A 121,896-nucleotide genomic window follows, 5' to 3' on the forward strand; every position below is an offset into this window, starting at 1 on the left:
TATGCGGACGATACGCAATTGTATCTGTCCGCCCCGTGCCAACTCAATGAAGCGGTGGACGTGATGAGCCAGGGTCTGGAGGCCGTTAAGAACTGGATGAGTGCTAACAAACTGGTGCTTAACCCGGATAAAACCGAGTGGCTGTTGTGTTTTCCCCCCAATAATTTGACTAATACACCAACGCTTAGGCTGGGGGGTCAAATTTTATACCCCTCAGATAGGGTCCGCAACTTAGGAGTCCTCCTGGATTCACAGCTGACTTTTGACCACCAGCTGTCAGCTGTGACCAGGGGGGCATTTGCCCAGGTTCGCCTGGTCCGCCAGTTGCGGCCCTACCTAGATCGGGGGGCCCTCACAACAGTCACTCGAGCCCTTGTGATCTCCAGACTGGAATACTGCAATGGGCTCTACATGGGGTTGCCCCTGAAGTGCATCCGGCGACTACAGCTAGTCCAAAATGCTGCCGCGCGAGTGATAGTGGGCGCACCTCGGTTCGCCCACGTTACACCTGTCCTCCGCGAGCTGCATTGGCTACCTGTTGGTCTCCGGGTGCGCTTCAGGATACTAATGACCACCTTTAAAGCACTCCATGGTAGTGGATCTGGGTACTTGAGAGACCGCCTTCTGCCGATTACCTCCCTAAATCGACCAATTAGATCGCACAGACTAGGCCTCCTCCGAATTCCATCAGCCAGTCAATGCCGACTGGCGACCACACGGAGGAGAGCCTTCTCTGTTGCTGCCCCGACCCTATGGAACGAGCTCCCCATGGAGATCCGTACCCTCACCACGATCCAGACCTTCCGCGCAGCCCTCAAGATCTGGCTCTCCCAGCAGGCCTGGGAATAGGTTTCTAATCACCCGCCCGAGTGTTTGATTGCTGAATGAAAGTTGTGTTTTATTATTTTTCTTTGTTCACAAATTGTTTTGTTTTGACCTTGCACTTCCCCTCCCCTGTGGTTGTAAGCCGCCCTGAGTCCCCTCAGGGAAAAGGGCGGCATATAAATCCCAATAAACCTCTAAACCTCTAAACATGAGTCCAGATTATCTGAGGAAATAATCTCATTCCAATGGAATTAGCCCATTCCCCAACCATTGACAGCAGAAGAGGCATTCTGAGGATGTTATTGGTTAAGGATTTTCAGCTGGTAGACTCCAGAGAAAAGCATTTTCTGCCATGCCCCCCCCCCCCCCCAAATGAGTTCTGCACTCATCCTTTTAGGTTTCTGAAAGGGCTTGATTTGGCTCTGCCAACTGGCATCGGGTCCCAATAAGAGAGTGGCATCCTAGAGGTGGTTAATGGGTTAGATCAGGGCTGTCAAACTCATAGCCCATGGGCCAGATGTGTCATGCACTGGCCACACCCATACCCGGTTTAGTGAAGGGGGGGAAGTCCCAATACACCACATGACAATGCAAGTTTTACACACCTGGGTTAGATAGACCTCTCCCCCCTGTGTGCACTTTGTTCCCTTCCTCTTCACTTTGGTTAGTTGAATTTTAACTGAATTTTAAATGTATGGTCTTTATTGTTTTACTACTTTATATGGTATTTTTAATTGAATGACTAAGCTACCTAGCATCACCTTGGCAAAATGGGTGGCATAGAAGTTTAGTAAAATAAAATTGCAAACCACTTCTGGAAAACCTTGCTACAATAGGAAGGAAGAAAAAAGTCATATATCGTACTGCACTATAAGGTGATATAGAATTCTGTGACTTTGTTTCAAACTTTTAAAAGAAACATGAAATTGGTTCTCATGCCTGTAAATAACCTGTCACAATTCAACATATTCCTGATATATAATTCATAATGCCTTGAAAAGCAGCCTAGATTCATTTTTTACTACCTAAGTATATAGAAAGAAGAAATGTAGACAAGTGTCTAAGCTGGATCCTCATTGTTCTAAGGCTAAACTACATTCTATTTTCACCGTGGTCTGTTGAATAAATTGTAAAGCATAAATTACCACATGTAAAATCATATTCTATTATTTTGCAAACTAAAACCAATTGGGTTTGCACCCAATTTTTGTAAAAAACTTTAAAACATTTAATGTTATGTATGACCATGAGTAATATATGGAGCAATGCAAGAAAAAGGAGATATATATATTAGATTTCTTTTACAACCCCCGGTATGCCCAAATATGGGAGGAAGATCACTACTTCCATTCTCTGTCCTTCGGCTCGTCACAAGAGACCATCCAGGCAGAAACCCAATATTTTTACTGTTGCCTTTTTGTTACATTTTGTTTTATTTGTGCTGATAAATGTATATAATATGTATATAATGGGAAAATCAATGTGTATATAATATATATATATTATACATTGATTTTCCCATCCAGTAAGGGATAGCTATAGGTTCACATCTAATATGCAGTTAATTTAATTGATGTTTACAGCTTTTTCTATGAATGGAGATGTGACTAGTTAGATGTAGGATGCATCAGAGGACTTATTTAAGTTACAAAATGATTTTAATGTAATTTAATTTGAATAAAAGTAAAATATATGTGCCAAATACCTACCAAGCTTTTCTCAAGCCAAGAAAATGTTATGTGCCTTCTCAGCCAGCAAAACAAATATAGCAGAGGGGGAGGGGCTGTGACCATAGCCAGCTTGGGTAAGAACTGTGGTTTGGCAAATGAAGCAGAATATTACTTTTTCCCCCCATTCAGAATTTTAGATGAAAAAAATTCAGGCAGAAGGAAATTTTTATTTCATATTGAAAAGTTATGTTTAATATCTATTATTAAGTATTCTATCTAATGTTTTATGATTAATGTATTTTTACAATGATAATGATAATGATCTATGATTAGTGTTGTATGTACGCTGAGAACTTATGCACTGGAGACGAATTCCTTGTATATCTAATCACACTTGGCCAATAAAGAATTATAATTCTAATGTGGGTGATAATGATGGAATTCTAATAGTGGCTCAAAATTATTAATGTGAATGCACTTATATGCAAATCAAGTATTATTGTTTTCTAAACTAATAGAGTGCTTGGATTTAGTGGAGATTTTCTGTTTCAGAGATAAAAGCAGTGACAATCTTTATTACAGTATTTGGCCAATGTGTACATACACACATAAAATACATAAACATTAAATGGCAATTAAGAGAAGTTATAAGAATGAAGAAACAAAAGGGAAACATGTTAAAGGTAATCAAAGAAATTCAATGTTATGGATAGTATTTATTACCTCACTCTTATAGCAGCAAGGCAAAATCTGGCAATGCTATGGATAATAGTGCTTTTACGTTCTGCTAAAAGACTGGAGCTATACCATATTTTTTGGGAAATTCCTTTACGAGCAGTTGAATTAATATTTCATGCAGTTTCAAACAGAAATTTCAATACATAAGGATGTGCTGAACATCATCTATGGTGTGAGAGTCCAGAGGCAAAGTCGTTTTCATGATGATTTTTTTTTTGTGTTTTACCAGCAGATAACTATTGAAGTGAGCGTGTTAAATCTAGGCAATGAATGAATGAATATATGAGAATTCTTCATCAAGCAAGTAAGAAAGTAGTGGGAATGTCAGAGGGCTGAAAAAATGGCTAATGTTCAAGCAGTGGTGGGATCATTACATTCTTATCTGGGATGAAGGAAACTCGCCAAACATGCAGTTTGGGTCTAAATTGAGGAAGGGTCAGGAAATCCCTCCTTATTTACAGGTTGACTTTCCTCTCTGCTGAACTTCCACCCATTGCTTATTGTCCTGCCTTCAGGTACTATGGAGAATAAATTAATATACTCTTCCCTGTAATCACCTTTTTCATTTCACAAATCTGCTGCTTAATTATCTTTTCCCAGGTATTTATGTCAAACTGATGAATCTATAGTTTCCTGGATCCACTTTTTTGTTCTTTTTGAAGATTCTTATGGACTCTGTATTTTCTTCTCTATGCTCTTTATCTCCCAATTTCTCAGCAATATGGAAATGATGCATATTTTACAATTATTTTTCACTGCCATCAAAACAAAGACAATGAGATAGTATATGCTTGGGGTTATCAATTTAAATTTTAGATCAAAACTAAGGCTATTGGAGTGTTAAAACATTTTATAACCCATTTTATTCTAGTATGTTACAACCTGTTCATGAAAAAGAAAATATCAAAGATAAATGATAACCTCGGTAAGACCACACTTGGAATACTGCATCCAGTTTTGAATGCCACAATGAAAAAAAGATAATGAGATTCTAGAAAGAGTGCAGAGAAGAGCAACAAAGATGATTAGGGAATTGGAGGAACAAAGATGATTAGGGAATTGGAGGCTAAAACAAAGAATGGTCGCTGGAATTGGATATGTCTAATTTAATGAAAAGAAGGAATAGGGGTGACAAGCTATTCACCAAAGCGCCTGAAAGTAGGACAAGAAGCAATGGGTGGAAACTAATCAAGGAGAGAAGTAACATTCTTATGGACTCTGTATTTTCATCTCTGCTCTTTTCTCAGCAATATGGAAATGATGTATATTTTACAATTATTTTTCACTGCCATTGAAACAAATGAGATAGTATATGCTTGGGGTTATCAATTTAAATTTTAGATCAAAACTAAGGCTATTGGGGCGATTTTATATATAAAAAACATTTTATAACCCATTTTATTCTAGTATGTTATGGAGACATTTCCTAACAGAACAATCAGTGGAACAACTTGCCTCCAGAATTTGTAAATGCTCCAACACTGGAAATTTTAAAGAAGAGATTGGGTAAACATTTGTCTGAAATGGTATAGAGCTTCCTGCCTGAACAGGGAGTTGAACTAGAAGACTCCAAGGTCCCTTCCAACTCTATTATTCTGTTAACTTTCTAGTATATTTGGAGGTAAATTGCCCACATGTCATGTAAAAAAGACACATGTTAACACATAATTTTGTGTGAAATTATCTGAATTTGATTATCAACTATTTGAATAGTCAAGAATTAAGCACTTTTTATTTGCTATCATTTATAGTAGGTGTATGCATTCTATATATCATGTTCCCAAACTAGCTGTAATTGCACAAGATAGGCTGTATCCAAGGAAATGGCTGAAAAGCTGCTTTCTTATTTCAATGTAAACAGGCTTTCGTTTCCCAATTGTTAGAGCTGGTGAAAATCTTAAAAATGATACTGTTTGAATCCAGTGCCTCAGCCTGTAATCCTGGAAGGTAAAGAACCAAGGCTGAGAAAGAAAATACTTGACTGAGGATTCCCAAGGGCAAATTTTACTTCAACCACAACTATGCTAATTTTAATGTGCTTAACTCTGTTATTAAGTCATATAATAAGAGAGTGAAGTACTTTGGGTTCGAAGGGAAAAAGGAGTTCTTTTAGAACTTATCACCTCAGTTGGCATATATACCTGGCGCTAAAATCTTGATCTTCATTTTGTAATGTACTTGACTGATTATTGCCAAGTTTCTTTGGCAACATTATTGAGCTTGAGTCAGTATTATTAAGTGCCTGTTTTAATTTGGTCAGCAAAAAGGTGTCCTATGTACTTCAGTCATAATGGCTTGCTATCAGAGCAAATTTCCTTAGCTTTCTTAACTCCTTAAATTTTCATCACTTAAATACTATAGGCATCTAGAATGATTTCTTGCTACATTGTGGTGTATAGTTAATAGCTTGCATGCTTTTCTTTAACTTTATTATTTAATGTCTAACAGCTGCCTTGAATTCTGTTTTAAAGTGACTAGCACACATTTTAGTCTTTTAAATAAATATAAAGAAATTCACGTGCATGGGCAGTATTTAAAAAATGGTTTATGGTTTATGGTTTTATTATTTATAGGCCGCCCTTTTCCTTGAGGGGACTCAGGGCGGCTTACAATATATAGGGAGGGGAGTACAAGACAGTAAGACATAAAACAATACATAAGTAAAAATAGTACACAACATTCATCATTCGGGTGGGGACGGATTACGATCTTTATCCCCAGGCCTGACAGGATAGCCAGGTCTTGAGGGCTGTGCGGAAATGCTTCTGCGCATGGCAGATGCAAAAAACAAATGGCTCCGTCGAAAGAACCGGTTCGGGGGCGTGGCAGGCCGAGTTACTACCTACTCATCCGAACCGGTCGGAACAGTTAGGAACCCCCCTCTGGTTGCATTGAAATAATGTTGCTATATGACATATGTTCTACTAAATATGGTGAATTACAAGTTGTAATAAACAGGCCTGTATATCTCCCTTAACTGAAATGGCACAAAAGTTGTGACCTTGAAGGAAATTAATTCTATTGCTGCACTCCCTTCCCCCTTTATCCTTTAAATTGTCTGTTAGGAAGCTCTTTGTACAGCTGTTACAGTATTCTTAAGCACTCTGCCATTGACAATGATAGGTGAATTCTTTTCGGAGAAAGCAATTGTTGACCTAGTATTTATTTATTTAAATGTATTGGTTGCCTAACAGCAGGGGCATCCAAACTTTTTGCAAGGAGGGCCAGATTTGGTGAGGTGAAAATGTGTGGGGCCAACCATTCAGCCTGACATTCTTTGAACCATTAACATTAAATGCAAATAAACTATTTTATGAAAGACTACACAAATAACTCTGGCGGGGAGAAGAGGCTGCGGGCCACTTGAAATTTGAAAACAGGCCACAAGTCACACCCGGGCGGGACTTTGGACATGCCTGCCCAACAGTATTATTTTAAAACAGATAGAGTTTCAGTAAAACTATTTTAGACTCAGATAAATAGAAGAATATTGTCTTGTTGGTGCTAATTACAGTGTTGTTGTTTTTTTTAAATGAAAAAGGCAATGGGGTAGTACTTAAGACTTCTATTTGCAAGAATCTGTTGCAGAAAATCTATAGTATTATATAACTTGGTGCCCTTCAAATGTGTTGGGGCTAAAACTTTCAAAATATTCAGTTAATGTAGTTACTGAGAGATGAAATGACATATAACAGAAAGGCACCATGTTAACAGAAACATTTACAGAAAAATACCATAGTTACTAAATTTACCAGAGTTATTTGTTTGCAAAAAACGTGTTTTTAATCATTCATACAGACTCATAGTTTGACAAAAATACGTAACCATCTAAAATAAAATTGAGAAATTAGACAAAATGGATATGCATGTTGGATATGTTTGCTGCCTTGCATTATTTGTAAAAAAAAAATTCGTATACAAATAAAGAATTCAAACTATTCATTAAAATTTCAAACTAGTCTCACTTTTCAGGCTGGGAAAAAAACTAATTACAGACTGTCTGTACTCAGAATATTTCAAAAAGGGAACAAAAGTGACTGCACTATTTGTTATCCTGGGATATTAGCCACTAAAATGATTGTTTGAATGATTAAATATATTGTTGTACAGTATTGCAGAGGAGCAGAGCTGTCATAGCTGTATGTTTTCATTTCTGTGCTTTTCATCTCCAAAACCAACAATTTGGAAATGAGCCATGGTTTTCAACTGGTTTCTCACAGCCGTCAAACCAAAACAGAGATAATATATGTTCAAATTTTGACAAACCTGTTATTTTTCCCCATTAAAGTGACATTACAAAGTAAATCTCTGCAATAAACATTAAAAGGTGCACTAGTCTGTCATCTCCATGGGCCTTCTTGAATAATCTTATTTACTATAGAACAAGAAGACTGAGCCCGCCTTTTAAGAACTGTGCTGTGATTGATTGATCAATAGATTATGTTTAATTTAATATCATTTGATCTCATCAAATAAAGAGGAGTCTGATTGTGCTATAATAGGAAAGTTTTTTAACATAAGTAAAACTATAAATCTTAAATACATTTATCCGAAGTAAGCTTAGTTGCATTGACTTTGCTTTTGAACAAATGTTATTTTCTCAAGTAGCAGATCACTTCAGAAAAAGCTTCCAAAGAGAATGCATAGCCTTTTTAAGCAGTTTCCAAATAACTTACAATGATAAACTTTTATCTGAGGCTGTTTGTAGAAACAAGTACATATTTGGTTTGTGTTGAATTTAAAAACCACGTTACATTCTTACATTTTTATGAATATGTATAAAGGAAAAAATTACCAAAAGGGTTCAAACAGGAAAAATAATTATCTGAACAAAGCAATTTTGGCAGATCATACAATCATTACATAAGCCACTGATAATACAATCCAATTTTTAAAATCAGTTCTATATATATTAGCGTGAGCTATACTCCTTTTTTATCAAATGCAGGAAGCATTATAAGAGTCGATATGAATAATGATGAAGAGATTAGGCAAGAAAAAAATTATGAAATGAAGGAAGATTATTGTAATATGGGTAGTAGCTCTTCATACAACAGTAAATGGCATAGTCTGATGAATTAAACTAATTAAAGCTTGACATAAAAACATTTTTCTCTGTTTATTCTGTAAGAAAGTTGAACATATTGATGAATTATAGTTTAGGTATTGCTCAGTGAAACCACTGTAGTTATAACAGACACCTTTTGGCTTGTATGCTTGATACATTACTGATATATGCCCCTTAAAACAATGTTGTTTTGCAAACGTTTCCCTGCCCATTATGTCGAAGTTGACTACTACTCATTTTGTATTTTTGTGGTGCTATACAATATTGCATGAATCTTAATCAAAGTTTCAACAAAATAAATATGTCAGTCTGGTGAATAGTTTTTAGTTTTTAATCTATTTTTCTCCTTTTAGCTATAGCAATATAAGCTGTCCTAACAGGCAGTGTTTTTAAAAATTTCCTAGCTAACTGAAAATTCTGGCAAGACAAGGCACTATGGCATAGCATAACTTTCTTCAAGCTGGTAAATTCCAAGTAAGCATTCCTATATTCCCTACAAAGTAACACTAATTCCTTTAAATCTGCAAGACACCAGATTGAGAAGGGCGGGTGATGAAATGGAATGAAAACAACTATATACAGACATTTTACAATAATGAACATTCAAAATTTATGCCATGCCCAACTTCATAGTGAATTGTGAAAGCGACTGAAATCTATAAGCCAGGTGATTATGTGGCATAGAATACCAATTTGCAAGAGTGATTGTGTCACAACTTGCTGTGTAGAGACCCCACTCATTTATCCCTTTTTCTCTTTACATGTTTGTCCCTTGTATAATTCAGGTATAACCAGTACTAATGAAGAAAATGCTTGGAGTGAAGACTTTGCTGCATTGGTTCTAAGAGAAGATGCAGAATACAAAAAAATAAAATTGTAGCACTCGCGACCCTTTCTATGACTTTGTAGACCATGTAAGGGCAGGGCCATCTCACAGAAGAGTCTGGAGGTTGTGTGAGAGCACATCCTATTCTCATGCAGCCTTTGCAACTTCCCCAAATCATGCAAGAATGAAGCATGCTTTAGAGAATAGTTGTTTTCAGGCGTTGAGGAATACTGATGTATCACCCAAAATGTTATGGTTGTCAGGTTTGAAATGCATGTCATCTGTGTTGTAGGGCATGCAACAACAAAAGCTCTCTTTTTTTGACATTTATTTTCCCTTGGGGAAAATAAATATATATTTACAATGAAAAAAAATTAAAATTAAATATTTCCATGGATATTGTTTGTGAATTAAAATCAAAGCGACTGAAATTTGGAGTTTGCTTTGGATAAAAGTACAGCAGGATATATAATACATGTCAATTAAATGCACTTGGAATAAAGGCTTACAAAATGAGTCTCCTTGAACATTCCAGACAATTGCACATTTCATAGTTAGACTTTTCCACTATCAAGCAATTTGATGATCCATATTTATTTGCTTATCTCTGAGTAGATTGTGCAGTCATATTTGTCATGCACACCTGTCTTGAATACTGTGTGAAAAAATAGGATGAAATGATAAAAACATAAGTATGTTAATTAAAAGATCAAAATTGGGTCCTGAATTACTGTGCCTCTCTGAATTGTATCAAGAAAAACTGGTTTTGGGTTCCTGCAAGCACAGCATTAATATTTAATCAGGAAGGAAGCATGGTGACTAATGAAAGTGGAGCCATCCTTCTTCACCAGTGTAAATGGCAAGGAGTAAAAAATCTTGATGACTCAGTTAATATGTAGGTCACATTAGTTTTTTTATTTTTATTTTTCTCCTCTGAGGAAATATAATTGTAAAGTTATGATGTGTCGGCTTGCTTTTGAAGTGACAGTTTACAACTTAAAAGACAGACTGAATTTTATTTTCTTCCTCTTTTCATGAAAGAAGTGCTACTACAAATGATTGAGTCCTGGAATCAGAGGCTAACAGTTTGACACTTACTTGACTTTATGGTGAAAAGCCCTTTCTTATCATGCAAGATCTGAAGATAATTTTTACCCCATGAAATGGCAGCCACACCCATTCAGACTTGTCGGGTAAGGGAAAACTAAAAGGTGCTAGTCGTTTCTGATTCTAGGGGGCGGTGCTCATCTCTGTTTCAAAGCCGAAGAGCCAGCGCTGTCCGAAGACGTCTCCGTGGTCATGTGGCTGGCATGACGAAACGCCAAAGGCGCACAGAATGCTGTTACCTTCCCACTAAAGGTGGTCCCTATTTTTCTACTTGCATTTTTTACGTGCTTTCGAACTGCTAGTTTGGTAGAAGCTGGGACAAGTAGCGGGAGCTCACTCTATTACACAGTGCTAAGGATTAAAATCATCGAACTGCTGACCTTTCTGATCAACAAGCTCAGCGTTTTAGCCACTGAGCCACCATATTCCTCTATTAATTCTGTAACTGCAGTATCTGATACATGGCACAGAATTACAGAGGCATGATGTTGTTATGTAGTCAAATACTACTTGCAGATAGCAAATATTTAAGGAAGTGGCAGAACATTGTGCTACCTGACCCACAGAGAAGAAACTAAGAAGTTCTTCATGGTAGTATATAGTTGTGAAATGGCTATTGCAGTGGAACTGTACTTCTGCATTATAAAAAAGCCTAGCCAACATCCTTCCATGGTGATGTCCAATTATTTCTTAAAGATTGAGTTGCTTGTTTGTTCCTACCTGGTGGTAACCTTACTTCAACATGAGATTGAGAAATAAAAAAATAGTTCAAAACAAAAGATCTTGTAATTTTTCAATTGCCAGAAATAACTTCATTGTTTTGTTTACTTATTCCTTTGGGATACGTATCTGGCACTACTGTATCATTTTAGAACAATACAGGATTTGGGCCGCCAATAACTTCTGATTCATTTGGCAGAGGCACATAATAATTTTCTTTGACTTGGCATTTTGGCCCATTCAGTATAAGGCAAAGTTGAGCCTATTTATTTTAAACTTCTTGATTGCTGGGGAAATATATGTACTTGTCCTTGGGTTACAATAGAATTTCCACTGCTAATGGAGGTGGAGCTGCAGCCGGTGCAGCTGGAGCGTGTTTGCAGTAGTGCCTCTCGGTTTTATTTTATTTTATCAATTTTTAGTACTCCTACTTGATTCTTTTTTATTTAATTAACATTTTTTGGTGGAGATAACAGCGTAGAACATAATACAAACAAAAACTTTTGTTGCTGCCAAAGAATTAAATAAGCATGAGAAAAAGAAAGAAACGCCATGGCACCAGCCCAGGATCTCTCCTTCCAGTGAAGACAGCAAAACAACCACGAATTGAGGAGCTCTTTGTTGGCAAGAGATCTGTAAGTAAAACTAACCCTCCCATCTCCAACAATCTGGAGAGATTAGAACAGGACCGGCAAAATGATATGGCAAATCAGCATTTACTAGACTTCTCCAATCTGGTGGAGGGGGAACAAAATGATTGCCGGCTCTTATCACAAACAACTAGTCCAACAACCTCCTTTATTGAGTCTAAGTTAGAGACTAAAAAGACAAAGAACAACCAGATAATTCAGAGTATGGAGAGTTTACCCTGGGAAAATTCAACCGAGTTTATGGCAAAGCAATGCCTTCTCACAGCGCAAACGGTGGTCTCAATATTTGAACAATTAATTGCCATCCAACATGATGTAGAGTCATTGAAAAAAGATTTAGCTGTTTTTCTTCAAATGCAATATCAGGCCCCAAGAACTCCCACTAAAGTGCTGGCAGAAGATTTGATTAACTCCCATTCGCAGGATAAGGAAAAGGAAAAAGAACAAAGAGCCAGAGAAACAGTTAAAGAGACAGATAAAAGGAGACAGTCCTCTCAAAAAAACAGTCCCCCCCCCAGACAAGGCATCGAGAGGAAAAGGTATCAAAAAAGAAGAAATCAGGAAAGAATCCCTCCCTCAATTACAACAATCACATCGCTCGCTACAAACACAAAGGATAGCTTTTAGAATCCATTTGAACAGACTTAATTATGGACGTTGGAATTCCAGAAGTGCAATATTAAATTCCCTAAGCCAGCTTCTTCACTGTCACAGGGGCATGATTGATCTCCATACTGTGGAGTGGTTACCTGAGGCCCCAAATTGGAAGCGGGTCCTTTTGTCTTTCAAACAGCCCACCATACTTCAGATGTTATTCAAGATGAAGGCATTTTTAGCCTCCTTCCAAATCTTTCCCATCAGAGTCTTTGGTGAGGAAAGGGTTATCCCGTTAATAACTAACATGCAAGCCTCCAAGGCGAATGACACCACCTCATTTTCAACCTTGGAAAAGAAAGAGAATGATAGTGGGAGTCAACCAATCTTGCACAGAGAAGAGATACTTAACAGCACAGAAGCTAGCCTCATTAACGCTTTTGGTGCTCTCCCAAGGAAAGAACAAGACAATATATTATTCAAGCTAGAAAATTTAAAGAAATCCTTATTGGTCACAATGGACACAGCAGAGCCACTTATAGACTTGGTTTCCCCAATAATTGAGCCTCTCACTTCCCCCCCAGAGGACAAGAGATTGCATGAATTCAAGATCATAGAAAATAGAAGCCAAGACCCAAAGGGGGTATTAGAGACCCCAGAAGAGATGGAGATGTTTTCATCCCTGTGTGAAAATTCCATGACACCTTCATCACCGCCAGCTCCAAACCAAGATACTGAGAGTCGACTCACGAAAGAGCCACCATTGCAAAAAATGAAAGATGACCTAATAACGCCTTGCCCTACAACCAGAGAAGAGGCTTTGGAATGGCAAGCTCTGCTAGCTGGTGCTAAAACCTTTTACCCTGAACAAGTTTCTCAAAAGTCTACACATGACCTAGACGGGTCCTCCCTATTTTTAAAGAAGACCAATTCAGCGATGACACCTCAATCCATGGTAACAACCAGACAACTTCCCTTTGTATAAATCAAGTTTCCTGATGAGCTCCAAAAGTTGACCCACTCTCCCTTATAACCTGGAATATAGCAGGTTGGTCCATCCCATCAAAAGACCAGCTCTTTTTTGACTATATATCACAATTTGACATCCTCTTCCTGCAGGAAACCTGGACCTCCACAGAGATTCAGTTAGATGGCTATTGGGTCAACTCAATTCCGGCTGTCCCAAGCAAGGTGGAGGGGAGAGCTAAAGGGGGTATTGTGACGTTAGTTAATACATCTTTGCATTTTAAATGTATACCACTGCCACCTTTCCACTCATGGGTTGTAACTACATTACTCTTATTTAAACAGGTGGAGACTTTGCTATTCAATATCTATATTCCTCCACTTAATAAGAATAATGAGATTAACAAGATTTAGGACAGCATAGAAGATTTTATTCTTGGCTGTTCAGCCAAATTCCCCAAAGCTGCAATAATTATAGGGGGGGACTTAAATGCTAGGATGGGTCCAAATGACCAAGCATTATATAAGCAGTTTAAGATTCATTATGATGAAAATGTAACAGAGGAATCTTTGCATGCCAGACAATTTAAAGACCCTAAAGCTAATCGGGCAGGCTTATGTGTAAGACAAATGACTGAACGTTTGGATCTGTGTATCCTTAACGAGTCCCCATGGGGCAATTTCCCAGCAGAATATACTTACCGGGGAGCAGGAAGAAAATCCACAGTTGACTACTGGATAGTATCTTATGACCTCCTGAAGTTCTTACAGAAGATAGAGGTAGACTCGCGATTGGAAAGTGATCAAAATACAATACTCCTTACTCTCACATTGCACCAGAATTCTCTAAGGGCAGGCACAGCCTACCTACCCAGGTTAGAAACTCAAAATACCCAGGTAAGAATTAAATGGAATGAGAAAAACGCTAAGGAAGTTACCAAATGGATGTTAGCCCCTGAAACCATAGAGTTACGTACATTTCTACTAAGAAATAACTGGGGGATCTTACCTAGAGGGGTTTGAATCCTTAATTGTAAACTTGAATTCGGTTCTCAGTAACAGATCACTAGCTCACCCCAAAATGCTAGTTTCAAAAAGCAAAAAATGGTTTGATAGAGATTGCGTTCAACTAAAAAAGATATATAATGAAGAATACAAGAAAAGTAAAGGTGCCTCCTCCGAGGAGCACACTTACTACTTAAAGCAGTTGAAAACACAATATAAGAACTTCTAAAAGAAAAGAAAAGTGCGGCCCTGAAGGAGTCCTGGCATAGACTAATTATGGCAGTCAGGACAAAAAATACATCCCTTTTTTGGTACATCACCAGGGGATTGGGAAAACCTCCCCTACCCTCGACAAATCAGGTTCCATTTCACGCTTGGGAAGAGTACTTTAGGGAGCTTTATACAGATCCTGACTATGTAACCAAGGAGAGCCAAGCTAGTTTGGACCACACTCCTCACTGGCCCCCTGTTACACCAGAAGAGATATCCCGGTTGATCGGAGCCCTAAAGGCTAATAAGGCACCCGGAGCTGATAATGTCCTGCCAGAAATAATTAAAAAGAACGCCAGTTGGTGGGCTCCACTTTTAGCATCATTTATAGACAATACAGGTCATATGCCTAGAGATTGGGGAGTAGCAATTATCATACCAATTTATAAAAAAGGGAATAGAAATGATCCAGGCAACTACAAACCCATTAGTCTTCTAAGCGTTATTAGTAAACTGTATGCCAAACACTAAAATTATAAACTTCAAGATTGGCTAATTTCAGGGGGGATAATCAAAGATGAACAAGCCGGTTTTAGAGAAGGAAGATCGACGGTGGATCATATCTTGGTACTCCACCATTTAGTACAAAAATACACACATTAAAAAAATCCTCTCTTTTTGTGGCCTTCTTGGATTTTAAACAGGCCTTCGATTCAATATCCAGGATCACTCTCTGGGAGAAGTTAAAATGCACCACTATCGATAAACGCCTCCTCTTCCTCATACAAAAATTGTATGCCAATTCCACCCTGAAAGTGAGGTGCAATCCCCAAGGGAGTTTAACCGGCTCAGTAAGAGTACAAAAAGGGGTACAGCAGGGTTGCATCCTGTCCCCCTCCCTCTTCAACTTCTATATTAATCCCGATTGACCTTTTACAGAACCCGGATTTCCATCCTCCTAACCTAGCACAACGCAAAGTGCCAATTCTCTTATATGCTGATGACGCCGCTATCATTTCACAAACCCCCATAGGACTGAAGAGAGCAATTAGGGCAACACTCGGCTATTGCAGGCAAAACAAGCTGGTCCTTAACTTCGATAAATCAAAAATTTTAGTTTTTGCTAAAAGACCACGCCAATATTCCTGGCAAATAGAAGGATATAATTTGGCACAGGTTAAAACATTTAGATACTTTGGTGTGGTTTTCCACTCGCTAGGGACATGGAAGGCGAAAGATTTATACGATCTGAAGAGAAACCAGAGTATGGAAGGCACACCTGGATCACACAATGCAAGTAGCCATTAGGTCCTCAAATGCAATCAAACATTTCTTTTATACAGGTGGAGGTCAGTTAGTACCTGCTGCCTTAAAACTTTTTGAGGTCAAAACATTGGCGCAAATTCTTTACGGGGCACAAACAGGAATCCTTGCAAAGAGAGACTTGTTAGAAACCATTCAAACAAAATTCCTGCGAGCCATCTTAGCTGCTCCCAATGGAACTCCAAATGCCCAGTTAAGAATTGAGACAGGCATGCCTCAAATTCAAGTAAGACCCTGGAAGATGATGGTCATTTATTGGCTTAAAATGCATTTCTTTCCAGAGGGACTGTCCCCACTAGTGTTGACTGACAATTTCCCTTCCCCCTGGAAACAAGCAATTGATCACAAGCTAGGCTCTTATGGGCTTTCATCATTATTATTAATGTCCCTAGGCTTTGAGCAAGCAAAGCAAGTAGTAAACAATAGAATGAGGGACATGGAGTTCCAAAAAGAATTAAATAGGTTGCCTCTCCACAGTAGGGACAGAATAAAACAGGGTGTGTGGGAATCGGCAAGTTATCTGAATGACCTGATCTCTCCAAAACAAAGAATAGCTTTCTTCAGAGCCAGATTTAACATTCTTCCCTCAGCACTCCTCCAGGGCAGGTATAAAAGAACACCTATAGCCGAACGTGTTTGTATATGTGGTAAAGGAGAAGTGGAAGATAATTCACATGTACTATTACACTGCGAGCTATACAGAGCTTGTAGGTCTGCATGTATTCTCCCCTTATTAGAGAGATTGCCAGGGAGGGCAGACAATGTTTATCTAGGCTTTCTCCTCCAGGACACTAACCTGGCTACCACGTATGCAGTGGCAAAGTTCTGTGCTGCTGCAATGTCCATAAGAAAAAAATTGGCTACAGTATAGTACCATCGTGTACCAATTATCTGGACATACCTTTAACAATCTTTGGACCATAATGTTATTATCCACTTTTAATGTAAATACTTTTAATTATATTTTAATGTTAGTATTTTTAATATAGTGTAAAGACAAATGTATATTGCTGGTCTTTGACCGTAATAAAGATCTTACTTACTTACCACTGCTAACTAATACAAAGGTTGTAAAGCATGATGTCATATGATTGTATCACATAGTGATAGCAATTGCAGCAGCGCCCATTGCCATCATAAAATGAGAATTGTAAGTGTGGAGCTCATGGTATTGTCATTTTCTTTTCTTTTTTCTTTTTTTAGCAGATTATTTTATTATTTTTTCCCTTCTACACCACCTTACAGTCATTATATCAACATTGTTATGTCATCATACCTGTACATGTACATAATATTTCGCTTCTATATTTACACACCTTTATACACAGTTCTATATATATTTATATATATATTGTTTTTTGGCTTAATTAATTTTATTCTTGTTTTGCAGCCATTTGTACCAATTGTTCCAAATTTCATAATATTCCGACTCTTCTTTATCTTTTAATTTCAGTGTTAATTTGTCCATCTCTGCACAATCCAAAGTTTTTTTTAATCACTAATTCGTCCGAGGGGGTATTATTTTGTTTCCAACATTGGGCAAATGCTATTCTAGCTGTAGTTAGCAGATGTGTTAATATGTACTTAATTTTCTTTGTATATTTCCCTTTGATTATTCCCAGCAGAAAGATTTCAGGTTTGTATTTTATCTGTTCTGTAATTTCTTGCACCCATTTCCAAATTTTTGTCCAATATTTTTGTGTTTCTAGGCAGGTCCACCATATGTGATAAAAAGTCCCTTGTACTTTTTTACACTTCCAGCAGGTCGGATTCATGTTTGGGTACATTTTAGCTAATCTTGGTGGTGGTAAATGCCAACGATAAAACATTTTGTACATATTTTCTTTAAGTGCTGCTGATCGTGTTAGTTTATAATTTGTGTTCCAAATTCTTTCCCAATCCACTAGATCTATGTTGTAACCAAAGTTTTTGGTCCATGCTATCATGCAACCTTTAACTTTTTCTTCTTCTAATGTTACTTCTAATAAATATTTGTAAATTTTCGTTGTGAATTTATTTTCTGGGCCAATTACAATTTTATCTATTTGTTGTAATTCTGTGTATATTCCATATTATTTTACATCTTTTTTGTATCTCTATTGTAGTTGGAGATATGGCCACCATTTTTTAAAAATATTTTGCTCCTTTAATTCTTGATATGTTTTCAGATTCCCTTGGCTGTCTAAAATTTCACGATATCTAACCATTTTCGATAGATCTAGTGTATTGGGATGTGTCATGGCTTTCATGGAAAGTGGAAAGCCATGTCGGTATTTTCATGTAATGTTTTTCTCTAATTTTATTCCAGACCTGTATCAGTGCATCTCTAATATAGTCTCTGTGAAAGTATTTTTGTTTCTTTTTACCCTCTTCCCATAGAAAAAAATGCCATCCCGTTTGCAAATCGTGGCCCTCTAATGTTAGTATACTTTTATTTTTTTAAATTTATCCAATTCCTGATCCATGTTAGTGCTGCTGCTTTGTAATAAAGCTCCCAGTCAGGGAGTCCCATACCACCTCTGCATCTGTCATCCTGTAGAGCTTTCAACTTTATCCTGGCTTTCTTCCCTTGCCATATAAATTTTAATATAATCTTATTCAATTCAGTAAAAAAAAAATCCTAATTTTATGGGGATTGTTTGAAATAAGTATAATAGTTTCAGTAGTACATTCATTTTTATTGCTGCTATTTTCCCTAAGAATGATAGTTGTCGTTTCCCCCATAATTCTAGATCTTTTTTTATTTGTTGCACTAATTTTGTATAATTATTTTCTTTTACAGTTGAGTGCTTTGCAGTTAGCCATATTCCAAGATATTTAACTTTCTTTGTCACTTGCAGTCCTATTATTCTTTCTAATTCTTTATTTTGTTCTTCCTTCAAATTTTTAGTTATCATTTTAGTCTTTTCTCTATTAATCTTTAACCCTGCTACATCTCCATATTTTCCTAATTCTCGCCTTAAGCTATTTCCTGTTTCTAGCAGGTCTTCTATAATGAATACCAAATCATCTGCAAAGGCCTTAATTTTATACTCTTTTTTAATTTTAGTTCCTCTTATCTCCGAATTTTATCTAATTCTTATTAAAAGACTTTCAAGCATCAGGATAAAGAGCAGAGGTGATAGTGGGCATCCCTGCCTTACTCCTTTCATTATTTTAAAGGTCTCTGTACTTTCCCAATTTAATAATATATTTGCCCTTTGGGTGAAATATATCATTTCTATTAATCTTTCAAATTGGTCCCCTAATTTCATATTCTTAATTTGTTGCATCATGAATTCCCAATTTAAATTGTCAAATGCCTTCTGTGCATCCAGAAAGACAAGTGCCACTTGTTTCTCTGGATACGCCTCATAGTACTCTAAAATATTTGCTATTATTCTAGTGTTATTCCTGATTTGTCTTGTTAGGAGAAATCCATTTTGGTCTGGATGTATAAAGTCATTTAATAGTTTTTTCAATCTCTTCGCTATTATTGTTGTGAATATTTTATAGTCGGCATTTAACAATAGCAATAGCAGTTAGACTTATATACCGCTTCATAGGGCTTTCAGCCCTCTCTAAGCGGTTTACAGAGTCAGCATATTGCCCCCAACAACAATCCGGGTCCTCATTTTACCTACCTCGGAAGGATGGAAGGCTGAGTGAACCTTGAGCCGGTGAGATTTGAACAGCCGAACTGCAGAACTGCAGTCAGCTGAAGTAGCCTGCAGTGCTGCATTTAACCACTGCGCCACCTCGGATTGGCCTATAGTTTTGAATCTGTTATTTATCTGCACCTTCTTTAAATATTAATGTAATATATGCTTTCCTCCATGAATCCGGTATTGCTTTCATACAGTGCCTCCAACATCAAGGATTCTATCAATTCATTCAATTCATCTATTATTTTGTACCATTCTGCTGGGAATCCATCTGGGCCTGGCGTTTTATTATTTTTCTGTTTCTCAATCGCCTGTTTCAATTCTAGTTTTGTTATTTTTTTTTACAACATTTCTTTCATATCTTCTGTTATTGATGGGGTTTCTTCTCCATTTAGATATTCTTTTATTTGTTTTCCATCTACTTGTTCCCTTTTATACAGATTCTCAAAGTACTTGTATGCAATCTTTTTCTTCCCTTCCATTGAATGTTGTAGTTCACCAGTTTCCTCTTGAAGTTGATATATTAATTTTTTTTTCTCTTTCTTTTCTCCATCTATATGATAGCCACCTCCCCGGTTTATTTGCTTGCTCAAAGAAGTTTTGTTTTGTTAGTTTTAGACGCTTTACCATTTCTTCCTGGTCTAACATATTTAATTTATGTTTTGCTAAGATCCAATCCTTTCTAATTTTGTCACTTTGTGGCTTATTTTGTAATTCTATTTCTACAATTTTAATTTCCTCTTCTAATATCTTCTGTTGTGCCCATTTCTCTTTGTTTCTTTTTGCTGAATACGCTATAATAATTCCATGGGAATAAGCTTTCATGGTGTCCCATAAATTTTGTATAGATGTCTGTTCTTTTGTGCTTTCCTTAAGGAATAACTCCAATTGGTTTTTACATTTTTGAATAAATTTTTTCTTTTAATATTTGCAAATTTAGCATCCCTCTTCGTCTAGTTTTTTCCCCCCTTTCCAGATTATTTTAATGGGGTTGTGATCCACCCAAGTATTTGTAATATTTCAATTGTATGTATTTCTGCCCCAGTTTCCCCATTCATCAATGCCATATCAATCCGTGACCAGGATTGGTTTAGATTGGAATAAAAAGTAAAAAAAATTTTTTTCTGGTACCATTTTTCTCCAAATATCTATCAAGTTTAGCTCCTCCATCATCTCAAAACAGATTGTTGGTAATATTTCTTTTATTTTTAGTTTTTTTGTCACTTATGTAATCTTTTTTCTGTCTACTATGGCATTATAATTTCCTATTATGCATATATTCCTCACTCCAATTTCTCTACTTTTTTCATGTAATTTTTTATAAAAGTCCTTCTGATTTTCGTTTGGGGAGTATATTGCTACCAGTAGTACTGATTTTTTATTTATCCATATCTCTATCATTAATATTCATCCCTTTGGGACTGCATAAATTAAATTTGTCTTTATCCCATCTTTAACATATATCGCTATCCCTTTTCTCTTGTCTTCTGCTGATGCTGCATACAATTTAGGACATTCCAGGTATTTTTTATCTTGTTTTTTAATGTGTATTTCCTGTAAGCATATTAGATCTGCCTTTTGTTTTGTTTATTTTGCCCAGATACTCTTTCTTTTTGTTGGCGAATTTAAACCGTTAATATTTACTGACAGTAATTGAATTTCTCCTTCCATCCTCCTAATTCTCTACCTGTCTTTGTTTTTTATTAACTCTGGTTTCTTTTTTGGCTCCTTGTTTTTGGTCTCACTTCCTCCTCTCTCTGTTGTTATTCCTCCTCCCTACTACTTTCTCCCTGTTCTCCTTCCGTTATTCTCTGTTGTCGTTCTTCTTGGCTTCTATATTCCATCTCCTCTTTACTGCTGTTCCTCTTCCGGGCCTACTAGTTGCTCATATAAATCCTGTGCCTTCTCCAGATTGTCAGTGTTAATCCTTTTCTCCTGCCAGGTTACCAGCATCCCTTCAGGTACCAACCACCTAAATAGTATATCTCGTTTAATCAGTTGTGTTGCCAGGAATCGATATTTGCTCCCTTTGCTCCCTCACTCTTCGCAGGATTTGTTTCAGTGTTTATATCTCTTTCCTTTTGTACATCATTGGCTCATCTCTTGTTATTTTATAAATTATATCTCTTTTTTCCTCGTGAATCTGATGGGTACTTCTCTGGGCAATCGATGTTTTCTGGCATAATTGGTGCATACCCTGTATATATCATCCAACTCATTTAGAATCTCATGCCTGTCTCTTTTTAACATCTCTGCTATTAATCCCGACATCATCATTGGTAAATCTTCCTCTTTTGTCTCTGTTACATTCTGGAATCGAAGGTAAAATGCTGCACGATCCATTTCCAGATGGATGAGAGGTATTGTCATTTTCAACCTCTTGCCAGCTTCTTATAAACAAAGTCAACAGGGAAACCAGCAGGAAATTGAAAGCCCTGGTTACAAGAAGACTTTCCTTAGGCAGCTTCCAAGCAGACCAGCCATGTGCAAGTGGATGGAGAGAATGTGTTGCAGCTTGATTGTGGCCATGGAGGGACTGTTGTGACAAGTGCAGCCAGTCATGTGGATGGGCGCTACTGCGCAAGTATGGGAGAGCGTACTGCTGGGTGCCATAGCATGGCATGAGTGTGGCTGGATACCTGTGGATGCTGCAACATGGTGTGAATGTGGCTGAGTGGGCAGCTGCCCAGCTACCCAGAGCCTACATTCCAGCAAAACTTCCACCCAGGAGTTTTGTGGAAGATAAAAGAGTAAGAGCAGGAACGACTTACCAGAGCTACTTCAACCTCCTGTTGGATTCCTCACTGACTTTGCTTGTGGCAAACCAGGAGGCAAGCTCACAAATGGAAGTCATATGACATGGGGCTCAGCAACTATTGTAAGTCGAATGCAATTGCCCACCACTTGAATTGTTACATGACCATGGGTATGTAACAGTGTAATAGTGTGATAGCTGCAACTTCAAGTACCACTTGCAAGTCTCTCATTCAGCAATGTTGTAACTTTCAACAGTTGCTAAATGAATCATCATAACTCAAGGACTACTTGTAAATATTATTAGCAATAAGAGCATGTGCTTGGTCTACATATTTGCATGTAAACTGTATCCTATTGATTGGACAGCTATTCTCAGGGTTTTCATCACTTCCTTCCATTCTCATTGACTCTAATCTCTATACTTCAGATACTTACCTGATTTATTCTCTCTCCATAATTATCCCTACATTATTTCCTAAATAAAAGTTTTACACTGACACACCCACACTCTTTCCTGACCAAAGTTGCTTCCATAATTCTTTTCCATTGTCTCATGCCTATATAAAATGACTTTGATCATGGAGTTTGTGGTTGCTATCTACATTTTTTTAATCCTCATTCTGCAAATCCCCGATATCCAGCATGAGGTTCATTGTATAATGTTATCTCTGTTAGCTTTACAACTGCTCATGGCAATAAAGCAGAAAAGATTTGGAGACTGATGTGAACTATTCTATCCCCACATTGGGAATGGCTAAAGTAGAACAACAGTTTGTTCTCTGGATCAAATGCCACACAGCTAAGATTTTAGCAGTTAACATATTACTGTTAGAAACCAAATAAACAGCAATTTAGACCTGTATTTTTAGTCAATCATTAGAGTTGTATTCTTTTGTTATATGAATTACATGTTTTCATCAATGTTATAATAGGCAGGAGATGCTCCCTTAATTGCCACATCTCCATGCCAAGAGAAAAAACTTTAAGCTTCCTACTGCTTATCATGTAATTATGAAAACCACAATGGCACAATAAAAGGGCAAAACATGTTAGAAATTCTGTACCTTGAAACCCTGCACATGTTTATTGTCCCCTTTTCCCCAAAGAGCCAGGCAAAGAATTTGTTGTCTAAATATGTCCCAAGCTTTTCTGAAATACACAGCAGAACCTTACAAAAGGCAACTAAGTTTATTTTTTAAAAGCAGTTATTAAGAAATTCAGTATTAAAATAAATGGAATTTTATTTCCACAAAGCAGGGCTAACTTATCTTTTCCACCTTTTCCCTGTTTATTATAACTGAATGAACATTTCCTACAATTTGTACTAAATATACTGATCTTAATCATCAGAATAAATTATAAGCAAAATACTTCATTTAATGCAGTGTTGATTTCTTATCAAGTAACAGAACAATTTGTTTTGACAGAAACAATAGAGAAAGTGCATAAGGTTTGTAGTTGTTCACGTTGCTCTCTGGGAATTTTGAATTCCATACTATCTGTTTAAGAAGAAAAATTGGGAAAGAAAAGGATACATAGACTAAAGTACAGATGAAAGTCATCACTGAAAGAAAAAAGGATGATGCCAGGCAGAAAGACTAAAGCAGGACATTGAACAAAGCAAATAATCAAAAAATGAAAATGGCAGGCTATTTAAAGGAATACAAAATTAAATTATGGGGTTTAATATTTTTCTACTTTTCCATGTCTTCCCCACAGCAGACTAAGTAGATAAATTTAAGGTGAATTAGAACTCTGAAACAAGAATTGTATAACTAACTATAACTTTGGAACTGGACATCATGGAAAACTGGGAATTAAGAGTTACGGGAAATTTTTAAAAAGTATCCATAACTTATTAAAATCAAGTCTAAATAGAATTCTGAACCCAGGTAAGCAGAGATCTAAAGAAGAATTTAAAGATGAAGGGGGTGGGGGTGAGCAAGACAATGAAGGGGGAAAATGGAGGGAAATAAAAAGCAGACAAAAAACTTCAGTCGTGGCAGTGGCATAGGGAAAACTGTAAAAACTGCAAAAAGAAGTGGTGTCCCAACAAAAGGGAATAAAAAGCAGAAAAAAGTGGTTTGGGAGGTTCTTAGTGTCATAAGGAAAATTGAAGTAGGAGGCTATGCCTCAAAAAAGAGAAATATAAAATACTCTTGTGAGGGTGGCCTGGGGAAAACTGATGGGAGTGGAGGTGTTAAAACAAAGAAAAGGGAGAAGACAGGAACAGAGAAGTGGGACAAAAGACTTACTAGGAAAAAAATCAGATATCTAGATATGGGAAAATATAAAGCAAGATAAGGGTTTTATTCCTAAATATGACAATAAAGTGGAGTTGCTAACTAGTTGGACATAATAATGGAAAGATAACTAAAAAGGCCAAAATATATGAAATATGGTTAAATATGAAACTGATATGGGGAGGTTGTAAAGCAGAGGTTTGTGTTTCACTTTTATACATGATAATTAAACTGAGCTGCAAATTGACAAAATGACAACAGAAGGACAACTAAACATGGGTTAAAATATATGAAACATGGATATATATAGAACTTTTAAGATGATGAATAAAGTGAGATGTTTACTGCTTGTTATTTTACATAATAGGATTAAGGAAATTGTAATGACCATTGAACAGCGACTATAGACTACTTAAGGGTAATTTAACCCAAGATATGGAAAATGGAGAGGCAACATGGAATATATCTACAATGGGAAACTATTGAGATTTAAAGATAGAATCACAAATTGGAGGCGCATAAGGATGTATAATTATATTATACAAAGATAATGAGAATATCTGGGAATTGTAACCAGGTCTACATCTCAACCAAATTAGGTGGTGTGTGTTTGTGTGTTTAAAAGTACAACAACTATATATGTATACTTTTTATTTTATTTTTTCTTTTAACAAAGGAGAATATATGATAAAATTAAATATGTATATCGAAAAGGAACTATAAATACCATCAATGTAAAATGGAGCTTGCTCAGAAGGTGAAATACACCAAGTAAATGAGATGAAAAGTGGGAAGAAAAGGAGAGAGGTAAGGGAAGAAAAGAGGAATAGGAGAGAGGGTAAGGAGGGGGGAAGAGGAGGAGAGAAAAGAGGAGTGGAAAGGGGGAGAGGAGAAGGAGAGAGGAAGGGGAAGTAGGGTAGGGAGGGGCAGGAGAGAGCGGGAGAAGAAAGTGAGGGATAAGGACAAATATGGTGTATGGAGAGCAGAAGAGCTAATAATGGTGTTTTGGGAGTTGATGGTAAGATTAATTGACGTAAACATTTAACAATACAAAATGATGCAGGCTGTGCAATAGTATACATGTAATTTATATGCTATGAAAATGAAAAAATAAAAAAAATTACTAAGAAAAAAAAGAAAAATAGGGAAAGAAAAAGATACAGAGACTAAAGTACAGATGAAAGTCATCACTGAAAGAAGAGAGGATGATGCCAGGAAGAAAGACTAAAGCAGGACATTGAACAAAGCAAAAAAAAAAATGAAAATGGCAGGCTATTTAAAGGAATACAAAATTAAATTATGGGGTTTAATATTTAATATTTTTCTACTTTTCCATGTTTGTATTTCCTACTCATCCAAGATGCACATTGCTACAACCATGCTTGCTTGATCCCTGAATTACTAGTCAGCAATTAATTAAGTGTGCTGTTGAAACCCAGAAAGTTGGATTAATTTAGTAAAAGTCAGTGAGGTATAGAGATTAAATGTTGGATTAACACTCGGGAGACCCAGGTTCAAATCTATCTGCTACTTTTGTAAATGGATGCTTAGAGCAATGTAAATACTGTAGTTTTAGTTGTCTTAAGGCAACTAAAGATTAAGGCAAATTTGATACATTAAACAATTAACCTTTTACTAACAAGTTTGTTTCCCTTAGTTTCTAGAATACATTGTATAAATTATGTTAAGATCCCCATTCAAAAACTGGTTAAATTGTGTGTTTATGTCTGTACATCTTCTCATTGCATTTCCAAATGTTCATATTTTTAGAGATAGGTTTTTTTTTTACAAAAAATTCAACTTATACATCAATTTTATGACAATTGGTTTATATATAGTATAGCATTGTTGTAATGATTCGGCGCACTCTGTCTTAAATTTTCTTTTTCTGTTGTTTAGTAGGGAAATAAACTCGACAATAGCTGTTATCTTAGTCTCCAGCTTCATGGAAAACAAGATTTTGAGGAGTGGTTAAACTGAAATGTTTTCTTAAATTGTCGTTGATATTAATTTGTAAATATGACATGGGATTTTGTATATCCTCAGATTTTTCAGAATATTCATTTAGATACTCTAATATTCAAAAGGAGTGAAGAATGAAAACTGGTATTTAAACTATTACATTTCCTATCTAATCTGCCAAATCAATAACAATCATTGTTTTGAGGGCCCCCCCCCCCAACAATTTTCATCTCATAAGAGACTGCAGTGCAGCAGCTTTAAGAGATTAACAGTAAAACAAGTTTTATTCATGGCTATCCAATTGTCTTTGGGCCCCGAGAGTACAGGATCTCTTATTTTTGGACAATTCAACACTTTGACTTGTATTCAACCACTATCTCTTGAGACCATAAGGCCGAGTTGCCCATTTGAACTCATTATCTAAAACAAAAATGCCCTGACATCTGTTAAATTTTAAAGATATATAATGTTACTTAGCAACAATTTTGCCTTTTCCCTTCACAAAATGATTCTTATTATCTTACCCAGTGAAGAATGGGAGGCATTTTCGGAAGGAGGTACTTGAAGTAATACATTATTATCATCTTGAGTTCAGCCCCTACTGGACTGTTGTATGATGGACAGAACGATAAATATTGCTACTGAGACAAATACTGTACAGTCAATTTGCATAGGTTATCCTGATTTTTAAACATTCAAAAGAGTTTTGAAAAATATAAAGTTAGTTCACTATACAGCAGTTTTCCAAGTTTAATATAGGAATTAGTCTTCAATAATTTTACTAAGCAAAAATGAAAACTAAGCACCACTTATCATAAACCTCTTTGATTTATTACTTTAATAAAAGTGGATATTTGGCAATTGCTGACTTTACTCATTATTAATACAAGCCTAATACATCCTCACTTGCTTTTTAAGACATGCAACCTAATTCATAAAACATGTATTGTTAGGCCCTAAGCTGACGTTTAGCAAAACAGTCCAATGTTGTTCAACGACAATCAAGTGCTGAATAATTACTAATTATCTGAAATATTCAGATTAAAAATAAAATAGTTACCTGAATAGAGAGTAACTGATACAAATCAGGTATGTACATATTACCATCAAGTATCAGGATATTTATAGAAGAAAAAAAATGCTTTTATTCAAAGAAATTAACATAAGAAGCAAAGAGGAAGACTGGTTCAAAATTTGTTTAATTTTTCTCATGTACAAATATGTATGTATGTATGTATGTATGTATGTATGTATGTATAATCTTTATTGTCATTATACTTAAATACAACGAAATTGGGAAGTGAATGGTTATCATAAGGAATAGGCTGGAAATTTAGTACAGAGAAATGTTGCAAATATATGATACATTCAAATTGTTTTCTCAAGTCAGAAGTGAACATAGGCAAATGATTTAATCCTTTGCTATCATACATCAATAATGGATGTAATTTTTTTTATTTCAATAGGATACATCTTAGTATAGAACCATGATGTAGTAATGGATCAACAAAAGCTAGTGATAGAAAGCAGAATCAGTAGAAGAAATAAAGCTGGTATGAGAACCATGAGAAATTATTAAATAATGATTTCAAGTATTTTTATTTAAATTAATGTTGCTATTAAGGAAACAATGAATAATTTTCTATTAGGAAAAAGCCTTCATAATATAAATAAATAAAATATTAATAAAAACACTCAGTCCCCTCCGGCAACAGTAAGAATTGTACTGTACATCTTGAGTCTGGCTTGTATTTGCACTTGTATACATTTCAAAAGACTAGTAAAAGCCAACTAAATAATATTACTTTAACAATAGATATACATATCCCTTGTCATCCATTGCTAAATTCTGATTTTCTTGCTTTCAAGTCAGCAAAGTAAATTTAAAGTGAGCTTTACAATATGCCATTTTCAGTCATGTATTTTCTGTTTTTTCAAAAATGTCCTCTTGAGTTTCCATTGTTTCCTCGTCTTCTCCAAACATCTGTTCTTTCATGGTTCTAAATGTGAGGGATTTGGCAGCAACCTGTGCTGCTAGACCTGATGTGAAATTAAAATCTGTGGATATATGGAGTTCAGCCAACCTTTGTTTGATGGAAGACTGTTTATTTTCAGATGATTCTATCATACTTACATCTACAGCACTTTGTTTAGATTCCTCATCTTCTCCGTTGCACTGGAAACATGTTCTTTTTTCAACTTCTGGTGAGGCAGCAATGGCAACATCATCATGTTCATTCACTTCAAGGCCATCAAATAAATATTCCATCTTTTCTTTTTCATTTTTGGGAACTTTCATTTTGTGGTCAGAAATGGTTTCTTCTAGATTTTCATTTTTGCTACAATCCTGCTTGTCTCTGTCTGAATTTTTAATTAATTCCAAATTTGGTACACTGTTCTCTGAAGTAAAAGTGTTCATTGCAGCTTAGTAAAGAGAAAAATAAAATGAATACTCTAAGTAACCAATACACAAAGTTTTTGCTTTAATTTTTTTTCAGTATAAATAAAATTTGTATTTTACACAGAGGATTGAAGACTGTAAATGCTATAAATCATATTTCCTCTCAAGAAATAATAGATGAGAACATAATAATTGTATATAGGTTTCTTGTAAATAATCAGATTACATCATTCAGAAATCTGATAAACAGAAATTTCTGATGAACAGAAATTCATTTACAAAATACAAATTCAGATAAATTGGAACAATTGGAATAATTTGTTATGTAAATGAAGATTGCAAAGATTTATCATGATCTATATTAAAGATAGTTACATTGTTATCATTATTATTTACCTTGATCACTAAAGAGCAGTTGCTTCCACTTTTGTCTTTCTGCCTCTGAAGCTTTAAATCCCAACACAGATTTCAGTTCCTGCAGCACTCTCTTAGATTCTTCTCTTTCACGTTTTTGTCTCTGTCTGTCTTCCAGAGAAAAGTAATAAAAATCATCTCTCTTACACTCGTCCATATCTATATCATCAACATATGCTTCAAGTTCCTGAAGAAAAGTCAACAAATACTTGGTTTGAGTTATATATTACCATATCCTGCAAATTATTAGCATTCTTAATCATCTATTAATTTATATTTTAGGATTTCAAAGGGAATTAAAATTCCAAAGGAATTTTCTGAAATACTTATTTCTAGAATTTATTTATCATCTTATTCCACAAGGAGTGTAAGCAATGTACACCATTTGGGTGATGAAAGAAATACTAGCAAATAGCTAATGTAATATATATTATCCTGTCATCAGTGGCTCCACAGTGATCAATCTTCAATGACCTTCTAGAAAAGCTAAGGGACTTAGATAACCATATAGGGTTTTATAGGAAATAATCAGCACTTTAAATTCTACTCAGAAACACATCATTAATCAATGGAAGTTCTAAGAATGCCCAGTAAGCCATTGTATTTTTGAACCAGCTGCAGTTTCCAGTCTTTAAGAACACCTCATGTAGAGCAAGTTACATCCATCCGGTTGCAAGATGACAAGGGCATGAGAGTCTATCCTCAGTGCATCCTTTTCCCTGTAAGGCTGCAATTAGTGTACAAATTAAAGTTGTGCAAAGTCTCTTATTAGTTCCTCTAGAAAGATCTGAGCCTAGAAGAATCTATGAGATATTGGCATATCTCACCAGGGAAGCACAATCTGAGAGTCAAAATTTTGGATTATTTTATCTGGAATTAGTAGGCTTCTGAATTAAGAGTCACTCTGTCTGGTTTGGGTTGAATTCAATTCTGAACATGATACTCTTCATTCATTGAAGCCACCAAGGACTGGACAAAGACTTCTGCCATAAACCCTATTTAGCCCAGGGTGAAATATATACCTGAGAATCATCTGTATACTAATAATATCTTACCCTAAACTAGCACATTACTTAACCCAAGCAAGCTAATAGCCAAGGCAAACTAAATTCAGTTCTTATCTGTGATTACATTTCTATAATGCAGATACACAGATGCAGACTACAGAATTTCTAATGACTGAAATCATAAAACAATCTACTCAAAAAATGTTTACTATTTTCAATTATTTATACAAATTATGTTCCTATTACTATTACAATTGACATACAAATTTTTAAATGCCCAATCTTAATTTTTACCTTCAATCCTGGAAATAAACTCTTTTCAGCCAAGTAACAAGTTTAATTTAAATTATAATATTATTATTCTTTTAAAACACTATTCAGTGATACTAAGCAGAAAAATTATTTCTTTTGCTAATATATAGCAAACATAGCAGGGTATAAAATGGATTTGATAACTATTTCTATCCTGTTAATAGATACAAGCAGTTCTCAATTAGCAATCACAAATGTAACCGACAACTTTGTTGTTAAGTGAAATAAGTAAATATATATATTTAAATTCCATAGCAGAAAACTAGCAATGCTTGTTGAACATATTTGTAAATAGTGCAAAATAAAACATTCAGCTAGATTTGACTCTTTTCCACACAAAATATGATATTTTCTTTGCTCTATCCTCAAATAGGAAGTTATTTGTTACACAAAAGACAGGTAATTCTGGGAGTTGATAAGTTACACAATACTGTTTCTGAATTGAATAGAAAAGCAGGATGCAAACTGACAAATATGCACTCCATTGATATACAATTAATTCTTCCTTCCCTAAAAAACAAAAAGTTTGTTGGAAAAAATTGTAGCAGTTATTAATAGTGATTTTCCTATCCGTATGCATGCAGAATAATCTCTACATTTTGTTTGTGAATAACTTCTTTCTAGAGTTCTATACTATGATTACCTGTTCTTCAGGAACAGGGTCTTTGTCTTCTATATGCACAGTTGGCTGCTTTAAAGGGAGCGTAGTGCAATGCTTGTTTTCACAAGATGGTTCAGATTTACCTGGAGGTAAAAAGGTATATCATAAGATTGGAATATTTGGAATGATGATGTAGAAGGTTTTTCTTTAAGGACATATTATGAACAGTTTTGTTCAGATTGGTTTATCAGTTTTGTTTATTACAGTACAATCTGTTCTTCCTGTTTTATTCCAGTTTTTTAATGTAATCAGAATGAGAACCTTTTAATTAGACTTGGTCCAGACATTGTACCTAAAGCCAGGAAAGCTCTTTCAAAAGGCTTTATTACATTTAATATTCCAGTTTGTTTTTAAATTGGTCTTCCTGGCTGAATTGTGATTCCAGTGAAGAGAATAATGGGCTCTATGCATGATCAAAGACTTGTGGGTATTATGTCTTAGTAACTTTCAGTTAAGAACAGCCTAATTGAATACCTTTTGAAAATGGTATATCTTTTTTATCTGAATTTCTTCGAATCATTTTTTCCACCTGAGAAATAGCCTCTTCCCAACAACTATTGCTAGCATGCATGTGAGGACGAATCAATTTAAATTTTTGATCTGCAATTTGATAGGCCTCCCAAGTTAATTCTGGGCTTTCCTTGGAATTCATAATCTTCTCAAGTTCATCCTCAAGAATTATCATTCTGTAAAAACAAAAAACAAAAAAGAAAATCTCAGACAAGTATTTCAGAAAAAAATGGGAAGAAAATTACAATTGGGCTTTATTGGGATATAACAGCAGATGCCTAATAGTTTTGACCAGTAAACAACAGTTATTAGCCTTTTAAGAAAAAAAAAAGGTATTCAAACACAGCAAAAAGAACCAGATCATCAAAGAACAGAGAATCTCATGGCTTAAAGTCTTTCTTTAAATAGAATTGAAGAATCTACACCGATTAATTCAAATAACAGCAAGGTTGAAGAGAAACACATCCTATCTTGTGGGTTTAGCAGTTTATATAACATATTGTTCAAGGAAAAAATACTTCCTTAGTAAACTATATCATGGAATTAAAAAGCAGCTTTACTTGGAACAATTTATATCCTGTGACAATACCTCTAATACCATCAAATATCAACATCTGCCTATCCCACAATCCAGTTGTGGCAGATTATGTGACAAACTTTAATAAAAGAATTTAAATCGCCTAACAGGCCTAAAAACTTTCTGTGGTTCATTGTGGGGAAAATGAATTACTACAAGCCTTGGGGTTTACATGCTTTCCCTTTTCTTTTGTGCTAGACCTGTTAGTAGATTTACGTAAATGCTTTTATTAAGGTATAATAATATTACATATATTTATATTTGTGTGTGTGTGTGTGTGTGTGTGTGTACGTACATGAATATCATAGGAAATTGTATATGTAAGATGATCAACAGAAAATAAACTTTTATGGTAAATAAGATGTTAATATACAAAAAAATAAATCATGAACAGTATGGAACAAGCAGTAAGGAAATACATATACTAGCACTTGGTAGAGCAGCCTTGGAAAAAATATTCAGATTTGTCTATACTAACAAATATCTGAACAGTGCAAACAATGGTGTCTCTAAGGTGCGTGTCTGTGCACGTGGAAAGTAAACACTGCGCAGCAGTTTCCAACTGCTGCGCAGTGTCATTTGCCAGACACGGACTGCAGTTTGCAGAGCAGCCGCACAATTGGCTCCAGCTAAACAGGAGTCTTGAGGTGCAGCAGGGCAGCAAAGTGACTAGGTTGAGGGCTTGTGGTGGCTCGGGCTTTTTGGAGCAACTATTTAGAGGGAACATTGCCCACAGCTGCCTTTGCACAAGTTTAAAGAGGGCTAAATTTGTCTCGTTGGGTGTGGGGGGGGAGTGATTGGCCGAAACTCGGTGAAAGTTCCATGTCTTTCTGACCCACGTGATTAATTCAGCCTCTGAGATAAACGTATTGTGTGAAAGCAGCTGGCTTCCCTTCCTCTCCATCATCCGTGCCTCGATTAACACATAAAAGGCCACAAGGGGTGGGGGCTTGTTATTGTTAAAAGAACAATAACAAAAACTAGAATTATTACTGTGAGAAATTATTCCTATGTTTAACTTACTCATTCAGTAAGGCTTTTAGATGGAGTTGCAAACTACGCACAGCAGTGTGGAGATGACTTAGTGATCCTGATTTTGGTTTAGCTTTGACTGGACGTTCCAAGTAAGATTGATGATGTGTTTCAAAATACCGGTAAAATTCATAACTCCTTTTAAGTTCTTCTAAACAAGCAGCATGAGCATGTGGCAGATCTTGAATTATATCAGAAAAGATATAAAGAGGCAAACGTTCTGGTGTAACCAGGCTCTTGAGAGACGCATTAGAGGGAGATAACAGAAGAAGTAGTCGCCTAAAGAATTCTGAACTTTGACCAACCCAAAGCTGAAATAAAACCTAAGAAACAAAAAAAATCAATTGTTAGCTATTTTCCCTATTTTCCCATGAACAGTACATTTAAGCAAAGCAATGACAGTCTGATGATCTTGAATGATGGGAGGTGTAGATATAAATTATATAAAATATTTAAAATAATGTAAACTAAATAAATTATCCTGAAATTGATCTATCCCTATGTTGATCCCTTCATTCTATTCTCCCCCCCCCAAAAAAAAGTCCAATTCTTTTGGGGGAGAGATTTAACACTTCCATATACAGGTAGTCTTCTCCTTACGATAGCAATTGGGCTCAGAACTACTGTTGCTAAATGATATGGTCATAAAGCACATCAAATGATCATGCCACTTTGTGAGAGCAACTCTGGCAGTTACGATTGTTGTCATTTAATAAGGACAGTGCAGGTTTGTAAATGAGCACCTCAAATGACTATGATTTACTTCCTGCTGTCTTCCCCAATGACTTTGCCTATGGGAAGTTAGAAGGGATGGTCAGGCACAGTGATCCTGTGATCACAATTTGCAATTATGTAATTATACAGTGGGTGCCAAGTACCCAGATTGTGATCATGTGATTGAGGGATGGTGTGACAGCTGAAATTACAGGGATCAGATTGTTCAGTGCTGTCATGTTGAATGGTTGCTGAATGAACAGTGCTACCACAAGGACTAGCTGTACAAACATAATAAAAGTGAGATAATATTACATATATTATAAATTATTTGTAATTTATTTTACATGTTGAGTTTCTTTTGTACAATTGTACAAATAACATGGGGAAATTATTTTTTCTATCAATTTATATTGAAAATTAAAATACTCTTCCATAATAAAATCATCCAAAATAATACTTATCCACCCATATAGGCACCACACATATAGCAAAATGCATTATGCTATAACAGCTTAATTGTGAACAAACAGAGTACATCCAAAGGTTCTTCTTGTAAATTGGAATGGACAACAAATTTTAAACTTTCCTACATGACTTCTTCAGAATGTTATGAAAATCAGGAACTTGTAACAAGTTAAAGAAAGAAATGAATGGAATTGATTCCATGGTTTGATTCAAAAGACTTAGCTTGCCAAATTATAATGACAAGTACAATGTACTTGTACTGACAAGCCTGCTCATAGTATAGCCATGAGTCATGGTTAGGCTTATTCAGGTCTAAACCATAACATGTTTAGGTTAAACTAAACACAGATTCAAAGAAAGTAGAAAAAATCATACAAACCTAATGTATTTCAAATGTTAAAATAATAGTATAATTCAGGATCATTTTGTTTTATTTAGCTTCTAGAGACTGAAAGGAATGACAGAATAGTTGATGGTATGATCAGTGAAATGATACTAGATTACCTTTAGTGCAGGCAAGCTGAAGCCATCCGTGAGGTTGTATGCTTCTTCTTCAGATACTTGCTCTTCATTTAATCCCAAACCAAGGTCCTTAAAAGGCACCACACATATGTAGTTTGTGACATTGTCACTCTCAGAATTCAGTGGGTAAGTTTACTTAGTGTTAAGGTTGTTAAAGAACCTTTTGCATCAAATGCAATATTGACAAATATTTTGGTGAAAGAAATAATTTATCTACTTTATAAAGTTAAACAGCCAACAATATAGTTGCAGATGAAACAATCTTAGCTTTAGTTCAAACAAATTGCTGAAGCAAAAACAAACTGGGCGTAAGATTGTGAAATAAAATAATTTGAGTGATTCTACAGATTTAATCAACTGAACATTGAAAGATTACAGTTGTAATCATGTAATTATGTAATAGTCACACCACTCAGGGGTTTCAGCTTGAAAAATTAATAGCTGAAAATCAGGATCTCAGAATTTCTAGTTCAAAAACTAACAAGTTTATTAGTTACCATACCTAAGTCCAAATATATGCATACTAAGATTCATAGTCTAGGCCAATGAATCTTATATGTGATATAAAATGCCAACTCAACAAAGATAGACAAACTTCCTTTTTGAAAAAGATGTATGAATGAATAGTTTGTCAGTGAAAATCGGTGGATTATGAAACAGCAAGATGATCAAACTGAAAGGAACTTTTAAGAGAAAGTGTGGAATATAAAACTTTTAAGTAAAAACTTGGCAATTCACCTTTCTTCTTGCATAGCAGCCAATCACTCTGGTATGCTAATTTCCATCCCCATAATCTATTATTTTTAAAAGGATATTGTTTAAGCATATATAAGGTAGCAAGTCTTGAAGCTCTGAGGTTGGCTCTTACTGATCGATACACGGCTTTCCGAAGACCAATTAGATGCTGACAAGGATGTTGTCCACCTTTATTATATAGGCAAGCAGCACTAACCCTGTCAAGCAAACTTGAAAAGTAAAATGTGATACAACTGTACAGATGTCCTAAAGAATGATAAAAATATAAATATAAAACAATAATACAGCCTTTTCTCTGAGTTTATAGAATATATTTTCATACTTCCTGAGATATTATTTCAATTTACAAATTGGAATATTATGTAGCAAATAAGCCTTTTACGAAAACATTGACTACTAAAATTTAAATGAAAATGCACTGGGGCTTGGATTTCTACTTTCTTCTTTCCAATTCTGTAAAATCAACAGTCCTGAAATTTAGTTTAAGACCTATTAATTTGGCTCCGAACTGCAAAATGGCCTTTAAATTTATTTGGCAATGCTTAAAATAATAAAATTAACTATACAATTAAACAAAAGATGGATTTACTTTTAAAACAGGCACACTGTATCTGAAAATAATTTCTAAAGGATTCAGATAGGCAGTAAAAGCTTTTGGGGGCAGGCATCTGGATTCAATTTCCTTTCTATATGTATGAAAACAAAATAGATTTTTTTCAGCGTATATATTTTTATATCTCCTTATCATAGTCATTCATTCTGAGATATCTGTTTTTTGTTCACCTTCAAGGATCACTTTTTACATAAGTATAGATACACGTTTGCCTTGTTAGACCATTCTTGACATGGGAAGAACATACTTCCACATTAAAGCTATTGGTATCATTCTTTGGAAGTGGAAAGTATTACTCTTTTTAAAATGGAATGTGAAACATATGGAATTATAAGCTAATATTCTACCATTATTTTAAAATTCAATATCTAACACAAGAAATAGTGAGTTTATTCTACAATAACAACAGGAATGCCATATTCAAACTAATTGCAATAGTTTAAAAATATTATTTCACAGATTTATGAAATATCTATCTTGCGATATTTATATATTGTATGAAAGTATAGGAAGCATATACCACATTGTTCTGTAACAGTCACTTATAATCTGTTTCTCTATTAAAAACTATTGTGTGCAATATTACTTTCTAGACTTTTATATGAAACGAAATAGAGGGCTTCTATTGCTTAAATTTGATTATGTTTGATTCTTAAAATTAAAATATCTGCATCATCAATTTATGACATTTTTTTCCTTCCTAATGTTGTTTCCCCCAACTGCACGGTCCACCTTTTTTCGGATTAAACAAGTGTTGATCCATTGGTTGCGACAGGAACTGACTGACTTGTTTTATCGCCCTAATCTGACATCGTGGGTTGAGAGAGAGAGTGATTGGCCCAAAGTCATCCTGCTGGTTTACACACTTAAGGCTGGACTAGAACTCAGTCTTTTGGTTTTTATCTTGGTGCCTCAAGCACTAGACCAAACTGACTTTCACTTTTACTTGAGTTAACATACATGTCTGTTCTTATGGTATTCTCACAATAATGTTCAATGACATCAAAGAAGAATCTCTTTCATATTACAGCTATACTTTTTGAAACATCATGTTAACATTAACATTCTTAACTGTACATTTATTTTATTAGGAATGGACCTAGGCAGCCTTATACAACCCTGAATATTTAAAAAGTGAGTGCGTATTTGGTAAGTGCAATGCAGATTTATTATCCATGGTTAAGAGAACTGAAGACAACTACAGTTTTTAAACAAAGTTATTTGAACTGGCAAACAACAGTTTATTATCTACATGTGCTTCAAAATGAGTGATCCAATATATATGAAATGTATAAGAAAATTTTGACAAATTAGAACTGTTGTTTTGAACCACTGAATTTAAACTTGAATTTCACAAGTTTTTTTTTTTTTTCATTTAATTAGAATGCATACTTGTGGGAAACAGGACAGGGTGGAGAAATATTCATTGATGGTTCAATCAACTTTTAAAATGTACACAGAATGTACAGTTAAAATGTACACAGCGTCTGTAGTGAAGACCTAATCTATTAAAACTTGATAACAGGTAACTAGATGCTTTACTTTCAATTTTAGGAAGAGGCATACATATATTCTTACGTGCATATTGCATTTGGTATTTACATTTCAGTAGTCAAAGAGTTTACTCATCCTTGTTTCTCTGAGATATGATCCAACAATACTAATTCAAGTCTCCTTGACTAAAATGTTTATACTGTTTAGAAATTATGCCGAAAGTTAAGATGCCAAAAAAAACATTTGCCCTTGTTACAATACTGTATCACCTTTCTACATGTACGGTATGCTTGATTTGAGGGCCAGGAATTCATTTGTTATATCTGTAGATAAAACTGCATAAATTTTAAAAAAATCTGAGATTGAATTTGAAAGGAAAATTTTCTTCACCATTCATTAACTTAAGATTTGAAAAATGAGTGCAATTCAATTCAGACTCACAGAGTAAATCCCCTGGAAATTACTTCAGTTTCTTGAATGAGTCGCAATGCTTTCCTCACAAGGTTAGTGAAGGCGCGGCAATTAACCACTATATCTTCTAGTTGGAGATGACATTGCTTAAGAGACATTTGCAACTTTGCACTCCGTGTTATATCCAAACCTCGCATAGTTAGGTAAACCAAGAAAAGTGCTCCCAAAATTAATCCAAGGAATCCACTCCATAAAGAAGCAGTTGTCACCAGTGTGCTGATGAAGAGAAATAATAATGTAATGTCCCTGCCAAAAAAAAGCACAAGAGATATTTAAGTATGGCTTGATTTTCAAAGTTCTGTTGCTTATTTTTACAATTAGTGATCTAAGATTATATTTTTAAAGCAAAATTCACACACAGAAACATAGATATGAGGATATTACATTCTCCTCAATGTTTCTACTTGGTCTTTTTGTGTGACAGATATTCCTTTTCAAAATCTTTAAAAATTGTGTCCTGAATACCATTCCATTCCATTAGTCATATAGATATGCCACTTACCCCCCCCCCCCCCCGAGGGAAACTAAAGTAGGATGAAACAGCATTCTCCGCAAAAGGACTTACTCTGACCAATTTACTTGAGCGTACGATAGTCCTTCGGAATTGGGCGGCATATAAATATATTTAATAAAATAAATTTAATAAATAAATATTTAAATAGTAAGCACCCATTGATTTCCTTGTGTTTCCAGCTGAGCAGAAGTGTCTCTTATGATCTATTTTATAAGGAAAAGTTAAAAACTCTTCAGCATTCCAAGGATTTTTTCCAAAGTTTCCACTTCAGTTTACACTTGATAAGAAGTGCTAAACAATCCTTCACCAACACAGAAGCAATTTATTCACTTTTACCTAAGAGTAAGGGCTATTTAACTCAATGTGCCTTACTAAAAAGCATAAATATGCTTACATATGCAAATATTTCTGTATGAGAAAAAATTAATAGTAATTTTTTTTCCTAACTCTTCTTTGGAGTGAAAATTTTGGGTAGAACACATATACACATACATGTTTAGATGTGTTCATATATATGCTGTTGGGAGAAAAAAAATGTTCTCCAGGAGTTAGGAATCACAAAAAGAGAAAAGTTAGGTAGTAATTGGAATTTTAATGTTTCTAATTCTTTTTCAGGAAAGGATGTCATAAATTCAGGGTCATTTGCCTGTTGGGAAAATATGATAAAGCAAAACATACTCCTGCAAATTAGCAAGGAGTACATAGAGATGTAGCCAATACCAAAGTTATGAGATAGAATCTCATGAGATAGAACTAAGAGAGAAAACAAACTAAATAATACTTCCATTCACTGGGACATTATGTGTGCAATTACACTTCTTCTAACAATATACATTATATATTCACATAACATGTATGTAGCTCAAGTGAATACCATATATTAGGAGTTGCTAGGGAGCACAGTGTTGGAAGATGTCCATGTTCCTGCTGTTTGAGCTGTCCTGCAGACAGGATACTAGGATCAAATAGTTCAATCAGTTCGACATCCTCCTGTAGCAGAACTTCCTGTTGCAGGATGGTGCACAGTGCCTCTGAACGAAAACCAACATCCTTAAAGCAGAGGGAAGAGAAAAAACATATCAACCATCACGTTCATGCACAAAAGCAAGCATTAAACTTAAAACATTTGTAATTCTGGTTTTATTACATACTACCAGTGCCACCAATGTAAGTTTAATTTACCCATCACTCATAATCTTCTCCTCGAGTGTTTATAAGTTTAAATTTTGCACAGAAGAATGGGAGGAAAGAAGAAAAAGTAAGCAACATGCAGTTGCCTGCTGTGTTGCGGAAAACTGAGAGGCCTATGAGTTCCTGAAAGCAAATATTTAAAGTCTCTGACTGATTAGTTAAAGACAGAGAATATGGGTGCTAGAAAGAAAAATGCCAGCTTGGTATACCTCCTGCTTTTAGGCTCTGCCCCTAGTGTAGCAATACTGTATCAGGAGCCACAAATATTTGTATCAAAGATTATAGCAGCTTTGGACCTACTCAGCCTGTCTGTGGTTTTTCATTTGTTACAAATGAAACAAATAGATCCTTATTTTCAAGGATCTAGACTTCAAAAGAGATGCACATGACTATGTACCCAGCAATAACCCTATAGCATTTTCTCTTAACAGTGCTTGCTTCATCAATTGGTAATATTCCAGAGTGGGAAAGAATAACTGAGGCAAGAGACAGCAATATGTATATAAGTGATTATTTGAAATAGGACTGAGAACCAATTGCCAGCAAGCTGTTCTTTTAACATCAATTTTTGGATGAAATATGATTTGCAAGATGTTTACATGAAAATCTGTTTTACTATTAATACCATATTTATTTTGAAAATAAAAATAAAAGCTACAAAAATTAAAAGATATACTTATTAGTAGCTTCATTTGTAAGAGTACTTATGTTCCTAATACATATAAAAATGATTCTTAAACAGTTAAGACAGTTAAGTTTTAGTTCCCTCCCATCTAGATCACCTTCTATTTAGATTTAAACACCAAACATTTCAGTTTGAAAACTATGTAATATCAAGAAATGCTGAATAAAAATGGGAAAATATTTAATAAAGAAATTAAATATAAAAATATTAAGGAAAATGGATGAATTGTTTGAAAGGAAAGTGAGCTGGTAATAACAGGTGCTTACCAATTGATGAAGTATATCATGCCTTTTCTTATATAGGGAAAAAGGAAGCCAGCTTTTTAATCTCTCAGCTAGGTTTGACAGGATGTCTTTCTGCAAAGAATTAAAAACTATCTGAAGTCTTAAATATATAAACAGTCTTGATTACTTTCATCTGAACATTATTTGCATTCAAACCAAGTTCAAAGAAACCATACTATAAAACAAGCAGGCCATAACATTAGAGATCAGTGTATGGATTGTTGGCAGCACACCAAGTTAATGTATACCAAATCAAATAATTTTTAAAATCATAAACAGAGTACTGAAAGTGGTTTTTATAAATTATTACACAAAAAAACTAATATATTATCTATGCACTTTAATAAATCTGCTTTACAATTCAAAGTCACCCAGCATCTTTAATGCATAAAATCTTTTTCTAGAATGGTGTATCAAGTAGTTAGCACTTGAAAATACAGGAAGCCAATATTTTCTCAATATATACTAATAATGATTATCCCCTTATTAAGTTGTTTATGTATCTTGGAATGACATCCTTAGATATAATTAAAATTGAAAGGATAACGACAAGTATTCTATTTATGCATACACAAAGATACATGCATCATGTCTCCCAATCACTCTCTTTGGAAAAGAACACCTCTTGTCTTCTGCCTGAGACAAGTTGCACTGATGCACATTAATTGTATGTCTATTTTATGGAGAGCTTGTCCATACTATACATAAATGTCCTTGTAACCACAATCACCACCACACTTCTGAAGGATTTATGTTCAACACCCATCACAAAGTATTCCAAACCTTTGCAAATAATCAAAAACCATGAACAGTTTGTGCAACTTTGTATCTTGTAATGTTTAGAAATCATTGACTGCAGATTCACAATCTTCACCATCACAGGGGCCAGGTAACAATATCTTAAGTCCCCAAGATGCAAAACTGCAGGGCCTCAAACCTTCATCATCATCTCTCAGTAAGTGCATTGTTCAATTTTGCCTGCTAAATTCATATGTAGATATGCTGCTGAAAAGGGGGAACAGACCTTGCTCTCTCTCATCAGTTCTGTGACTCCACTATCAATCTTAAAGCCCAGATTCCCAAAATAACACTACCCAATGTCAGATACAAAATTAATCCATTTAAAGGAATGTATCAATGAGACCCTACAGAAAAGTTTCATCTGTCCCACTACTTCCTCTGCTAGTGCTTTTACCTCTTTGGTCAATCAACAGAATGGCTTATGTGCAATGTATGATTTATTAGATTTATATCCCGCCTTTTGCTCAAGAACTCATGGAAACATACATATCATTCTTAATCTATTTTTTCCTCATAATAAATGAGTTAGGTTGGGCTGTGAGATAGTATCTAGCTCAAAGTTATGCAATAAACATTTGTACCAGATTGCCAGGAGGAGGACTTAATTTGGGTTCCCCTGGTGCTAGTCCAACAGGTAGAATCCATTCCACTGTAGGCATATCCCATTGGGAGGCTTTGACAAATATTTTTAAAAATAATTCCTAATTTTGCTACTTTAACCATAACCAACACATCTTATAAAGAAGGGATATGATCACATGTAGTTGCCCCTGACTTTTGCTATCTTGCACTTACCCAAACAGTCAGAAATATTGTTCTTTCTACTGTAAATAAATCCCAAGAGTAGACAGATAGCAAAGATTTTTATAACTTCCTATAGGAAGTTAAATCACTTGCAATTTAAAGAAAAGTTGAAATTTAAAGAAAACGGTACCCAGTGCTCTGGGCAGGATGTGGTACGCCTGTACTGGGGCGTACCGCCTGCAACCCACCACTGGCTTAACTAAACCTGTTATCTATAATTAGGAACGGAATGTAAGGTTAACATTATTCAATATTTGGTTAAATGAAACACTGTATTAGAGAATATATCAAGATCGACTTTTTTTTTTTTGCCATACATGTTGCCATACAATTCTATAAGCAACAAAACACTTAGGGAGAAGAGGCCTAAAAAAAAGAGGGGAGATGAGTAATAGTAGTTCCAGATAAGAAAAGAAAGAAATGAACAGCTGGGCAAATCTAGCAATCACCAAGAAAAATGAGGGAATTTCGGGAAAAGAACCTGATGCTTTTAGATTAAGAAGGGAGAAGAAACTGAAAATTGGGAGGGAGAAAATGTAAGGAATGAAGCTGACCTGTAAGAACTGGTGGTTCCCAAATTGAAGAGAACTGTTACGTCAACATAGGGCACATCTTTTCTAAAGCAACTCTTCACCTATTAAGGTAGGAGGGAAAAGCCTAGTATGTGTAATTAAGAACACTGGCCTACATAAATGCTTTGTTTACAGATGATATAGTACACAGGTCTATGTGCACACAAGCATATGAGATTAAGAGTGCTTTCAATAAAGGAACTCATCTTGCTTAGCTCTGTTGGGAAATGTTCTGATAAGTAGGCCTAATCCTGAATGAGAGTTAAATGTCTAAGATCTGATATTTGTCCTGAAGAGCATGGTAACAGAGAATTAAATCTAAAAATATAATTAATTTTTGGAAAGTTTGACTAATTTGAACTAGTTTGGAGCAAAAAAATACAGGTAATCCTCGACTTACAATCATTCATTCAGTAACCTTTCAAAGCTGTGGTGGTGCTGAATGAAGGGATTTATAATCAGTTCCTAAAGTTACAGTTGTTCCAATACCCCTGCAGTTACCATCTGGGTGCTTGGCAACCCATCTGCACTTAGGATTCGTTGCCAAATGCTCTATGACCATTTAATCACTACTTCCAATCTTCCCAGCTGGCTTCCCCAAATAGTCAATGGGGAACCTGTTGCCTGGTGAGAGGACTCCCTTTTGTCTCTTGAGGCTAGCTGAAATCCAAGCTGGGCTTTGGCTCAGGGTGTTTTCAACTAGCCCCCATATCAAGAGGCTTCCCTCTCAAGCACTGGGGGCTGACTGAAAATGATCCAGGCTAAAATCCAAGCAGGATTTTCAACTCTGTATCTTTTTAAATTTGTATTTGTATTTGTATTTATTTCTACTTTCTCTTCAAAATTATAAGTAATAGAGTCACTGAAAAAAGTTTTGGGAGAACCAGGAAAAGAAATAAAAACAGACAATCAGACAAATTTGTGAGTGCCAACATCTGTCACACTATACTTTCTATTTTTTGCTTTTTAAGAATGGGGAGGCAGCTGAAGTGATGCATGGTGGTAGTACAGTAGTAGGTGCCATCATCAAGATATACAGGCACAGGATTTCCAGAAAGATTGGTTTATTCCAGAATTTCAATAGAAAATATATTTGTTTGTTTTTCTGGTATATTAAAAACAAATGAGGGCCTTCACATTTGTTTGCAATTGTCTATCTTGAAAGGAAACCGCAGTTTCATTTTTCAGCAATACAGAAAAAAGGCATCATTTTAACTATACCTGTATTAAGGAGAAACAAAAGTGGTATAATATAGTATTTTTAGACAATATATTATGTTCCTCACAGAAGAATTTAGAAATTATGCAAAATCCTTCTTTTTAAGATATGGCCAGTTGCAACTCTTTTTTTAAATTATTTCTGTATTTTTTAGATTTAGATTTTTTAAAAATCTTGCCTTTATTATTTTTATAAATAACTCAAGGAACATAACCCAATACTCCTTCCACCTCCTATTTTCCTCACAACCACCACCTTCTGAGATGAGTTTGGTTGAGATGGTGGGGCTGGCACAGAGTCACCCAGCTGGAGTTCAGGCCTAAAGTGGGATAAGATCTCTGTTTCTACTTGGTATCTTAACAACTAAACTGAATTCTCTTCTTTTTGCACAATCCATCAGAGTTTTCATCATCTCATCTTATCTCTGCTAAAATGAACAAACCTTGTTTTACTCCAAATATTTATTTTAAATTGAAAGCCTTCAGACTGAACTTGATGTAAACAATAAGCTTATTTTTAACTACAGGAAAATAACAGGGAATTAGATTCCAGATTTCTGATCTATAGTCTCACAAGATAAGTATAGTTGCTATTTTGCTTAAAACAAAAACAGCAACCTGCAGGGGTTGTATTATCCATGGGAACTTCTGTTTTGGAACTGTAATGCTAGAACCCAGGAAAAAAAAAAACCTGAAATTAAGAACCAGTAATTTTGTGGGTAATTTTGTACCATGAAGATACCTTACCTATGTGGCAAACCCATGTAGACTCCAGTTCTGCTTGCATTGTATTGTATCGCCAACCAGAGAATAAATTGCAAACAAAGCTTAGGATCCATGAATTCCAATATCAATATATTGGAGATTACCACTGATCAATCATTCTCAAAAAAGCAATCACATAAATGAGCCTAATAATTTAGAGTTCTTTAGAACCTTCAGTTGGAGTTTCTACGTTTTTTCTTTTCCAGAAACATCATTTCCTTTTCCTCATTCTACACAAATGCATTCCAATCTAATTAATGATTCCAATCTTATTAATCATGGTCATTTCATTAAGACTTTGATACCTGAAATTTCTTATTTTCCACATATCCATACATCCTTTTCTTTCCTTTATTTTTGGACTATGGGCCTTAAGACAATGAAAATAGCACTTTGGTAATAGTCAAATTAGAACAAAAAATTATGAAAACTGGTAGAACTGCTTTTATTTTATAATAGTCCATATTTCTCTTTCATCCACAAAATGCATCCTTTGGGGTTCAAATCACTGATCTCTTCTGTTTTGGCTTCTGTCAAAGAATAAAACATTTCTTAACCCCATACTATTTAACATCTACATGAAACCGCTGGGCGAGATCATTCGGAGGCACGGGATAAGATACCATCAATATGCGGACGATACGCAGCTGTATCTGTCCGCCCCGTGCCAACTCAATGAAGCGGTGGACGTGATGAACCGGGGTCTTGAGGCCGTTAGAGACTGGATGCGGGTTAACAAGCTTGTACTCAACCCGGAAAAGACCGAGTGGCTGTTGTGTTTCCCTCCCAATAATTTGGTTAGCGTTCCACCACTCAGGCTGGGGGGTCAAATTCTACACCCCTCAGACAGGGTTCGCAACTTGGGAGTCCTCCTGGACCCACAGCTGACCTTTGATCACCACCTGTCGGCTGTGACCAGGGGGGCATTCGCCCAGGTTCGCCTGGTGCGCCAGTTGCGACCCTACCTGAATCGGGAGGCCCTCACAACAGTCACTCGCGCCCTCGTGACCTCTACGCTGGAATACTGCAACGTGCTCTACATGGGGCTGCCCTTGAAGAGCACCCGGCGACTTCAGCTGGTCCAGAATGCGGCCGCGCGAGTGATTGTGGGTGCACCTCGGTTCACCTACATAACACCTATCCTCCGCGAGCTGCGCTGGCTACCTGTTGATCTCCGTGTGCGCTTCAAGGTGCTTCTTACCACCTATAAAGCCCTTCATGGTAGTGGATCTGGGTACTTGAGAGACCGCCTCCTGCCGATTACCTCCTCGAGACCGATTAGATCTCATAGATTAGGCCTCCTCCGAGTGCCATCTGCCAGCCAGTGCCGGCTGGCCACTACGCGGAGGAGAGCCTTTTCAGTGGCAGCTCCGACCCTCTGGAACGATCTCCCCGTGGAGATTCGTACCCTCACCACCCTTCAGACCTTCCGCGCAGCCCTCAAGAGCTGGCTATCCCGCCAGGCCTGGGGGTAAAGACTTGATCTGCCCCCACCCGAATGTTGAATGAATGTTGTTTATTTTTTAATTATGTCTTATGTTATATGTTACTGTTTGTATCCCCTCCCTATAAGTTGTTAGCCGCCCTGAGTCCCCTCAGGGAAAAGGGCGGCCTATAAATAAACTTATATCCATATCTATCTCCTAGATGAGACTGAGCTCTTTTGGAACAACTGAAAACATTGTAACACAATATTAAGGTCTAATAACATGGATAAGGCAATAAAAAGTAACAAGGGTCTTCCCAATTATCACAACTACCCCAAAATGCAGCAGGCAAAGATATAATGTCTATTAGCTGACTTTAGTAGCTCCTTAAAACCTAAAATTCTAAACAACTGGCATAATAGATCTAAAAACAAAGGCATTAGCCAACAAATACACAATGTCGCCAACAGCATTTACATGCAAACATGGAACAAGTCCTGTAAAGACAATGCATTTTTAAATAGATACCTGTTATCAAAATTTTCACAGATTATATCGTGTATAACACCACCTACCTACCTCCTGAATAAAACTTACATCCATATCTTTTGGTCCCTCTTTGGATGCGCATTCTTCTGACTTCTGCAACAATGGTGAGCATATTTCAAAATCAGTATGTCCCAGATCCTGTAAGTACTGATAAAGGGGTGAATTCTAAAAAGAAATTAAAAAAAGAAAGAAAGAAGTAGCTTGTTTATAAAGAAGAACTGGAAATAATGATTATAGTTTACTGAACTACTTCAAAACATTAGATGAAAACAATGCATCTCAGAAACAAAAATCTCAAGAAATGACACTGAGGAGGCTACTTTAAAAGTCAACTGCATGTTTTGCTATACAACAGCAGCACTGCAGAAACATGAAGGGATTCCAACTTAAGTATAAGAAAAACTGTTCTCTATTGGAACTACAGGTAGTCTGCAACTTATGACAATTAGGACCAGAGCATCCATCACTAAGCAATGTAGCTGTTGAGTTGCACCCAATTTTATGACTCCCTCCCCCCCAAAGTCATTAGGCAACCCACATGGATATTAAGTGAATTCAGTTTACCCTGACTTTGTTTGTTAGAAGCCTCTGGAAAGGTCTCAAATGGTAGTCACGTGACCCTGGGAGGCTGCAACTGTTGCAAATATATTATGGTTGCAAAGTGCTTGAATTTTGATGATGTGACTGTGGGAATGCTGTAGTGGACCAGTTACAACTTTTGAAGGGTCATAAGTTGAGGACTTACCTGTAGACCTATTCTTGGGAGGAGGAGTTCCTCCGATGAGATTGAGAAGTGCATAGAACTTTGGAAAGGCTTTCTTAAGTACAAAAGAGAGGCGGGGAAAAATTAGGCAAGACATTTATGACTTTGTCAGCCTGTTCGGGTAAACCAAACTAAGTGAGTTAAATCTACTTTATTGTAAAGCTACATTAATAGAATCTTGTAAGTTTGAAAGTAAAAAAATTTCTCACTGCCACATTTAACTGCTTGATCCATTAGGGCAAGTCCTTCCTAATTTTTTTCCTCTAACCATTAAAGCCATTCATGCTCTCTCGCCTGTTTCCTAGGCAGCATCTTTTCCCTCCTTTCCCCGAGTTCATTCCCATGGTCTATTTTTCTAGCTACTAGCAGTTTCTAGCTACTATTTAGTTGATATTAAAAGTACATACACCATACAACATATACTTAATCTTCATACTAGTTACTGCCTTTCATATATTTCATCATGACAACAGGATAATGGATAATTGCCAAAGCCCTGTTAGCATTCCATATTATACTTCACTGAATTAGTCTAGCAATAGAATACTCATTAAATATACAAGATAAAAAGCTATAAAAATATTTTTATAGTAAGATGCTGTAGCCAATTGTTTTTTTGTTTTAGGTTTTTTATACTATATTATAATATCATGAATAAAGACTAAATATTTCCTAAATAAACTGAAATAATCACTGAACTACAATGCCAAAATAAAAGTTAGCAGGTAAGAAAGAATAAGCATACAAAAGATTATAAAAAAGGCATTTAAAGAAAATCATAAAGTTTACTATTGCTTTTCTCACATTACCATCCCTTTATTTAACATACTGAATGCATTCCATAAAAAAGATAAACTTATTTTTAAAAAAGAATTAATTTGAAACTAAGATATAAACACGAACAGTCATCAAATGTATTATCATAACTGCCTATATTTAAGGCATACCAAGAACATTTCTGCTGATGCAAGGTAAAGGAAATGACTAAGACTTTCTCCATTAGGTCCTCCCTACTCCACCCTAATTTATCTCCTGCATACCTAACCTTTTTATTAATGCTTAATTACATAAATTTACAAACTGCTACATATTAAAAGACCATTACATCCTTGTTTAAAGCCACAGTAAAGATGGATCAAAAGTTAGAAGTTAAAGAACATTCTTCAAGAATTACCTTCACCTGTCTTGTGAGACATATTTTAATTGCTAAAATAAATGCAGCTGAAAGTTTATGCTAAAACACATGTCCACAAGACTTACAGGCAAAATGAATCTTGTCTCCTGGAAAATATGATTCCACCTTTCTCTTAAATACACTTCCAGGGCATCCGAGAGAATTTCTTCCACCTCCCAATTTCTTTCTACTTGTCTTTCCAGGATGACTGGAGCAGAAAATCTGACGTATAAATCAGAGGAACTGCACCAATACTTTCATCCAAGTACATTTTTGTGGCATCGAAGCAGAAGCAGCCAGAAGCAGCTCACTAAGATGTTTCTTCTGTTCCTGTGCAATAGGAGGAACCCAGCATCAGCTGATAAGATATGAAAGGCTTTTAGAAAGCTGATGCTTAAAAGAAATGATGCACGTCAATAAAATCTTTTGCAGATCTTGCCAAGCAATTCTATTTAAAAGTCTTAGTCATACGGTCTTGGAGCATAATCATCTTGGTTTACTTATCAGCTAGCAAAAGACTCAAATCTCATTTCAGATAAGTATGGGAGAAGCGGCACTGGACATTTATCTGTTACCATCAATGTGTGAAATTAAGCATTTTATAGAACGCCTAGGAAAGCTGTAAAATGCCAAAAAATGGGAAAGTATCAGAGTATAAAATGCTGAATATTTCACATTTCCTAGGCATTCTATGCAATGCCAAAAGGCAAACCAGCAAAGTGTAAGATACTCCCACTAAAATGTCATTCTAGTCTTCCTTGTTGCAACAAGTAGCTCAATCCCTTTTTTTTGGTAAGAAAGTCTTTTATTTTGCATTTCTTCTTTCATTTTCATATATGTCTTTTCAAGAAAGGGTTAGAAACTCTGACTCTTTTCACGACTATCTTTTCTTTACTTTGCCTAAATAGATCTTGCCATTCTGCATAATGCCTAGGTATTATCTACAATGCTTAGGAAAAGTACATAGTATATTAAAATAACACAGATACTCATATTTTGTCTAAAATGTCACACATTCTACAGATCTCCTAGGCATTCTATACAATGTCAGCTTTTCACACATTGCCGGAAACAAACAAACATACATACATACATAAATACATACATACAAACAAACAATAATATAATAGCAGAGTTGGAAGGGACCTTGGAGGTCTTCTAGTCCAACCCCCTGCCTAGGCAGGAAACCCTATATCGTTTCAGACAAATGGCTATCCAACATCTTCATAAAGGCTTCCAGTGTTGGGGCATTCACAACTTCTGGAGGCAAGCTGTTCCACTGATTAATTGTTCTGTCAGGAAATTTCTCCTCAGTTCTAAGTTGCTTCTCTCCTTGATTAGTTTCCACCCATTGCTTCTTGTTCTACCCTCAAGTGCCTTGAAGAATAGTTTGACTCCTTCTTCTTTGTGGCAACCCCTGAGATATTGGAACACTGCTATCATGTCTGCCCTAGTCCTTGTTTTCATTGAACCAGTTCCTGCAATTGTTCTTCGTATGTTTTAGTCTCCAGTCCCCTAATCATCTTTGTTGCTCTTCTCTGCACTCTTTCTAGTCTCCACATATTTTCTACATCGTGGTGACCAAAACTGAATGCAGTATTCCAAGTGTGGCCTTACCAAGGCATTATAAAGTGGTATTAACACTTCATGTGATCTTGATTCTATCCCTCTGTTTATGCAGCCTAGAACTGTGTTGACTTTTTCGGCAGCTGCTGCACACAGCTGGCTCATATCTAAATGGTTTTCCACTAGGACTCCAAGATCCCTCTCACAGTTACTACTATTGAGCAAGATACCAGCTATACTGTACCTGTGCATTTTGTTTTTCTTGCCTAAATGTAGAACCTTACGCTTTTCACCATTGAATTTCATTTTATTAGATAGTGCCCAATGTTCAAGTTTGTCAAGATCCTTCTGTATCTTAAGCCTATCTTCTGGAGTGTTGGCTATTCCTGCCAGCTTGGTGTCATCTGCAAATTTGATGAGTTCCCAATTTATTCCCTCATCCAAATCATTGATGAAGATGTTGAAGAGTACTGGGCCTAAAACAGAGCCTTGGGGTACTCCACTGCATACTTACCTCCATGTAGATGCAGTTCCATTGAGGACTACACGTTGAATGCAGTTGGTCAGCCAGTTATGAATCCATCCATCCACACACTTCTACTTCATCTAGTAGTAGATTATGGTCTACCTTATCAAATGCTTACTGAAATCCAAGTAAACTATATCGACGGCATTCCTCTGGTCCACTAATTTTGTCACTTTGTCAAAGAATGCAATAAAATTAGTCCGGCATGATCTGTTTTTAACAAACCCATGTTGGCTTTTGGCTATTACTTTGTTTATTTCTAGGTGTTTGCTAATTCCTTGCTTGATTATCTTTTCCAGAATCTTTCCTGGTATTGAAGTCAGGCTGATAGGTTTATAGTTTCCTGGATCTATTTTTTTTCCCCTTTTTTGAAGATGAGAACCACATCAGCTCTTTTCCAGTCCTCTGGCAGTCCCCCGGTGCTCCAGGGTCTCTGAAAGATATAGTTCAGTGGTTCTGAGATCTCGTCTGCCAGTTCCTTCAGAACCCTAGGGTGTAATCCGTCCGATCCTGGTGATTTGAACTCATCTAGGGTAGACAGGTGCTCTATTCCCTATTTCAATTTGTGTCCCTAATCTGATTTTTGTGGTGCTGTTTTTAATAAGTTGGACTGTTTTATTCTTTTGTGTAAAGACAGATGCAAAAAATGAGTTAAATAGTTCTGCTTTCTCCCTGTTGCTTGTCACCTTCTTACCACTTTCTCCCAGCAATGGACCAATTGTTTCCTTAACCTTTTTCTTGTTTTTAACATGTTGGAAGAAGCATTTTTGTTATTTTTTATTTTTGTGGCAAGCCTTTCTTCATTGTAAGCCTTAGCTTTCCTTACTTCATCTTTACAGGCTCAGGCTATGCTGATATTCTGTCTTAGTTATGTCCCTCTCTTTCCACTTTTTATACTTATCTTTTTTGTCTTTCAATTTGACTGAGAGTTCTTTATGCAGCCCTGCTGGTTTTTGGGGGGAGCTGTTATTTTTCTTCTTCATTGGTATTGTGCTAGACTGGGCTTTTGTAATCTCATTTTTCAAAATTTCCCAAGCTTCTTGAGTTGTTTTCCCCTTCAGGATTCTCATCCATGGAATTCTTCCCAAGCTCTAAGTTTATTGAAATTAGCTCTGTTAAAGTCCAAGACTCTAGTTTGACTTTGTTCTACTACTTGTGTTTGCATAATGTTGAATTCCAATATTGCATGGTCACTTGCTCCCAGGGTTCCTACTGCTTCAACACCTTCTATCATTTCCTCTCTGTTAGTGAGAATTAAGTCCAATATGGCTGATCCCCTTGCTTCCTTCTCTACTTTTTGGGAAACAAAGTTGTCTGCTAGGTTCGTTAGGAACCTATTGAATCTTCCACTTGGTGCAGAGTTTGTTTCCCATTTGATGTCAGAGTAGTTAAAATTTCTCATTACTATTGTGGTGTGCTTCCTACATACCCGTTAGCTGACTAGCAAAAAGTTCATCTACTTCTTCTGCTTGGTTGGGTGGCCTGTAGTATAGACCTATGGCAATGTCATTCTCCCCCCCAACCTTTAATATTGACCCAAATGCATTCAAGATAGTTCTCATCGTTGTTGTGCTCTATTTCTGTAGAGATGTAATTATTTTTTATATATAGTGCAACTCCACCTCCTCTTTTATTTGGTCTATTTCTTTTAAATAATTTAAATCCTTCTAGCTGTATGTTCCAATTGTGGGTTTCATCCCACCAAGTTTCTATAATGGAAACAATATCATATCTGCCCTCGTTTACTTGAATTTCTAATTCACCTTATTTATTCCTCATACTCTGTGCATTGGTGTAGAGACATTTGAGTCCATTTTGATTGACCCTGTGTTTACTGTCTACATAACCTGTGTTATGCCTGACTGCCCCTATTTTCTTGCCACTTGTATGATTCGTGCACATGGTATGGCACTCACTATTAAATGCTTGGTTTTGCTTGACAGCAGGACTGATAATCTTACCCACACAAACATCTATGTTACATGTACCGATAACCCTATGAATTTTAGATTGCTGGGGACAGAAATATTCTGTATCAATTAATTCTTTGTCCCCACTGTTCAGTTTAAATGTTTATCCAGAAAATCTGTGAATTTAATGCGAAGTAACTCAGTCCCTTTCTTGGATGGGTGCAAGCCATCTCTTTCGTACAGTTTTTCATTGGACTAGCTGCAGGCATCATGACTAATAAAACCAAAGCCTTCCCTTTTACACCACTCCTTTAGTCACACATTAAACTCTGCTACATGCTGGCCCTTCCCTTTTTGTTCCTTATATACTGGTAAAACCTCTGAAAGATAAGCCTACAATCTACACTACTAACTTCATACCCCAAGCTCTGGAAATCATTCTTCACAGAAAGTACATCTTTTTTGGACAGATTATTTGTGCCAAGATGTATAATAGCATCAACATCACAGTCCTTACTTGCATTCTTGACTATCTTAAGAATACGCCTCTTGTCTTTGCTGGCAGTAGCACCTGGCAGACACCTGACCTATTTTAAAATCTTTCCTAAAATTACATCCCTTACGATTGAATCACCAACCAGGTGACTTCTCTTTTTGCATACCTTGATCTTCTTGTGTGACTGATGTGTGATACCTGGGTCCCCATTTCGCCTTTCCAAAGAAAGTTCTTCATTTTGGACCATGATCCCCTGCTTATTTGAGTCATCATTATCACAACTACCTTGACCTCTCTCTTTAGTGTCCCCATTAAGGGCAGCAAGGGCACTATATTTGCTATGCTGGGTCACAGCAAAAGCTTTGTGTTTATGGTTCACAGCTCTCACCCTGCCAGATCCCACGGTTGTCCAGACTGCTCTTCTCCTGCAGGATCTTTGCGGTAGAGGGGGCTGATAGCGTGGCATCTCCATAGAATGGAATGGCCAAATTGGGCACCTAATTTCTGCTTGGAGAGCACAGATTAGAGATTCTAGATAGGTAATCTGTCTAAGTAGACTAATAATTGGTTTACAAAGGGGACAGTATCCAAATTTGAAAAGAGTACTGTGAAAGACAGGTGCAAAACAGCTATTATATTGAATTAAGCCGGTCATTTTGAAATAAAATAAATAATAAAATAATATATATGATCTAGGCAGTTCTAAATATCAACCTTTTTCTACCTATGTTACAAGTTCTGTTGTTTTTATATAAGAGCCTTTCTCATAAGAGTCACCTGAAGAAACATTCAAAATCTCATTTTCAGAGTCAACAAAATAATTAAATACAAGATTTCAAGAACAAAAAACACACTTATCTCCAAAACTGCTTAATAACTGTGCTCCAAGAAATTATCTTGGTATTTAAAATTATCCTCAATAAATGAATAAATCATACAGATGTTGAAAACATACACAAAGAATAATAAATATTGTCACAAACCATGTTCTTTTCTAAAGACGTAAGCATTTCAATTACGTGATTGTCCTGACTGGAGTCATAAATGGGGGTGATAAAGACTGAGATAGGAACTAGCTTTTCAGGTATTTATTATTTCCTTCCACTAGCATCACCAGAGATCAAAAAATTAACTAAGCTGCAGACCGCAAGTTAGTTATCAAGAGAGATAGCCATATAAAGTCAAATATAAATAAATATTTATGATGTTGGCAATATATTGCTCCAGTATGAGAGCCACTTAGATGAACCAACTACACAGCATGTGGACAAACTGTATCACAACTGAAGGTCCCATATATTGCAATCCTGTTGCTGGAGCAGCCATGGGCTTCAGAATCCACATATTCATTTATGCCACAACAAAATAACTTTTGATCATCCAGAATGCAAAACTAAGTCTTCTGGAGCTCATATTTCCATCATTTACCACTTGTCTGCAAGTATAACTTTCAACTTTGCCTGCCAACTACACAGAGGAGAAAGCCTAGACCTTGCTTGCCCATCAGATCTGTGAGTGCAGCCTTGGGGATAGATCAAAATGACACATTTTGGGAGGGGGGGGACTTTTGGCAGTCTTGCATTAGAGATGTCAAGGCCTGTATCTGTTTCTTGTCATGTTTTTTTCATGCCCATTTCTCACTAGCAAGCTATCTGGATTGCTTTATACTCTCCCCTTGGGATGTTTTTCTTGGACATTACCTCTGACCTTCACAATGCTATTTAGTTGGTAGATGGTCTGTTCTGCTTTCTCTATGCTTCTGAAAGCATAGAGCATTGTTGGTTATTGAGCAAATTTTCCAAAATCACAGTTTGCCCAATTCAATCTTTATGGAAGATTGTAAAGCTGTATTTCTACAACTGGATGTAAAGCTGGATGTAGTTGTCCTCTACCCATCACCCATTGTCAAACATAGAAGGAGGACAAATGTAAATTCAGAATAATTTACATTTACATCAGAATAATTTATAAATAAATTTACATCAGAATAATAACTGCTTCATTCTAATCTAGCAGCAAGACAATGGGCATGATCCTTTCTCTATGGATGAGTTTGTTATATAATAACTCAGTTCATTCTCCACTTGGATGAAGTCATTTCAGGCCAACAATGATTGCCACCTGCATTTTTTGATAAACAGTTCCAAGCCTTCTCTTCTTTCAGAGAATTTGTTTTGTCTAAGAATTATCAGGTTTCTCTGTGCCTCCTTAAAGAGCAACCAATCATGCCAAGGACTCTGACTTCATATCAGAAAGACCCTCTGTGACTATTGTTGGGGATCATGTCTTTGTACTGGATTTCAGTTTTCTATCCAACTGGATACGAAGCTGAATGTCCAGTTTATTGCACCTCTTTCTCTAACAGCACAAATTGAAATATATCCAGTTCTTCACTGTTCTCCTGGTCCTGGAACATAATTTTCCGTTCAAATGGGCAGGGGAAAATAATTCAGTGTAGAAGGCATTTTGACTGTCAACACAGGATGGATGGATTTGAATACTTGATCTACTGTGAAAATTATCCAGAAACTGAATATACTTGAGATATTATTACATTCAAATATCACATTTCCTTTAATAGTTCCATTTGTAACATCTTTATAAGTCCAAATTATCTGACTGGCAATCAAGGTCTTTCTACCTGCCAGAAGTTTTTAATTCTGAGGAATTAAAATATAGAAACATCCCCTTCCATATCATAAAATGGAGGGATTGAGGGGGGGGGAATTATTTTTTTTCAGCTCCAGCCAAAAGAAAAATGAAAATGGAAGAGGTGGCACAGTATCCTCCAGCTACCCATTACCAGAAATAGGGAGGTGAGAAACATGTGATATATCTAGACTCATAGAGGGAAGGAAAAAGAAAATAGGAAAAATATTAGGATTGAAACTCACAAAGAGCAACTGGTTACTAGACTAGAAAGAACCATTATACAAACTTCTCTCAGTTGCCTCTCAAATCCTTTAAGAGACCTGCCAGAATATTCATTTACTCAGAAGGACAGGAGGAAAGGATTAGAATATTCTAACCTGGCCAAATTGTATCTGAGTGTCTTCCACAGTGAAGCTGAATGCTGAATAAAGTTTGGAGAATTATGATTTACTATCAGCTGCTGTGAAGCTTGACAGATAGTTTGCATAAATCTAATTTGCTAATTTTACACTTAATTTTCTGTGTTAACACTAATCAGAAGCATAAAAACCCAGTTAAAATATTATAATAATTGGGATAAATACATCAAGAAAATACCCAATAAATTACATCACAGCATAAAATGTATAACCTCGGAATCTTGAGTATATATACATTGAAAACCTAGCATTAGCAATGTTATAAGCAACAATCCTAGCAATGGTATTCTTCAAAAAGAAAAAATGTGCATGTCGGAAAAATATCCTATAACACAGAATGGTTTGAAAAACCATCAAATGTATTTTGCTTTTTAGTCTACATGTCAGTAGGGACCATTTCAAGTTTGCACATTTTTGCTCTCATCCTCAATAAATCCCTTCTCCATTTTTTAGTTAACTATAGTCACTTTTATATTCTGTTTTGGATGCTGAGACCATATCTTCTGAGGGAGATATTCTTATCAGGTAAGTTTTTTCCAGAATGAAACTAAGCAATTGTAATTGGATCTGCAGACCTATGTAAGTTCCCATAGTAGACCCTCTGGACATTTGGGCTGTACAAATACACATGCACTTTTAAAAAACCCAATAGTTTTCAATTACTAACAGTTTAATATCTGAATAGTACTATAAAATCATAATGATAGCTTCTTAAATCTATAAACCATTCAAACTGATATTAGAAGTTTCCAATGCTACTTTTTTCATGAATATGAGAAGAGCAAAGCAGAATGCTAAGTAACAATACAGTACAGTAGATACCTTGGTATTAAGTATTGAATTTAAGACAGAAGCCTTGTTGTACAAAAATAATTTGATGTGATTTGCAATTGTTTATTAACACTATATTTAGTTTTGGATGCAAAATTTAAATGTGCTCTTACATCCATATTTCAATAGTTAATGCTGACATATATTTTTTTCTCCTTAAAAGGTTTAAGTTAGCTAAACATTAGTGTTAACAGTCTCTAATCAATACTGTAGAAATACCACTATCAAAATAATAAATATATAATAATGTAATGAATTACTCATGCCTTAAGCTACATTCATTATCATAAACTACTTAGCAGCCATTTTAACAAGCTGCAGACTTGTGCTTCATCCAACTGTAGCCCAGCCAGCAGCCACTCTGTTATACTACCTTATTTTTATTGCAGCTGATCACTATACTGTAATGTTCCCCCCTCCTTTCTTTGCATTATGTATTTTATGTAACGTTGAGAAAGAGATTATCTCACTAAGAGTCAATCTAGGCTTCTGCAGCATTAGTATATATTAATCACATAGTACCTGTTGCATTAATACTAATGCAGTGGTGATATTTAATTTTTTTATTATTTTGTTCACATACAATTTAAAATTGATAGTATTTCCAAAGCAGAATTCAGTTACCGGTATATTCTTCTAGTGAGCTATATTATAGAGGGAATGTGGGAGAGAATAGTAGAAAAACTTTTGGTCTTATTACTAAGTTTTCAAAATCAATAGCTCATAGGGAGCTTTTATATACAGAGAATAGAATTTATAAACTAACTTAATTGAAATAATCATCTATTTTTATCAATTCTATCACTTCTATCCCATTGATTGGATTTGAATAGATCAGGCTAAAGATTCCCCTAATGTTTTCTAGCAAACCAATTAATATAGTTAGTTTTTGCATGTTTGTTGTGTCATTTTGGTTCCAGATTACAAACCATCTTGAGTCCCAGATAGTAACCAATACACAAAGTTTTATACAAATAAACAAAGGGGATATCACGTGGTAATTCATATATCATGAAGAAAGACCAGTTCACTAAAATGTGTCATAATAAAATGCTTAGCACTTATGCTTCCAGAGGATACTGTTTTGCTGAAAGCAAGTAGTATTACCTCGCTGCAAATACGCTTTATTTCTGGGAGATCTGGTGTGAAACCTTTCCTCCAATTGTTCTTAGGTTGCGATGGTACGTTCGCACTGTACTCAGTGAGACTTACTTCGAACTAGACATGAATAATCTGCTAGTCACACTTTGGTTCACACCAAACTTCTCCAACTCAATTAATACCACTATTCCTTCCCTTCGGAGACGAGGTTTCACCATCAGAGACATGGCTGGATACAACCGCCCTGGGAAATCTTCCTCCTCCGCCTCCGAGGGCCCTGCAAAGAGCTCCACCTGCCCTAGCCACGCGCCCGTTCTACGACGCCACCTCGTTTCGCCAACGGCACCGTCAGGGGGGAAAAAAAGTAGCCTCTCCATCTCTACCAACAGGCACCCAAAACCTCTCCACCGGCCCCTTCGGCTACGCTACGCACCTCAAACACCACTTCGTCGTCAAACTCCGGTGTCATCCTTCTCCGCCATCCGTTCCCCTCTCCTCAGGCACCATGGGAAAGCGAGTCCGCCGAGCTCGCCGTAATAATCCCCCCACCCCCCCGACAAAGCCCCACCGCGGCGGCCCAACAATTATGGCTACCCAATAGCCACTGCGGGGAGAAGGGGAGGAGAAGAATCTGTGGCGTTGCTGCGCAGATTGAACGGGCCTAGGAGGTCTAGCGGAGGAGGAGGGCGCCTGCACTGACGGCATCTTACCTGCAGGGGGCTCTGTGTTGCAACTCGCGCGGGGTAAATCAGGGAACTTCGCTTTTAGACGGCAAAGACCGTCAGAACTCGTTCGGTCCGTCAGTCTTCCTCTCTTCGCTGCGGGAATGTTATACAGGAACCGGAGCGACGGGCTGCGGTTTTCGGCGGACTTTACCCTGCTATGCAGCCACTGTGAGAGGGGTTGTTATGCATTAAAGGGGGACAAGGAGCGGTGCGAGGCAAAGCGCATGGAAGTGAGGCACCATGAGTTCAGCGGGTAAGTGCTCGGCGCGACGAGCGGGGCGCGAAGTTAAAAGCGCTGGGAACTTTTCTGGCCACCGCCACCGCCACAGATGTGGCGGGTCAAAGTGCAGATTTTAAAAATGCCCCGTGCCAGCTGTGCAAGAGGGACATAATGGGAGGAAATGGCTTCCCCTCCTCGGAGCCCTCTCCGCTTCTTGCTCCTGCCTGTTCCTTAAAGCTCCAACAGAGATGGGAGGTGGCTTAAGGGTCTACTTGCGAGAAACCCCAACTCGGGGTTGGAAGTGCGACTCTTTTTCCTTACCTGGCGTTTGCCTTCATTTCTGAGTTTTTTGTTTCATTACCCAAACCAGGTAACTTCACTTACCTAACTGCTACTTACCTAGTTTGTTGCCTAGTTTGAGTAATGAAATGTCTGCAAGAAAACAACCAAGCTCAGGGAACACCAAGGATTTCTTTGTTTTCTTATCTTTCCTGACTCTGAGAGAAGCGGGGAAGATCAACTACCCACGAAATAAAAGTTATCGGGGACTTGCATGCCCTCTAAATTTATTTTATTTCTCAGCCCCTGTTCTTATCTGTTTGTGAGATCTGTGTTATTAAGTTTTCCTAGTGCGTGTTCTTCAGAGCGACAGCAGAGAGTGAAAAAGCAATTCTTTCTGAACTGTTAAATATTATCTAATAAAAATCCCCCCTCCCTCGCGATCTTATCAGTTGGGAAAACGAACTTTCGGCTGAACTACACTTTCTTTCGTTGTTGCCGGGATTGAGACCTATAGGCTAACACATCTGGAGGAAAGCTGAAATAAACAAACCCCCAATTTCCTGCCTTCTGTAGTTGGAAAAGAATCCATTTTTGCTCTGTGTTTTCTTTTTCTTTTCCCACCCTTTTTGGGTGTGTGGAGATCACCTTAAATAGATCCGGGAAGTACTGTATGAAAAAAAAAGACTTTACACTTCTTTACAAGAAGACTTAAGGATGAAAACTTTTATATGATATGTGTTGTATGTGTAAGAATTTAGATCACACTTATGTGTAGCTGTATTTTGTACAGATATGTAAGGGAATGATTTAAGAGATCCTTTGTTGAAAATTTACACAAGTATGTTGAGGCAATTGTTAAGGGCACTTTGATATTAATACTTTTTGTTGACATTTTGAATAGTGAATATGAAAGTAACTCTAAAGCTGTTAATTACAAATAAGAGTTCAGGAATGGATTTGAAATACCCTAGTAAGAGTTTTGTGATTTAAACTTTGCTGTGCCACTCAAAAAAGATAATTGTTTATAATTGTTTTCTTATCTCTGCCTAAGTCATTGGCATGGTTTTGGCTATGTTACTTTCATGTGAATGCCATTGCTCTTGTCAGAGAAAACATTATTTTTGTTTCAAATGTGGGAATTCACACGTTAAATAGTCTTCAATGTGTTTTTAAACAGTGTATTTTGAGAGTAAATCAAAGGTGTTTTTTTAAAGAAACACCTGGTGATAACCTGAAGATTACCTATTAGTTTACTTATACAACAATCATATACATGTTTATTCAAAAGTAAATTCCAGGGGAATCAGTATAGCTTAAAGGGTGCCTTCTATTGACACACTAAATACTGTAGCAGACTACCCAATTACATTTAAATAGCATATTTTAACAAACACAGCCCGCTAAATTAGTTTATGATCACTGTATTGTGAAAACAGCTATTTCTTGAGAGCATGTAAAATTGAACTTAATCAGAAAATCAGCCACTGGTAGACATATAATTATAATAGAAAGTTTAATTACTTTTGGCCAATATTTTGTTTGCATCATACTTAATTGCAAATAATTGAATTTACAGTTTTCTTCTTGAAGTCAACTTTTTGGATTTCATTATTTTCTTATAAATGTATATAGAATTGAAGAGACTGCCTCATAAAATATATGGCATAGCAGTAATTGTGTTATTTTGTTCTCTGGGTTTGACATAGGAGCTGTCAGTACTAAAATGGTCTGAATAATAGTGCTTTACTGAAAAACATACCATATTTTCACTGGCAGTGAAGCAAACAATTGGATTAAAAATAGTTGATAAGCAACTTCATCATGAAGTGTGTATCAATATGTATCTATGATATCTTCCATGTTGTTCTAGTGTGATGAAGAAATGGAACAGGAACAGTTTATCTGGATGCAGCTATTTTAGTCTGTTTCTGTAAACATGTATATATACTTGTGCTTGTATGCTGTATTTTATTAGTCTATAAAGTTGTACATTAGTATTTATGAACTTATTTGTGCATGAACTAACCAGAATTGTGATTATACAGCTTCCTTTTTTTCTACTCAGGAATAAATATTTCTATATTAGGAAGGAGCACAGTCAGACAAGAAAAGTGATATGGAAAAGTCATAGAATCAATATAAACATGGTAGTCTAGAAATTTATGGACCTTTGGAATTTAAATGGATATTGAAAGCACCACTAGATTTTTGATAGTGATTGTTGTCTATATGATTAAGTCTGTATAGCACTAAAGCTCAAATTCTTATCTGTTATCTATTTGGTGATACTGACACATAGCTTATATTCTGGTTGAGCTCTGGACTTTGTAAACTGTCGCCATGTAATGTTTGATCAAGCCCCATATCTCTTACTTTTATTTCTTGCCTTATAGTTGTTGCATAGTTGTCTGTAGGTATATTTTAGAGTATTGTTAAGTTTCTTCCTTTTCGTTTATTTTTTTAAAGATTCATAACTGCCATATAAATATATAAAAAGTTGTTTTTGCTTTCAGTAATGTTATATATTTTCTAAAACAATATTGGGTGATAGAAGTAAAAAAGAAATGCTATTAAACAGCTATTTTTAATAAATGCAGGTAGTCATCTATTTGCAAGCATTGGCTTACTGACCTTTTGGAGTTACGATAGCATTGGAAAACTGACAATCAATACTTGCACTTACAACCATCACAACATCCCTATAGTCATATGATAAAATTTGTGTGGTTGACATTTGGAATTTATTTATAATGATTGCAGCATCACAGAGTCATATGATCACCATTTGCAACCTTCCCAGACGGCTTCCAAAAAGCAAAATCAATGGGGAAAATAAGATATAAACCTTGGGAGGATGGAAGTCAACCTTGAGTCGGTTAGGATCAAATACCTGCACTGCACAGAATTAGCCTGCAATACTGCATTCTAATCACTGTGCCACCAGGGCTACTGGTAGAAGGGGTAGAGAAGTCGATCAAGGTAAAACTAGTAATTTTCTGGGCTTGCAAATCAGCTTCAGGTCTTGATTTTAAAGTTGTTTGAAAGCTAGGAAGAGGTAACATTGACAGAGCAAGAGTATATGAGTTAACATCTCCTCCTACTTTTAATTCTTATTAATTGAAGAAAAGTGTTGTTTTCAGTGTTCTTTTTGAAGATTGTTGACATCTTCTAGATTATGACTGTTCATTAAGAGGCAAAAGACATGATTATGAAGAGAGAACGTTAAAAGTCTATCCAAATTTCCTTTTTTAAGAAGCTGCTCTTGGTTGAGCACTATAACTCATATGACTGTTTGCAGGTAAAATTGGAAGAAAACTTAGTTAAATGCAATTGGCTTAATTCTTGTAGACATTGCTTAAAGCACTCTCATAATTTTGATGCATATGGAATTTCTATTTCTTTGTGGATTGTGTTAAGTTTGTGTTAGTTCCTGTTAGCTTTGGCTCTAGGTTACCCATACATTTTCTAGGATTTGCGGAGTCAGCTGAAAGGATTTGTTTATTTTTTGAAAATGGCAGTTAGTAGTTTTAGCAGTGGTGAAGTTGGAATGAACGAGTGCAGGTTTTTTCCCTCCTGAAACTCAATTCATGCTTTGTTTAGAATAAATATTTGTGCTGAAGTATTCCAGTATTGAGATAGGTTTCAACATTTATTTAATTTAAACCCACTTTTCTTCTCAGAAGGCATTCAAGATTGATTATCCTTTTTAAATTATTCATTTAATTTAGATTCTGTTGGGTTTTGAATATATTTTGGTCATTTTCTAAAAATTTACATGGTAACTTCTTTTCTCCCTTTTTCCCTCTCTTAAAGAACATCTTCCGGGAATTTGTGAGTCATTTCCTTTTATGTTTACACTTTTAAGCACCTGAAAGATATCACAGCCATTGGAAAAACAGCATATATATATATATTTAAAGTTTGCATCAAACTGGAAGAAGAATTGTGTATTTTTGTTGTGCATAATGTTAATAGCCATTATGGGAGAGCAGTGGTAAGGAAACATTTAATTAAGAAATTAAGAAATAAAATAAACTGATACCTGAATAAAAGAAATTATTTTATAATGAAGCTTGAAGAATACTGCTTCACTGGCAAAAGTCTAGGGAAATATTTGTTGCAATTCCCTTTGTGTATAAGAAACTGCTTTTATTCTGAGATTTTAGAGATAGTTTTACATTTGAAAGCTGCCACTGACAAATTATTTACTATCATGATTGAGCAAAGAAGTCTGAAGCATTTTGAAGGAGAAATGAATTGCTAAACCCCGCTGACTGTGATTCATACTTGATAAAACTTTTTGTAGGATGTATATTTGATGATAAAATCAAAAGACAAGTTTCAACCTGAGGTAAATTGAACAATAAAGGAGTCGTGAATTAATTAGAACTGTATGTGACTGCTAAACAATTTGGGGACTTTCCTGTGAAAAATATTCTTTTATGAGATCACTGATAAACTCTTCACCTTAATTTATATAACCGAAATTGATTTAATAGAATCATGACATAGGGTAAGATTGAGAGAATAAATATTTATTGAAAATACAACTTGAGACAATGGAAACATGAAGCTATAACTTCTACTTTGTTTCCCCCGAAATAAGCGTTTGGCCTTATTTTCGAGGTGGTCTTATTATTTTTAAGGTGCAGAAAGCCCCTTAACATCGGCACGTGGATCAGCTGATCCAGAGAGGGCCAGAAGTTCTGTCTCTGTTTCTGGCACACTCTTTCCAGCCCTAGCATCGCTGGGCCTGCCACTCTTTTTGCGGCCGGCACTAAGGGAAGAGGTGTGGTAGCTAGGATTTGTGGGAGTGGCCTCCTCAAGGCCATTCTGGGTGGATGGCAGTGCATGTGGGGTGCATGGGACATGTTCCCTTCAGGTAATGGCGGGGAGTGGTTATGCATGCATTTAAATATTTTAGGGGAGGACTTATTTTGGGGGGAGGGCTTATTTTAGTGCATGTGCTCAAAAGCCCAATTGAGGAGGAGGGCTTATCTGGGGAGGACTTATTTTTGGGGAAACAGTGTAAGTATGCAATTTTCATTTTGAAAATTAATCATGCAGGCCACATGACCACGGAGACTTCTTCGGACAGCGCTGGCTCTTCAGCTTTGAAATGGAGATGAGAACTGCCCCCTAGAGTCAGGAACATCTAGCACATGTTTGCAAGGGGAACCTTTACCTTTACCTATAAAGGCAAAGGAGCTATTTGTATATGGCAGGTTTATTCAAAAATAACTTATTTTTTCCAAGAATCTATTTTCTGCCGTTAACATGTGATATCAGAAAAATATGTGTCTTGTGTAAGGAATTGTAGACAGGTGCTATAATTAAAGCCCCATATATTCCAGAACACTTTGCTTTTGAATATAAAGTGCTGTATAACTCATGAATGAAAGAGCCTATAGTTTTGTTGGTTTGTTATATGTGGGTGTTACTGCTTAAGTTTCACTAAAGTGGATAAATCTAGGAAGAGTATAAAAGCTGCTGAATATGTAGTCTCTTGCTCTAAGCTACTAAGAGACTTGTTTTTTAAAATACTTCTGTAAAACCTGTATAGAGGCCAAAATGATAAAGCTGTGTAGGATGATTTTTCTTCTTATAGTTACATTCCAGCTTTCTTCTGAAAATTTGAGATGGTATATATGAAGGCCTGTCATTATCACCACAATTTTCTGGGGTAATTTGAACTGAGAGGTAGTGATTACTCAAAAGTAACATTATGAGCATTCCATTGTCAAATATTAATGAATCCAACTCTTCCCAACACTGTGCAGTATTGATTAAATTAGAAAGTTGTCTGAAAGAACTATCTACAAATAGGTCTGTGGTCCATTAGTGTTGATTGTTTCTTAAATTGTTATAAGTTACACTATATCAGTGTTTATGATTAGGAATGAATAAGCTTGGAAATTAGAAAGATAGTGTGTGATTATTATGACAGAACTTGTTTGTCCTGAATATTAAGAAAAATGAAACATTTAAAATTGGAGATGATGCATTGTCTTCAGGTTTGCTCAGTAGCCTAGATGTTTTAGTCTTCAGAAGAAAGAAGGAATCTTCAGTTGCCAGCTGGAGGATATAGTATCAGTTTATACATGCAGCTTTCTATAGAAAGGTGGAATTTTCTAACAAATTGAGAGCCTAACAACAATTTTTGAAACTTCTTTTATTATGGCCAAATTGAAATCACTTGTTAGACATAGCTAGTGCATAAAAAATCAAATATGATAGAAAATAATGTAGAAGAAAATACTCTTTGCCAATTGTGTATGGTAAGCTGCTAAGATTTGTAGTTCAGCAACATCTGGTAGGATGTTGGTTTCTTAAACTGAATTACAATCTTTAGAGAAATGAAGCAGACCAATTGGGAAATTCACATATTAGCTGAGCTTGCATATCACAGTTAGTTATGCTATTGACCTGTTTCATGTATTTTTAGCAATTTGGTTTCTTCAGTATAGTTGAGAACTTAGCATATTGTATGAACCAGCCACTTGTGGTACATGTGCTTAGTAAGGGATAATGATTAAGCAAGTAATGTGTAAGTATGATGTAAATCAGGGAGTCATAAAATAGAAGTGGGAGTGAATGTGATAGTACTTTGTTTGAAATGTTCTGAAATTGACATATTTTATCAGATTTGACTGTCCATTTTAGGAAAAAAATGATACCAGTAAGTCAGTTGCAGGTGTGTAAGAAAAATATATTGGCACATGGAGACTTGAAAATCTTCCATATCTTCCAAATCAGCTGGCCGGTGCATACATGTCCGCCAGAGCTGAGGGCTGCCGTGCTGGCAAATATGGCTCCGCATGCCACCTGTGGCACACGTGCCATAGGTTTGCCATCACGGTTCTAGAGAGTTCCCTAGTTTAGAGATGGAATTGTTACCTCATCCATGATTAAAGATAGAATATTTCTGTGGTTGAGATGGACAGTTGGATATCATCAGCATACAAATAGTACTGGATCCCAAAATGACAGATGATTTTACCCAGTGCTCTCAGGTGATCTTAATCAAAAAGGGCAAAAGTATCAAGCCTTCAGCTCAAACGATAAGCCTCAGGCTCAACTTCTCCCCTGAATTAATACTGACTGGAATCAACCACAGAAAAAAGGAAATAACAATAGTACTTAGACTTGAGTCTCCTCCGCATAGTGGCATAATCAGTATAAAAGAATATGGTGATTAATAATATTGAAAGCCTCTGAGAGGTCAAGATGAACCAGGAAGGATGGACACATCATACCCATTCTGGCTTTGCCAAAGGTTCTTTAGAAATGTAATCAATGGCACCAAGTGCCCCAATCAAACCCTACTGAAATGGGTAAAGATAATATGGAAACTGAATTATGAACCAAAGACAGATGGGTGGTATCTAAATTTGACAAATAAATAAATTTCTGTTTGTGTTCTTTGGAGTTTGGATATGTGTGGCAAATCCTTGATCATTTATACATCTAACCCTCGTTGCATTCTTGTGCAGCATCATTATTAATCAGAGAAGGCACCAATTGATGGAAAAGGCTGCCATTTTTTGCCATTACTTTTCTAAGAGTAGTATTCAGGTTCATAGATATGAAAGCTTAACTTTAACTAGATGTATGTCTTGCTGAATTATTGCTGAGATAAGATAAGAAAGATGATAAATCCTTATTCTGAGACAAATTCAGGTCAATTATTCCAGAATTGTGATGCATGTCTTCCATATTTCTTATTAATATGGCAGATAGTCCTCAACTTATGATCACAGTTGAGACCTGGATTTTCATTGTGAGTCATTGTGATTGTAAGTCAAATGATTTTACAACAATATTTACAGTGGTCGTTAAGTGAATCTCATGGATGTTAGCTGAATCCAACTTGCCCAATGGGCATTTTTTGCAGAAATTGGCAAGAAAGGTTGCAAACCAGAACCACAGATACTGCAATGGGTTATAAATGTTAGTTGGTTAGCACCAAAATTGCAATCATGTGACCACGAGGAGGGTGCAGTGGTAGTAAGTGAGAGTACAAGTCACAAGTTATGTTTTCCAAGGCTGTCATACCTTTGAAACATTGTTAAACAAAGGGTTGTAATTCGAAAACTATTTGTAAATATTTCATATTCCTAGCGATGATTATAGAATAATCTCTACTAGTTTGTTCATAGAACCATAACAGGTTATTGTATTTTTTTGGAGTAAAAATGTAAGTCAACAGAGGTTATTAACATAAAATTTAGTCATGAAATACAAGGGAACTTTTTTGTATCCTGCTGAATGTTAAAGTAAGGGTAGGCTACTTCATCTCAGTGTGGGGACAATCTTGTTTGTTAAAAAATATATTTGTCTCCAGTTGTTCAGGACAATCGTCTGCTGTGAATAGGGAAGTGGATTCTATTCTGAAGTGAAAAAAAAATGTTTTTTTAAACTTATTCCAACTTATTTTGTACCCTTTTTAGTGAAAAGAGAAAATTGGCAACACTTTTGGGTGAGGAAGCTTAGATGTTCTTTGCAAAAATATATAAATATTCAGAATGGTATTCAGGGTTTTTCTTAATATAAAATTTGGGATATAGAATAGGATGGTCCTTGTGTCTTAAATGAGCTTATTCCTAAACTCTAATACACACATTAGTTATGCTGTCCTCTGATTTCACAATCATTGTATGTGAAGGGATTATAGGGTGATAACAAAACTTCATATATATTCTCAATGTAAGAAGAAAATGTGACCTATCAGTGTTGGAGGACAGGTTTCCTTTAAAGGATGGGGGAGAGGGAGTTACCTTAAATTGTCTAGTGTGTAAGTGGATAAGAATTATTGGCAAAGTTGCATGGAAATCAGGTTCATTTCTGTTCTGAGTTTATTGTATTAATTTTGAATTTGCATGGTTTCTTAGAGTAAGCTTGCAAATATCCAGATCATCTCTGATGGATGAGAATTTACAAACAAATGAGGAGCAAAACTGAAATTTTATTTACAGATTTTTAAAGTATATAATATTATTCTAAAATAGATTCATTTCACTTCCCGTTCCCACAGAAAGAAAACAAACCCACAAGTTCTCTTTGAAGTTATTACATTCCTGTTTTGTTTTTTTATCTTGTCTTGTTCCTCAGAGCACCAGAATTATTTTTCTTGTTGGTGCATGCTTCTAACAAGCTCCTTACTTTTCAGGGCAAAGAGGTTAAAGTCAGAAACTACAGATTTGCCTTAATTCAGCTGTTCAACTGGTACTTTTTTTTCGAGGGCAAAGTGAGGCAGATAATTTCAAATGTTTGGGGGCTAGGATTCATGATTTTGTTGTCTTGATAGGAATGTTTAGGTGAGTGTTTTAGTGGAAGAAATAAATACAGTCAAGGTATAATGCTGAGTCAATTCCAGTCAGTGCTTGATTGAAGGGGGAGGGGCAAAGGATTGCTCCCCAGCATAGAGCCAAGGTGGCGCAGTGGTTAAATACAGCACTGCAGGCTACTGCTAGATCAGCAGTTCAGCGGTTCAAATCTCACCGGCTCAGGGTTGACTCAGCCTTCCATCCTTCCGAGGTGGGTAAAATGAGGACCCAGATTGTTGGGGGCAATATGCTGACTCTCTGTAAACCGCTTAGAGAGGGCTGAAAGCCCTATGAAGCGGTATATAAGTCTACTGCTATTGCTATTGCTATTGCTATCCTCCTGTGTGAACCGTCATAAAGTCATGCTCTTTTCCCCCTCCCCCAACAACTTCTATATGAAATCACTAGGGAGGCCATCTACCAGTTTGGCTTTGGTGTCATCAGTATGCTGATGATACCCAACTATATCTTTCAAATCTGGACTGGCTAAGTGAAGGTATCAAGATTCTATCCCAGGGCCTGGAAGCTGTGCAGGTTTGAATGAGGGGAAACCATCTCTGACCCAATCGTACCAAGGCCAAGTGGTTGTGGGTTATTGGATTATCCAGATCCGGGTATATTGGTATTCCATCTTTGGTCTTGGATGAGGTAACACTTCCCCTTCAAGATTGATGCAGAATCTAAGGGTCTTCCTGGAGAGGCAGCTCCTACCTGAAGAACAGGTGACAGCTGTTGCCAGGAAGACCTTTGAACAACTTCATCTGAAGTGCCAACTTTTTTTTATTCTGGGCCCTTCAGACAGTAACCCATGCTGTATTCACTACTCAGCTTGACTACTGTAACACACTTTATAGGAGGCTGCCCTTGAAGACAACCTAAAAACTTCAATGGTCCAGAATGCAATGGCATGAGCAATAATGGGCATGCCTTGATATGTGCATGTTATAGCCCTGCTTCATGAATTGCATTGGTTGCCAGTTTGCTTCTGTGTGAAATTTCAGGTGCTGATTGTTACCTATAAAACCCTACATGGCATAGGGCCAAGTTACTTGAGATAGCTTCTATCCATCCAGTTTGATTTTAAAGGGTTGGCACACTCTGAGTTTCTTTAATTAAACAATGTCATCCATCAGGACAATTAAATGTCCTTTCTATAACAGTGCCTACTCTCTGGAATGAGGTGGATCCAGATGGCTCCCACTCTGATGTTGTTTAGAAGACCATTCTTGGCAGACAAACATTTACAGTCACTCGGGATAGTGAGATGGGTGGCATATCAATTTATTAAATAAATAAACACAATTAAATGATGATTCATTAGCACTAATCTTCCTTCTCATCAGTTGAGGAAGCTTTTCATTAGAGAGATCTATTTGCACAAACTACAAAGGCTTGAATTTTATAACTTGCACAATATTATTCTGACCAACCTAATATTTCTCTTTTTTCCTTTTTTCGTCCTAGAAACTAAGAAGCCACCAGTGGCTCCAAAACCAAGACTGGTGATAGAACACAAAATAGTGCCACCTCCTGTAGCACCGAAACCAGAAGTTGTGGTGGTGGATGTTTTGCAGTCCTCAAGAAAAACAAAGCCAGTGATAGCACCAAAACCAAAGGTGCTTAAATGTTCGACTGTTCCTGAAGTTAAAACTGTCCCCTCTTCCATAAGGAGAAATTTAAAGACTTTAGAAGATCACAAAAAAGACTCTTCTGAGTACTTGGTTCATCTGAATTATAAAAATGGGATTCCAACAGATAATGCGGCTTATATTATATCTCTCTGTTCTTGCAATTTTGAATGTGTTCATAAATGTGGAAATCAGGAGGATACCCAAAAAAATGCAACCATTTTTGAACAGTTAGAAAACCTAGAGAACATTAATATAGATGAACAGCCATCATCATCTCTAAAGCATGGGACATTATTTGAAAGCAATAATGAAAACAATTTAAATAATTATAAGGTTGTCTTAAAGGCTAATGATCTAGAGGAAAAACTTGAAGATGTTATGATACAAAATGTTTACCCTAATAATGGCCATTTGAGGCAAAAACATTTAAGTAAACGTCAAACAGTTAATAAAGTTAATTCTAACAAAAATATTAAAATAGAATTTCCCCCATCTACAGCCAATGTAGAAGAACTTAAGGAGAGTTCAAGTAATGATGCAAAGTTAACTGCTGTAGAATCTGAAATGTTAGAAGGTCCTCTTTTGACTGAAAACAACAATAATTGTTTCTCTTTGAGTAACCAAGCACATATGGAAAAAATGGACGTGGATAATGCATCTATGTTATCTTGCACAAAAAACAGTGACAAACTTTCATTTGGAACCAACTCGATAGTATCAACTAAACCTTTTCCAGTTCCAAAACCAAGAAAGCTACATACGCCCTGTCTAGTTCGTCAAGATGGCATAGATGCTTCAGGAGAGGATGAATGTGATAGTTCTGGGATTCACGAGTTTGCCATTAAGCACACAGCAAAAATTAATGTTCTAATTCAAAGTGTTTCCTATAAAAATCAAGAACATCAAAGTGCAGTGGATAAATCGGAAGTTGCTTCATATTCTGTAAGAACAGTACATCCAACACCAGAATCTATTGATGCCAAAGAACTGATTCCACAAAGCCAATCATCTAAAATTGTACATGAACACTGCCACGTCTTAGAAAATATTGGGCATTCTTCAGACTTTAATTCAATAAAACCTTCCATTAACATAATGGAAGATAACAGTATGTTGGCAACTAATGCTAAAGAGACTGGCTTTGTAAGGTGTAGTAACCTATCGATGAGTTTGCCTAAACAAATAAAATTATCATGCAATCAACCTTTACCTGCCATGGTGACCCTTGATGACTCTGCACAAAAGAAGGAAACTAAAGATGTTTACTTAAAAGGTGAAAGTTCATCTCGAATCATTCCGAAGAAACCTCAAAGACATTGCATTGCTATAGCTGGGCTTTTGAAAAAATCTGCATCAGAGGAACTATTAGACACAAGTGCTTACTTTTCTAGTGAAAATAAAACTTTGGAGGGGCCTCGGATAAGGCATAACTCAGCCAGAGAACAAAATACAGTCCTATTGTGTGATACTCCAACATTATCTTTGGAAAAACCAATTTGGAAATTACCTCATCCTATTCTTCCATTTTCAGGAAACCCAGAAACCTTAAAAAACACAAAAAATGCAAAAAAAGTAGAAAATTTCAGTACTGTAACAAAACCTCGAGCCAAGTCCTTGTCTTCTGTAGATATGGATAGAATACACAAGCCTCCAAAAGAACCTCAAAAGAAAAGCTCACTAAAAAAATTCCTAAACATAAAGTGGTCTGTTTGGATGTTGAAAAGTGACTTCCAGAAATTTCTGGCAAAGGGCACACAGTCTACAGATAATGCCAATGGGGATATTCCTAGTGGAGAGGGGCCTAGCAAAAATGGGGATACGATTGCCATGGCAAATGGAAGGAAAGCTAAACCGGCAAAAGCACATTCTGCAGAAATAGGCAGCTTTTTCTCACAAAAGGGAAAACAAAAAATCAGAGCTCAGAATGAAATTAAAATCAATCAAAGATCAAAGTCTTTAGATGAACAGACTTTCTCATTACAAGGACAGTTGAGTTCTGTTACTCAAGACAATACACATGAATATGAAAATGTGAACCATTACGAAGAAATTCCAGAATATGAGAATTTGCCTTTTGCAGCTACTGATGAAAACATACATTTTGACAGGCAAAATTCTAGCATTGTTGAAAACCAGGATGCTAATATGTATGAGGTGGAAGAGCTGTATGAACCTGCAGGAAGCTGTTTAAACTTTGGCAGGTAAGGTGCTAAAATGGAAACACTATGGATGGATGGATGGGTGTGGTTTTCCCATTGCATCAATCTGTAGGGTTGTTTTTATTTTTAATAGGCTGTGTACATTCACCTATTGTGGTTTGTAAACTGTTTATGGCATAGCATTATGCATGAAAGCCTACTTTTCAAAACTACAATTAGCATGATGTGTGAAATGTTTTTATTATTGCTGACATCTCTATGTTCCAAGTACTTTTTAACCTATCCAGAAGCATAGTGCATTTGGTCTCTATACATGTCATAATCACTTTTGTGATTTTATTGATACATGGTTACAGTGGTGAAATCTATTTTTTTTTTGCCACCCGTTCTGTGGGTGTGGCTTGGTGGGGAGTGCTGGGTCGGACAAAGACCAGGGAAGTGATTAATGGGAGGGGGGAGGGGAAGAATGTCAGAGCATCCTTTCAGATCATGGAGGAGGGGGGAGCAGAATTGACAGAGCTCTAATCTGCAGCTGATGAAAAGCTCCAGGTGATGTCACGGCTCTTCCAACCTTCCGCTCCTCTCCTACCCACTTTGCTTGGTGTGAGAAAAGGCAGCGGGAGGGGAAGGGGTTGAGGTTGTCAGCCTGCCGGTGGTGGCACTGCCCGACTTGGGTGCGAGGGAGCAGGGCAGGACAGGGGCTTAAGTGACAGCTGTCTCTGGACGAGGGGGGAGGGGAGGCAGGATGCACAGTTTCAGAAGGAGACTTTTGTGCTTTGGGAAAGGGGGGAGGGTGCGGGAATCAAAGCCAGCTGAAGAACTTTCTGCCAATCAGTGGAGATTCAATCCCATCTTCAATATAAAAACCAAATGGGGGTCTGGCCCAGCCTCGGGGTCTTTCCCAGCTTTTCTGGGTGTGTGTGGCTTCCTTCCTGTTTACAGGGGTTGGCAGGAAGGATTCCCTATTCAGCCTTGAGAGAAAAGAAGCTTGCACTTGCTCGCTTTGAAAGCTTCCACCAAATGAAAAATGCCAGGAGCAAGCGCTTGCGTCTTTTCTCTCAAGCCTGAATGGGGAATCCTTCCCGCCAACCCCTGCAAACAGGAAGGAAGCCATTCCCCCCACCCCAGACAAGCCAGGGAAGACCCTGAGGAGGAGCTAAAGAGGTGGAATATCAATCCTGACAAAGTTATAAAAAGGTTCCAATAATCGCGCGACATTGTCACAGCTGATTGTCAGAACCTGTTTTTACTACCGGTTCGGCCAAACCATAGAATTTTTTGCTACCTGTTCAGGAGAACTGTTCCGAACCAGCAGCATTTCACTCCTGCATGGTTAGCAAAATAACTTTTATTGATTACTGTTTTAGAACAGGCTATTTTTCCCATTTTTATATTTTGTTTAAATACACATTTTTTCCACCATTTTTGATGGATCATTGGCTTGATTTTGTCTGAAGACAGTTTATGGCAAAAGCAATTTGAGTTTTTGAACAACTTTTAACTTTTATCCTAATCTGCAAGCAAATGTCCATAAGCAGCTGAATGTGGAAATACGATGATTGGACATCCATATGAACAACTACAAACCTGAACTAAATTTGATGAAATTATTTCAAACTTGCATACAAATCTTATTGATGATTTCATTGGATTTTGAAGGGGGGAAAAGTGTATGTGTGTGTGTGTATTTGATTGACTGATTGATTTAATAAATTTATATGCCCTTGGTTATAACAGTTTATAACATTAAAAATCCACAACATAAAAACCTATAGTTGTTAAAATTATAAAATTGCCTACTTTTACATATGTTTCAAAACAGAAATTGTTATATTCATTTGGTTGATGTTGAAATTGTGTACATTGTAGTATTATTAGATGAGCTGGCAAATCTGCTTCAAAATTATATACTGTATGTCTCACTACATGTCAGGGACTGCAAAATCTATTTTTTCTCCAGAGGTAAAACATACCCTATATTCCCTGCACATCTAGAAAATAATTCAAATAGCCAGCTTTCTCTCCATGACAAGCTTATGTATAAGACTGTGATAAGGAAACATTGTATTCATACAACTCTATTCTTGCAGCCTGAAGTTACAAAACCTAAAAGCAATTCTGTGTTATAGTATGCTGTTTCTCTAAAGATCCTTATGGCAGCAATCAAGGTTATTCTTATCTATATTTGAGCAAAGAAAGATTTTTTCCCCTTCATAATGTGAAGCTCATTAGTACTGATGAATAGGTTCCCAGGAAAAGCATAAGTTGACAGCATATTGTTAATTAACATGAATGAATGCCAGTGATGGGCTTCTGGGAAAATAGCATAGTATCTATAGCATAAACCCAAACAATGGCAGGACTTGAAAGACACAGAAGCCCTGTCTTGAAGTAATATACATTCCTGATGTTTTGATGTTGTGCCAAAATTTTTAAAAAATGATCATGTTTTGAACAATATTATAACCTGGAAATTTTGTCATGTTTCATCCTGAATTGCTTCTATGATCTATGTAAATATAAATATGCAGAACTTTTATTTGATATTATCTGCATTACAAAAAATATTTTTACTTTATTATGGGTGAAACTTTGGGTTTCTGTTTTCTGCATTTTTTGCACTAGTTGTCTCAGTAGACTAATAAGGAAGCAAACTAGTATAAAATAAAGGCATTTCTGCATTTGAATTGAGAAATTATGTCATATAACTAATGTTAAGAAATTGCACTAAAATTAGGATATGACAGAATGCAAAAATATGAAACAGTCCAAACTGTAGCTGGTTTTTTATGTTTGTAAATTGACATTTAATTATAGTTATTTTGTTAGACATAAAGAGCTAATGATTTAAACTGTTTAAGAAAGCCAAGATAATGTAATTTATGTTTTTCAACCCTAAAATCAAATTTATTTTACAAACTATAAAATATGTATCTGAATTGATATAAAATGTGTTTTAATGTTTAATTTCTGGAAATATACATTTGATTCATGCTTTACAAATGGAGCGCACTTGTAATTTTATTGTGTAGGATGGGACTTATTTATTATATCTTTTTAATCTTTTGTCCTTTTGTCCTTTCTTTAATTTTAAACACGACACCTAATGAAATAGTTATAGTAAATTGCACTATATGCAATTGAATATAATTACCATGTTACAACTATTTTTTTTAAAAAAACATAACTGAAATAGCCTTCACTTTTTTGACATCTCAAGAACTGTTTTCAACTGGAAATGTATACAACCAGTGAGAATTGATGTTTGAGAATCAGAAGTTGCTTGACTGTAAATTTTAGGTCAGTTCTCAAAGTAAATGTTTTTTAGTATAAACTATTGGCAAAATGTAATCAGAAATCTGTTTATTTGTGAGATACAGCTAGAAATGAAGCTGTTAGAAAACGTGTAGTGATGCAAAAGTCTCCTTCTCCCTTAATGGCATAGAATGTGTAGCTGAATGAATACAATTTAAACTTTAACTGATCTAAATAAGCTATTGTTTGTAGATAATGTTTGCTTTTAGCCAATAGAACTGCTACTACTTTTTTACAGATAAATTATAAAGTAATTCTAGAAAACATAAATTGTATGATAACACTGATCTGATATTTATAAAATATTACCTTGAACATATCCAGTTCAGCAAAAAAATGATCAAGGTCAGTTTTCTCTGAAATATACATACATATTGTTTTCAGAATTTATAATCATATAGATTTGATGCAAATAATGGATTTGAAAGGAATAAGGAAAAACTTAGTTTTAATGAACTTACCATGCTCTTTTTCATTATTTGTCATGATCAGTTTCCAAACTACCTATGATTTTGTAACTGTGTGCCTTTAAATATTGAAGAACGAAATCTGTAAAAAGTAGATTTAACCCATGAATAATGTGTAAATTTAAATATCTGAAATTAACTACAGTTGACAGCAGAGAAGAGAATGATAGTTATATTATTTTCTTCTGTTCTGGAACAGATAAAAATGGGGAAGCAAAGAGAGCATTAATCCTAAGAAGTAAATTAATAACAAAAACATATAACATCTTGGAAAATGATGACATACCATGATGAGAAAGGACATAATAGTGAAAAAGATTATCTTCCAGACACTAAGAAAAAGTGAGAGAAATTAGACTACAGGTAGTCCTCGACTTACAACCACAAAATTTCCATTGCTAAGCTAAGCAGTGGTTAAGGAAATATTGCCCCATTTTATGACATCTTTTTAAGTGAATCACTGCGGTTGTTAAATTAGCAACATGGTTGTGAAGTGAATCTGGCTTTCCTATTGAGTTTGCCTATCAAAAATTCATAAAAGGTGATCATATGGAACCCAGGACACTCAGCTGTCATAAATGTGAGTCAGTTGCCAAGCATCTGAATTTTGATCACATGACCATGGGGATGCTGCAACAGTCGTAAGTGTGAAAAATGATTACATTGAACTTTTTTCAATGCCATTGTATCTTTGAATGGTCACTAAATTAATTGTTCTAAGTCCAGGATTATGGTACCTGTATTGTCAGTCCTTTGAAGAAGGCAAGAACACATAGAACAGCAAGAATTTCAGGAATCTCTTCTTTGTTGTAAGGTAGCATAACAAAGTCTTCAAAGTTTCAGTCTATCACATTTTATGAGCAACAAAATCAAGGCGGGTCTATTATGAGTCTCTGCCAGGCTTTTTCCTTTTTCCCAGGACTGACTAATTCTTTCTCCTCCCTTATTGGTTCATAGCTCCCTTCTTCCTACTCAAGCAGGTCTACATACTTTAATACCTGCTGTGAATTATTGATTTTGAAATAGAATCAAGTGTATCGTGGATTGCAAGATCAACCAACCAAATATGCAAGACAAAACTTGCATATTTGGAGCACCTGGCTGGATAATAAATTATGTGAGCCAGGTTGAGGAAATAGAAGAAAGTAATACAGCAGATAAATTGGATAGATGGGATCAAAAAGATTATTGGGATGTCTAGGGAAAAGCTATATATTATTATAAAAAGCAGCTCAAGACAGAGAACATCTGTCTCTACAGTCGTTGGATTGAAACTGTCTTCTAAAGTTAACATGGCAAAAATCTAGTGCAGTATTCTTTTATTTAATTGAGTTAATTTAAGAGTGAAATCAAGTAATTACATTCAGCAAACCAGAATGCTTTCTCAAGGTATATGAGAAGACTCGTTGGCTTACAGGCTGTGACAAGCCATCAAAGAACAGTGTAATGACTCAGTGGTGATTTATTTCACATGACTGCTTATGCAGAAGTTTCTCTTTCCCAAAAAAAACCACCCTCTTACTTTGTGGTAATCTTTAACATGACCGTGTGGGAGATTGTTTTAATTAGCCTAGTATGCTATATTTTTAGCTTACGTATTGAAATGCATTGATATTCAGAATTATCCTTTTTTTGACGGGTTTCTCTTGAAATCAGTTCATGAGAAATTGAATAACCATAGATTCTGGCCTTTCTGGGTGTTTGACATTTGCATCTTCTGCTTTGCTTTCCAATATAGCTGCATCATGTGTCCAATATCTTTATCTTTTGTGACAGGGGCTCTCAGACTTTGGGATATCACAATTCTCTAAAATGAATTTTGCAATCCTTTATGAATAAAACTAATGGTTTTACTAGGCAAATATACTTTGATTGTATTTACATGTATGCATATGCCAAAAATAATCTTTTATAATATGAATAATAATTTTAAAAGTATAAATTTTTGATTTATACTTTTATACTAAAATATAAATTTGATTTATACTTTTATACTAAAGTATAAAATTTTGATTCCTGTGTAAATAAATTTTGATTTTAATTTCTTTACACAGGCACCCAGTATAAAACTCATTTATAATTTAGTAGTTCTCAGAAGCCTAAGCTCAATTATGGTGCCTAAGGCACTTTTAAAAAACATTGTGATACTTAAGTTATGTCTCACAGTTTGAGAATCTTATGATTTATGCCATTTGAGCTGTGGCTTAGGGCCACTCCTCAGGCAAATAACCCTCAATTGTCTCCATTCACACAATACCCAAAATTAGAATGAAACCACATTTAATTAAGCAAGAACCTCTTATGGTCCACAGTGTGTCCTAGAATCATAATGCCATGTAACACATCCATTCTGTACCCGAATATTCTAGAACTTGGAATATTAGAGCTTTGTTTAAATTTAAAACAACTTCAGGTAATTAATTTCAATTTTCATATTTTATTTCCAGCAACATAGCTGTGCTTTGCACAAGGCAAAATTAAATACTTTCTGCTAGGGGTGTTGATGTGGTTGAACTAGTTTATACAATTTTATTCTTAATTCAGAATATAATGCCATGCCATATTTTGGATGCTAACTTAATGTGCTTACTAGTATGCTACTCCAAAGTATTTGGTAAGGTTCTTACTAGGAACATTTAAAACATTTCATTATTTGATATTATTACAGAAGATCAGTATATAAGATAATCTCAGCTAATGAACAGTGATGATATTTTGAGGTATTTTTATTTATTAAGAAAGTATATTTTAAGTTCTAAGCTGACTATTATATAATAGAGCAGATAACATTAACAATTGGATAACATACATTATATTTAAACTGCCTTCAGAAACCTTTGAATATCAATGTTTTTGTTTGAAAGTGAGTATGGGTAAATGATTTTGAAGTCATAAGAAAATAATAAAAAAGCACATCTCTCATTGTGGGACAGAAAAATGAATGATATCATGAGAAATGTTGGCATTTTTACCAGTAAAAACAAATTTTTTTAAAGACAGCTACCAAACAAGGTAATTTGTAAAGAGACCTGGATGATCATGTTAACAATTGTGATTGAACAAGATTTGTGTTCCTTTATGAAACTGTTATTTATTTCTTTGAGGATTGTATTACACAATTTATTGTTGTATTAATAGTTAACAGATTTCTATAGTGAATAGCATTCTGTGCTTCAACCAACAATTAGATGGAACTCTGCTTATGTTACACAATGTTGTAGGTCATCAGCAGAACATGATGGATCAGAATTAATGTTAGAAGATACACATTCAGATGATGAAATAATGCCAAGAGATGTGAACAGCTCTGATGATGATGAGGATGATACGAATTCAGACTCCAGTAAAGGGGAGTCTGATGCACAAGAAAACAAGCAAGTAAGACTGTAACATTAATCTATTTTGTCATGAGTCTTTAGAAAATACTGTTAACAGTTGGAAAAAAAAGAAAGCAATAGAAAAAAATATGCCGTTACTTCTTTTATTAGAGAAAAGGCAATATTTATATTTATTGATGACTGGAAACCCCTTTTCCCAAGTTTTTATGACTTGGGAAACCCCAAGGTTTTTTTATATAAAAAATGAACTTGTTATTTATGGTTTTGATGATGAGACAGGCTAGATAGTAGAAAGAAGTCATGAAGTAATTTTAAAGATTGAGGCTAACTGCTGTAAAGAACATCAGAAGTCACTTCTTTATGGCTTTTCCTTTATCTCTTTCTGTATATCTTGCTATTTCTCCTACAGGCAGTCCTCGACTTATGATCACAATTGATCCCCAAATTTCCATTGCTAAGCAAGACAGTTGTTAAGTGAGTTTTGCCCCATTTTATGACCTTTCTTGCCACAGTTGTTAAGTGAATCATTGCAGTTGTTAAATTAGTAACACAGTTGTTAAGTGAATCTGGCCTCCCCATGGTATACACTTGTCAAAGATCACAAAATGTGATCATATGACCCCAGGATATTGCAACCATCATAAATACTATACTAAACTATACATGCCAGTTGCCTAGCATCCGGATTTTTACCATGTGACTACAGGGATGTTGCAATAGACGTAAGTGTGAAAAACAGTGATAAATCACTTTTTCACTGCCACTGTAACGTTGAACATTTGTCACTGAACAAATAGTTATGAGTTGAGGACTACCTATATTTTCTTACTGCACTTTTAACTTTTTTGTTCATTCTTTCTATTTTACTTTTTCTATTCTAAATTAGCTTTCTGCCATTCTTATTATTATTGTTCTTAACACACACACACACACACACACACACACACACCACACACCGAGAGAAAGATGTAGAAATGGAACCATCTCATTATAATATTCTGATTATAATATATTATCAATCATTATAATAACTGAATATTCATCTGCATATAGATCATAATGCAATTGAAAATAGATAATAGAACTGCATGCAATAAAATTATAGGAAAAGTTTTTGTGTAAAAATATAATGTCTAAAATACACAGAATACAGTAATATTGCTTTTTTTACCATTCCTATGTTGATTTTTTAATATTTGCTTTTATTTTTAGTTTAGGGCATCTGGGAAGAAAACAAAGGTTTATCATATCGCTAAGGAAATCATGAGCTCAGAGAAAGTGTAAGTATCTGTGTGGTACTTAATTAAATCTACTTTCCATTACTTTTCCTCTCCCTTTCCACTGAGATGCTTTTGTTCTTCTCTTGGTAATAGGTTTGTAGATGTTCTAAAGCTCCTACACATTGTAAGTATTTAATTTTACTTTTATAAACATGTTTAGTTTATAAACATCTTAGCTTAATCATCTCTGAAATTCTTTAAAAAATTGTCTTAAACTAGGATTGTTATAATGTTCCTCTTTGTAAAAACACTAAATCTAATGGAACTCTGCTAACAAGTTAAAACAGAAGAGATGTAATCATGATGTTTGATCCAAATTCTGCAAAAGTTTTGAATCACAGAAGGGGATATTCTTAAGTCTTTAGATTCAGAGCTAACAATGCTGAAAATAAGCACATGATAGACAGAAAGGAATTCATATACATTCCCTGAACGGTCAAAATGTGGTAGAACCAGAGATTTGTTTTTGACATCTCAACATTCTTCATTTATGTGTACATAGGTGAACCTTCATATGTTAGGAAAATATAATGTAACTATACTGTAATGTTATTATATGCATTTAATCTAATCATAGTTATGATCCATAAGCCTATAAAATGTTGGACTTAGTTTATGATAATTTATGCAATTAAATACAGAATACAATCTCTTATAAGGTTTTTTAGGAGAAAATTTTGCAGATTGTTATTCAACAGTCAAAAATAGTATTTTATATATATATATAAAATATATATATAAAATATATATATATATATGTTTTTTTATTTGTGCTGATAAATAAATAAAGGGAGACTAGTATAGATCTATTTCAAGCTATTTAGCTCTCATCAGCTAGCCATACCCTTACTGGGATTTGAACCTGGGCTATATTGCATACTAGGCATACTAGGCAGAGATCTTAGCCATTAGGCCACAGGCTCTTATCCTGTTATCAGTGAAGCCAGGGTGGAAGGTATCTATCTATATCTAATAGATACCTTCCACCCTGGCTTATATATATATATATATATATATATATATATATATATATATATATATATATATATATATATATATATATATATATATATATATATATATATATATATATATATATATATATATATAATGTATATATAATGTATATATATATATATATATATATAATGTATATATAATGTATATATTGTTATTTATTTAGGCTTTGTTTAGGCTTTATTTATATGTGTTAAAACATATAAATGGAGAAATATACAATAATACTTGAATAATCTGGTAGTATTATTTTAACTAAGCTTTTAAGTAACTGCCTCCCCCACCCCCAGCATATTCGAGTATTACCAAAAGTATGTGAGCTTGACTTACTAGGCATCTATATTTAAAGTTGATTGTTGAGATTTTTCTTTTCCTTTGGCAATCAAAGTTCAAAGGCCAAGGCTCCTTGACAATTCAGAATTTCTTAATTTTGTAGCCTATCATCCATGAAATCCAAAATACCTCCACAAAATTTAAAGCAAAAATTCTACTTCCTATATTCCTTTATATTTTTAGGAGTAAGGCTAAAAGTGTGAAGTTGGATGCATATTTAAAGAGCTTAATCTAACTTTTTGTTTATGGAGAAAATTAGGCTTCATTATATGATCACTATTAAAACTGGTGGAATAGGAATTTATAGCTTTACATAATAGGGTATTAAAAGTTTATATTCCAAATTGATAGCTCTACACAGTTCTTTTTTAAAAAGATCTTTCCAATTTACAGATAGCACTTTGATTTTTTTAATTCTTTATCTTTCTTATTGTGTTATCCTATATATTGCTTACTATTCATTTTTAGATATATATAATTTTAGCTGCATTGAAAGCCCTGGCAAAATATTTGATTTCGCAAGAACAAATGAAAATTTAGAATTTGGGCAAATAGGCACTTGTTAAAAAGGGATTCCTTTGGGAACCACTTTGTGCTTGTTAATTTGCCTAATTCACGGGTGTCAAATTCAATTGCATCATGGGTCAGATTGTGACATATCATGACGTTTTTCCCCTTTGTGGAGCCAGGGTGGACATGGCCTGCATGTGATTTATCTGGCCTGCAGGCTGTCAGTTTGATAGGCCTGCCCTAATGGCTATTATCTCAGTAGCATAGCAAGTGTATGGGTGAGGAACATATGATAAATATGTCCGATAAATTCAGAGATTAGTTTATGTACCAAATTTAGAAAGCTCCCCAAATTCTGGATGGCATACAACATACAACAAACCTAGGCAATGGGCATGAATGCTTTAGTACAATGATATCTGCATATAATTTTAAAGAGATAATCTCCATATTAGAAATTTGTGTAATTAGGCAGTGAACATGAATGCTTTATACTTTCAAAGAAGAATACTTAAGATTTCCTTTCACGAAAAGTACTTGGATACAAACATCTTCTATTTTAATATAGTCATTATTTTTCAGTGTTGTTTCAGTGTTACAGAAATAGAGTTTACTGAGTGCTATATGCACTAAATTTAGGAGGGCTTATCAGAGCATTACAAGTAACTTTTGAAACTGTTCCAAACTCAGTCTACAAGATACAGCAGAATGTGTGTATGCTGATGAATAGCAGAAATACAGCTTCAATGTATGAATAAATTTATTTGAGGGTAGCGATAAATATTCTAATGTTAACAAAAAATGACCATCAAAAAAGGATAAATTTATTTAACACAACGGGCTGCATATTGTACTATGTAATGAATGATTTATTATGTATTTACAGTAACAGTAATATTAAAGTTGAGAGGCATTATAATTCAATATTATAGCTCTGCTCAGCATAACAATATAGAAAAATAAGCTTCTTGCGTGTTTTTTCTGTGTCATTTTGTTTGTGTGACAATGAATGTGGATTGCATATACTGAGAAGAATTTATTATTGCTTTTTATCTGTTTTTCTGAAAAGCTATTTTTCTTCTAATCTTGTATAAAACAAGATTATATATCCATTAATATTTGTATCAGTGAATCAACAGATGCTCAGATTTAATTTTTGGCATTCAGGGCGTTTCTCTCCCCCCCACACTTTTTTTTTTTTCTTAGCTGGAGCATTGGTAGAAGTATACATCAGTTATTTTCTTTGTAGGGCTAAGTTGAGAAGAGAAGTAATTATTGTGTTATTTGTATGTGAAAATCATAAACCCCCAATGATGCAAGAAATTAGTTAAATGTTGCCAGTTGGCTCCCATTGCATGAAAACACTTTATTTCCATATGGACAAAACCATCTGTTTTACCTTGGAATTTAATGTACTTTAGGCTTTAATACCAAGAGGCATCTCCATCCGTTCCCATTCCAGTTTTAGGTCATGCAATGTTAAAAGGAGGTTACAGTAAACTAAAAAAAGTGGAAAAGCCTACTAATATTCATTCTTCCAATGCACTCTTTTTAAAATTGTGCACAAGCTAATGTTTCAAACAGCTATGCATCTGTGTTTGTAATTGCTGTACCTTATTTGCATTAAAAAGCATGTGGTAATGAACACATGGAACAAATCGATTCTAATTTGATTTTTCTCATGTCTCCAACATATGGATGATGGAATTGTTTTGGGATATGGTAGCCATAATGAGAAGGAAGCAAAAGCACAAGCACTGAAATTCCATTTCATGTTGGCAGATGTGGGGGCAGATAATTCTCTATTTAGTGTGCATTTAAATGTGCAGAAGAATCAGCTGGTTTGTAGGTGATATATTTTACTAATTGTAATAGAATATTGTACAAGCAATATATACATTTTAATAATGAATATCGATTAGTGTGTAATTTAGTCAGATATACCTTTTGTAGTTTAAATTGCAGATATACCATGCAATTTAAACATAGCAGAACTAAATATTTTATAAAACATAACTCCTATCACATCTACTCTCTATGGTAATGTAGCTATTTTGCTAGGAGATCTGCATTAAAAACAATAATAGTAGGATTGATATATTGATTATGTACCATCTAGTCATTTCCAACTCCAAGTGATCATATATGTAAATAGATTTTTTCTCCATAAAAAAGCAACAGTACTAATTTTATTCATCATGTGTTTATAAGTAAGAAAAATATCAACACAATAAAACAACAATATTGTAACACATTACAGTACTAATATAACATCTATATATTCAAATTAATAGCTGTACTTTTAATAATTTAAATGATCTAATTCCAAATTTTATTCAAGTGGGAGTCAATTCTAAGTACCAAACCAGCTGGCAAAAAATTCTCAACTATGATGTGGCTGTTCTAGTATGTAGCAGAACCAATTGACCTTGGTCTGATAATTAGATCAGAAGCACAGATACAGGAATAACCGGCAAAATTTTCAAATAACTAGACATGTCTATGTGCAAGAAACAACATGTCATCATTTTACGCTATATCTTTCCCAAATTCCTATCTAGCGCAATACTTGGCAGTTAAAAAAAACTAGGAGTAAAATGTATAGAGTCCAGAATAGTACAAACAGCAGCATTTTAGACATAAAAAATGGAATGAAGCCTTGAGTAATGTACACGTATTTATTAATTAAATTTTTATGCTGCCCATCTCACTGATACAGTGACTCTGAATGGCTTATAATATAATAAAAGGTTAAAAATACCAGAAAACAATTAAAATTAAAAAATGAATAGAAGAGATTGAATAGAAAAGCTAAAATCAAAATGATGGATGGCCTGGGTAGAGATTCTCTCTACCTTATCAACCACATCCAGTGTAGCTAATCTCTGTTGGGGCTCTAGGCCAAGCAGCAGAGCCAAGTTATTAGGCTCTTCTAAAAAGCCAGGAGTGTGGGTGGACTTTATCTCTGATGGGAGAATATTTCAGAGGACAGGGGGGAGGGCACACAAAAAAGGCTGTTTTCTTGAACTTTGCCAGCCAAAGTTCTTCGGCCAATGGGATCTGAAGTAGGTCCTTTCTGCTGGAATGAGTGGGGTGGGCTAATCCAATCAATAAGGCAATTCCTCATATATCCTGGACCCATAAAGATTTAACATCTTGAATTGAAGCTGGAATCAAACTGACAGCCAGTACAGTTCGTACTATGTCTCATGTGCCATACAAGGGGCCACTAGAATTGTCCACAATTCTGTGTTTTGTACCAATTGTAGCTTCCAAATATTTTTTAAGGGTAGCCCCATGTAGAGCATGTTACAGTAATCCAATCAGGAGATGATCAGGGTATGAGTGACATAACTCTTTGTGATCCTGTTCTAGTGTTATCGAATGGAAGGAGCAGTCAGTTTTTTAAATAAATGCTCTAGGATAATAGATTACTGGCTACTGTCACAACACAGGATTAATAGGTTTTTTTTTTTAAAAAACCAGTTCTTAAACTGAATGGTCCTTGCACAACCCTAATATAGAACATCAAGAGTTATGTATGTTACAGCTACTACTTGTTTTATAAATCTTCTGAAACCTACAATCTTGGAGAGGCTAAGGTATCTCAAAATTTCGACTTGATTGATACAACCTACTTTAACTATACTTTCCTGAGAAACTCTTGGAAGAAGCAGTCCAACAGTAGAACACAACAATCAATACTATAATTCATACAGTATATTCCTTATGACATCAGACATATAAAGTCATGTTCTAATTTTATCCAAGGACATATCCATAGTGTATAATAAAACCTCTCACTAACAACTTTGTGGAAAAAAGTGTTCTATAGAAGAATTTTTGATAAATAATCCTTCTTCCCAAAATACAATTTACTGCTTTCTTTGCAGGAAACAGTGAGAGTTAAAGTGGTGCAAAATTATTTTATATATTTTCAGTATAAATTAAGATAGGAGTTAACTAAGTCAGAGAAATGGTTTACATATTTAGCCATGTATTTTCAAAGCAAACTTTCTAAAAGATTGAATCTATATTTTGTTCAGGCTTGTTTGAGCTTGTCTTCCTTTCCAAAGTCTGTTTTACCTTGGATTGCTTATCTGGTCCTAGAAAGTTGGGTAAATGGATAATCAATGTCTGTACAGAAGAAAGAAATGTAACCTGCATTGTTGTTTGGAGGCTGGTTTCTATAAGTATGTGTATATGTTTCTTACTTGCCCTGTAATAGGATTTTCGGGATTCAGTGGCACATGCGTCTAGGCAGTTTGGAAAGCCAGTAATTGAAGATAAGATTCTGAATCAGATCTTGTACTATCTACCTCAGCTATATGAGCTTAATCGGGATCTCCTGAGAGAACTAGAAGAACGCCTTTCTCATTGGTAACCTTTTCTTTCTCTCTCTCTCTCTCTCTCTCATTCTTTCTGTATCTTTTCCTTCTCATGATAAAATATCTTGATGAGTATTAGACATCCAATAAAGTTTAGGGTGGAGAATAAGGTGATTGTCCAAAGCCTATTTGGAGCCTTTTGAATTTAGGTAGCTACTTGGAATATATGTTGAAAGTAAATCCCCTTTGGTTCTGAGCTTATTACAGCGACTGGACTAAATTTTCAAACCTAAGTATGAATAACCTAGATCTGAGTCGTGACCCGTCAAAACCGCGCTCGACTAAGCCGTGCCCGATTAAACCGCATCGCTGACATCATCAACAGGGTGACAACAGCCAGCGTGGAGAAAGAAGGGCGCTTTAAATAGCGCTTTGAAAGCAAGCCGATTCAACTTAAGGTAAGGGTTAGGTTTAGGGTTAGCTTTAGGGTTAGGTTAAGGATTAGGTTTAGAGTTAGGGTTAGGTTTAGGGTTAGGTTTAGGGTTAGGTTTAGGGTTAGGTTAAGGGTTAGGGTTAGGTTTAGGGTTAGGTTAAGGGTTAGGTTAAGGGTTAGGTTTAGGGTTAGATTTAGGATTAGGTTTAGGGGGGTTAGGTTTAGGGGTTAATTTTAGGTTTAGGGTTTACAGCGTGCTTCTGTCTCCGCGGTGTTGTCGCCCTGTTGATGACGTCAGCTACGTTTAGTCGGATGCAGTTTAGTCGAGCGCGGTTTTGTGGTGGAACCGATCTGAGTGTGGCCTCTTTTGAGATTCCTTGACCTCTAGATGCAGAATATATAAGGACAGAAAGAGGTAGAAAGAGAAAATATACCCCCCTCCCCTACATAGTCCTCAACTTATAACCATTTGTTTAATGACCATGCAAAGTTACAACTTCATTGAAAAAATTACTCACCAATACCAGTACTCACAATTACAACTATCACAGCATCTCCATAGTCACCTGAGCAAAATGTGGGCACTTGGCAACTGGCATGTGTTTACAATGGCTGCAGCATCCTGGAATCATTTGATCGCCATTTGCGACCTTCCCAATCAATTTCTGACTAGGTAAAGTTGGAAAATTGTGGAAGTCAGATCTACTTAATGACTATGTGATTAACTTAACAACTGCAGTGATTCACTTAATCATGGCAAAAAGGTCATAAAACTGGATGTGACTCACTTGACAGCTGTCTTGTTTAAGCAATGAAAATTCTGGTCATAAGTCGAGAACTACCTGTACTGCATTCTTCAGCTGCAAATACTAATTATTTACTATGTTGAATTCTAGGATTGACCATCAGAGAATTGCTGATATATTTGTGAAAAAGGGGCCTTACTTAAAGATGTATTCAACTTACATAAAAGAATTTGATAGGAATATAGCCCTCCTTGATGAACATTGTAAAAAGAATCCTGGGTTTGCCTCTGTTGTTCGAGAATTTGAGGTAATTTGGTTTCCACCTCATCTACAGACTCTGGGTTTAAGGACAGTTTTATGTACTGTAAGTCCATGGTATCCAGTGCATATATCTTTTTCTCAGATGTAGGGTATAAACAAGGGTTTTGTGAAGGTTACATTGCACATATAATAAGGGGTTAACAATCAATATTTTGATATAACTGTCAAAATATTGACCTAAAAATGCTTATAAGGGCCATGATAGCCTTGGGTTCATATAATATGAACAGAAAATCCCATCACTTTGCTATTAAATGTTAGCATTAGCCAAGGCTTTTGGTAAAATCATTTTTCACTTCATATAAAATCTTTTGCCAAAATGAACATTTAAAGCACCACTCCTCCATGTATAGTTTCTTTGTGTACTTGTATGTAAATCTATGAATCTATCATTGCATAGTTGAACATGAATCTATATGAAGGCATAATGTCTCAGCTTCACTAAGAAGAAAAATAGCAATTTTCTTCAATGTTTTATAGTTGGGTATCTGCTAGAATGGATGAATTATATTCAGCTCATTTGGGAATGACCAAAGACAAAACAGTGAAGCTTTTAAAATCATAGCAAAATGACATCCTATTTATTGTTAGAGGTCATTTCTAAAGTGTAGCCAGCCCATGTTAGTCCTCTGGTGGTATAAAAATTAACATATAGACACAAGGATAGATAACTGCTTCGTCTGGCTCAAATTGACTCACTAAGTGTTAAAGTAGGTTGCTTTAAATGAAGTTAGTTGGTGTGGAAATTCTAGAATTTTATTTTTCAGATGAGTCCCCGCTGTGCTAACTTGGCACTGAAACACTATTTACTGAAGCCAGTTCAGAGGATCCCTCAATACAGGCTTCTTTTAACAGGTAAGGCTAAACTTTACAAGCTAAAACTATTTGTGTCGGTGAATGTACATAATAAAGGGATAGTAGTATTTTGTATAAGACATTTGATTCCCCCCCCCCCCAAAAAAATTAAATGTTTTAAAATATCACTTTGTTCTGTATTTTAATGAGTAAATCTTGCATGTGTAATATTTGGGTAAGCAATAATAGAAAACTATGTAACAAAAGTGGGAATTTCCAGTGTATGCTCATTCATTTGCATAAGACATTTTTGAGGTATTTTTATTCTGTAAAATACTTACTGTTATTTCCTTCAGAACCAAATTATAGGATTACAGTGTCTCAGGGACATGCAGGCAGGGGAGGCAGGGGAGGCAGGGCCTCACCACTGTCATCATGAAAAGAAAAGGAAAATGTAAAAGGAAAAAGGCTGAGGTAGTTGCTGCCGGAGTCACAGTGGATGACTCTGCTTAGTGCTTAACTGTTTAAAAAAGCCTCTAAAAAGTGCCCTCTGCAGGAGGAGGCGAGAGAACAACGTGCCTCATTTAGTCTATCTTTATGATCACGCGAGCAGAGTTAAGCAAGGGTTAAAAGCCGAAAAATTCCTTATGTAGATGAGGCACGTGGTTCTCTCGCCTCCTCCTGAAGAGGACACTTTTTTTAGAGGCTTTTTAAAAACAGTTAAGCAGAGTCATCCATTGGGGACTCTGGCAGCAGCTAACCCAGCCTGACCTCAGCAGCGCTTGCCTTTTTCCTTTTACATTTTTACATTTTCATCACGGCAGACAAGAGCAGAGTTGAAATCCTCTGTGAAACAGCTGGAAAAGGTAGGTGGGTCGGAGGGAGGGGGAGGAATTCAAAATTAATGTAATTTGTAAGTAATTTGTGTGTGTGTGTGTGTGTGTGTGTGTGTTTTATTTGTCTCTGCTGGCCCGCGGGCTGGCACTTTTTTTTATGTCGGACATAGCGGCAGGGTTTTTGGACATAGCGGCAGGGCGGCTTTTGCCTCTAGCGCCGGGGCGGCAAGGCAGCTTTGATTCTATCCAGCATTGATTCTCCATAGGTCCTCTCTGCTTTTAAAGTCTTCCGTTAGTCTAAGGAAGTTTTTCCTCTATGGCGGACACAGCTTTTGGACATCCAAAAGCCCCAGCGCTGTGTCCGCCATTAGAGGCGGGACGCGTCCCGCCTCTATGTCAGACACAGCGCCGGAGCGGCCAAAAGCCTCTTTCTTGACAGCGGCCAAAAGCCGCTTTCTTTCTTTTTGCCTCACCAGCCATAAACCTCACCGCACGTCACTACAGTTTCTGAACCATTCATGTCCCATTGATGAAGTTTTGAAGATGCTCACTTCCTCCTGTCCACCTAATAGATTACTTTAACTGCTACATAATAGCTAACATTTTTATAGGTGAAGTAACTCTTTCACTGGCTAATAGCTGTGATTAGAATTAATAACTGTGCTTTAAAATTATTTAAACCAAAAGTTCAGAGCTGATGCTTTCAATAAAAAAATGAAGCAGAATTTCCAACAGTAAATGGGATATTATTTTTGTATTCCACTGGCATGGAAAACAGAAATTTGGGGGGGGAAGGGGAAGTATTTTATTTTTAATATTTTGCCTGCATTCATTATTAATTATGGGAATGAGTTGAAACTCTCTTTTGTGATCAATGAGAGGTAATTTGTATTTAATGCTAATTTTTACAAATTATAGAAATGTTGCTTTTGTTGCCAAAGGTGCAAAGAATGGTATTTTTGATGAGTTAATGAATTCCACGCTATTCGGGTTTCCTCACTTTTTTTCTGATAGTATGTTAGTGCAAGTGGCAGATCAGGAGATATAAATGTTGGTTCTGGTCTTGTTGTTCATACGTGGTTTTTGGAAAAGTTTGAAACTGCTGGGTGAAATATGAAAGAAAGTAACTTAGCAAGTTGTCTTTCTTGACTGACAAAAGTTCTTCCATCTTATTATTTAGTTGACTATGCAATCTAAATGATAATTCTGTTAATTAGTCTCTACTTAATCATTTACATATGAACAAATAAGTGATTTATTCACTTCTTTGGATTTGTTTACCTGAATTACTAAATATGAAATATGCTTGTTGTAAGGAAATATTGCTGTTTCTATAAATCTCTGAAAACATAAAAGCTACATGTGCAGATGTACACATGTTTTTGCTTCCATTCTTTGATATGAGTAGCATATCTTATTGTGGACAATGCATAATCCTTATAACTAGTTCCTAGATAAAAAGGAAAGTCTTTGTTTGCCTGGGGCTTTAAGACAGAACCATGAAACGCTTCCAGTTACTTTAGCTCCTTTAAGTCAGTGAGACTGAATAGATTCAGCTGGATGAATTATTGGGGCCTACAATTCAGCAGCTCAGTAATCCGAGAACCATTGTTACAATCCTGAACTTTCCAGTTACTCATTCAATGAAAGAAATTAGAAAGAGATATAGTTCCTGTGGCTGAAACTATTTATAAGAGAAAATGACCCTTGGTACTTAAAAAAGAAATGTAGTATAGTAAGAATAGCCTCTCAAGCAATCCATTTGATTTGGATCACGAAATTGATACGTCTGGTTTTTTTTAAGGAAATGACCATGATATTTGGAAAAGGTGCTACCAGGTTTTGTGCCATCATAGACTAATATAGCTCTATTCCTGTAATATAGAGACTCGGTGTTTTCCTTTTTGTTACATTTTTGAGAATTAATTGCAGGTAGTTAATGAAATAGTAGTGAACTTCTGCAGTAGGCCGGAGAAAGGGAGCTTGAATCCCAGTTCCCTTTCTCCATTCCAGCACAGTTATTCCCTTCTGCACACGGAGGAGATGGGAACCAGAGGAAGGAAGCTTGGATCCTGAAGATCTAAAATTTCTTTCTCTGGTCCAATGCAGGAGTTCCCTTCCAACATGGAGGAGAACTGTCTGCCCTTCTTTGGCAGACAGCTCTTTTACTCTGTCTGCTTAACAACTTGTATGGTTGGTTAGCAACTATAACTGGGAGAGCTGAGATTGCAGTTGTTAGCAAAATGATCACATGGGCATTTCATTTAATGACCACAACAACTTAGGATCAAAATTCCAGACCCAATTTGGTTGTAAGTCAAGGACTACCAGTATAAATGTTAAGATATACTATGTCATTATATTGAAATAACATATTTTAAGAAGATTCTTACTTACATAATAAAGCGGGGAGGTCTCTTTTTAAAAATGTCCCAGATAGAGGGTCACTCTGTACTGTGGGAAAGTGTCCTTATTTGTCTCTCCGGTGCTCTTATTTAATAATAAGAATATATTTTCACTTCATCAAACACCATCTTCTTCTGCATCTTCATAGTATAGCAAATTGTAAACTGAGGCTGGAGGAAAGGATTAGGGAGCCTCTTTGTAAATCAGGCTATTGTATACAAACACTAGATAAAGTAAACTGAAAAAATAGCTGCACAATGTACCATTTACATACTGTATAATTGTTTGACTGCATCAGCTTATATTAACCCCTCTTCCTTTATATGTCCTCCAGCTAAAGAAAAACTAAATGACTTGTTCTCCTTTGCATGTGCTACTTTCTAATGTAGTGGTAGAAATGGCAGAATTTTAAATCAGTCAAGATGTGATACAACTTTGGGTGGTATTATTGCAACCATAATAATTAAGATGGTTTTAGGTTTATAGCATGTGGGCTCAAGCTAATTATGCATTAAATTAGCAAATTTCCCTTCTAATCCCCCACAAACAGATTAGATTATGTTGCAAGTTTCACCTAGTATATACTTTGGAAGCAATTCAATGGTGGGTTCTGGGCAGTATGGACCAGTACAGTCGTACCGGTAGTAGCTGGGAGCAGCGGCCACTGCACCGGTATGGTGGCTTGTTTGGCCCACCCGCTCGCGTTCCACTGCAGTTTATAATGCAATCAGCAATTGCGCATGTATGCACAACATGCGGCGCCTGCACGACCTCCACTGAGCAGCTGGGTGTCGCAGGGTAGTGGCCTGCGCATGCATACGGCCTGCGACAGAGTCCGGAACCCACCACTGGAGCAATTGTAAAATTATATATATTCTAGAGCTCCTTGTTCTATAGAAAAGGACAGCTGGTTCTAGAACAGTTCTGGCTCAGATTAATCTCTGATAGAAAAGAACTACTTTAATAGAGGAGCAAAATGTTCCTCCGGGTTTTTTCTGACTCAAAAGGATCATTTATTTCCCTTCCTTCCGTTTACTCATATCCTTATGCTCTTCCTCTTCTTTCTGTGGACTATTATTACTTACAACATCCTCTTTTTTGATACTTCTTTGCCAGAATAGCACTGTTGTGTATTCCTTAACTTTTGCATTAATTCGTTCAAATACTTGAAATAAATATTCCAAAAATGCTGTGTTTCTGTAGAATTAAAAGGTGGCTTTCCCCCCTAACATCTTTGTCATATTAAACTTGAATGTAGAAAGAAATCTTTATGTGTAAAAAAGAATTATGTTAAGGTGGATTCAGAAGATGGATTATATTATACTGTGAATTTTAAGGAAAGCTCATAGAAATAACTATTTTTTTGTGAGAGATCTGCATAGATATTAAGGCAGAAAAGGTGAAAGGAAGTTTGGGTTAGATAAAAAGTGTATCAGTTCCACTTCTTTGTCTGAGTTTTCTTGGGTGTCTTACCATTTAGATAAGACATTGCCATTTTAAGCAATGAATCTGAAATGTTCCCCCGTCTCTCCTTCTCTCTCCCTCTCTCTCCACAGATTTGAGGAATCTGATTTACTGAAATTATTTTGTAGTTAGTGCCACCATCTAGTGGCCAAGAGCAAAACTGTTAGCAAGACGTGTCACTGAACACAGTGGTAAAAGTGCAGTCAGAATTTTCAGTAATTTCTTTCTCTCTTGAAACTAAATGCTCCTGATTCCCTCATAGCAAAGAGATAAATTTTCCCCACATACAACATGCCAGTATTTTGTATCTCAATTTGTCAGAACCCTTCAATACTTAAAAATCCTTAATATTGTCTGGTTTAGCTTGTATAAAACTTTCATATTTTCGAACTTCAGGTCACTATTTTTTATTGATCCCATGGTTGATTTGATAATAACATAATTCTATTCCCCTTGCAGATTATCTAAAGAACCTTTTAGAAGATTCAGCTGACTTCAAAGATACTCAGGGTAATTATTTTGTTGAATATTAGTTATTGAAATAAAAATCTTTGCAGAATCAAGGAATGTAAAATCTTCTGAGATCAGGAATGGGTTTATTAGTATAGCTCACTGCAGTGTTTCCAAAAACAAACAAGCTTTGCTTTTAGTTGAAAAAGTTGTTCTGGTAATTGCCTAGAAATCATTCTTAAATGAATGCTAAAGCTACATAAAGTTTACCATTCTGTGATTTAATTGTAGTCAAGCAATTGAGAAGATTTACAGGTGAAACTCGAAAAATTAGAATATCGTGCAAAAGTTCATTTATTTCAGTCATGCAACTTAAAAGATGAATATATATGAGATACTCATTACATGCAAAGCAAGATAGTTCAAGCCGTGATTTGTCATAATTGTGATGATTATGGCTTATCAGCTCATGAAAACCCCAAATCCACAATCTCAGAAAATTAGAATATTGTGAAAAGGTGCAATATTCTAGGCTCAAAGTGTCCCACTCTAATCAGCTAAATAAGCCATAACACCTGCAAAGGGTTCCTGAGCCTTTAAATGGTCTCTCAGTCTGGTTCAGTAGGAATCACAATCATGGGAAAGTCTGCTGACCTGACAGTTGTGCAGAAAAAATCATGGGAAAGACTGCTGACCTGACAGTTGTGAAGAAAACCATCATTGATACCCTCCATAAGGAGGGAAAGCCTCAAAAGGTAATTGCAAAAGAAGTTGGATGTTCCCAAAGTGCTGTATCAAAGCACATTAGTAGAAAGTAATGTGGAAGGGGAAATTGTGGAAGAAAAAGGTGCACAAGCAGCAGGGATGACCGCAGCCTGGAGAGGATTGTCAGGAAAAGGCCATTCAAAAGTGTTGGGGACTTTCACAAGGAGTGGACTGAGGCTGGAGTCAGTGCATCAAGAGCCACCACACACAGACGGATCCTGGACATGGGCTTCAATTGTCGTATTCCTCTTGTCAAGCCGCTCCTGAACAACAAACAACGTCAGAAGCGTCTTACCTGGGCTAAAGAAAAACAGACCTGGTCTGTTGCTCAGTGGTCCAAAGTCCTCTTTTCTGATGAGAGCAACTTTTGCATCTCATTTGGAAACCAAGGACCCAGAGTATGGAGGAAGATTGGAGAGGCACACACTGCAAGATGTTTGAATTCCAGTGTGAAGTTTCCACAGTCTGTGTTGATTTGGGGAGCCATGTCATCTGCTGGTGTTGGTCCACTGTGCTTCATTAAGTCCAGGGTCAACGCAGCTGTCTACCAGGAGATTTTGGAGCACTTCATACTTCCTTCTGCAGATGAGCTTTATGGGGATGCTGACTTCATTTTCCAGCAGGACCTGGCACCTGCCCACACTGCCAAAAGCACCAAAACCTGGTTCAATGACCGTGGGATTACTGTGCTTGCTTGGCCAGCAAACTCGCCTGACCTGAACCCCATAGAAAATCTATGGGGCATTGCCAAGAGAAAGATGAGAGACATGAGACCAAACAATGCAGAAGAGTTGAAGGCCACTATTGAAGCATCCTGGTCTTCTATAACACCTCAGCACCACCACAGGCTGATAGCTTCCATGCCACACCACATTGAGGCAGTAATTGCTGCAAAAGGGGCCCAAACCAAGTACTGAATACATATGCATGCTTATACTTTTCAGAGGTCCGATATTGTTCTATGTACAATCCTTGTTTTATTGATTGCATGTAAGATTCTAATTTTCTGAGATTGGGGATTGGGGGTTTTCATGAGCTGTAAGCCATAATCATCACAATTATGACAAATCACGGCTTGAACTATCTTGCTTTGCATGTAATGAGTCTATCATATATTAGTTTCACCTTTTAAGTTGCATTACTGAAATAAATGAACTTTTGCACGATATTCTAATTTTTTCGAGTTTCATCTGGATGTACCACTTTGGGCAACTGAAATGAGAGTTCTCACTTCCCCTTCCAACATGATGCTATTATTGATTGTGATATGACATCAAGGGTAGAAGAGATGACTTTTTGGTTGTGCACAGTTCAAAAAGGATTCTGTGGAAATGTCTTAAACTTCACTTAAGAACAGGCTCTCTCTACTATTTTTTCAAGAAGTTTGACCTTCTAGATTCATGCTTGAAAATGGCTGGGCTCCCATAATGAATAGCAGAGAAATGCTATGCTCGATGTGGTGACTGCCCAGGTTGGCATCCTCCCAGATGTGTTAAGTTTTAAGTTCCGTAATTTCAAGTAACCATCCATAATAATAGATATTTAAATCCAACGTATGACCAGCTTATGTAAGGAGTTTAAATGATTTAAATGCATTCTGGAAGATAACACCTAAGTGTTTCCACATAATGTTTGAGCTTAAGTATACAGCTGGTTTTATACTGATTGTAACTGCAGCTACTTAAAGAAATTCGTAGTTCTCCACGGTAAGCCATAAATACTTGCTGAAATATATTTATTAAATATTTCATTTTACTCCCTCTAAAATTATACTATCCAATACTATGATTTTTGTAGATATAAAATACTATATAAAATAGCATGAGGCAATCCAGTAGTCTCACGTACAGTAATACAATTAAATTCCAGATTACAGTGAAAGAACAAACTGCCTCCTACCACTACTTAAGCGAACAAAGCCTATTTTAAAAGGACAGCCAAGTGCACCCTTGGATGCAGAGTGCTGTCTTGTATAGGGTAACCCACTGAGAAGCCCCTTTTCTGATCTGTTTCCCTTTTACTTCATGGCTGAATGAAATTTTGAGCAGGTCTGCTCTGGAGGTCCTACAGGATGGGCAGGCACTGCCATATAAATTCAAATTTAAAACCCAGTAATTTAATTGGGCCTAGAAGTTAATTGGTAATGGGTGCAGCAACTCTAAATGGGTGATATTCTGGTTTCCCTTGCTAACAGTTTGGTCACTGATTTTGTATCATATGTAACCTCTGAATCATCTTCATAGACAGCCACAGATAGACATGCAGTAATCAAGTTCATGAACTACCATCGTTAAGATTTTCTTGATAAGTTGGAAGTCCTTAATTAGCTTATTGTAGTTTGATTGCTTTTAAAGTGTCTTATTAAGAAGGGTACCAATTTTCTGTAAGGTGATTTCTTCTGTTAGAACAATCTATTTCTGATACATTTCAAGCAGTGCCCATATAGGAGAGTTAGAATGTAAGTATTGAATACATAGTAAATCAATAAAGAATATATCAGAATAATTCTATGTTCTTTTTAAGATGCTCTTGCTGTTGTCATAGAAGTGGCCAATCATGCAAATGACATTATGAAACAGGGGGTAAGTGGTTTTCCAGTTGTAAAGTTTTAAAATAGCAGACACCATTTTTGCTATAATAAATTTGAATGATTGCTTTGCCACAAAGCTCAAATGAATATTATTATATTTGTACATGCTGTTGATAATTTGTTTCTACTGAAATGTATCTAAATATATTTAAGCATTGTTATTTGTTTATTAAATTTGTTTTCCACCTATCTCATGTCAAGGCAACTCTAAGCAGCGTACAACATTAAAATGAAACCATAAACATTTATATATATAATGTATAAAATCACATTAAAATTAAAATAAATTATGAATGTTTAAATTATTATTTTTAAAATTAAAATTCTTAAAATATGCTACGGTTGTATTGTATTTTTAATATATATAGCCACAGTAAGAGTGTGTGTGTGTGTTTGTGTGTGTGTATATCTGTGTGTGTGTGTGTGTGTGTGTGTGTGTGTTGTATTTATATTGATAAATAAATAAAGGGAGACTAGTATAGATCTATTTCAAGCTATTTAGCTCTCATCAGCTGGCCATACCCTTACTGGGATTAGAACCTGTGCTGTATTACATTTTAGGCAGTTGTGTTAGGTTAGGTAAGATAGGAAGTAGTAGGCTTCCTCCCATATTTGGGCATACCAGGGGTTGTGACACTAAATACATACATACATACATACATACATACATACATACATACATACATACATATTCGTAGATTTTCACGGGTGTTGGTATGCTGGTTTTGTTGTATTCAGGTCTTTTCCTGTGTAAGATTCCCAAGACAATCTCAATCTTACATGGGAAAAGACCCGAATACAACAAGACCAGCATATATATACTGATGAGAGGATGTACAGCCATATTGGCTGATTGCATGTGAATGATTTCTGATATTTATTTATGTCATAAATTATTTGGGATTATTATTAAATACTCAACTCTCAACAGCTTTGGGCAGTTCATAAACAAAAGAATATAGTAGTGAACAAAAATAAAATAATAAAAGATGTTAAAAAACTAGACAGTAACATTTCTTCTTTCACCTTCCAGGATAATTTCCAGAAGCTTATGCAAATACAATACAGCTTAACTGGTCATCATGAGATTGTGCAGCCTGGGAGGGTAAGTTCATTTAGATATCCCAGGAAAACTATAGATTGAAGTCTTTCCTTTCATTCCCTTTGCATATTAATAGCTCTGAAAGGAAAAAATAATTATTATTCATCTCTAGCTGGGATGTTAACTTTTGTTTCTTTTGAAAAGCAAGAGAGTTACTGCCATTGCAAGAGACAGGACAAAGCAAAGTATGATGTCAAAAGCACAGCCCACTGTTTCATGGTGCTTGTTGGTGCTCCATGGAGATCTACATAGACTGATCCAGCCTTGTCTTACTTTTTCTAGCATCTAGTTTTAAATGTAGTCTGTGGATTATTAATTAGCTTCTCTATTCCTTTCCTCCCATGCAATTGGATTGCTTCCCTATCCAATAAAATGTAAACTATTTTTGAATCTGTCTTCTATGGCCTTCTTTACTTATTATAAGGGTCATACACATACTCTCAATAACACTAGCTCCAAGATGTAACTGCAGGGAGACTGAAGCTGGCTCAAGGAGAAAAGTAGTATTTTTTCACCAGAAAATGCAATAGCAATTTCTACAGAAACATTATCTTACACAAAGGAGCCTGAAGGAACTCTGGAACCCTCAAGATCTGCTCTTGCAGGAAAGTTGTCATAGGACGGCCCCCTCCCATCAGGGAATATAACCTTGTGGCTATTTATACTGTTTCTGTAAGAAACACCTGATTTCTCTACTGCAGTTCCTTTGGGGGGGGGGAGGGAGAGGTTATCCACAGAGTAAGCCCACCCCACCTAAAAAATCCAGATCCAAAATACATTCAAAGATGCTAGTAGAGCTCTGAAAGCACAGGCTTTTTCATAGATCCTGGAACAGTCTTCAAAAGCTCTAAAAGAAGGTTGGGTGGAGCCATTGTCAACACAATCAAAGGTTTGACAGAATTGGTAAATCTTCAAACAGGGATCCATGTAGCAGTCCCAAAGTTTACCATCATAGGAGCCCAAGCAAAAGCTCCCTAAAATATAGCAAGCAAAAGTAAGTGGCGGTAGTAATCCTTTATATTCCCACATGAAAACTAAATCAATAGAATTTTCCTGCCACTTCCTCATCAAAGGTCCAAGCAACTTCCTTTCTTCTGTACCCAATGTTTAATGCTTTTCCTTAACTCAGCTCCTTTTATTTTAGAGTAAATTATCCACAAAAGTCAATTTTTTTTTTTAAAATTGTGAAATAAGTTAAAGATCGTTTTTTCTGGGCTTGGAAAAAGTGACACACAATGTTCTACCTAGCTGCAAACGCTGAATTTTTTTCTGGCCAAGAAGAACCAATTTCTGCATGGAAAGTAAGGCTTGTTACTTTTTGTGTAAGAAGCAACTTTATTCTCTTGCTACAGAGTTAGGCCAAAAGGAAAGCATATTCACAAAGGCATATCCAAGAGTCTGGAGTTTAGTACATTACTACTAGATAGGAGATTTATATGATCTTGGCTGATTTTCTGTGTATATTTGTTGACCAGGTTTTTTTGAAAGAAGGAACATTGATGAAACTGTCCCGGAAAGTAATGCAGCCAAGAATGTTTTTTTTGGTAAGATGCACACCCTAATGCTAAAGTATTTTTAATGGAGAGCTAAATACCAACAGCTAGCAATTTCAGCTAATAGTTTTGAATAATTTACATTGCAATTTGTGCTACTATGTTTCTTTTATTGTGGCTTCATTAATATTCCATAAGTGAATTGCTCCATAGTTGGTGGTCTTCGTGGTCTTTTTGTTCTTGAGAAAGATTCCCCTCAAAGTTCAAACAAGCAGCTCACTTCTTGTAATGTAAAAATTACTTTTCATCTATAACATGTTTGAATTGTACTTGGTAAATGACTAAATACAATTCAAATATGTATTTCATAATCACATAATTCTTTTAACAATATGCTAAATATCTGACTTAAATTGCAATCTCCAACTTAAGATGCAAAAAATTGCCATATATAATGAATGCAGAAAGCTGGAGTATGTTTCAACAGTGACCTGATTAGGTTCATACATTTCACTAAGCCATAAATCATTGTTTACCAAAAATACTGACTGAATGTGCATAGCTGACTTAGCTGAAACCAAACAAAATGAAATCATAGCTTGTTGTAATTTATGAACTGAATCATATTGATCAGCAGACAAGTAAGATTCTAGTTTCAACAAATTCCATATAATAAAATTCCATACAATAAAACAATTCCAGCTTAAAGACCAGCAAGTAATATAGGATTTCATAGAACTTTTATATGGCACAGAATAGAAGGATCATCTAAGTGACCTGCTTTTTATCTCTGTTCTGCTGCTGTTATGTACAAAAAAGGCTTAAGGCTAAAATAACCAAAGTCCCCTGCGGGGAAAAGGGCGGCATACAAATAAAGTAAAATGAAAAAAAAAATGAAAATGAAAGTCCATTAGCTCTGGACTGTCCATGATAGTTGCCAACAATGCTGTTTGCAATGACCCTAAAAGATATGTCCTTTTAATATACACATATGTAGATAATGTAAATGTTTGCCTGACTTTAAGAGTCTCTTTCCGTGGTTATGTCTGCCTTTCATCCTCTTTTACCAGTTACAAATTTTTGCTCTTTGCTAATTTTAAATAAATAAACATCAACTGGATTTTTCCAGCTGTTTTATGTATTCTGTCTGCTTGCTCAGATCTGGAAGTAGGAATTGACTGGAGTGTGTTGGCTGCAAACTAAACTGGAAATGATCGATAGGAGGAATGTAATTGAGGTGTATGGCATGGCATGGCATGGCGAAAGTAAACAGAGGGAAGATTTTCTTTTTCTCAAAACACTAGGACATGCTTCATCCAGTGAAGCTAATTAGAAGATTTAAGACAGACAGAAGAAATAATGTCTTCGCACAACATATAATGAACTTGGGCAATTCATTCCCATAAGAAGTAGGGTTGACTGCTAGATTGGATAGCTTTAAAAGAGCAATTAGATACATTTGTAAATGTACGTCTATTAGTCTTGAGGCTCAGTGTGATCTTAGTATTTTGGGGCAAAATACCTCACCAGTTGCAGGAGGAAAATAGAGTGAAGTGGATGTTTGTTAATCAAGAATATGTTGTAAGATTTGCATTGTTTCATACAAAGCAAATAATCTAAGTGCATTTTGCAAATTAAAGGCTATTTTTAAGGATTAGCTATTTCCACTGCTTTCTCCAATATATTGCTGTAAAAATCAGAACATCAGAAGATGTCTTTAAGGTACAAATATATTTGGAGCAACTGAGACAAATGCTTTCTTTAGTTCACTGAGGTATAAGAAGGACAGGAGGTAACACATACTTTGGATTTCCAAGATTCTGTTGTTACAACTAATTTCAATAAAATATATAATTCTAGTTTTCCTGTGGAGTATGTATTTCCTGTTTGGGTCTATCCTAAAGGATTGACATTTAATTAATATTAATGTTTTCATGTTTATCAGTGCAATTTTATCAATTTTTTGTATTCTTCATAAATATAGAAATTACTGTAATCTGAATTTTATTCTTGAGAAATGGGTAGGAAAAGCCCTAAGGAAGAAGACAAATCTCATGACTATTCTGCTATATGCTCATTAAGATGGGAATGAGGTAGACCTTCTACACTAGACTTGTACAGTTGTTAAGTTGATATGTAGTTATATCAGTTACATTTAAAAAATAATTTGCTTTGCAGTTTAATGACACCCTGTTGTATACAACGCCTCTGCAGTCTGGAATGTATAAACTCAACAACATGCTATCGCTGGCTGGAATGAAAGTGAGTGATTATTATTATTTTGTACAGTAGTTTGCCTTACAAAACATAGTTTGAACTTGTGCACTAAAATTAAGAGTCTGAAATTGTTATTTGAGAAATCAATTACTCTGAACATTCTGCTAAACGTAGGTAACTATTAGCTGTCTCGTTTTCAGAAAAGCTTGGTAGCAATAAAAAAAAAGCAGTGCAGGGAAATAGCAGAGATGGCAAGTTCTTTCCACAGTTTGTCAGATTTTCTGGTTATATGTTAGACTGTTCCCAGTTCTACCATTTGAGCCAGTTCACATCATACAGCCTTCTCAGGTCTCACTAACAAATAAGCACCATTCTCCAGCTTATTTCAGGAGAACTGATCTGCTGGCTGTTCTACAGATAGGCATGTCCTATGACTGACCTTATCTATGGCTTTTTGGCTTTTTCCTTTCAGGGTTTTTTAAAAATCAGTTTTAGTTCACTGGTTTATTTCCATGGCATCTTAGGCTTGACCATTTGCAAATCTTGCCTGCAGACACAATCAGAACAGTGGCACAAATTAATTAGTGAGTCATAGCATGGCTAGTCCTGCCAAGCAAACCTCCTTTGTGGCTGGGGTAGCATGTCATTCTCTTATTTGTTTAATTTTTCAATATGACAAGTGATAGAACATTTCTCTTTTTATACTTTCTACTACCTTGCCAGGTTAAGAAGCCAACCCATGAAGCTTATCAAAATGAATTGAACATAGAAAGTGTAGAACGATCCTTCATCCTCTCAGCAAAGTAAGTGTTGCCCCCCCAAAAAGCCTTATAAAGTCAAAGGAAAATCTACTTAGTGATGTTTTCTGAAAGAAGTTGCTTATCTAGTGTGTGTATTTAATCCCAACAGTTCTGCCACAGAAAGAGATGAATGGTTAGAAACGATCTCTCAGTCAATTGAAGACTACACCAAAAAAAGAATCACTTTTAACCCTAGTAAAAGTCTGGAAGAGGTAAGCTTTCTTTCTAGAAGATATGTATGTATGTATATGTGTGTGTGAGAGAGAGTGAAATTATAAATGTTGAAACCATGTTATGCTCAACACTCAAGAGATTTTATAATTCTTTCTGTACATTGGGACCCAAGAGAAGGCTGAGCAATCTATTGTTGGGTGGGTATATTCCAACTTTGCATTTCCTGTACTGGACAGAAAAATAATCTATACAGCTTAAACACAGTGGTGGGTTCCTACTGGTTCAGACCAGTTTGGTCGAACCGGTAGTGGTTTGGCAGCCTGGGTCGCTGGAACCGGCAGCAACCCAGGCCTGCCACACCCCCGAACCGGCTTTCTAGGCACCGCCGTAGGCACTGCCATCTTGTTTTTCACTTCTGTGCAGAACATTTTTTATTGCACTGCGTATGCACACAGAGTGCACATCAAGCGCCCACAAAGCGCGCCCATGAGCGAACCGGCAGTAGTGCCTGGCAGAACCCACCCTTGCCTAAACATCTTTGCCCAACTCTGACTGTATGAGATATGAGAAGAGACCTTCCTTTACCTTGCTGAGAATGTTTATCCTTCAATAAAAAATTAATTTCCCATTCTAATATACATTGAAATCTAAGAAATTGTGCTGATATTGATAATGAGCCTGTAATATGTACTTTTCTACATAATAAATAGAAAAAAATAAAAATCCTGTAAATATATTTTTCTGCATACAATGTTTCTCACTCTTCCTTAGGCAGACCAAGAAAAAGAAGAAGAAAGACCTGTAGGATCCAAAGCTCCAATCTGGATTCCTGATACCAGAGCTACCATGTGTATGATTTGTACCACTGAATTCACTCTGACATGGAGAAGGCACCACTGCAGAGCTTGTGGGAAGGTTGTAAAAAAATAATATTGTTAGGTTTAAAAAAAGGAGAAAAAATGGAGACAAATGCATTTGAAAAAGATCTATGTGCATATAATAACCTGTTTCTTTTTTCAGATAATCTGCCAAGCTTGTTCATCAAATAAACATGGATTAGACTACATGAAAAATCACCCCGCAAGAGTGTGTGATCATTGCTTTAAAGAGTTGCAGAAACAAGGTTAAAATTAAATGTTTGCCTGTTTTTCACTTTTGCTCATATATCTACTTTAGATATTTTTCAGGGATTAGAATTTTTAAAATTACAATAGTAATTTTTCATTTAAAATGGTACTTCAAGAGTTAAATACAAAAAAATCCTAAATATAAAAGCTAGGCATTATTTAGCAATATTTTTAGTTTATAGTATTGTGGTTTTTCAAGCATAAAGATATATCTCTTGATTAAACCTATCTTGTTTGCTCTTTTAAATTATTTGTAGTCAGCCATTTTGAGTTACAATGTCTGCTACTTTTAAAAAAAACTTTCATCTATCTGAGATGAAAATTGTTGCCTGAAAGTATTTGATCACCAATATTCCACCTATGATCAGAAGTAATGAGCAAGCAAAACATTCAGAATAGCTGTACAATCACTTGAACATTAAGACATTTTAAAAGCTACAAGCTGTTTTTGAAATATTGTATAGAAATATAATCAGAGATGATTTATAGCTTATAAAATTAATAAATGATAAACTAAAAACTCACTCCTTTAGTTCTCTGAATCAGAAATAACTGTAATTGCTACCTTGATTTCAGATATGTACACTTCTAAAAATGGATCGCCACTAAATCACCGATCGCCAACTAATGCTTTGTCTACAGTATTACACAGTATTCCATCTGGCAGGAAGCAGAAAAAAATTCCAGCTGCACTGAAGGAAGTATGTCAGATCTTCTCAGCACTAATTTTTTTTGTATATACAAATGAAGACCTGTTGCTTAATTAGAGACCAAATGTATTGACATCTAACTGTTGCTCTTTTCAAAGATAGTAGTTGTAGAATAACATTACTTCTTTTTATTCTGTCCTTTCTGCTTTCTGATTCCCCTTTCTCTCCCCCAATATTCTTTTGGGGATTGCAGGCAAGATTACCTGCCTTATTCCCATGTAATTCAGAGCTTCATCAAGATAGTGAAAAGTCTGAAACCAATTTGTCAATTTTTCAGAACTCTTCTATCTTTGCCTCTTTCCTAGGGTTGAGAGGGAGTGGTTATAGTTTATTGATTTATTAATCTTATGACCTTAAAAATCAAATCAAATATAGTACATAGTCCAATTTTGCAATAAGGTAGGAAGAAATAAAGTGATAAAATATATATGTGTTAATAATACAAAGAGACAGTAATCAAATAAATAAATGTCCCTTACAGAATACAGTGTCCCTTCTAGATCTCACCATATTTTAACTCTACAGAAGACTTTTTAAAAAAATATTAACAATTTCTTATGGTCATGCTAAGCTTTAGCATTTTAGCATCTTTTGGTAGGGAGCTTTTTGCTACATAAACAGAATCAAACCAATTTGAACTTATTTGCTGACAATTTTTAATAGGAAGTTTGACTATTAAAAATTTTCTCAGTGAATGACACAGATTTGCAAATTGGATTAGGATTTTATCTGAATCTTGGGTAGAGGAGAAAGTTTCTCCAAGGCTGGGCCTGTTCTGAGTTGAGAAAGCTAGATAATGTCTTGATGTCAACCTTGATCCAATAAGCTTTCTGTTCTGCTTCACTTTAAGATTAACTAGTAACCTCTTATCATGGGGCTTGTATAAGCTAGTATCAGATCTGCCTTAGAGATGGATTGTGATTAGTTGATGATCACTATCATTCCTCACATGGGCTTGGAGCTAAGAGTGAGTGACTGGCCCAAGGTGCATTGTGGCTGAGGCAGGACTAGAAGTCATGGTGTCTCAGTTTCTAGCCTGAAGCCATTAATCATTCCACCAGACTGGCTCCCTCTGAGTATTTACTGAACACAAATTATTTATATAGTTTAAGTCCTGCTGTCGGAAACCTTTTAGCATCTGCTGTAATTCTTTTGCTTTAATTTTTAATTTATCTTGGGAAGAATGTTATGCAATGTTTTGTGAAATACAAAATACCACTTATAGAAGGTTGAGATTTGAGTTTTGCCCATGTTCAATTTTTCTTTGGGATTCCTAATATGAGTTAATTTTTCATTCAAAGATATCTTTATAGAAAAGTAAATGCTAGTAATTTTTTTTTAGTTTTAATAGGAATTGTATGTATTCTGAGCTGAAAAATATCTGATGCTTTTATCCACCATCAAATCAAGCTGAATTGCATTTAACAATAGCATCAAAATAATGAATTATAATGTGCTTCATTTGTAGATACTTAAAATGTTCATACTGGCTATGGAGGTGAAAGATTATAGCTCAACACTTCCAGAAGGCATCAACAACCATTATATGCAGCCTTTATATGTATAATTGAAAATAAAAATGTTGTTTAAAAAAGGATCTTAAAAACAACAAATTGCCCACAGTGTATTCTCAGATGCAAAAGGAATAATAACAAAATTTCCTTTACAGCACATTCCTTTTTACCTAGGAATAAGTCCCATTGTGTGAGATGGGTTTGATCCTAGGTGAATATAGAAGTGCAGCATCAGATTCAACTATAGAGAAACATATTGTCTTGTGAGGAAAAACAGTAATGAGAAGAAGAGTAATCAGAAAGTGGAGTTTAGTAAATCAAGTAACACAATCCCTGGTATGTTTAGAGAGGCTAGAAAATATCTTTTCTGAAATTCTCAGAAGACGATTGTTCAGTTTAATTGCTCTGGGTTTCTTATTGAGATTCTGATTTGGAGAGAATGGAATAGACAGAGTAGAAGCTAAAATATGTATCTGATTGATTTATTTCAGTCAAACTCGATTTCATTGAGGGCCGCATCAGGGTTGTTTGACGTTGGGGGGCTGGGGTGGGCATGGCCAGGGTGGGTGTGGCCAGATTGATGTCACTTGTATCAGTGGTCCTGTGGTTGTCCGAGCGCTGTGCCAGGGAAAACGGGCTCCCGAGGTCCATTTCAGCTGTGATGGCCTCCTGCAACCCTCTGCCAGTGAAAATGGAGCTTGGGAGTGCTGCCCATGGCTCTTGTGAACTTTGTTTTTGGCTGCATGGGCTCCTGCAACACTCTGCCAGTGAAAATGGAGCTTGAGGGGGCTGCACAAAGCCCACTTGAGCTCCGTTTTCGCTGGCAGAAGCACTGCGGGCCAGTCCTTTGCTGTTTTTTAGGCAGCCTCATGGGCCAGATCTAAGCACCCCGTGGGCGAGATTCGGCCCCCGGGCCTTGAGTTTTACACCCCTGATCTATTTAATAAGATTTTAATATAAGACCTAATTGTAAATTGTTTTTGTCCATTCATTCATTCATTCATTCATTCATTCATTCATTCATTCATTCATTCATTCATTCATTCATTCATTCATTCATTCATTCATATATTCATGGGAATATAACATGAAATAAGAGTCCAAGAAATAAACAAACCAAACTCTTAAAGACTTTTCATAGCTTTGCTGTAGTATATTGGAATCAACATTATTTTCTATATAACTTTTGTAAAATATTTTATTTGTTCTAAAAATAGTTCTCTACTTCAGCGGTCTAACATTTTCAGTTTGGCGGTCTGGCGGAGGGGAGAAAGGGATGGTTCCATGTAAGCTGTAGGTGTGAATTCTCCACTCACGTAAATGAAACTGTGCATTAGCGCCTGCCGCTCACACAAATGCAGCTTCATGTGTGAGTTCCCGCTGCTTGTGCAAATGGAGCTGTGTATGCGCACAGATGCACACAAACCCTCACCACTTGCACAGCCTGGCTCCAAAGGGGCCACAGCCCAGTAATGGCCTGGGGGTTGGGGACCCCTTTGCTACTTGACTGAAGGATGTCTAATTAACAGGAGAGTAAGACTGATTCGTAGGTTTTTTTGGAAATGTTGAAAGTGTCATAGAGTACAAAAGTTGCTGAAAAGTCAGTTTAGTAATAGAACTTGAACATTTTGGATAGTAAATTAATAAAAATGTAGCATATAAATGTAGCAAGCAGTTATGCTTAGCTGAAACTATATTTTAAGCAAGATTATAATGAAGATAATGATCAGTACATCAGGGAGCAGTTATATTACAGTCTCTTGTAATTAAACTACATACTTGTGTCCATTATAGGTATCAGCTAATACAGAAGATTCTTCAATAAGTGGTTACCTGTACAGATCAAAGGGCACTAAGAAACCATGGAAACACCTGTGGTTTGTGATAAAAAATAAAGTGCTATACACATATGCTGCTAGTGAGGTAAGAAATGAAAAACTGAGAAAACACTTCATATAGAATGTTGGCATGACACTCCTAAGGATTCCGTTTACAGATAGTTCTTGACTTATGACCACAATTGACACTGGACTTCTCAGTCATTGAGCGAAGTGATCATTAAGTGAGAGGTCACATGACTGTTTCTCTCAATGACCAAAATCCCAGCACTCCTGGTTGTGGTACTAAGTGATCATGTTGTCAAGCTATCATTTCTGGATGAACCTTTTTCAATCAGCCACCAGAAACTAGAGGGAGTCCTCTCAGCAGGTGACTGTAGCTTGGGACCTTCCCTGCTGGTTTTCTGGAGCATCTAGTATGCAAGATTGCAAATGGTGAACACATGGAGAATGACCATTGGCTTACCTGAAGGGTCCTTTTCTGTGCACCACGGGAGAGTCCAAGCGACGGGTTAAGTCAGTCTGGTTGCCCTGGGATTGAGGAATCTTTTTCCTTGGCCACGCCTCCTGGTGTTACTTGGCACCAGAATTTTGAGATGGTCTGGAACGTGAAGACTGGAAAGCGTGATGAATCAGTAAAAGAAAGTTCAAGTTGACACGATGGTCACAAATCCTTGGACTGAGAAACCAGGGTGGGTTGGACTCTCCCGCGATGCACAGAAAAGGACCCTTCAGGTAAACCAATGGTCATTTTCCTGTGCACCACTTGGAGAGTCCAAGCAACGGGACATACCCAAATTATATGTCACTAGGGCGGGCAGAAGAACAGTCTCGGGATTCAGTCATGGAAACAACTATCTGTAGAACCTACCTGCCAAATGATGCTTCGGCCGAAGCATACATGTCCAATTTATAGTTCCTGACAAAGGGCGATGGTGATGACCAAGTAGCCGCTCTGCAGATGTCTTCGATGGTAGCCTGGGTAGCCCAGGCCGCATTGGTGGCAGCGCTCCTAGTGGAGTGGGCGGTAATGTGCCGGGGTACCGCCCTGGACTGGTGTTCGTATGCAGCTGCAATGCATGCTCTGAGCTACCTACCGACCGTGGAAGATGTCACATTCTTAACCAAGGAGCCAGGCTGGAATGATACAAAGAGGGCCTCTGCCCTGCAGAGCGTCAGATGTATATCCACAGGGCCCATATGACGTCCAACTTGTGCCAACCACGTTCCCTCAAGTGGTTGGGGCGTGGGCATAAGTTAGGCAGGATTACTTCCTGCATCTTGTGGAACCAGGTGTTGACCTTCGGGATGAAGGCAGGGTCCAGACGCAGTACGACCTTGTCTGGTTGGACGACGCATAGATCCTCCCGGACTGATAAAGCTGCCAGTTCCAAAATGCGTCTTGCAGATGTTATTGCAACAAGAAAGGCAGCCTTTAAACTGAGGTGATGAAGAGATGTCGTACGTAGAGACTCAAAGGGCGGAGAGGTAAGAGTCTGTAAGACCACTGATAACTGCCAGGTGGGATAGCGGGAACCACCAGATGGCGTAAGTTGGAGGCGCCCTTAAGGAAACAGTGAACCCTTGAGATCTTGCTGAGGGACTGGATCGGATCGTCGGACCTGACGATGAAGGGTATTGGGGACGAGACCAAGGTGGCGCAGTGGTTAAATGCAGCACTGCAGGCTACTGCTAGATCAGCAGGTCAGCGGTTCAAATCTCACCGGCTCAGGGTTGACTCAGCCTTCCATCCTTCCGAGGTGGGTAAAATGAGGACCCAGATTGTTGGGGGCAATATGCTGACTCTCTGTAAACCGCTTAGAGAGGCCTGAAAGGCCTATGAAGCGGTATATAAGTATATAAGTCTACTGCTATTGCTATTGCTATTGCTATTGCTATCCAGCCCCCGTGTAGAAAGTCCAGTACGTGGGAAACAGGTACAGTGACTGGATCGAAACAGTAGTTGTCACACCACTTGGCGAAAGTGGACCACATGGAATCATACATCCTGGTCGTTGATGGTCATCTGGGCGCCTGGATGGTACGCACAACCTCCTCCGACAGGCCTTCTCTTCTTAGGAGATCCCCCTCAAGTGCCAGACGGCCAGCTGGAGCCACTGGGGGTCCAGGTGACTATGGCCCTCTGGCTGAGGGAGACCTGGTCCCGAGAATCTGCCATGGAGATGACACCGACAGGCTGACGAGGTCGGCGTACCATGACCTGCGAGGCCAGTGGGGAGCTACGAGAAGGACCTCCTCCCTTTCCACGATGATCTTGCAGATTACCTTGGTAGAAACAGAAGCGGTGGGAAGGCGTACAGAGGTCCCTGAGGTCATCTACATCGAAGGGCATCCGTCCTCTCCGCCCCTGGCTAGTGGAAGCGGGAGAAGAAGCGCTGGAGCTGCGTGTTCTCTCGGGTGGCGAACAGATCGATCACTGGGGTGCCGAATCTGTGAGACAACTGGTTGAACAGGGTCGGATCCAGACGCCACTCTGCACTGTCTATGGTGGTCCTGCTCAACCAGTCCGCCTGCCTATTGTCCTCTCCCGAGATCTGGTCAGAGCGAATGGATGCAACGTGACGCTCCGCCCACTGCCCAGGACCTCTGCCTCCGCCATAAACTTCCTGGACCTGATGCCGCCCTGGCAATTTATATGGGCCTTGGTGGCCACATTGTCCGTCATCAGGAGGATGTGTTGATGAAGAATGTCCCGGTGAAAATGTCGTAGGGCGAGTCTGGCCGCTCGTAGCTCTAAGAAGTTGATGTTGCAGGCTGCTTCAGCTGGAGACCACTTGTCTTGAGTTACGCGATGTCCCATGTGTGCCCCCCAACCGGCAAGGCTGGCATCTGTCGAGATGACTACTCTCGTGGGCTCCTTGAACAGGTGTCCCTTCAGCAGAGCAGTCGATTGCCATCACTTGAGAGACCTCTTCACGGTCAGGGGAATCCACACCCTCATGGATGAGTTGCTCCTGTTGGCTCTTTGATGGGGCAGGAGAAGCCACTGCAACTCTCTGGAGTGAAGGCGTGCCCAGAGAACGACCAAGATGCAGGAGATCATCTTCCCCAACAGTTGTGATAGGAGTAGCATGGAGACCTGCCTCAACCCCAGAATCTTGTGGGTCAGGGATACTAAACTGTCTATCCTGTCCTGGGAAAGTAACACCCTGCATGCTGAGGTGTCTATCACAGCCCCCAGATGGATGGGTTTGGCAGTTGGGATGAGATGACTCTTGTCCAGGTTCAGGGAGAACCCGTGGCTCATGAGGGACCTCATTGTAATGTGGAGGTCCCATTGGGCCTGTTTCCTGGATGACGATTGGATGAGAATGTCATCCAGGTAACATTGAAGCCTTATGGGCCTGCGCCTGAGTTGTGCTGCAGCCATTGACAGAACTTTTGTGAAGGTTCTGGGTGCCGATGACAGGCCGAATGGAAGGGCCCTGTACTGATAGTGTCGGCCAGCATAGAAAAACCACAGGAAACTTCGGCGTTGTGGCCGAATGGGAATGTGTATATAAGCCTCCTTCAAGTTGATGGACGTGAGGAGGTCCCCCTGGCGAATCCCCACTAGGATAGTCTGCAGGGATTGCATCTTGAACCTCCTGTATGCGATGTGATGGTTGAGATTCTTGAGATCCAAGATGGTTCTCCACCTCTCTGAGTTATTGGGCACCAGGAAGACAATGGAATAAAATCCCCTCCCTTCTGGTTGGGTGGAACTTGTTCCACAGCATTGATCTCCAGGAGGTGGTGAATTTCCTGGGCCATGAGTTCCTTCTTGAGAGGGCAAGAGGGGGTTGGACAATGGATGAAGTTTCAAGGAGGTTGGGAGAGAAACTCCAAGGAAAGCCCCTCCCTGGCAGTCTGGAGGACACAGGTATCCTCCGTGGTCAGTGCCGACTGGGGAGCGAACAGCTGGAGTCAGCCCCCAATGGGAGGGGAGCATTGATGGTTACTTGGACTTGTGGAAGGGCCTGTTGGAGGCCCCGCCGCGGTTGGACCTGTGGTAGTTGAACTGCTGCCTACCCTTGTCCCAAAAGGACTGCCTGTCCTGGAACCTATCTCCTGACTGACCAGTTGGTCTGTTTGAGGGAGCGGAAGAGGATCCTGCAGATTCACTGGGACAAAAGGACTGCCTCTTGAAATAGGGAGAGGATTTGCAATCCTGTTTCTTGTTCAGGGTAGGACTGAACTTTCCGTTTATCTTTGGATTCAATCAAGAAGGGGTCTAAGACCTCCCCAAATAATTTGGACCCCTTAAACGGGGCAGACGCCAATTTCCACTTGTTCTTCTGGTCCGAGTGATGGAGCCAGATGAGGCGGCGGGAGGTCACGTTGGACCCTAATGCCCTAGAGGTGAATTTGGCCGCGTTAAGGGAGGCATCAGCTGAATACTGGGACGCTACAATAATTTTTGTTATGTCCTGGCGAAGACGAGTGTCTCCTGCTGGTAGTTTAGCCTGAAGCTCACGCAGCCAAATGACAGAGGCTCTGTTAAAGAAGGACGCAGATGAAGACGCCTTAATGGCCCAAGCTGCTGCCTGATGAGTCTTGTGACAGGCCTTCTCTGCTTTTTTGTCCCCAACAAGTCAGCTGGAAGGACCAAATTAAAAGTAAGAGCCGCTGTAGGGGGGTCTACAGATGGCAGGACCAGGATGTCTTCCAGCGCGGGATCAACTGAGTACAGCTTTTTGTCCCCGCCACTGGGCGCAGCCAGGGAGCCAGGCTGGGCCCATTGCCGTTGAATGACATCCATGAAGAGATTGGGGACCGGCACCAGCTCTTGCTGAGGTGCCTGAACGTTAAACATGCTAGCATTGGGGTTGACCAGAGCGGAATCCGAGAATCCCTGCACGGTCTTAGGTTTAGTACCCACTTGGGTGGTGCTCCTAGCCTTGTGCAAGATGGACTTAAATAGGCTAGGCTTAAAGGGACCCGAGAAGGCAGGAGCATCCGGAGGAAGGTCCTCGTCCTCCGAGAGCTCCTGCTCCTCCTGATCTGGGTCCTCCAAAACGGAAGCCTCGCTTAGTGCCAAGGACTCCAGAGATGGGTGACGGACCTGCCTGGCGGTGAAGGGAGCCTCCTGCCTGGCTGAGAGGAGCTGGGAGCGACGGGTGCTTGGTCACACCTCTGCATCCCCTGGGCAATGCCCTGAGATGGCATGGGCAACCACCACCTGCATGTGGGCAGATAACTCAGGTCCCTGAGCTATGGCAGAGTCCTAACCACCGGGGTCCCTGGAAGGAGGAACATGTCTGGCAAGGATGGGATCAGCGAGCCCCCCAGGGTTAGGGTCCTCGGGGGCAGGTCCTGACTCAGAAACACATGAAAAAGCAGCAGAGCTCGGTTCAGCCAGAGACCTATCCGGGGAGAGATCCTGGGAGTCCACTTCCTCATCAATTACAGACAGCTGATCCCCCCTTGGTAGTGGTGGAATGACTGACCCCACAGGAGGGGTAGGTTGAGGCACTCCCTCACAGCCTGGTATTTAGCCTTCTCAAATTGTTTGTTGAGAGGCCGATGCCGTCTCTCTGCATCCCTAGTCGCCGCCGCGGAAGGTGCTTATAGGGATGGCTATCTTGAGTGACCACCCTGCCCTTCCTTACCCCCTTGCCCCTGCCTATAGAAGTTCCCTTGCTAGGGAGTTGAGAGGGGCCTGGTCTACCGTAAGGGAGTCAGATGGGCCAGGATGCTCCATGGCCTGATGGCACAGACTTCAGACAAGTGGCCAATACAGGTGGAGGTCAGGAGATGAAGGAGACTCTGGTGGCTGGTGCTGGATCAGATGACACGCAGGTATTGTGGAAGCAGGAACATTTTGTGGAAAAAAATCCAGAGGAGTAAAAATGGGGCTCTGCAATGAATCCAATGAATCCAGCCACTCAACGGGAGGTGAGAAGGTGGAAAAGCAGCCGAGGCTGCAAGTCCAGGCAGATAGATCAGGGAGAATCAGTGGATAAAAGGCAAAAAGAAAAATTACTTTAAAATCCTGTGTCGGTGTATGACCACCAGGTGGCCAAGATGCCAGCACCACTTGGGGAAACGCTGTGGGTGGAAGTGACCCAGCCAGAGACCCGATCAAGGCCAGCTAACCACCCTGTGGCTATCTGCAGAAGTGTAGCTGAGCGGGAACACCAATGGGAGAAAAGGTGCGAAATCAGGCCCTCCCAATTTGCCGCCGCTCCAGAGCGAGGGGAAAGGAGGTAAAGATGGCAGCCACGCAATTTAAAGCGGCCGCGCATCCCTCCGCGGCAGGCTGTGCCCTCCGAAGGGCGAGAAGAACACAAAACAACAAATTCCGACTAAAAGGGGAACGCCGGCAGCTGCCGGAAGCCTTGCCGCTCCTGCCGCGCTTTAAAGCTAATGAGGCAGCTTTCCGCTGCCATCCAAAGGCAGCGTGGCAAATGGAGCACCCACCACCACCACACCTACCTCCGAGTCTCTGGGAGAAATCAAATGACGTGAAGGAAAAAGGGGAGACAATTAACTGTTAGCTATGGGAACAACAAATTAAGGAAAAAGAAAGGAAAAAACTAGAAGAAGAGTCCAAGCCTAGATAAATTACACTGGAGCTCACAAATATAAGTCCTGAACGGGCAGACTGAGGAAAAATTCTGGCGCCAAGTAACACCAGGAGGCGTGGCCAAGGAAAAGGATTCCTCAGTCCCAGGGCAACCAGACTGATTTAACCCGTCGCTTGGACTCTCCAAGCGGTGCACAGGAAAACAGGTGGTAACCTGTTAGAAATGTGAACAGATTGCAGATCACAATCACGTGACTGTGGAGACCCTGCAGTGCCATACCATCAGGCAAGGCTCATAAGTCCTTTCAATCAGCACTGACATAATTTTGATCGATCATTAAGTGATTGAACTGAATGTAGAGAGTATCTTTAAACAAATCATTGGAAAAAAATAACATATGTAAAATGATTCACACAAAATAATGAACTGTGTATAGCTGGAATTCATTATTCTCACACATAGCAACTGCCAGCAATTCTGATAGATTTCAAGGGAACTGGGTGACTTCATGAAGCCTAAATATAGAACTAGTCTTGGTGAGTGATTACTTTCTAAATTAATGATAGTGTAGCCAATGTTCCCTCTAATTTTTTTTCAGGGTGAGCGGAAAAGTATAGTGTTTGAGCGGCACAGTTTCATGCCTGAGCACCTAAGAGAGCAACAGTTTGAACTTCTGTCTCATCTGCTGGACATTTGCGCAACATTCCAAGCGCCAAGCACCAATTGTGAGCGAGGTTTCAGCCTGATGAATGTCAGGCATGAAAATGTGCTACTCAAACACTATACTTTTCCGCTCACCCTGAAAAAAAAAAAAGACTTCTGCTCAGCTTTTAGATCATTAGACTGGCTAGAGAGAGACATGGCACCAACAGGTCCTGGGTCCTGGCATTTTGCAGGCAACCTGTCCTCTCACATTCCTTTGGAATGCAACCCATCACATTTGAATTAGATTTTGCCAATTATCCTATTAAAAGATAATCCTATTATTCTAAAATATGACTAACTCGATATTAAAAATGTAAATATTTAATGCTGATAAATAATAGCAGTAATTGTTATTTAGTATGATTAAAATCAGTATTGATATATCAATATATCTATCAAAATTGACAATAAACACTAAAATAACAATACAAATATATAATGTGGAATATAAATGTAATAAATATAATATATAAATACAACATAAATGTAATAAAATAATTCATCATGAAACTCTCCCCCTTTAAAGTAATAAGATCAATTAAATAGTCTAGCAAGTTTGGACAATATGCTATATGTTATGTTACTTAAGAATATATATACCTCAGAATCAGATACAACATCCACATCATTTCCAACTGAGTCAATAAAATCATATGCCATGCCAAAACTATTTTAAATAAAGATATGAAATTAATCAAGTATTGCATTTATTTTTCAAAATGAATGTACAATTTTTTTTATTATTTAAGTTTTGTACCCTATCTTTTCTAACTAACGTTAACTTTAAAAAGATGTTACATCAGACTACAATACAAGTAATTAAATGAAGACTAAAATAAGTGTTTTGGCATATTGAGCTTTTTATATTTCTTTCTAATATTTCTTCCTTAGTTGAGAACTTGCTCCTCAGCTTACTTACGCATTAACTGTTTGTTGCTTTTATGGTTTATTCATTCACTGCTCCATCTTCAGTTTTTTTCACAGGGGGCAGGGCTTCCTTCCTTCCTTCCCTCCACTCCTTTGGCCACCAATTTTGATCCAACTCTCTCTCTCTCTCTCTCTCTCACACACACACACACACACTCTCTCTCTCTCTCTCTCTCACACACACACACACAGAGACACGTGTTCTTTGGGGGGGGGGTTGAATTACTCCGCCTCACTGCGCAAAGTCAGCTCAGCATGTGTTCGGCCCCTGCTTACGCTGAATCAAATCTGCAGCCGGCGGGACCATTTCAAAGCTGCCAGTCCTCTTGCTCCTTCTCCTTCACCGGCAAAGCAGCGGCGGTGGTGCCTCCCCCTTCGCTCGGAGCACCTCAGCTGGGCTCTGGGTTATCCCTGCCATCGCCTCCACCTCCGCCGCTTTCCTACTAGCTCCCGCGGCCTCAAAAGCACGGCAGAGGAGGAAGGGGGAGGGATAACGCGGGGGCCAGCTCAGGTGCTCCGCGTGGAGAGAGAGGCACCACTGCGGGAGCTTTGCTGGTGAAGGAGAAGAAGCAAGAGGACTGGCGGCTCATCAAAACAAGTCTGGGGAGGTCCTTTAAAGGCGGCCAGTTCTAGCTGCCTGCAAAGGACTTCTCCACGTTTGCTTTGGTAGAAAGCTCTGCGCGGCAGTTAGAAAGCTCTGCGCGGAGGTTTCTAGCGACGTGCGCGGCCGCGCACGCGCGCACCTTAGAGGGAACAGTGAGTGTAGCATATATATCAGGCTAACCACAATAGTGGAAGAGAGTTATCACTCTTCTATTCATGCTTATGTGTTTGGAAGGAAGTGTAGGGTAGAAATGCTATGTATTGAGCCATTAGCTAAATAATTGAAGGATTTGAACCAAAGTAATTCCTGTTTGCTCACATTTATACTCAAACTCAGGATTTGATATTGGTCTAGAATTGCAAGAAACATTCTTGTATGGCATTTTCAGAGTTTCAAAAATGAAAAGTCACATCTAATTCTGGGTTTCTTTTTAATATTAGGATGTAGCTGCTTTAGAGAGCCAACCTTTACTGGGTTTTACAGTTGCTGAAGTTAAAGATGAACACTTAGAATCTAAAGTTTTCAATTTATTGCACAAAAATACTTTATTTTACATATTCAGATCGGATGATTCCCAATCAGCACAGAGGTAAGTGGCCAGTTATTTTATTTATTTGTATGTATCTATGTATGTATCTATGACTATGCGTCTGTGATACTATTGATTATTCCCTGATTGTACAGAAATTATTTTGCCAACATAGATATGTTTTTAATATTCTCAGTGAAGTACCTAAAAGAGCCAAGGTGGCGCAGTGGTTAAATGCAGCACTGCAGGCTACTGCTAGATCAGCAGGTCAGCGGTTCAAATCTCACCGGCTCAGGGTTGACTCAGCCTTCCATCCTTCCGAGGTGGGTAAAATGAGGACCCAGATTGTTGGGGGCAATATGCTGACTCTCTGTAAACCGCTTAGAGAGGCCTGAAAGGCCTATGAAGCGGTATATAAGTCTACTGCTATTGCTATATTGCTATTGCTATAAAAACTAGAGTAAATGAAGTTTGTTTCATTAGATTTATAAAATTTATAGGCCTCCCATTTTATCTCAAGGTAACTAACTGTAACATCCTCTAGTATGGTTTTGATTGTAATTTTGTTAAATAAGGATAAACTGTCAATTACTTAAATATTCCAATTTGGTGAATGTTCTAATTATATATACTCTGAAAATCATTATACTTGATGTAGTAACACAACTGTAAGTTTAGAAATCTTTTACTCCCAGAAGTTGTTTGGGTTTGCATATCTTAGTTTCCTTTCCTGACTTAGTGTTATTAGTAGTAGTAATTACTGTTCTCACCTCTCATCAAAAGGAATCCCTCTATCTAGCATCTTCCACCAACTCTGGCACATGAGAAAATATGGTACCCATAGTCTATGTGCCTTACTGACAAATAAACAAAATAAAATGGCAAATGGAAATAAATGTTGTAACACTAAGTCATAATAACTGTTGGCCCTCTGTGTTGAGCTGGCTGACTAGAAAAAAAAACAACTTCCCCTTACAAAGACAGAACAGAATATAAATGGAATCAAAACTTTTATTACAAAGAAATGAAAATTATTGTTTCCTATTTTTAAATAGACACATAAAACATTCAATAGCAGGGAAGATAAAAATATACAACAACTAACATTACAGACATGTTTCCCATAGATAAATATATAGAACATGAAATAAAGACTCTAATTATCAGAAACAAGAAAGCATTAACCAGTAGATACAACAAAGAAATGAAACATAAATTCCTAACTTTTCCTATTTCCCTAGAGGATAACCTTCGAAACAGATAGTCATTTTGTTCATACAGTACTTATTCTTAGCAAATGCTTTTTTTCTGCAAATTATAGTTTAAGTCTAAAGGGTTATTTTAAATCCTACTTGTTTCCAGCCTTGTGCCTAGCAACGTCTGGGTGATTTTTTTTTTTAAAAAAAAGATTTCTAATGAACAGGAAGGATTTGGAAAAAAAACCTGCTTGTTTCATATCATATGTGCCAAAACTATGTGCGTCTCTTTACCACAAAAAGAGATGCCACAACTAGCAGCTTGCCAAATCAATGAAGAGGCTGGTGGGGATGGGGTTGTAGTTTTGTTATTAAAATAATGTTTTCTTTTTTTCAATAGGTGGATAGAAGCTTTTCAAGAAGCCACAATATTGTAGCACATTCTGGGTTTAAACACAATGTCAGATAACTAAACGATATTACAGTTCTGTATGTTAGAGTCAATGCATTTGCCTAGGAAAAACCTTTTTTGTGTGGTCTGAACCTAGTCTCTGGTTCAGGCATAATGATTTTTAAAGAAATGTGAATACTTGTCGTCATACAAAATATGTTATTTATTAAACTCTGTCACTGTTTTACATTTGGTCAGAATCATTTCTGAAACTCGAACTGAATTTGAAAATTTCCTTGATTACAGAACCTTATAAACCACAGTATCATTCAATGGAAAAGTACAACAAGATATTTCTCTGGTCTGTTCCAAGGACAGTTTTCCATTTGTTATTTAATTTTACATGTGCAAAATGCAAGACTTTTCAGTAAGCTTTTAGGATTTCTTTTTTAATCTTTGGTAAATCAACTGAACTCTACTGTGCATTCTACCAAACATATTTCATATTTGAAACAACTTATGTTTAAGTTTATTAATTGACTTACATGAGGCAATGTACAAGTCACTTTATAATGATTAATTGTACATTAATCTCTTACAATGTTAATTATCTTTTTAATATTCCATAATACTGCATCTGATCACTCGCTGGTGCTATACACGGAAGATTTTTGTGTGGGATTTTTTTCACTAAAGTCTGAACTAAACTCTTTCACAGAAAATTAATGAAACATCTTAGCAGGAAAAACCCAAATATTTGTAATGGAATGGTAAATATATACCAATTTTTCTAGAACTCTCTCTTTGGATAGTCAAGCAACATTAGCTGTTCAGTTGGGTAACAAGCCACAAGAGGATGACTTTTCTTTATCCAGGTATTTTTATCTATATGCCTGATTCAGGCATATTTTTATCCAGAAATCACAGAAAAAATTGTATAATTAGAATCAAAAGAAAAATGAAATAGCTGCTCATTTTTTTCTGAACACTATTTTTAAGATGGTCCTTCTAAGTTGGCAGAAGTTTCTTCACTATCACATGATTTTTCGAGGAGTTCATGTGGGTTCAGTTCTTTTCTTTGTATTTTTGTTTTATCTTCATCACAATAATTACAAAAACTATTCGAACATAAGACACAGAAAATAGGTTAGTAAGGCTGAAGTTAGCAAACAAAAGTAACTACTGGCCTTCCTGGCCACTAAGAACAAACACTGTAATTTCCAGGGATAGAAAATAAGACAACCCTCAAGCCATAGCTATGGGAGGGCTGTGTTGTCTAATAGTGACTACCACTTTACCACCAGGTTTGGCAATAATCTAACCATCATCAGGATTGAACTTCAGATTTTTAGAGATTACCCTCTTCATAACCTCAAAACATCTGTCAAGCATCAGTTTTCCTGATGACATTTAATTTTACATTTCTGAGTCACTATTCTCAACAGGCCACCACTTTGGGTTCTAGAAGAACAGAACCTTCTGGAGTCTCATAATTCAAGTGCCATGGGGACAAATAAATCTCCAGTTGCAACTTTCTAGCAAATACTCAACCCATTCCAGCAATATCTCAAGATCAGTTCATTAGTGTTAATAATTTTTTAGAGATACAGGAACATGAGCACAGTGGTATGGATTTTCTGTGCTATATCTGGTTGAAGCCAGAGTGAAAAAGATCTAAATTATTTTTCAATCATACTTATAATTAATGGCTGAAATCTTTCCCAAAACATTATTTTTGGGTGCTTCTTGTTTAGAATCTATGGATTTAGTTATTTCAAGAAAATAAATAATGCC

General features: G+C 36.8%; 2 protein-coding genes across 6 annotated transcripts; one reads left to right on the forward strand and one right to left on the reverse strand.

Moving 5' to 3' along the window:
• Nucleotides 1–27,117: 27,117 nt before the first annotated feature.
• Nucleotides 27,118–59,094, reverse strand: VEZT (vezatin, adherens junctions transmembrane protein). 4 transcript variants are annotated; one of them, XM_014060480.2, is made up of 12 exons: nt 58,942–59,094; nt 47,101–47,235; nt 40,917–41,006; nt 39,649–39,824; nt 38,231–38,506; nt 35,742–35,879; nt 34,909–35,056; nt 33,214–33,545; nt 31,578–31,789; nt 31,086–31,186; nt 29,106–29,310; nt 27,118–28,732 (listed from the first exon to the last, which is right to left on the reverse strand). In XM_014060480.2, the coding sequence occupies exons 1-12, from the start codon at nt 58,975–58,977 to the stop codon at nt 28,224–28,226; spliced, it is 2,358 nt and encodes a 785-aa protein (XP_013915955.2). In that variant the 5' UTR covers nt 58,978–59,094; the 3' UTR covers nt 27,118–28,223. The 4 variants fall into 4 exon arrangements, with proteins under 4 accessions (XP_013915955.2, XP_013915954.2, XP_013915956.2 ...); XM_014060479.2 differs by having other exon boundaries at nt 35,742–35,891; nt 58,942–59,090; XM_014060481.2 differs by having other exon boundaries at nt 35,742–35,891; nt 47,119–47,235; nt 58,942–59,089.
• Nucleotides 59,095–59,237: 143 nt separating this feature from the next.
• Nucleotides 59,238–120,346, forward strand: FGD6 (FYVE, RhoGEF and PH domain containing 6). Of its 2 annotated transcripts, XM_014060478.2 has the most exons (21): nt 59,238–59,486; nt 70,526–72,893; nt 79,855–80,011; nt 81,184–81,251; nt 81,345–81,375; nt 87,340–87,491; nt 88,769–88,925; nt 89,707–89,794; nt 94,900–94,950; nt 98,179–98,237; nt 99,279–99,350; nt 100,823–100,891; nt 103,019–103,102; nt 103,781–103,860; nt 103,967–104,069; nt 104,803–104,946; nt 105,052–105,154; nt 105,735–105,859; nt 109,177–109,305; nt 118,427–118,575; nt 120,112–120,346. In XM_014060478.2, the coding sequence occupies exons 1-21, from the start codon at nt 59,474–59,476 to the stop codon at nt 120,146–120,148; spliced, it is 4,239 nt and encodes a 1,412-aa protein (XP_013915953.2). In that variant the 5' UTR covers nt 59,238–59,473; the 3' UTR covers nt 120,149–120,346. The 2 variants fall into 2 exon arrangements, with proteins under 2 accessions (XP_013915953.2, XP_087579467.1); XM_087723341.1 differs by lacking the exon at nt 109,177–109,305.
• The last annotated feature ends 1,550 nt before the right edge of the window (nt 120,347–121,896 follow it).

The sequence above is a fragment of the Thamnophis sirtalis genome, unplaced genomic scaffold, assembly GCF_051295495.1.
Source record: "Thamnophis sirtalis isolate CommonGarterSnake01/CBP01778 unplaced genomic scaffold, rThaSir2_p1.2 scaffold_9, whole genome shotgun sequence".
NCBI classification, from domain to species: Eukaryota; Metazoa; Chordata; class Lepidosauria; order Squamata; family Natricidae; genus Thamnophis; species Thamnophis sirtalis.

Excerpts from the sequence above, each read along its gene's own strand:
- VEZT (XM_014060479.2), bottom strand. The coding sequence starts at position 58,977 with ATGACACCGGAGTTTGACGACGAAGTGGTGTTTGAG. Across the intron at positions 35,892-38,230 it reads ATTTCCAGGGGATTTACTCT|TTTGCTTGACAGGGTTAGTG; the intron begins GTGAGTCTGAAT and ends TTACTTTTCAAG. Across the intron at positions 28,733-29,105 it reads ACTGCTCTTTAGTGATCAAG|CTGCAATGAACACTTTTACT; the intron begins GTAAATAATAAT and ends CTCTTTACTAAG.
- FGD6 (XM_014060478.2), top strand. Across the intron at positions 81,252-81,344 it reads ATCATGAGCTCAGAGAAAGT|GTTTGTAGATGTTCTAAAGC; the intron begins GTAAGTATCTGT and ends TCTTGGTAATAG. Across the intron at positions 109,306-118,426 it reads ACACATATGCTGCTAGTGAG|GATGTAGCTGCTTTAGAGAG; the intron begins GTAAGAAATGAA and ends TTTTAATATTAG.